The sequence below is a fragment of the Rhinolophus ferrumequinum genome, chromosome 16, assembly GCF_004115265.2.
Source record: "Rhinolophus ferrumequinum isolate MPI-CBG mRhiFer1 chromosome 16, mRhiFer1_v1.p, whole genome shotgun sequence".
Taxonomy (NCBI): domain Eukaryota; kingdom Metazoa; phylum Chordata; class Mammalia; order Chiroptera; family Rhinolophidae; genus Rhinolophus; species Rhinolophus ferrumequinum.
Window position 1 is genome coordinate 27,041,866 of NC_046299.1, and position 135,871 is coordinate 27,177,736.

Genomic DNA, 135,871 nt, shown 5'->3' on the forward strand with positions numbered 1-135,871 from the left:
ATCTGGAGACCTGGAAGTGTCACAAAGTTTGTTAGGCTTTTTAGATGTTGACTGTGGACTTGTCTACTGACAGGTGGTGACCTTCACTGGGTTGGATGCAGAGAACTATGGCGTTGGGTTTGACTCCTTCCAATATTCAGACAGAAATGCCATTCAACCGCCTCCCATACCTATTGCCTGTTTAATGGCCACTTGGTCTTCCCTGCAATGGCCACTTGGTCTTCCCTGCCATTTGTTGGCATCCATTCCCCCCAAATTCCTTTTGCCTGTCAGTTCCTAACCAGATCTTTTTGCCCAGTCTGGCTCCATCCTGTTTGTGCCCATTTGATGAAAACTGATAGCGTGAAGCAGGGTCAACTTGCATCTCTTTCCAAGGACCAGGAGAAAATATCCAACAGCGCCCTTCCAGTGGTTAACTTGAAAACCTTTACTGATTTGAAGGACTTACAGTTATTAGATGAGAAGACATAATCATAATGCAGGAAATTTAGAGTCCTGCGTAAAGACTACTCTGGGCTCCCTGTCCACTATTTTGTTATCAGAGGCTGTGAAACCATGGGGAAACCCAAAAGGGAAGTGTAGTCTATTCTGCTTGCAGTTTAAATGAAAAAAAATTCTGGGCGTGTTGCTGAAACTGTATACACATTGGTGTGTTTTACTTCTTGGTTAGGGCAATTTTGCTTGTATGAACGGTCTTTATAAAACCTCATGGTAATACCTTTTATGCCTATAAATCAAAGTGGCTCAGTTCTGACAATTTTTACATTTAAGGGACAAAAGAGTGAGTTTCAAATATCTCTTGATGATTCTCCTAAATTATTTGGGCATTTTTTAATTGGCAAAATAACCAGACGTCAGAAATTGGTCATTTTTATTCCATCACGTTAATGGTAAATGGCTTATTTAATAAAACATCTGTAATTTAACATAAATAGCACATAACGGCTGTTCATTTGTCAGCCTTTTTGCCTGTGTGAAGCATCTTAGACTGTTTTACCAAAGGATAGGGTCACTTAGAGGGGAAATCCGTCAGTTAAATCATGGCTGGACGAAGGGATGCTGAGAAAGCTGAAGATCGTAATCTATTTTTTTCTGCGCTGAAAACGATCAGAGAAGATTCACTTCATCCCTGCAGAGAAATGATTGTCCAAAAGCACAATGCAAGTTGGTAGCAAAGCGGACCTCCCAGATCACATAGGACTCCTGGTTCTGCGCTCCAGCTCTAACCAGTGCTGCCTGCCTTCACCCACGTGTGCACTGGGGAGTTGTAAAGTGAGTTATGAGAATAAAACAAGGCAGGGAGTCCAGCCTTGATCTTAAGAAACAGCGTTCTCCGGGGCCACAGGCAGAGGTGACGCCCAGAGAAGGGCGCCCTCGGCTGGGTGGGAGAGCCGCGGGCCCCGAGTCCTTGCCTTCAGCATCTTCACCTCGCTCCCCTTCCTCCGAAGTTGCGGAGGTGCCGGGAAGAGGAGGGGCTTCGCCTCGGGCGCCCGAGTGATTGGCTGCCCGGGGTCCCTAGCGAGGGCTGTGTGGTGCATCCCGGGTGGAGAGGGGCGGAGCGGCCACTGCTCCAACCACCGCCACCACCGCCACAGTAGCAGCCGCCGCAGCCTCGGCCGCCGGGCAAGTATCTCCGAGCGGCGGCTTCCTGGGTGCCCCGACGCGGACGGGGGCTCCACGCTCTGCTCGCTCCGCGCGGAGCCATGCTGGGCAGCAGCGCGTAACCTCCGCGCTCGGGCCGCCGCCGAATCGACCCGGTGCACCTTCCCTCGCCCGAGCCCAGCTTTCTCGGCACGCAAGTCCCTCGGTCTTCGCCTACCCCTCGCAACCATGCCCCGGGCGACTGCGCTCGGGGCCGTTGGGCCACTGCTGCTGTCTCCTTTGCTGCTGCTGCTGCTACCGCTGCCCCACGACGCGGAGGGGCTCGGGGAGCGCTCGGACGCCGCCTCGGACTACTCGGCACTGGAAGGCGAGGAGGGCACGGAGCAGCAGTTAGAGCATTACCACGACCCGTGCAAAGCCGGTAGGTGCCGCCGCCGCTGCCGCCGGGAAAGTCCAGCAGAAGTTTGCCTTTGAAATGCAAATGCGGTGGTGGGCAAGCCTGCGCTGCCGTCGGTGGGGCGGGTCTCCCTTCCCCTCCCCCGAGGTCCCCCGGGCTCCCCAGGAAAACAATGCCCCAGATGAACTGCTGAAATGCCACTCGGTCTGGGACGTCCCGGTCCCTGGTTTGCGGCGCGCACGGAGTGGCGGCTGCGGGAGGGTTCCCGAAGTGAATCAGGGAGGGTGCCCAAGGCCGAGAGGGCGCTCAGGGCTGGGGCGGGCGCCGGGGCCGCCTGACAGCCAGGTGGTCAGCACCCGCCACCGCCGGAAGCGCAGGGCTGGAGCGGAGGAGCGAGGCTGGGCGCGGCGTTCCCAGGCTCAGATGGAGTCGCTGGCTCCGGTTTCACGGCATTTTTAAGTTTCGGGCAAAGTTTCCCAACATCTTGTGGTTACTCTTGGAAGAGAATTCTTAAAAACCGAAAAGCTTCACACCAGGCAAATGGAAAGGGGTAGCCGAGGAAGAATGTGCATGACTCAAGTTGCCGCAAACTTCCCTGTGTGGCCCCTTAGCGTGGTCCCGGCCTAGGGGTCGCCCTGGGCAGGCGGAGATGGAAGCCGGCAGGTGCGGTAATGTCGCCAGGAATCGGCGCCCCGGGACGCGCGGGTCTTTCTGGCGCAAATCGCGGCCGGAGCGCTGCAGCTCCCGCTTCCCACGAGCCACCAAGCGGCTCGTGTGTCCTGAGGGAAGCGGCTTCCGAGCCAGAACAGTTGAGACTTCAGCCCCAGAAGGGCCCAAGCTCATGTTCTAAAGAGAGCCTATGGGTCTGGGGCAGTTACCACAGGGACAGGGGTACCCACTCTCTAGGGAGAGGGTGGTCGCAGAGGCCCCCCAGCCGCTCCTAGCAGGTGGTCAGGCCCACCCCCGCCAGTAGTAGTGGTGTTTACCTCTAGGCATGGACTGGCCTTTTCACTGGGCAGCCTGCAGAGATGAGCAAACAGAGGGTTTGCTCACTGGGCTGCCTCCATCCGCAGAAGGGCAGGTGCTTCTCCCAGGGCAGGTAGTCCCAATTCCTTCATTTCCTGGAGACCTTTAGTAGCCTCAGTTTCCTCACCTCTACATTGGTGACAGTAATTATAGGAAGACTTAGATGATTTATGGGCAAATTCCCTGCAAATGGAATAATGATGGCACTGTAATTATTTGTGTTGCTACAGCAGTGGCTATGGTCTAGGCTGGGCATCGGGCAGGTTGGAACTGGGTGAAATCCGACAAAGACCAGATTACTAGGAGGCCAGAGGACCTGGAGGGTTGTGAGACCTGAGAATCTTCTGAGGGTTGAAGATCAAACCAGGCTCGAGGGGCCTGGTCTTACAGTGTGGGAAGAATCCTCCAGAAAACCCATTGATTGCTCTACCTTTTAGGGCTTCTGAGTTGAAAAGGTGGGCAGAAGACTTGGTTTCTGGGTAATCTGAGAGAATATCAGCAGGTTGTGAGCTCTGACTGAGGTATCTCAATTCATCACAGGACCTAGCTCACGACTAGGGAGAAGGGTCCCTGGGGCACTGTAGAATGGTGACCTTGCCAGAGAAGAGTGACACTGAGGCTGCAAAAATGGGATGGGGCTAAAGAGACTGGATCAACCATCGCCTGCACCTGTCAGATCCTTGACTCTACTGGGTATGAGCTGGGGTCTGTAAGAGGTGGTGTGGGCAGCTGGGGTCTGGAATAGGGAAGTGATCAATTTATTCAGGAATGTATTGAGCACCTCTGGTGTGCTGTGTGCTGCAAATTCAGGTGAAAGAGGCATAAGTCTGTTTGTGGGAGCTCCCAGCTCCTGGTCTCTGCCTTGAGGAATAACCCTGAGGTAGATTTGCCTAGTGAGGTCTCATTTTTCTCCAGTAATTTTGGAGAAAATGCTGGATAACCTGGGCATGCATGTTGTGTGACTCTTTGCAGACAGGATGGGATGGGTGGACAGGGCTGTAAAGTAGAGAATCTTGGGAGTATGGTTTGGCCAGCTCCAACATCCACAGCCCTCCTTGGTCCTGTCAACCCCTTGGCCTCTCCCTGGGCTATGCTGATGCTAAGAGTGGCCAGAAGAGGGCGATGTCAAGAGAGACCTGAGGGAAAGGTTACATCTCAGTCTGCCCAAACTTCTGGAAATTCCCTGAGCTAGGGAACGGCCTTTTGGAGGGACAACAACCAGTTCACCAGTGTACTGAGGTCTCAATGAAAGGACATGCCTCTTAGCTTGGGGGAACACTGCATCTCCTGGTTACATATTTAAACCAAACATTTAGGGGCAGCCTCTCAGCGTATCCCAGTCAAATCCGAACTCCCTGATTCCTCCAGCCAGACTCCACATAGGACCTGCCTCAGGGCTTCAATTCTGAAACACCTTCCACCTTCCCTTTCTGAGCGTGGGTCTCCAGATTTCAGAGAGGAGAGTCTGGGGTCTGTTCCTGGCCTCTCAGGAGCTCTGCTACCTTGGATAAGCCCTCTCCTCTCTGGGCCTTAGTTGCTCATCTATAAAGATGTTGGACTTTTTAGGGTTGCAAACTGACAGGTCCAGGGAGCTGGTTCTCTTGGTCTACATCAGCCCTCTTGCCCTGTGCCCACTTTATACCTTGCGGACACTTGAGTTGTGCCCTGGTTCCTTCCTACTTAGTGTTCTATGACCTTTGCTTCCAACTCAGTCTCTCAGAGGGTGACTGAATTGGTAGTGTTTTATCATTTACCATTTCACCTCTTTTACCATTACTAAAACCATTTTTACCACTTATAATTTTTAAAAAACTTTTATTTATTTAAGTGTGTTTTTCCAGGACCCATCAGCCCCAAGTCAAGTAGTTGTTTCAATCTAGTTGTGGAGGGCGCAGCTCACAGTGGCCCATGTGGGGATGGAACAGGCAACCTTTTTGTTAAGAGCACCGTGCTCTAATAACTGAGCTAACTGGCCGCCCTCTACCATTTACCCCCCTTTCTGCCGCCTCCCTCCCCCCCGGCCCCCCTTGCTGAGGCAGTCGGTCTCCAGTTGTCGGTTGGCCACTCACAGAAGCTCACGGCAGCTCTCGGGGGCTGCCGGCCACTCATGCTGGCCACTGGCTGTTCCTGGCAGCACACAGCAGCCCACAGCAGCTCTCTCCGACCTCTCGCTGCTCATGGCAGCCCAGCTCCAGGGAGAGCTGTTCTTCACAGTCTTAGCTGTAGAGGGCGTAGCTCCCTGGACCATGTGGGAATCAAACCAGCGACCTCAGCATTAGGAGCACGACGCTCCAACCACCTGAGCCACCAGGCCGGCCCACCGTTTATAATTTTACCGTTTACAATTTTTACTATTTACTCTGCTACTTACAAGCTGTGTGACTTTGGGAAGTCACTTAATTTCTCTGTCCCTTTAGTATCCTCATTTATTATTTTTAATTTATGTATTTTTAAATTTATTGGGGTGACACTGGTTAGTAAAATTATATGGATTTCAAATGTACAATTCTATAATGCACCATCTATATATCACATAATGTGTTTACCACCCAGAGTCAGTTTTCCTTCCATCACCCTATTATTTGACCCCCTTTACCCTATTCTACTACTCACTTCCCCTCTTACCCTCTGGTAACCACTAAACTATTGTCTGTGTCTGTGAGTTTTTGTTTGTCGTGTTCGTTTGTTGCTTTCAGTTTTATATCCACATATGAGTGAAATCGTATGATTCTCGACTTTTTCTGTCTGACTTATTTTGCTTAGCATGGTAATCTCAAGATTCATCCATGTTGTCGCAAATGGCAGTATTTCATCTTTTTTATAGCTGAGTAGTATTCATATTCCATTGTACATATGTACCACATCTTCTTTATCCAGTCATCTATTGAAGGACACGTTGGTTGTTTCCATGTCTTGGCCACTATGAATAATGCTGCAGTGAACATAGGGGTACATACATCTTAACAGATAAATGTTTTCAGATTTTTTTGGTTAGATATCCAGAACAGGGATTACTGGGTCATATGGTAATTCTAGTCTTAATTTGTTGAGGAACCTCCATATTGTTTTCCATAGTGATTGTACCAATTTATATTCCCACCAGCAGTGTATGAGAGTTCCTTTTTCTCCACAACCTCTCCAACATTTGTTATTCCTTGTCTTATTGACAATAGCTATTCTAAGAGGTGTGAGGTGGTATCTCATTGTGGTTTGATTTGCATTTCCCTAATAGCTAGTGAAGTTGAACATCTTTTCATATACCTGTCGGTCATTTGTATGTCTTCTTGGGAGAAGTGCCTATTCAGGTCCTTTGCACATTTTTTAATTTCATTGTGTTTTTTTGTGTTGTTGTTTAGTTGTATGAGTTTTCTTAAACATATTTTGGATATTAGCCCCTTTTTGGAGGTATTGTTTGCAGATATCTTCTCCTGTTTGATTGTTGCCTCTTTGTTTTGTTGATGGTTTCTTTTGCTGTGCAGAAGCTTTTTAGTTTGATATGGTCCCACTCATTTATTTTTGCTTTTACTTCCCTTACCTTTGTGGTCAAATTCATAAAATCCTCTCTAAACCCAAGGTCCTTAAATTTAGTACCTATGCTTTCTTCTATGCAATTTATTCTTTCGGGTCTTATATCTAGGTTATAAATGAGCATGATTCTTAATAGATTAAAGTGCTTAAGACAGTGCCTGACATATAGTTAGGTACTTTATAAACAGATGTCTTAGAAACTTGTTGAAAGAACATCTTCATGCTGACCTTTGAAGCAAGTTTTAAACTGTAAAATTTAAATTTACTAATAATCTATATGATGCTGTAAAAAGGTATGGTTTTAAAATCGGATGATTGCAGACTGGGAGTAAATCTGTGAAGCCCTCCTGGCCAGGGGCTGGTAAGGTACACAAGGCTTCCTGGGCACGGTCTCCGACTGGTGGTTCACAGCTCTGCCATTTTGTTTTTCATCTCACACTGTAAGTATGGCCAAGGGTTCGACTGCCAGTAAATTATAAGACATCCTCCCAACCACCATTCCTCTGACAGCAATCTTTGCAAAGCTTCTGATGGTTTTTTCCACCTGCTTTCCCTCATTCGTAATTCTTTAGCTGGATTCAGAGCCAGAAGTTCTGGGTCCTTATCCCTTTTACTCTGTGTGACCTTGAGCAAGTCACTTCACCCATGCATGTCTCAGTCTCCTCATCTGCAAAATGGGGATGGGAACAAAATCGCTTGCTTTGTAGGGCAGATATTAGGCTAGTTGTAGCTGGATTCCTCAGAGAGGAGAGCCTTAGACGAGGACTTGTGTGTAGGTAGTTTGGTAGCTGATCCCAAGAAGTGGGATGAAGAAGCAGGGAGAGTGAGACAGGAAAGGAGGAAATCCAGTGAGCGGAGTAGAATCGAGCTAGCTGCTTTAGTTGGTGGGGTCTTGTCCACACCAGGCCTTTGCAAAGCCTCCTTATTTTTAGGGTCACCCAGCGCCCTCTAGGACAGCGCTCTCTGGGGGCAGCCCTTGCCAGCAGCCCTCACATTACTGATGCAGGCTGGAATGTCAAACTCTGTGAGGTCAGGGGTTCTTGTCTGCTTTGGTCACTGCTCTAAGCCCAGTGCCTAGAGCAGTATCTGGCATATTGTAGGCACTTATCAGCATTTGCTGACTCAAGGAATGATCGTTTTGTTCCTGTGTGGATTGGGTCCACAGCTGAAAGAATCTCCAAGCTCACAGTCAGCCTGGAGAGTGAGGCAGCCCTGGCCCCGTGGGCTGCCGCCATCCCAAGAGAGCTCAGGGTGCGGTTGGACGGCAGTCATGGAGGTCTGGGTGTGCTCCCCAGGACTCCATTTTTCATGGCATGGGCAGGCATCCTGGATTCTAAAGTGCAGAGGTGAGGCTCCTGTGGTGCCTCCCGGAAGCCTGTCTCCCTGGCACTGCCTGTTCCCATCTCCCTGGCACCTCTTCTCTCTCCCATCAGATTCCCGTCCCCATGGGCCACACCCAGGTGAGGGTAGCTGGCATTTTTACAACTTTATTCTCATCCCTACTTCTCATGGTATCCTTGCTGTTGGGCAGATGCTCATCTGATGGAGTCAAAATACTTCAGGGCTGTATTGAGAAGAGATGTTTATCTTCCCTGCTTCTCCAGGCAGGAGCAGCGTCTAGTCTACCTTTGTCTACAATATGTCACGTCCGGAGTTGCACTGAGGGAAGGGCGTGAGGGGGTTAAGAGCGGAGTCTTTGACACTTGACAGACCTAGATTCAAAATCGACTGCCTATGCAAGGCTTTGTCACCTTGAGTAAGTTACTTAACCTCTCTGAGCCTCAGTTTCTTCTCTTGAAAAGAACTAATATTCACTTTTCAGGGTTGCTGTGAAGGATGAAATGATACAATGTTTGTCAAATGCTTGTCACTCAACAAGTGTTCCATGATTAATATGTACATTATGTGAGCATAGAGCAGGTGCTCACAAGTGCTTCTTGAAGGCTTTTGTTGAAATGCTATAGAGGAATTTGAATTTTTGTAATAAATGAGCAATTGATTTCATGTAGTGTAGTTAATTAGGGATTCTTGAATCCAGACCTGATACCTATTGGTAAACAGAGTCTCAAAAATAAGTGAAGGGTGAATTTTATGGTGAGTCATAGCTCAATAAAGATTGCAAAAAGAAAAAAAAAAAGTAAATGAAGATGAGGACGGGCCAAGGCAGATTTGGGGGAGGAAATACACAGAACCCAGAGGTCCCAGCTCTTGCCAAGACTTACCCTGGGGCGAGCAATATGTGGGAGAGGGAGGCCGGGAAGGAGAACACACCGGCCCCTTTTGGATTAGGGGCCTAGTCATATCAAGAACACCACCCCATCGACCTTTGACCCAGCCCTGGGGGTAGACAGGCAGCTGGGATGGTTCCCAGTTTGCATAAGGAGAACCTGAGCTTCACGCCTAGACCTTCTACCTGACATTGATGCCCCTTTGACTTCCGTCACCATCTCTGTAGACAAAGCTCAAGTTCTGCAGACAGAAAAGTACTCAGTGGTATCGTCCTACGTAGTTCCGCCCTCTGACATCAGTGGAACGCCTTGTTTTTCTTTTTTGTCCTGCTCAGTCGTGCAGTGATCAGTGTTTCGCACCCTCTCCTGGGAGTGGCATGTGTGTTGGGAGAGTCCTTTCATCCTCTGTCCAGCGCAGTGAGAAGAGGAAGGATGGGGCAGTCGCTACACCTCAGAGACATCCACGACAGCCCGGACCTGCAGGCTCCTTGGTTGTGCAGGGCCGTGCACCGGGTGCTGGGGATCTAACCAGACCTCAACCCTGTCCCTGGGAGTTTCCAGCTCAGGGTGTGGCCCCCTCAGCGGGAAGAAGCTCCTGATGGCAGCCAACTGTAGACAAGTCAGCAGGTCTTATTCAGCACCTCCTGTGGTCAGTTCGGGACGTTCTGTGTCTCACTGCTTCTCCGGCCACGCTCATGGAACTCACTGTCCTGGACCATGAGTGTTGATTGAGAGTCTGGCTTCTCCCCAGCCCATTGGTTCTGGACTCCAGCTTTGGAGTCGAGATGACTTAGGTTTTCCTTCTCAGCTCTGTCACTTACTAGCCATGAGACCTTGAGCAATCCTTCAGCCTTTAAAGCCTGTTTCCTCATCTATATAATGCAATTAGTAGAAACTCCTTTTTTGCAGGCTTGTTGTTCTATGAAAGGCAATTGATACTGTGCTAAACACTTAATAGATGTGAAATAATGCTGTAATTTTGTGGCTCCTGAAGGGCCTGTCATGTGCAAAAAGCATGTGGATTAAATTGAATCACATGCACAGCACTGCTTTCCATTTCTGTGAGAGAGCCTACGGGCCGAGCGAATGCTGGAGGTAAATTGCCCAGTTCACATCCTGGCTCGGCCACTTACTGGCTGTGGGACCTGCTTAAGCTATCTGGATCTCAGTTTCCTCATCTATAAAACAGGGCTACTAACATCTACCACCGAGGATTATTATGATAACTAAATGAGTGAATATAGACAAAACACTTAGAATAGTGCCTGGAACGTGGTAAACAGTCAGTAAATAATAGTGTTTTTATTACTATCATCCCATGGAAATCCGACAAGGTTTCTGAGTGGCAGGAAACCAAGTATCTGAACAACTGAAGCCTGATGATGTTTTCAGAGTGTTATGTTTCCTAATATAGCTCCTCTATATTCAGAGACCGTAGTCTAAAAACAAGTTTGCCTTGAATCTTATTGGTTTCCTTGCGGTTAGGCTGGGGAGGGGTGACGGCGGGGGGTAGCTCCATGTCCTGCAAGCCAACCAGGTGTCCAGGTCAGCAGGTCCCAGAATAATATCATTTCATTCCACATTGTTTTGTTATAATGTTGATGAGATGCTGGAAGAACTTAACTCTTGTTTATATCAATTAGCCTGTGATAAAATTGGTTTCATTATATGTTGTTTTCGCTGAAGTTCCAAGAACCTATTGATGACATTAAGTGGGGATTTACTGTGTTTGGAGATGTGTGAACGGAGTGAGCCCAAGTCTCCATTCAGCCAACGGCCCCTGCCAACCACTCAGCTTTCCAAAGCAGCATTCCTATGGCCTCCAGATTTCAAACAGCTGAGATGCCAGCAGGATTGAGGCCGACAGCACGTTTGATGGTGGCACCCATCCTTTTGCCATGGAGACCTAGCCAAGCAATCTGAGTAGAGACTGTAACTTCATTGGTCCTCAAACCTTTGCCTCTCAACCCTCACCGTGTTTTTCAAGAGGAAGAACAATGATATTAGCCCTCACAGTGGTTACAGCATTGCCTTAGACCAGGGATATCCAACCTGCGGCCCATGATCCATTGTTAATTGGCCCGCAGCAAATTCCAAAAATAGATTTAGTTAAATAAACCAGGTGAGGCAATACGCACTTCACCTCGAGTGAGTGGCCCGGCTCTTTGTGTATTTTACCACATATGGCCCTTGGTGAAAAACGTTGAAAAAAGTTTGGACACCCCTGCCTTGGAGCTTTGGGCAACACCGGACAGTTTATCAAACTCCTTTACTTCTGTTGCTTCCATTGGTCTCTCAGCTAGGAGATGGTCTGGGCATTGCAGGACATGGTCTGCATGCTTGTACAGGTGAGAGGCTGCACTGGGCCCCACACAGGACATTGAACTTGTAAGTGAGGGAGCAGGTTCCTCAAACCCCTGTTCTCCCTTCTAAGCACACGGCCTGGAGCCGCTCCCCTTCTCCTGGCTCTCTTCACATACAGTCAACATGCATCTCCATGCTGCCCCATCTGAAGGTCATGTTTGTGCACTTGTTCCCCAGAGTACCATCACCCAACCTTCTCCCTTTTTTTCTCTATCCTTGGCTAGGAATCCAGCAAGAATGAGACGATTCTGGCCTTCAAAGTACTCTTAGTCCCAATGCGTAGGGAAGAATAAATGAATAATTCAAGGTGTTGAAATGCACCTGTCCCCCTCTCTGTCCCTCCATCCCTTCTTCAGGTCATTTGAGGATTGTGGGCCCAGATATCTCCCAGAGGGAGAGGACTTAGACTGCTGATGTTTCCCAAGGGGGCTCTAGGTGAATGGCAGCCAGGGTGATAGAACAGAAGCAGTGAAACACCCTATTTAAGAGACTGTTTTTGGCCTCATTTTCCTCATTTGGAATATGGGAATGAAGTTAAAACCCATCAAATAGGTTTGAGGATGAATTGAGGCAGTGAACATGAGGTGTTTATAAAACAGTCATTCATTCTTCTTGCTAATATTATTATTATTCATATTGTTCCCCACTTAAGAATTTCCCTATAAATGACAATCTCTTAGGGGCCTGTGTATGTTTATCTCTCCCTCTCGGGGCTTCAGAGTGATCTGTAGGATCCATGGCTTGTCGCAAGTGATAATTTATAGCTCCTCCGCTCGTTTGCTCTCATCCACGAAGCAGGGAGAAGATGACATATAAACCAATGCATATAAGCAGGTTTCTCATGGCATCCTCTTAGCCTGCTCGTAAGACCGTTCTGCCTGGATGCAAACATAGCAACAAGAACCCAGCTTTCCTGCTGATTGGTTACAGGCCTATCTGTGATCACGCCACCCTCAACCACTTCTGTCAATTACCAATAAATATTCTCAAGCTCGCCTGCACGAGCACTTGAGTGTTGACGTTCACCCCCTAGTCTTTGCCCGCTCCACCAGCTGGGCCACTTATCTGCCAGCTCATCCTGCAATTTGCACCGAGCCTCCTACCCTTCCTCCCACCTGGGGTACTGGCCTTGAGTTGATGTGAGTCTTGCATGAGCCAGTTTCCCACAGGAGCAGACTATCTTCTTCCTTAACTCTTTCTCACGTCTCTGGGTTAGGTCTCCACCCGCCCCGAGCTGGCACTGGTTTTTCCATGCCTCTCCTGGGCTCAGAGTCTGCTGTGGCTCCCTGAGGGATGGGCTCTGTGGTAGCAGGTACCTGGTGGTACCAGAGACCACCCAGGTGCTTTAACCAGAAACCCAGGGGCCATCCTGGACACCTGTCTCTCCCTCCCACTCCCATGCAGCCCAACCCAAGTCCTGCCAGTCCTGTTTCCAAAATTGAGCCCATCCGCTTCTCTCTATTCTCACTGCCACCGTTTGGTCCAAGCACCCACCAGCTCCTATGTGGGCTACTGCTCCAGTGCCTGACCCCGTCTCCCCGCTGCCCCTCTTGCCTCCTGCAGTCCATTGTCCACTTTGCAGGCAGTGGTCTTTTTGAGACTCATATCTGATCATATTTGTCAAATCCAACCTGCTTAGGACGCATGAATGACTTCCCATTGCACTTGTCCATGAGAGCAGTGGCAGACCCTGTCCCTTCTACTCCTCCAGGCTCCTCCCCTTTCCTGCCATGCTCCGCCTCCCACAGGTTCTTCCTCCTGCCTGTGAAGGCCTTGGAGGCTCATCCTCCAGGGCGCGGCTGACATGTCCTTTCCCCCTGAGGCCTTCCCAGGCCCTGATCTCAGGTCCCTTCTCTTAAATCTCTCATCACCTTCGTTTCCCAGCAGTGCGTTTTTTATAGTCCGTAACTGGGTATAGTTTTTGGCTGATTACTTGCTTAGTGTCTGTCTCCACATTAGACCACAAGTTCCAAGGGGTAGAAACTAGACTCGTTTGGTTTCCTAGTCACCAGCACAGCGCCTGACACATGGTGGGTGCTCAAACAATATTTGTCAAGTGAAAAACTGAGCAAATGCGATTCCAGAGGGATTCAGAAAAGGAGCAATCATTGTAAGACAATTAAGGTGGGCTTCCTGGTGAGGGGGCTGGTAAACCCTGAGCTTGGCCTGGAAGGATGGATGGGATGTGGAGAAACTCGGATGCAAGGGAAGGCATTTCAGGGAGAAACAGCGTGATTCAAGGTGAGGCAGCAGGAATGCTTGTGATGTGTCTGGAGCTGGGAGATCATTCTGGTTTACTTTGCAGAGTAGTAATGACGAGATTGAAAGAAGCCTGGAACAGTGCATGTCCAGCCGAGACATTTAAAATGCCCACTAAGAAATGGAGAGCTATTGATGGTTTTTGAGCAGAAGATGGTAATAATGAAGATCTGTGATGCTGAGTATCTGTAGAAGCAGGAAGTAGGAGCAACACCGGGAGTTCTAGGCCCTGGGAGCATGAGGGCCAGACTTGGGCTATGACCTTGGGAATAGAAAGGAAGGGAAGATGGGAGAGAGATCATGGCTCCAGATGTGGGAGAGGGCCCAAGCTGAGCTGTGCCTCAGAGTCGTCATTGAAACATGAATGAGTTCATCAAGTTGTGCTTAGCAAACATGGGGTGCCCTTGAGATGGATAGGAAAGGGGATTTTTTAGAAAACACAACATGTTTTTTTTTTAATTACACAGCTAATATACACCCACTGGAGAACATTTAGAAAATGTAGAGTGCAAGAGTAAAAATTTCTGGTAATTCTATTGCCTAGAAGTAATTGTTAACATTTTGCTGTCTATTCTTTCCAAATTTATGTACCTATATATAATGTTATATATATCGCTTTGAACCTGCTTGTATTTCACTTAGTATCAGGAACCTCTTTCTATGACAATAAAGATGCTCATGTAATAAATGTACTTGTATAACATCAATTTTAGTTGTTTTATAACCCATTTATAGAGGCACCATATTTCTTTAATCAATACCCTGTTGTTGGACATAAAGATTTTTTTGCCAATCTCTTCTTCTTTTATAAACAATGATACTGAAGTATCCTTGTTGCTAGGTTTTTATGTACATTGTTTATGTACGTTTTTATTTCTTTAAAAAAATATCCTACACGTAGAATCGCTGGGTCAAAGGATAGATGCTTTAAGGGCTTCTGATTCTTCTTTTCAAATTGCCCTTCAAATTTTTTTTACTCCTTTGCACTCTCACTAAGATTAACATTTTGTATTCTAGTTTAAAAAATCTTTGCTGGTTTGATAAGAGAAAAATATTTGCTGTTTCTTCAATTTCATTTGCATTGTAATTGTATTTCTTTCTCAAATGATTCTGAGCTTTTAAGAATATATTTTGACTATTTGCATTTCTTTTGCTGTGTTCATTTCCTGTTTATGTGCTTCTCTCCTCTTCTGTTCGTGCTCTTTTTTTTCTAATTAGATGTTCATTTAACATTGTGTAGGAACTCTTAAATAGTAAGGACTTCAACCTTTTATCTGTCATGTTTGTGATGTGTGTCACAAATAAATTTTGGAGAGAAGATTTTTTAAAAAGCAGAAAGCTTATTCTGTACCATATTATTCACTTTTTCCATGGAGGTGATTGCATGGCTGTATCAGTTAAGCTAAAGTTAAATTGCTAGTAATGGACCCAAGTTAATTGGCTCTGTCCATTAGTGTCCAGTTGGGGAACTGAAACCACACCAGTAATTTGAAATTTTAATATAAAGGATTATTAACTAACAAAAGGGGATTGACTACTAAAGGAGGTAGGAGGACCCTAAAGGGAACAGAAATAGCAGATGTAGAGAACAACTACTAGGGAAGGAATAAACTTGGAAGAGGCCACTCCTGGCCCCTCAACCCCAACCAGGCTGAAACTCTAACTTCTCAGGAGAAGGTGTGGCTGTGGCCCACTGAAAGTTGGAGAAATTCACCGAGCTGCTGCAGGAAAAGGAGGATGAGTCGGGAATTGCCCATTGGGATACCGGCAAAACTTTGAAGGGGGGCACCAGAGGGTCTCCTGAACACTGCTGGCAGCCCCTCCAGAGGAACAAGAACGATGAGACCACGGAAGCAGAAATGTTTCCAGGCTCCAGCTCCAATATCACAAAGCATGGCAAAGAAGAGTAGATTTAGAGCTGAGAGACGATATAGTAGTAGCTTAAACAAACTGGAAGTTTCTTTCTTTCTCATATCAAAGTCTGGAGGTCTTCCATCTAGAGCCAAGATGGCACTTTTGCTTCAGGAACTCCTCAACAAGTGTTCAATGGTTGTGGACACTTACCATTGTGTTCGTAACACAACCTCGTGTCCCTCAGTTGAGGCCCTTGTCCTTGTGGTCCGAGATGGTAGCCAGAGCCGAAACTGTCATACACATGGTCTAGACATGGAAGGCATGGAAAAGAAAAGGAGGCAAAGAATGTGTGAAAAGAAAATTCACAGGAGATGTGTGGCTTGTGCTGTCATCTCATTGGCCAGAACTTAGTCACATGGCCACAGATAGCTACAAGGGAGTCTGAGAAATCTTTCTTCTAGGTGGAACTGAAAACCAAAGGTTCTATTATTATGGAAGAAGGAAGACAAGGTAGTGGTGCACATTATGCAGTCTCTGCCACAGTAGGCTACACGTGCTGAATCTTTATGAAGAAAATTTAGTCGAAATAATGATAGGCCCATGATTATTACTGAACATTAACCAGATACACAAAGTAAGATCTTAGAGTGAAATCTTGTAGAATGTTAGAGCCGGAAGGAACCCTTGGGATTATTTATTTTAAGTTTTTCATGCTTCCTATGAGAACCCTGAGGCCTTGGAAGGGCAGTAACTTGTCCGAGGTCACATGGATAGCTGCTGGCCTGGCTGGAGGTAGATCCCAGGTCTCTGTTACCCTCCACTTCCTGCACTACTTAGGGTCTCCAGTGGGCCTTCGTCTTCAGAATGAGTCCTGCAGAATTGCACTGGTAACTTACTGCTCCATGAGAGGTCATTCCACAGTGGAGATATTAGAGCTTATGAGATGTGCCTGGTCCTAGAATCAGGCATATAAGATGCAAATTAAATCCCCAAAAGTTTCTGGCTTCTAGGACCTAACTGCACCCTTCTCTCCATTACTGAGTGGAGGCCATCTGCGCTCAGGCTGTGGGAATGCAGCAGGTGTGAAATAACAATGAGTCATATGCTGCTGGAATTAAGCAGGGAAAAGTGTCATTTTAGGCCAAAGTAGCCATTCACTTTGCCAGTCAGATTCCCATCTTTCTCTTTAGCTATGAAAAGAATGGAAGGATGTTCTTAGAACAGCTATTTGAGCCAGAGTCCCAGCAGGAAACAGACTTCACCCCATATGTTTCAGATGAAGAGACCTTAATGAAGGAACTACTGACAGAGGAAAGGTTAAGGGAACAAACAAGAGACTGGCAAGCCACCCCTGTGGCTCAAGGGACAGGTGAAGAAGCAGTGCTAAAGGAGCTGGACCTCTGCGGGGTGGGGGTGGGGGTGGGGAGCAGTGGTGGAGGGATGCGACTACTACAGAGACTGCACCAAAGCAGGGAAGAGATGCTTGCATCTCTTTCTCCTCTTCTGTCTTATCTGCCAGGGTCTCCTCCAGGTTGGATGCAACCAGAAGGCAGAGGGCAGGGGGAAGTGGGAGCTGCAGTACACAGGGTCAGCCTTCCTGGGCACAGAGCGGAGCAGAGAGGGTGGAGAGCAAGTATAAAAAGGATACCTTGAATCATGGCGTAGGCCTTGCCGCAGATACTCATTTACATGAACAAAAACATTTTTAGTGTCTTTACAACGTACATATCTGAATGGCCAGTGTGTGGCACCTCTGATGCCCCTCCTCTGTGCCAATGGCAGACATGGCTAATTGATCATGGCTCTCTTTCCTATCAGTCCAAGAAGTCACCTCACAGAAACACCACCAACTGAGTGGGGCTGGCATGTGAGACCAAACCTGTTTGGAGCTATAAAATTCAAATAGCCTTGCAAGTATGGCCTACCTGCTCGTGACAGTTTGGTGGATAATTTTTTGTTTTTTTTCCTGGTAAATTAGCTGAGCAGGCATGTCGTAAGCCAAGTGAGTCCTGATGGAAAGCCAAGATGTGATATGGCTCTGACATGTATTGGTGCAACCATATTGTGATACCGAGTAAGAGGCAAGGCGGGAGGCCGTATCTGCCTTGAGCAAGGTGGTCACCAGCCTAGGCAGCAGCCAGACCCTCTTGGCTCATCTGTAAAATAGGATGATGCCATCCCAGGTGGAAGGCAGGGCTGGGGCTTCTCTTGAGGTAGAGTCAGCTTTCAGAGCAGAGTTGCTCTGTCATACCCGGCTGTGTGGTGCTCTCCTAGGTCCTGATGGACCTACGGATTCGCAGGTCCTGTAGTATTTCGGTTGTGCACTCTTGGACCCTTGAGCTCAGGCTTTGAATAGGAAACCCTTAGCTGGAGCAAATGGGCACTGGGACGTGGACATTGGCAGCATGGTGTAGGGCACAGATGGCACGTAGATCTCAACTCGCCTGCCATTCCTGTCAATTTGTATTGACTCTCAGTGGCACTGTGTTGACGTAGATTTGGAGGCTGCATCCAGGTTCAATGGACAGGAGGGCCGCGATCAATCAGCGATGTCTTCCCTGGGGGAGAGAGGGTAAGGTGAGCACATGGTTGTGTCATATTTACCATCCCTATGTTAGGGGAAGAGCACTGGTTCAGAATCAGCAGACATGGTTTCTCAATGCCATATTTTGAGCAAATCACTCCACCTTTCCTGGACGTCGTAGTTTCTTCCTATGGAAAACAAGAACCTTGCTTAGATGACTTTTAAACTCTCTCCATCTTAGAAATTCCATGATTCAAACTAGTCTTTCAAGGTCTTCAGTGTAAAACATGCAACACATCTGTTTGATCCAATTAAAATATTTCCATCTCCCCACTCCACTCTGCCATGTGCTTGAGTAACTAAGCTATTGATTCCTTGCGAGGGCCATTTCTTCAGGCTGGAGCAGCTGAAGACCTTGGAGACTAGAGGCCTCCCATACTAAACAGATTCTACTCTTTAATCTCAACCACAAGGTCCAGGACGCAGGATTCGCATCGCGCCCAGGTTCCTTTCCTCTGTCCTCCGCGAGCCTGAACCTCTCCCCTCCTGCTCGGCCAACGTGCCCGAAGGCAGAGTTCTGAAATTTAGGTTCATGGTTTCAAAGTTCATGGTCCTGAGAATAAACAAAAAAACTATTGTGGTTGCACAGAGCGGTGGACCCCGTTAACACTGCCCCATGAATATTTATAGCGTGAAACTACAAAAGAACATAGAGGCCATATTGTATTTCCTAGAACTTTCTTTCCATGGGGTCCTTTCTCTGTGGGTCACTTAAATGTAAGCTTTGCTTATTTAGTTGCACACTTTAAGCCGATTAACTTTTTACTTAAAGAAAAAGAAAAAAAAAAACCCTCCCTGTTTGTTTGTACATACACTCCCTTGACAAAGATTCACAGAAAACTGCTTTAAACCTGTTAAATCCCTCTGCTGGAAACTTGAAGTGAACTAAATGTGTCTCTGGGTAGGATTTCCCTGTAACTCTCCCGCCTCTGGCCCCTCCACCCCACCTCAGCTTGTTTCCTGAGAGGAATTCCAATGGTTTGAATGCTCCATATTTAGTTCCTCCAATAATCTTGGCTTATCTCTAGGTGACAATCTCATGGAACATTAGCGAGGTCCTTCCTGACTGGCTTGTTATTGGGGTGGACAAACAGCAGGCCCTGGATGGATACCCTACACTCTTGAACAGAAATTGTTGTGAAATCAAACGTTGAAACTGGAGGGACCTTGGAGACCATGGGCTCTACTGGTCTCCAAACTTTAGTGTGCATGAGTCACCCGGGCAGGGCGGTGGGGTGTGAATTTAACATGCATATTCCTGGGTCCTGTCCCCAGACATTCTCACTTCATCGGTCTGGGTTGGGGCCTGCGGATCTTCATATCAACACTCTCCTTAGACACTTCTAACACAAGTGGTTTGTGGATCATGCCTGAGCTGGTTCAGCCATCTCACTGAATGGGTGAAGAAAATGCCACCAAAGGTAAAAGTTACTTGCCTAGTGTCACAGCCAGCATCCAAGCTCCCTCCGCCCCAGGATAGACCATGTGAGTGGTTCCATACTGCTTTAATTTGGGCCTTTTGTGTTCTGGAAGCAGCTTTTCTGTGGAACATTTGTGATTAGGTCCGTAAGTAGGAAGTTGATCGAACAATAAAGCACCTGCAAACCCAAGTTGTAAGTGCAAAAAGGAAAATCAGGACCCGGCCTGATTGGTGGAGGTGAGACGAGGCAAGGTGAACACCTGCTGGAGACCCCTCCCGAGACCTGCTGGTTTTGGAGTGAGCCCTGGGGCAGATCAGGGCCTGGGGTGGCCAGGAGGACTGGGAAGGTCAGAAGTGTATCCTCGAGTTGTGTCAGCCTCTTGATCTCTGGGTGCCAGGAAACAGTCTTGGGGAGGGTGTGGTTGGGGAGAAGGCAGCAGAGTCAAAGGGGTCTGCGTCTGACTGGCAGGGCTTCTGCCTGGCTCACAGCCAGCCCCGCTCTGCAGGCCCCACGCCAGGAGCTTAACCAGACTCTCGGAATGTCATGTGGGGAGGGGTGTGAAGGGCCTTCCCGGGGAACCCCTCCTGCATTCTGTCCCCTCATAGCACCCTTGCTGGGCTGTCCAGCCTTTGCCAGGCCAGTGACTCATCCAGGAACAGGGCTTTCACTGCTGACCATGAGATCAGCGCTCACCTTGCATCCTAATTCTGGAAACGGGGTCCAGTGTAATGCAGTGAACCAAGCTCTCAGTTTAGCGCCCACAGGTCTGTGTTCAAGCCCCTGCCCCCTTCTCACTGGTTGTAAACTTGGGTTAGTCATTAACTTCCCTAAGCCTGGCTTTCCCCCGTAAAGTGGGGCTAACGGTTTTAGCCCTGCTTTCCCCTAGGACTTCAGCGAGGAGAATTCATTCACTCACTTGTTCATTTATGGAAATATTCTGAAGCTGCCAGAACTGAAGGCCCTTGCCAGGCCCTGAGCTGGGTGTAGGGTGCGGTAGGGTTGGGGGAGAGTATGCGCATGGAAGGGATGGTAAAATGTGAAGTGCTGCACCACAGTGGAGGACTCCTGTGACCAACTCCCCTGTGGGTTCTCTGGTGGCCCCAGAATTCTGTTCTCTGTGTTTGAACCTTCCTTTTTGTCCCCGACAGCCTTTCAATTCCTGTGGCCCCATGTGCTGGCTTGCTCTCCCTATTACCGGCAGACCACATGGCTGGGTCCCCACTTCATCTAGGCTCCCTCATTGGTCCCTTTCTGCTCCTGCCCTGACAGTGCCTTGCTATTTCTCCCCTCGACCTTTGCATATGCTGTTCCTTTGGCCAGCATACCCCTTCCTCTTGTTATCACTTGCCAGTTTATTGTTTTCAGATATTCCCGTTATTTCAAAAGGAAGAAGATATGGTTAGTGGGTAGGTGGCTGGGAAGTAATTTGACCTTGCTTTGGGCATTGAAGTTATACAAATAGAAGTGGGAACTCATTCTCCTTTCATTAATTTATCAGTAAATATTTCCTGATCATATTCTAGATGCCAGACACTGTTCTGGAGACTGGAGATACTTTCGTGAACAAAGAAGACGAAAATCTTTGCCCACATCAACAGGCCGTTTAGCGGTGTCTTGGAGCCTGGTTTTATGGTGGCCTCCCAGCCGGTGCAGGCATTCAGCCTGATTCTTGTGCATAATATGTTTTTGCTTTTGTTTTGAGAGCAGCATGGTAACTGTCTCCCACAGGGTTAAGCGCTAATGGCCTGTCCTCATTTCCTGACATGGCCTCAGTCTGTTTGACAGTCACTGTCCTTACAGGAGCATGTGTACTCTTTTCTGCTGGGGTGTAAATAACCCTTAACGAAAGGCTGAGAAGCTCTGCCGAGCCTCGGATTCCACCCCAGGGTGGAGAGACTCAGGGCAGAAGACAGTCCTTTGTGGCCTTAGGAGCTTTTTTAGGCATTCATTCAACAAATACTTCCGGCACCTCCACTGTGTGCCACGTGCTGAGGATAGAACAATAATAGGCCAGGCAGACGCAGTACTTGGCTTCATGAAACTGCAAAGATAGAAGTTAAACTCCAGTATTAATTAACTTCAGTTGTGATGATATCACAGAGAAGTTCAAGTAAAACAGCTGTTTTTTAGAGGGTAGCCTCAGCTCAGGGGATGGGGGCATGGCTCAGGTGTGGTACTTCCTATGGCCCTTGTGGAACAGTAGGACCGTCCAGGCCATTCAGCAGAGGCCAGCAAGAACTATCTTTGAACAGACAGGAGACATAGGCTTTCTTTGGTTGAGACGGGAGGCTATTTCAGAAATGGGCTCCCTCTCTAACTCCCCGGGTGCAGCCTTCGAAATCCTTGCAGTGAGATGGAGCCCGCCCTCTCAGATGTGACCAACCCAGTGGCTCCCGTGGCACTTATTCCTTCCTGCCTTCTTTCCTTCCTTCCTCCCTCCCTCCCTCCCTCCCTCCCTCCCTTCCTTCCTTCCTTCCTTCCTTCCTTCCTTCCTTCCTTTCTTCTTTCCTTCCTTCTTTCCTTCCTTCTTTCCTCAGTCTGCCATTTACCGTGCCTTTTTCCCAGAGGAGGAGCCATTAAGCCGTAGTAGATATTGCATTGACTTGAAGCTGTGACCTGTGAGAAATTCCACAATGAGCCTACCTGGGTGTGTCACTCCAGCTTTCTTACATTCCCCTACAGTGCGTTGGCTGAGATCCTTGGAGGACCTCTGTTCAGAAGAACACGTTGTGGAAGGAGTCTGGAGTGCTGGCTCCTCCCATTGTCTCAGACTTACTTATGCCAACTATAATATTATATATATATATATATATATGTATATATAGGTATGTATACATTTACAAGAGGCAGAGTACAGCATTGGGAGTGGAGATAGTGGAAATGGGATGGCTCGGTGCGATGTCAGAGAGATAGTGGATGGGGGGTAGGGGGTCCACAGTATGAGGGATATAAATGATAAACGTCTAAGGAAAAAAAAAAAAAACTCAGACACAGACAATAGTTTAGTGGTTACCAGAGGGTAAGGGGGGGGGGTGGGAGATGAGGGTGAGGGGGATCAAATATATGGTGATGGAAGGAGAACTGACTCTGGGTGGTGAACACACAATGTAATTCATAGATGATGTGATACAGAATTGTACACCTGAAATCTATGTAATTTTACTAACCATTGTCACCCCAATAAATTTTTTAAAAAAAAGAGCTTCGGGGGGAAAAAAAATTATCCAAAGTCTCCAGTGGGTCCTGCAATCAAACCAACCATTCAAACCAATATGACTGGTGTCCTTTAAAAAGGCAGAAATTTGGGCACAGATACTCACACAGGGAGAATGTCATGTGAAAATTGGAATTATGCTGCCACAAGCCAAGAAACTATCTAAGCTGGAAACTCTCTGAAGCCTGGAACAGATCTCTCCCTGGCACTTTCTGAGGGAATGTGGCCCTACAAACACCTTGATCTCAGATTTCCAGACTCCCAAATTGAGACAATAAATTTGTGTTGTTTTTTAAAAAATAAATAAATAAAATAAATAAAATGTTAAAAGCCAATTTCTTCCCCCTTTGGTGTAAAGGTTTTTACCTCTGGCTCCTAGATGCTTGTGGACAAATTCTGCTCCGGTAGTTCAGACCAGAGAGTAATGAGAATTGACCTGGACTTGAGTCTTGGCTCTGCCAAGTTACTTGCTAAGTGACCTTGAACAAATTGCTCAGCCTCCCTGCACAGCATGCTTATATCCATGGAAAGGGGTTGCAGGGTAGGACTCTAGATGACATCTTGATTCTGGACCGCTACCCTGGGGGGCCGGCCACTCTGCTTTGAAGCCTACTGGCTCTTGAGTTTGATGTTAGGAAGCTTCCAGGGCCCAGAGCAGTGCTGGGGAATTGTTTTATTGGAGGCGTCCTCTCTAGGTAACGACCCGCAGCCTCCTTGGACTGTGTCCTCGAGGGATACCCTCAGGAAGTATCTTTGAGATCCTGAGACGGGATCTGTAGGACAGAAAGGCAGAGTGGGATCTAGACATGGAGACAGGGAGCCTCTCGTACCACAGGATAGGCCACTAGGTTGGATGTGGGAAGACTCTCTAGGTCCTGAGGTGGGATGGAGTCCAGTGGCAGGCCATGAGGCCACGTGGTCTTCCCATGTGCTCCCAGAAGAGGGCACGCCAGCGCCCTCTTTTGGCTGCTGTGGGTAAGGGCTGCCTTGGGTTGGGTGCTAGCGGTAAGTCAGTGACCCCTATGGGCGCCATAATTGTAAGAACATCTCCTGGCTTCACAGCGCAGCACCATTGACATAGGCCATTGTCAAGGATCTCCATGTCTGGAGGATGCAGCTCAGGTGACTGTCTTCTGTTTACTGAGTGGTGCCAGATGCCAGCCGTGTCCTAAGAAGCACTTACTCATACCGTGTTTCCCCGAGAATAAGACCTAGCCGGACCATCATCTCTAATGCGCCTTTTGGAGCAAAAACTAATATAAGACCCGGTCTTATATTATATTATGTTAGATAAGACCGGGTCTTATATTAATTTTTGCTCCAAAAGGCGCATTAGAGCTGATGGTCTGGCTAAGTCTTATTCTCGGGGAAACGGTATTATCGCAGTTGATGCTCACAGCAACGTTGTGGGGAAGATATTATTATTGTTTATTCCCGTTTGAAAGATGAGGAAACTGCGGCACAGAGAAGTTAAGTTACTTGCCCAAGTGTACACAGGTACAACTTAAGCCCCAGTCTGTGTGATTCAGTATTTTCACTCTTAGCCACTAGGCATACGCAGCATCTCACATGACGACTTTCCTTAGAGTGTATAAAATGGAATTTACTGTGTGAAATATGTGCATTATACCTAGAGCCTGTCCTCAAGGCGTTTAGAATCTGGCAGAAGTTGGGAAGCTGAGTAGTTGCTACAAGCTGAGGAAGGCAGTTTGGGGGACTGGAAAGAGCCCAGGTTTTGGGATTCGGGCTCTACTACTTGCTGGCTGTGTGACCTGAGTGAGTCAGTCCCTTCTCCCTCAGGTTTTCATCTGTAAAATGGGAATGAGAAAAGTAAAAGAAGTGATGCATATGGGAAATCCATAACCCCAGCTTCACTTCTTCCACCCTCACCCCGGCATTTAGTGGGCTCCGTAAATATTTGTTAGGTGAATATATGGACACAGTGTAGCTCCCCCATTGTCTGGCTGACATTGTCTTATTGAGACTCATAGAGGAAGGCAGAGAAAGGAAGGAGTGTTTCAGGGGTGGGAGGGAGACCGTCATGGCGGAGGCATGGGTGTCGGTGATGGGAATCAAGTTGAACACTGCAGGGGCAGGCTCGTCTGGATGAAGAGAGAGTAGAGTAGGGAGAGAAGGGGCCAAGAGGAACCCAGTGAAAATTAGAGTGGCACCACTATCCACTGAAAGTTACTGTAGGCCAGGCCCCATACCGAGTGCTTAACACACTTGTGTAATTCTCGCCAACTCTACAAGGTAGGTACTTCTATTTCCAGAAGAGGAAACTGAGGCTCAGAGAGATCAAGTGATTTGCCCAAGGTCATGCAGCTATTAAATGGCAACAATGGGATTTGAACTCAGGATCTCTCTGGTGAGAAGGCACATAATTTTAATCAACCTGTCTTCCCAGGTGAACAATTCAAAGCTTGTAGGCAGGAAGTGCCTTCGTGGAGAATTCCCTTCAAGGCAATCAGCCTGGGGCTCCTGCCCTTTGAGGTCAGGAGGACGCCTTAGTGCTGTGCTCGAAGGGCTCAAAGGAAGGTGGAGACCAAAGGGGGCTGAGCAAATCCTTGGGACAGTGCAAGGGAAGTATCTCCCATGCTGCTTTGCCATGGCCTCTGTCACTTCCTGGTTTTCAAACTTGTGTGTGCAGGAGTCCCGGAGTCTTACAAGGAGTACATTACTAAGAGAGTTTAAGGGAATGAATTTCCGTGTATGATTCTGGAACAAAGACAATTCTATTACAACTGCTGAAAGATGCCCTGGTCTCGGTGGCCCTTCCTCCACGTTACAAAAGAGAGGCTCTCCTTTCACCCATCCTGAATCCCACTGAGTACATCACCCCAGGTACAAAAGCCTGTGAGCACCAAAGGAAAAATTAGAAACGGTTACAGAGCAGCCATCTCTAATGACGAATCAAGGCATCTTAGACTTGTAGTTCTCCTGCCTTTTCCTATCTGTATGGATTTCCGTTAGCGGGATGCTGGGTGCATAGTGGAATGTTTTGAGTTCAGAACAACTAAAGTAGGGTAAGTTAATGACAGCGATTCTTTTAAGTGTAACTGGAATTGTTCTGGACTTCTACATGAATAAGACCCAAGATAAACATTTTCCTTGCTTTCTTTCAGATTCAGCATGTGTTATTCAATAAGGTAATTACATCTGTTTCACCAAATCACATCAGGAAACAGTTATTCCAATTATAGTCAATCCTCATCTTATAAACTGTTCACTATTTTCTACTTCTTTTGAACAAAATAAATGTATTTAAACTTACGGCGAAAAATCATAGCTGTCCGGCTAACCATCTACGTGAGGATCTGGAGCTTTTAAAAATGATTTAGGGAATACGTCGGCAAGCACAAAAGTTTGAAGACCATTATATTCCTTAGATTGCTTGGGTCTTTCCAGTTCCTTTTAACCCACCCCTTCTCCTCCCACCCTCTTGCTTCTCTCTTTCTGCTCTCAGAATGTGTGAGAACTACTGATCACATGCCATCATGAATAACAGGATTGACACAGGACATATTTTTCTTTGAGGAAAAGATGACACTGTATTTGGACTATCTTGTGCTAAGTCCTCAGAGAGGTGGAAAGGCCTCAGGATAGGCAGCTGGAAGCTATCATTGGCCAAGACAACTTTGTTACACATTTCAACAAGGCGAAAGTGAGTGTACAAGTCAATGATTTAAGTAATTTTATAGTTGTGCAATCATCACCACAGTCCAGTTCTGATTTCTACAGCATCGAAAACTTCCCTCATGCCCTTTTATAGGTGAGCTTCTTTCCCACCCCTAGCTCTAGGCAATCACTAATATTCTTTCTGGCCCTATCAATGTGCCTATTCTAGACAGCTCATATAAATGGAATTCTATAATATGTAGTCTTTTGCATCTAGCATCTTTCACTTAGCGTGTTTTTGAGATTCATACATATTGTAGCATGTGTCAATAGTTTGTTCTTTTTAATTGCTAAGTAGCTTTCCATTAATATAGATATACCACCTTTTGTTTATTCTCTCAATGGTTGATAGTTTGGGGCTGTTATGAATAAGGCTCTATAAACATTTGAATACACGTCTTTGTGTGAACTTGTGTTTTTATTTTCCTTGGGAGGATCCCTAGGAGTGGAATTGTTAGGTCTTATAATACGTTTCTGTTTAACTTTCCAGGAAATTGCCAAATAGTTTTCCTTAGGGAGTAAACCGTAGTACATTCCCCCTAGCAGTGGATGAGGGTTCCCAGTTCTCCAACCACAGAGCTGAGTTTTGATCCGCCTTTGTTACTCAAAGGCCTTCTCAGTTTTTTTCTCTTATTATTTAGTGATGAAAATAGGTGAATTCTTCCAACTCTCCAAGTCCCTGAATTTCTGGAGTCTCTCTATTCCTTTTCATTCCTACTATAAATTTCCTAGTTCTTTTTTTAAAAACTTAATTTATGTAAGCGAAATTTCACCCATCCCCTTCACCAACTCCCTGCCTCTTGCAATCACCAATCTGTTCTCTGTATCTGTGATTGATATATATATATTCCACACAAAGAGAGATTATACAATATTTGTCTTTCTCTTTCTGACTTATTTCACTGAGCATAATGCCCTTGAGGACTATCCATGTTGTAGTAAATGGCAAGATTTCATTTTTCTTTATGGCTGAATAATATTCCTCTGTGTGTGTGTGTGTGTGTGTGTGTGTGTGTGTGTGTGTGTCACAGTTTCTTTATGCATTCATTCATCGATGGACACTTAGGTTGTTTCCACATCTTGGCTATTGTAAATAATGCTGGAAGGAACATAGGCGTGCATATATTTTTCAAATTAGGGTTTTCTTTGGATAAATATGCAGAAATACAATTGCTGGATCATATGGTGGCTCCATTTTCAATTTTTTGAGGAACCTCCATACTCTTTTCTATAGTGGCTGCACCAATTTACATTCCCACCAATGGTGCACAAAGGTTCCCTTTTTGCCACACCCTCGCCAACACTCGTTATTTCTAGTTTTTTGTTTCTTTTTTTCATAATAGCCATTCTAACAGGTATGATGTGATAACTCCCTGGGTTTTGAGCTGCATTTCCCTGATGATTAATGATATAGAGCATCTTTTCATCTACCTATTGTCCATCTGTATGTCTTCTTTGGAAAAATGTCTATTCAGATCTTCTCCTTATTTTTAATCATATTGTTTGTTACTCTGCCATTGAATTGAATGAATTCTTTATATATTTTAGATATTATCCCCTTATCAGACATACGGTTTGCAAATATTTTTTCTCATGCATTAGCTTACCTTTTTATTTTGTTGATGGTTTCCTTTGCTATGCAGAAGCTTTTTAGTTTGATGTACTTCCACTTGTTTATTTTTGCCTTTGTTCATTTTGCTTTTTGGTGTCATGTTCAATAAACCATCCCCAAGATCTATGTCAAGGAGATTACCACCTATGTTTTCTTCTAGGATTTTTATGGCTTCAGGTCTTATGTTCAAGTCTTTAATCCATTTTGAGTTAATTTTTGTGTATGGTGTAAGACAGAGGACCAGTTTCATTCTTTTGCATGTGGCTGTCCAGTTTTCCTAACACCATTTATTGAGGAGACTGTCCTTTCCCCATTGTAAATTCTTGGCTCCTTTGTTGCAAATTAATTAATCATATATGCGTGGGTTTATTTCTGGGCTCTCTATTTTGTTCCATTGATCTGTGTGTCTCTTTTTATGTTACCACCATGCTGTTTTGATTAGTATAGCTTTGTAATATAGTTTGAATTCAGGGAGTGTGATGCTTCCATGTCCAATTATTTTTAAAGCTCTTATCTTTGTTCTTTTTTTTCTCAGTTTTTATTGGGGAATATTGGGGAACACTGTTTCTCCAGTCCCATCAGCTTCAAGTCATTGTCCTCCAATCTAGTTGCGGAGGGCACAGCTCACTGGCCCATGTGGGAATCGAATTGGGCAACCCTGTTGTTCAGAGCTCATGCTCTTAACCAACTGAGCCATCCGGCTGCCCAAGCTCTTATCTTTCTTGTAGTACCTTGTCAGACACAGCTGATGGCAACCAAGGCATGCAGTTAACATTCTGATTTCTAGTCTCTTCACCTAAAGACAGCAACTCATTCAGTTTATCATCTGCCTTCTAAGTTGATGCAGGCAACAGTTTTACCAAATAGTTCATCACTGTATAACATAGATCACCTCCTTCCAGCCTTAGTAACAGTTTCCTTGACACTCACTGTGTGTCCCAAAGACAATGTATTTTTGTTACAGTAGCATACCACTTTTGATAACAATTTTTGTATTAGTCAGGATAAAGAAGTTATGGTCTAATAACAAATAGCTCCAAATCTCAGAGACTTATAAAAATAACAGTTTTTATTTTCCTCATTCATACTACATATCCACTCTAATTAGCCATTCCTCTGCTCCACTTCGTGTTTACTCCAGAACCCAGGGTGATAGAGTTGCCTCCTTCTGGAATTTTGCTTGTCATCAGGGAAAGGGAAAAGAGGACACAGCTCTTAAAGCTTTCTCTCACATTTAATTAGTCAGAGCAGGTAAACTGGCTAATCCTGACATCAGTGGGGCAGGGAAATATAACCATTCCTTAGGGAAGGACAGCAACTATTGTGAACAATAGTGTCACTTATCACATTAGATTTTTCTTTTATATCCTGGGGGCTCTGAAGAAGAGAGCAACAGCTGTCTTTGTGTGGTGGTTTTGCCCAGAGCTGCCTACAGCTAGAGTAAGGCAGGGTGATCTTTCAAAATACCGTACAGACTTAGGCCTTTGATTTTCATGATGGTTGGCCCCAGCCCTGTAGCTCTGATGCACAGAATTATATCATTCATTCCTTTTTCTCTACCAGTCCTAGGTCAGGAAGAAATTTGATTGGATGGACTGTCTTTTCTAGAGTTTGCTACCCAATACCCAGTGCCCTCTGGGGCATTACTAAATCCACTTCTTAACCTCCAGCTTAAATTGACCCATTTATGTTTTTTCTTCCCAGCTGTCTTTTGGGGAGACATTGCCTTAGATGAAGAGGACTTGAAGTTATTTCACATAGACAAACCGTCAGTGGAGGAAATGGGACATCGAACAGGTAAGTACTGCATATACTACTTCCCCTGCCCCGGAGGGAGGGGTCCGGGACGCCAGCAGGGGCAGATGTGAACCACAAGTCACCCTTATTTGACCTGTCAGTTCAGTACCCACCTGACTGTGGAAAACCAAGGGGTCACCCCTCCTTCTCCACTGCAGATGGTGGCGCCGGAGCCTCCCCGTGTGCTGACCCTTCTGAGAAGGGCTGGCGTGCCTCCTTATCCAAGGGTTTAGGCTTGAGCTCAATGGATGTTCTCGGGACTCTGGCCTCGGGGTCCAACGCTTCCCCACTGGAGAGGATTCTGGGTGGGCCTCATCGAGGGCATATCTGACGATGATGCTTAGCACCAGGGAGATGGTTGCTCGTGGGGTGTCCTGCACGTGTTTGGCCCAGCAACCCAGGTGAAAATCCCCTGGGGCCAGGAAACACAGGTGGGGCTTCAGACCGATCACTGTTCTCTCCCTCTCCCTCCTGCCCCCACCTTGGAGTGAACAGTAATGGGACCGGTCTCTTGAATTCTCCTCACCTCCCTGCCCACCGGGCACAGACGCCTCAGCTCTGTGGAATGTCCGTTCTTGGAAGTGCCCCGGAAGGCTGACTGTGGGGCTGATGGGCTGGTGTGGCTCATGATGGCTTGTTACTTGGTGACTAAGGCTCACAGGTGCCAGACGTTACCCTAGCTCTGCTACCTGTGACACCTCCACCCACCCTTCCTTTCTCTTGAGACTTTTTTAAAAAAATTGTGGTGAGACCACTACGTGAAATTTACCCTGTTAACAAATTTTTAAGAGTCCAATACAGTATTATAAACTACAGGCATGATGTGCTATGGCAGATCTCCAGAACTTACTCATCTTGCATACCTGGAGCTTTATAGTCTTTTTCTGAACACATTTCATGGGCCAAATGCAGTGCTGGAGAGAGAAAGAGGAATAAGGTGTGATCTCTGCCTTCAAAGCAACATTTCACGCCAGGCAGAGTTTAGACCTGGACAAGCTCTCTCACATCTCTAAGGTTCAGTTTACTATCTATAAAATGAGGATGAAACCAACACTCAGCTGCATAGGGGGTTGGGAGGATCAGCTCCGGTGATGCTGCGCTAGCCTGCTGCCTGGCATATAAGACATTCTCAGGCACTGGCAGATATTGTCACTAAGGTGCTCCCAATCTAGTGGAATGAGACTGAAATATAAGGAGACACACTGTAATCCCTCCATGCAAGTGCTGTAATGACCCAGGAGCAATGGGGAGAGAGAAGAGCGAGTGGAGAAACATACTAGGTGAGCCAAGAAAGGCATCATGAAAATGGGCACTCTTACATTGTGTCTTGAAGAATGACTAGGAGTGCCTTAGGTGAAGAATCAAAGGAAGACATATCAGGCAGAGAGGAAGCAATGTGCAAGGACGGTGAGTGTGAGAGGGGCTGTCTTTATTTAGGGAACAGAGGGAAAGTGTAGTCACTGGAGGGTGGCTTTTTTGGGGGCGGAGGGATTGTGATAAGGAGAGGCACCTGGAGAGGTGGGCTGGGGAAGATGGTGAAGGTACCTGTCAGGGGGGTGGGTGGGAAAGGTCAGCGTTGTGGTCTAAGAACTTAGTGCCTATCTTTTCTTTCCCTCTCCCCTGTGAGCTAAGAGAGGGCAGAGTCTACATTATATTAGGCTTTGGAACCCCTATAGGTGGCCCAGCTTTTTTACCTGAAAGGCATTGGCCAGCATCGGGGGAGAAGGGAGAAGGAAGAGGTAGGCAGTGGCTAGCAGACCCGGGAGCCATCTCCTTGGGTCCTTTGTTAACAGAGCGCTCCCACAGGGCTTTGCTTCCAGGAAGGTGGTTAAAACACTGGTCACAGTTATGGACTTGGGGGTCAGACAGCCTGGGTTTGAATCCTTGATCTGGGCCTCTGTTCCTTCATCTGTCAAGTAGGAATAGTAATGTGAGGACAAAAAAAATAAACAAATAAAGAATATGTGTAAAGTGCTTAACACAGTGTCTGGCACATAATACATGCTCAATAATATCAGGTCTGCCTCTTCCTCCTCATTGTTATTAGTAGTATTTGCATAAAGACCAGTGACCTGGAGGGTTTAAGGTTAAAATAGAGAATGGAGGAAATTTGCCATGTGCTGCAGGGAACGTCAGGGGCTTAAGCTTGAGGCCTTTGAAACATGTACCCTCCTGGTGTTTCTGCCTTCCCAAGCTTGGTGTGTGTGTGTGTGTGTGTGTGTGTGTGTGTGTGTATTTTTCCAGTGTGTTTTTATGGCAAGGTGATTTTTATCCTGATTACTTTTGTCTGAGGGCCAAGAATGCTTTGCATCTATCTAGAATATTTTATTTTCAGAATGGGAATACTTTTTATTGTCTTTTCTGATTAAACTAATGCGCCAGTTGTTAAAAAAAAAAAGCCCAATAGTTCAAAATTGTAGAAAGTGACAATCCCCTGTGATCCCAGCCCCGAGGATGCATTCTCATCATTACCTGTTTGCTGGATTCCTTCCAGGCTTACTGCCCTTGGGCCATGAACATACAGAGATTTTTTAAAACATAAAAGGGATTTTCCTCAACATGCTCGTGTGTAACTTGTGTCTTTCACTTGACACACGTCATGGACATCTTTTCGTGCAGGACATTGTGATCTGTCACATGTAATGTACAGCTCTGCCACAAGTTACTGAACAGATGGGAATGAAGGTGGTTTTCCTTTTTACCTGTCACTTTTTTTCCTATTAGAAACATTGCTACGGTGAACAACGTTGAACATTAACCTTTAAACATTTGCTTTGATTTTTTAAAACATAAATTAAAAAGGAACCACACCTTTATTGCCATTTCATAGTTCCACATGTTTGAAAGGACGTCTTCTTAGGTATAGGTTATCTCACTTGCCAGCTTTAGTAAGTTCACCTGATGATTTTGTGTGTGTGTGAGGCTCAAGGTGAATCCTTGGAGGCGGTTAGGATGCAGTACAGCCCCTGGAGGGCTCCTTTCCCTGGTTCATCCTGTGAACTTGGTGCTGCTTTCCTGGCTGCAGAGTGAATCAATGTCATTGCCCTAGAAGGGATCTGGTTGGCCTCATTTCCTAGAAGAGCCCAGTGTCCCAAGCTCAGTCAGTGGCAGAACCAGCACTAGAACCCGGGTTTCCCCCCTCACAGGCTGTGTGTCTTCCCCTGTACCCATCTGTCCACCCAGCTGTGTTGTTAGTTAGAAGGAACAAGAACAACAGGTGCATGGAAACATTCCTCTGCCATCACTGGAAGGTAGGCTGGAGTCTACCTCGTACCTGGGCCAAGGTGTGAGCTAAGACCATGTGTCTGGGTTGGTTTAATAGCCCACTCAGGGTGTTGCACTGGCCACACACACACACACACACACACACACAAAGCCTCTGAGGGCTCTGGGACCCCCCAGCACCCTCCCTGTTCACTTAGGGCCCCGGATCAGGGTGATTAGTTCCAATCAGTCTCCCTGCCTCAAGTCTCTCTCCCCCCATCCTGCTTCCAAGTGATCTTCCTGGCCCTGACCTTGCAGCCACTGTCCTGGGTTGAATAGTGTCCCTCCAAATTCATGTCTACCTGGAACCTCAGAATGTGACCTTATTTGCAAATAGAGTCTTTGGAGATCTAATTCATTAGGGATCTTGAGATGAGATCTTAGGATGGACTTTAAGTCCAATGGTTGGAGTCTTCGTAAGAAGAGGAGACACAGAGAGATACAGAGAGGAAGGCCATGTGAAGAGGGATGCAGAGCTTGGAGTGATGCAGCTGCAAGCCAAGGAACACCAAGGATTGCTGGGAGCTGCCACAAGCCAGGAAGAGGCAGGAAGGAGCCTCTCCTAGAACATTCCTTAGTCTGACCCCCAAGGCCCTCCATGCTTTGTCCACAACCTGCATATTCAGCTCCCTTCTCTCTCCTCATCCTCCAGCCAAACAGTGACACTGTGTCTGTGCAGGCCCTGAGTGTCCTTCCTTGCAGGCTGTGTTCCAGCTATGCCCTCTGCTCCAAGTCTGCATCTGACAGAAAAAGAAATGCAGGCATAGAGAAAGCCAGTGACTCACCCAGGGCCCTACAACTGGTGTGCGTTCAGCACAGCTGCCAGCTTGGGAGACTGCCGGAGTTGACAGTGCTGTTAAAATTAGCCTCATTTTGTACTTGGGATTGCTTCCAATTTTTGGACAGGCCCATTTCCCTGCCACAGGAGCTGCCAGAGGAAATGGCAACAGCATTCTGGCTGTGTGTGTCGGGGGGCATTCTCGAGGAAGGGAAAGTCCCGTGTGCATTCTATTTGCAGTGAGAAGAATGGGAATTCTGGGCAGGCCTGGCCAAGCTGTTGTATGAATGGGGCCCTTGCATTCACAGTGCAGAACTTCCTACAGCTGCTAATCGGATTAGCTGTGTAGTGAAGGAAGTACTTAGCAGGACACGCACACAGGCACACACGCAGGCACACACACGCCCCACCCTCTTGCTTCCTCTTCGAAGGGATGGTGCCGAGCCTGATGGCTCAGTTTCTGAGTTCTGAGACTCCTCTTCTCCTAACCACATGAGATGTGGAGGAAAGGCCTGTGTGGTTGACGTCTTGGACCTTTTGTGTGTTTGTTTCTTCCTTAGAGAGTCCGGGAAGACCATGTTGCACAGTCCCGTCTTTGCAAATGTCTGGAAACCTGGAGAGGAAATCTCACCTTGCAGTTATCGCCATCCGGATAATGGATCTGATTTCTTGACCTTTGTAACGAGGACTCCGAAAGGGGAAATGGTTTTAATTACTTATTGGCTCTGACAGAAGCTGATGTTTCCCATCTTGTCTATTCTGAGCTACTGGGCCGTGTCCATGGCTATTTAAGAAACCAGCCTTGCTCTAAATGCTTGTTTCACCTCTGTGTCCCAGACTCCACACTCCCTAAATGCCTTGGGATTCTTTGTCTTTGCAGTATTCTGCCAGCACCCCCATGGGGTCTCTGGAGCTGGGCCTGCACCACTGTGATCTGATCAGATCCTTAGATTTAGATCTCACCAGCACATGGAAAATCTCTGTCAATCCCCAACATAAAGACCTCCTGAATCCTCCTGAGTCAAACTCGGGGTCATCATGTTGGCCGTACAGAGATCTGAAAATGGATTAGATGCTCATTCTTCTTTAACAGCAACAACACAGAGAACAATAATAACTACCATGTGGTGTGTACTACTTATACCTCGTCGTATACGTATGTCCATGATCTCATGGAATCTTCCCACAACAGCTCTGTGTGGCAGGTACTGTGAGTACCTGTAGATGTGAAAGCTAATGTTCAGATGGGTACGTAACCTGTGTTTGACTACACAACTAGTTATTGGCAGAGCCAAGGTTAGGACTTAACTGTCTGATGTCTAAGCCTCTATATTCCATTACTTCTAGAAACAGCTGTTGGCACCACCACTAACCCTGTCCCCTGGAGCTATGAGGACTTGGTCTCCCCATCTTTACCTTTGGGAGGTAATAGGAAAAGACGAGGATGTGCTCCATGTCCCCTCCTGCCCTCTCTTATCCCAGGGGGCCACTCAGTGTGTGCCTTGCCACATCCACCAGACTGTCAATAGCTGTGACTTGTCCTCGTTTGGTCTTGGCTCCCCATCTTGAATTCCAGCATCAGGCTGGGCACATGAATGGTGTCAGACAAACATTTTTGAATTGTGAATGGTGCCCTGAACCTCAGGAGCACGGTGGCCTCCTCGCTTCCCTGCTCCTCCCACAAGCCAGGTGGGATTAGCGCTGTTTGTTTGAATATGTGATTTCTCAGTCTCAGCCAAGAATGGGTGCCAGCAATGAAAGAAAGGCTCATGCTCGGGGGTGGTGCCTTTATGCTGGGCAAGCCCAGGTCACCTTGCGGGGAGTATCTGAAAATGGCATCCAGAGGAGGGATGGTCCAGTAGGCAGAACTTCCATGTGGAGAGAAGTCCCCCAGTGACAGCTGTCATCAGGCAGGGGTTGGTGTTGGGGTCCAGCCAGCCTGGGGCACAGGGCCTGATGGAGGCAGAGCAGGGCCGTGGGGAGGCAGCAATGTTCGTGTGAGGGCAGAGACCCTGGCACATAGCATCAGAGAGGCCTTTAGAAGAACTCACAGAAAGTTCCAGTTCTGTGCTGGGAGCTCAGAAGAACAAGGCAAGGACCCCTGGTTCTACTGGGAAGTGAGTATTAGGGAGCGCTGCGAGTCAGAAGCTTGGCCTGAGAGAATAAGACGGGGACGAGCGTCAGAAATTCAGCCGAATCCCACAGATCAAAATTGGGGCCAAAGATGTGCTGTTGAGACCCTCAAGGGTTGAGCCCAAATGCTTTAAATCCCCCTGAAGGAGGACAGGGTTGGTTGGCTCAGCCCGTAGACAGCAGTGGGCAGCTGGGAGGCAAAGCTGGAACTGGGCAAGGCCTGGCAGTTATTCCGCCCGTAAAGTTTTCAATTTAGTAAGATGATTTGAGATGATAAAGAGGCATCTGATAAAACGCACATCTGTTCTTTGGGAAGGAGAAAAGAATGCAACATAAGGACTCTATCAGCTCATTCCCTGGGGCCTCATTCGGAGGCTGACTTATACCTTGGATTGAAGCCATAGTTCACTGTGAACTTGAAGTGTTGGGAAAAGTAAATTCACCTTTTGGTTGATTTTTACTGTGGTTGCATTGATCAGAATTTGGAGAAACTGAGCTGGGCTTCCTCTTGGAGCCACAGTGGGGCTCAGAACCGGTTAAGGGAGGGGTAGTGACCACCTGTGGACATCTACCTATGCAGGGAGCCGTTGTCCCAGACCTCCTCATGGGCCACAAATCTGGGAGCCTGAGTCTAAATGGGGGGAGATTAACTCGAGATCCAGGACAAACAAGAGCTTAGGACCTGACATTCCAGACAACTTCCCTTCAGTTTCAAGATACCAAATGCCACTCAGATAGATCAAGTAAAGGACTTTATTTAAGAATATAGTCTCATGGCCATCTAAGACAGAAGTAGAAGAGCCAGCCTCTTGGGGATTGGACTAGAAATTAGAGAGAAAGAAACAAGCTGGCTTTTCTTCTCAGAGGCGATGGGTGAGCAAACTGACCTCTCCCAGGTGTGGAGGTGTGGAGGTAGCTTCCTTTGGGTTTAGTCTGGTCCCGGGGAGAAGCCTGGTAACCTCATACCCACTTTGTCATTATATTATGTGCACGGGAAAATACTGTAGGAGTTCCCATCAGCCATTTTAATGCATGGAATTTTGGGGCATAGCCTTGTAAGAGACGGGCATGGCGTGTATCAGATGAGGGTCCAACTTTGCCTCTCAGTTTTGGCCACAAGATTGTGCTTCACCTCCCCAAGCATCACTGTTTGGTTCTTTTGAATCTGATTCTATTTTCGCTCTCCTTTCACTGCATATGTTTTTGTTTGCATTTATTAGATGGTATTCTGTGTTTCCTGTTCTTGATTGAAATAGTAGTTGATTGAAGGGCTACATAAATAAAGAGCAGAATGAAATGACATAAAAAATATCCCCCACCCCGACTTAAGAGAACCTGTCATGGATCCTTTTTGACAAAATAAAGGGTGCTTTTATCCCATAAGTAGTCACCTCCTACAATTTTTGAACTTAGCATTTGTAGTTTTCTTAAAGCTGTGCACCTTCGCTCTGTATTTCTTGGCCTCTTTTAGATATGTGCACTTTGTTACCGCTGAGAATTGACCTTCGTTTCCAATGCATTTACTACTCAAGTATTTTGTTATTGAACATGATGATAAACTAAGTTGTTTGGGGACAAAACCAGTGCCACGACCCTTTAGAGTTACCCTCTGCACAGCAGATCTTGGCCATGTTATTTCACCTCATGGGACCTCAGTTTCCTTATCTGTATAATGGATGGGTTGGACTCTAAGATCCCTGAGGGACAAGAATGAGTCTGTCTTGGTTCTGTAGCCAAAGATAATGAATGTATAGGGACTCAATGCGTGGTGTCTACTGCACGCATGGCTGATTAGGTAACCACAGTGTCTTTGGCTCCTCCTTCATTGATGCCTCCTGGAATTTTAGAACAGTCTGCTCAAATTGCATCTAACCTAAGACCTTCCAGAGACCCTCTGGTGGGCTCCCATAGGCGTTGGCAGAAATGTGGCTATGGCCTTTCTTTGTGCCATCTTAGAAAACAAAAACAAACAACAATGAGCTGGAAAAGGAGGTTAAGAAAGGTCAGCCTGCCTCCCACAGCAGAGTTCGTGAGGGATGGAGACACTGCACCAGTGACAAGTGGGCTAGACTGGGAAGCTTGAGGGGCGGCAGGTGGCCCCACTGGTATGAGTTTGGGATGAGGCTCCTGCATCCCCATCATGCTGTCCTGTGACTGATATGCAGGACAAAGTCACATTTCTTTGGGGGCTGTTCACACCGATGTTTGCAGGCCATTATTTCTGTGGTTTCCACGGAGGTCCAGAGAGAGAAGGTAGTGATGGCGGCTGGAGTTGCCAGTGGACTCCCATCCTGTGTTCTGGTCATCTTATTTTTCTTAGGTGTCCTTTAATGATCCTGTTTACCCAAAACAGTGAGACAAAAGCCCCAGCTGGCCTTATCATTGAGCTTCTGAACTTTATCCGCCCCGTCCTGCTCCTGCAGCGCCTTGCCTTCTGCTTCCCAGGCCCTCCATAACGCGCCTGCATCCCTTGGCTGCCATTGCCCAAGGAACTCCTGTCTTCTCTCACATTGGCACCCCTTACAGGCATGACTTTTCCAATCACTCTGCATCCCAGAGGTCCTAAGGGGTCAGCCCATGAGCCAAATCTGGTCTGCAGATGTGCTTTGTTTATTTTGTAGTGCATAATTTTTTTTTTAATTTACTGCCAACATTTAAAAAATCAGTTTTCTCATAAATATCCAGAATTCTGGCTTCTCTTGAAAAGTTGGAAGATCTGGCGATGCTAGTCTAGTCTAGCAACCCCACATGGCAATAATCAGCAGAGTTTTATAATGATGGGTTGAACTCAAGAGGACCAGGTGCTCTGCGGTTTGCCACCAACCCCACTACTCCCTAACCATATTTCACACCTGACCTTTTCCACTCTGATATATTATGTGCCTGGCCTCCCAACTCTAGGCATTTGAGGTGGCATCTTGGGCCGCTGGGTAAGGGACACCATCCTTGGGCCTTCATTCAGGTCCCATAACACTGGCCAGAGCCACTTCTCTCTTCTCCATCAAGGGAGGAGGGTCCTCGAGCTTCAGCTATTGCCTGGCTGTCTGGAAAATGATCCTGCCTCGGCAACCTATTTTCTTCTTTTCCATGAGCTTTCAGTGTCTGGCTCCTGCTTGATATACAGAATGCCATGTGCTGGGCTCTGAAGGGCACTGGGGGGAAATGACAGAAAAGGCCAATAAGACACTCAGTGTCTTGCAGGGGGTGGTTTGTGGCCTAGAACAGGCATTGGCATCAGAATAGGTTCTTCCTGCCCCAGGGAATCAGTGGGATGGAACCATTCATAGGTATTAACCTCTCTGAAACAAAGGCCCCATTACCCTTCACTGACATATGCCATCACCCAAAAAACCGGTGGTCACCTCAGCCTCTGTTTTCCTGTACTATCCTTACAGGTAAAGCCACTGCTATGCATTTCTCCTTGAACTAAACTGACTTCTTTTCGGAAAGGTCAAAAACAGGCCATGAAGCTCCATGCTGTTCTTTCTGCTTCTGTCCTCCAGTTCTCTGGAGAGGGCTTGGGTTGGCCTCCTCCTTTCTTTGATTTCCTGAGTTCCTTTGTACTGTTTCTGTGACCCAATTCATGGGGTTTGCCATTTGAGACTTTTGTAAATCTTTATTGGTCATTTGGTTGTCTGTGCAAAGGCCACGTGATAAAATCCTAAGATTTTCTGAGGACAAACACGCTTTACCTCATCGAGCCTCAGTTTCCTCCTTTGTAAAAAGGAGATAATAATACCTTACCTCACACTAGTGCAGTGACAATTAGAGGAGATAATATATGCAAGAAATTAGTTGATCTAATTCAGTCCAATTCAAATGGATGTATTTGTTAAGCATCTGCTATGAACACCGCACGGGGGAGATAAACAGGATGTTGTCGCCGTCCTCAAGGGGTTAATTGTCTTGTAGGGACAACAGACTGGTTCACAATTATACCACGGGCCTGGTAGGATCAGGGCCAGGAGCTCCTTGAGAGCAGGAATTGTGTCTGATCTCTTTGTCTGTCCCTGGCACCTGGTACAGCGCCTGGCACAGAAAGGTGCCCCATAAAAGCTTGACGAATGAGGGAATGAATGAATGGCCATGAGGGAGATGTAAATGGAGCAGAGAGGAGGGCGATGGCTTCATGGAAGAGGCTGCACTCTGCCTTGAAGGATTTGAATTAGGGTTGTAGGGCCTTGCAGGTGGAAGGCAGAGCATGAAGAAAGCCATGGAGAGGGAACCTGGCTGTCAGAACTGAGCAGTTTAGCGTAGCTGGCAGGTGGGTGAGAGGGTGGGACTTGGGGGCGGGGAGAGACGTTGGAAAGGAGTGTTGGCATCAGACTCCGGTGGGACTTGGGCGGAGTGCTGGCACTCTGTAAGGCTGTCCTCTTCCTTCCCTCATGCCCGGAAAGTCTGTTCCTCACCTCGGTTTTCCCTCAAACCCAGCCAGTCCCTCTCTGGGAATCCTCTGCATGCCCATGTCTTCCCCTTTCTCCCGGACTGGACAGCGCGCTCTGCCTTAGCTCTGTGAATTACCATCTATCTGAGCAGCCCCAGTGCTTCGTCCTGTGACAGACACATTTTAGGTGCTCAGCAAATTTGCTGAATAAATGATTCTTTCACAAAATGCAAGTTCCACTGCCACCTGACTGTGAGTGCTATCATTGATCTCTTTATTTTGCTGCTTTCATAGTTGGAAAGTGGGACCTTATTGTTGCTTTAATTTTCATTTCTCAAGGGTGAACTTCTATACTAATTAGATTTTTGTTCTGTAACATGTTCACTAATTTCCTTTACCCATATGTCTCTAGGATATAGTTTTTCTCACTGATTTGCATGAGATACTTACGATATATAATGGATAGTAAGCATTTGTCATCTTCAGCAGGTATTTTGCCTTGTAAGTGTGATTTGTTTTCATTTTAAGGAATCAGTCTTTCTGATATACAAAGTTTTAAAGTTTCTGAAGCTAACTATATCAAATCAAATTTTCTTTTTCTTATACTTCTATGTACATGAAATTATTCCTGCTACAGCTTTGGGAAAGAACATATTTCTTCTAAATCTTTTCCATGATTTGTTTCTTTATGCTTAACTCTTTCTTTCAATCCACTTGGGTTTTATTTGGGGGTAGGGTTCATACCCTTCTGAATAATAATCTAACTTCTGAATAATCTCAACGCTATCTAATTCATATGTATTATTTCCCCGTATCTGGCGATGTCTCCTTTCTCACACAGTGTGTGTTTCTATATGTAGTGTTAGCATTTATGTCCCATTCATCTATATGTCTTTTCATGTTAGTTTCTTTATATGTTTTAATATTTGGTGGGGTCTACCCTTCCTCGTTGCCCTTGCTCTTCATTTTTAGATGTTTCTTGAATAGTCTCACTTGTTTATTTGTCTAGATGAATTTGAGAATCGCTTTTCTACAAAAACCTAAGAAGATCCCAACAAAATTCTCTTAGAATTTGATTCGTGATTGCATTAAACCCATAACTTAATTTGGGGAAACTGACACATTTATCCTATTTATCCACTTCATCCAGGAACATTGCATGTCTTTACTGATTGTTTTTATAAATTGCAATGAAAGTGTATAATTCTACTCTTGCAGTGATACACATTTCCCGTTAAAGTTATCCCAAGTCTTTCATGTCAACTATATTGAATGGGCCCTCTGAAATTTTCTTTTCTATGAGCACATTTCAGCATGAAGAATGGCCACGTGGGTGCCTTCATGGCGTCTCAGAGCTGAGTAAGGTATTCCTTCCACCTCCCTTGTCATATCACACTGGGTACCCAGTTGTGTTCGCCCATCACCAAAACAGCTCTCCTAAACACCCTCTTCTCCATCCCCACAGCCATCACTTCTTACCTGGAGACGGGCATTAACGTCCGTCCGCTGTAGCCTCACGTCCTGCGGCCTCCCTTTCCCCAGTCCTCCCTCCCACCAGCAGCCATCTTCTGTATGCATCAATGAAGAAGACAGAGCTTGCTTTTTAGAGGGTGTCAGGGAGGCAGGCAATAAACACATAAGCAAATAAAGGAGATCGTCACTGCTAATGCTCAGTAATCCCCAAAGGAAATAAATGGGGACTGAGAAGTTTCTTGTGGAATCTTCCTCCTAAGCATTCTGCTTGTTGGTCCAAATTTTGACCTTCAGTGTCTCAGAGAATTTAATTGGTGTCCACCATGCTCCCAGGTCTCTGTGCTCCCTTCTGGCCTCACGTCAGTCGTATACACGGTGTGCCTGAATTTCTCTTTGCTATGCTTCTCTGGTGCCCCACTGCAGCCACACCCAATGATCCCCTGTTTTAGAAGCACCCCCACCAAGCTTCTGGAAATCTGTGTGAAGGAGAAGTCCCCCCAAATCCCCCGAGGGCCTCTAAGAACTAGCAGTTCTCCTCTACAGCTTTGTAGAACCCAAAAGGACCAAACCCCACTGGAAGTTCAGATGACACTCATTGCTGGGAAGGAGAAAGAGGCTACTCCTTTCTTATCTGTCTTCTCCTCCCTCTCTCCCATTTCTTTCTCTAAATAAAACTGGGGTGTGTTCTCAGACCCTGCTAAAGTTTTGGCCATGGGGTAGGGCAGAGATAAGCCGTCATCTGTCAGGCCTGAATTATCAGGCCTGTCCTGAATTGGGAGATGCTGAGGTATGGTTGGCTGGGGTCTGGGGGGAGGCCTCCATTAACTGGATAGGGAGGGCTGGGTACAGCTATGCTCCTGGCTAGAGCTTAGGCTACAGTATGGTGAAGATAGAAGAGGCTGAGGCCTCCTAAGGTGACCTGAAGAGTAATGATTAGTAAGGGTATCGGGTCCCCACAACGTGCCAGGCACTGTATTTGGGGCTGCTCACAACCTGACAAGTTAGCTTCTATTTTGTCCATTTTTATGGACCAGGAAACTGAGGCTCAGAGAAATTAACTATCTGGCCAAAGATCACTTTGGTCAACAAAGCTGTGCTGCCAAGCTGAGCATGGTGTTTCCCTTCTATGTCGTATCCTGCAAGACTCCCTCCCATCTCTACTTATTGAAACCCTATTGTCCTTAAATGGCCACCTCCAGAAAGCCCTCCTGGACTTCCATGTTAGGAGTGGGATTTCCATCACCTGGTTGCTCTCACGGTTCTTTGTGTTTCATGGCTTCTATGGGTGGGGTCGTATTGGGTTTCCAACTGCATCTCCCACACGGCATAGTACATTGTGGAACTGACTTGATTCAAAGCAGGTGTTGAGTCGTGGCCCAAAATGGGTACCTTAAGTGGCTCTGAGGGATTGCGGTGGTTCTGAGCTCAGCTGGAAGTGAAGGGGCTCCTTTGTGCCTGGAGGGGAACATTTTCTATTCCTAAGGAAGAGCCTGCTCAGTTTTCAAGGACATCGGGTCTAATGCCTGGTTTAGTGGCTGGGAGCTCTCTCAGTGCATGTCTAGGGAAGCCTCCTGGTAGGGTGGGGTTTCCGTGGGAAGGTGGACAGTGGTTTGCTAGGGCAGTTTCCCTTGGGGGTTCAGGTTCCCATTCATCACCTGCGCTTTCCTCTTCTTCCTCAGAGGCCCCAACGCCAAGCAAAATGGATACCTGACTGGAGGCTCTGGGAAGAGAGAGCTCAAATTTGCATGATTAAGATGCTTCCCATGAGCTTCTGCCTGGGGCAGGAGCAAATTCTGAGGCTTCCTCGGCCAGTGAGGGACACAGGTGTGAGCCAGTTAAACTGACAGGGGAAGGGAGAGCTGGATCTCGGAAGAGCTCACCCAGCCCTGTCTGAGAGAAGGTTCTGATAGAAACTCTTGAGTTCCATCTTGCCAAGTTGTGGGCTTATTATTTTTTTGCTTTACTTGGTTAGTGTAGAAAATCTGAAAAAAAGACTGGACCACAACTTTCCATCTGCATAAACACAGGTATGTTTTCTTCCCATTGGAAAGAAAGGTTTCCCCAGCAACCATCTGTGTGTGTACACGTGTGTGTACACGTGTGTGTACATGTGTGTGTACATGTGTGCATGTACACACTACATAGTGCAGAGCACATGTTTTTAGGCAAAGTGTATAGTGTAATTTAGTTCTTCTTTTTGAAAATCCTTTTTATTTCCTGATTTTAAAAAATATTGAACAAAATTGGGAAAGTGCAAAAAGTGTATAAAAAAATAAAATTCATTCAAAAATCACCAACCAGATGTAATCACAATGGACACTATAGGTTTTTCCAGCCAGTCTTTTTCCTTTTTCTTTCTTTTTCATATATGCTTTGAAAAAAAAAAGAAGATGGAACCATACTCGATTCTATTGGAATCATACTGGGTACTATTTCCTAACCTGTTTTTTGACTTGTAATATGAACATTTTTTAGTCAACTTTCTTCTAAAACACTTTAAAAGGTTACACTGTGTTTCGTTATATCATAATTCATCTTACCACTCCCCTGTTGGGTGTGGTCATTACAGTCTTTATTATGAAAAATGTTGAGATGAACATCCGTTGACTTCATTGCCAGTCAATTCTTAGTACCAAAATCCAGAAGTCATCTTATTAGGTCAAAGTCATATTATTGCCTATCTTAAAAGACTTTGATACATCTTGCTAAATTACCTCATAAAACGCTATCCATTTATATTGTTCCTCCACCCGCAGGGTATAAGAATTCCCTTTCTGTTATATACCCTCGCCAATAGGAAATCATTTCATTAACAAAAACTGGTTATAATCTTTTAACTCATTTCCCTTTCCCTTCTGCAGCATTTGAAATTTGGCATAGATATAAAAATTACTTGGCACTGAACTACTTAGGATTACGCATTGATTACTATCGTAGTTGCGTAGCTCATTCCTGAATCAATCTGTTAAAGAGGATTTGTCATTTTTTTTTCCCCTAATGAATAATTAAAACCTCCCTCGTCTGAACCAGTGTGTCTTGCAGGTAGTTTGCTGACAGAGATGTGCAGATGTTTCATCCACTGGCCTTGCCTGGGGTGCTGGCTCAGACCACACCTGCACAGGTGTGGGGTAGAGGGACAGAGGTTATGAGCATGGATTCTGGAGTCAGAAGTGCCCCCCATGGAATGCAAATTCAATCACTTACCAGCCGGATGACCTTAGACAACATATTCATGAGACTCAGTTTTCTCTTCTGTAAAAGAGGAATAGTATTACTTACGTGTATTCACTGGATTGCTGTTCATTTACATGTGGCCAGGGCGTGCAAATTAAATCTGCTAAGACATGGTGAAGATAAGACTCAGAGGCTCTCTCTGCACAAGAGGCTCACTCTGCCCTAGCTCCAGCCACGTCACACTCTTATTTTCCTTCTCCAGGACGTTTTTCACTTGTTGGCCTCTCTTTTTGCTAGAATACTCTTCCCAGGTAGATGTGTTCCCCCTTTCATCATTTAGGTCTGAGCTCAAACGTCATCTACTCAGAGAGGCCTTTCCTGGGCTCTCATCCACCATTGCTCTTTCTAAAGCTCTGTTTTAATTTCTCTAAAGTACTTCATCCATCATGGAATGATCTTATTGTTGATTTTCATCCCCTTCACTAGCACCATGGAGGTACCCCTGCCTGTCTGCCTTCAGGAACCCAGCCCAGTGCTGCCCAAAGCAGGCACTCAACCAATATTTGCTGAATGAATGGACTAGTAATAAAGTGAGTTTTAGGATCTTATGCTGGAGATTATTATTATTATTTTTTTTTGTAGAGTAAAACAAAGCAGTTTCATGTTAGATTTACCTCTGAGGGGCCAGGGCTGTAAATACATGTATGAAAAAGTCAGTGTAAACCTAAAAATAAAAAGTCAGAATGTTTGTTTGAGATGAAAGAATTACAATTGGGCATGGACAGATGCAGAAACCCAACTAGTGTTCTCCCAATGCAGAAGAGAGGCTCAGGGTTTCTATGAGAAAAAGGAAGGCAGATGAGGTAAATTGCATTGAAGAAGAAGGGTTCACTGGTGCTGGATGAGGTGAGGTAAGATTTGTACTTCTGTAAGGGAGAAATTCAGGAATCAATAACGTAATTAGACTTAGCCAGTTTGCAGTTTGACTCACCGTATAGCTAGCTAGCTACCTGTAATTAAACCTAGCTAGTTTGTAGTTAGATCTGCCCTGATATTCAGCTATTTCCTCTTTGTTTCTCCCCTCACTGATTAACTGAAGAACTCTGTTTGATTCCCTTTCTCAAGGCTACACATACCTCGTTAATCCATTTAATTAACAAAATCCTAACCTGAAAAGAGCAATTTCTTAATCCTCAGGCGCCCAGACACCAGAATACACATAAAGCCCCAGGCCTCTGTGGTCCAGTCCAAGTCCAGAGTCCAGAGATAACATTATCTTAAAACAAACCAGACCCCAGGAAGGCTGTCAGCCCTGGGATCTGCCTGACCGACTCTCCCTTTTCCTTTGTTCTTCTTGTGTACCTATACAACCTTTTGACCAGTCCAGACGGGAGGTGGCCTTGGACAGGAGTCCTCCATCCTCCCAGAAAGCCGGTGTTCTGAATAAACCTGTTTTTCTTTCCACCATCTTTGTCTCTTGATATTTAACTTTAACAAGTGGCATGCAGCCGGACCTTAGCGCGGCATCACTTCATGGACTGGCCTGAGATTCATTCAGCAGGTGAAATGCCAGCTTTGTACTTCATTGATGGGTTAGATTTGGTCATCAGCAAAGTCCAGTTTCATCAGTCCTGACAAACAGGATTTTCTCTTTCTTACTGACTTCTTGGGATATTGTCAGTTTGGTCCAGTTCGGAAGATAAGGAAAAACAAGACTGCAGGGCAGCTCCTCTGAAAGGGCTACTCCAGCTCGATTTTCATGTGGCTCCACTCATGTCATCTTGCACGTCAGTGAACGTGAGAGCAAAGGTTGTCCTGGCAGGGTATCGTTAGCATGCGACGTATAATAAAAGCTTTGATACCAGACTGATCTGAAGAGAATCTCAACCTATGCATCCAGTAGCTGTGTGTCCCCAGTGATATCTGAACTGCTCTAAGCCTCAGTTACCCTGCATGTAAAATGGGAGTGTATTCACCTCAGAGGAGTGGCTTGAGGATTAAATAGACAACATATATATAGGACCTGCAAATCATCAGCACTTAAAATGGCAGTTATTTGGTTTAAAAAAACTAAAAACTAAGTAATGTTAGTCTCTGAGAATAAGGGACAGAAGGAATAATGAATACAAAGTTTTGTGTATTAATTACCAAATGAACGAATGTGCATTCATAGTCACTCCTGTTCAATGGAGCAACGTTATTCTATGGAACAAGGCTCTGCCCTGTTGGGCTCTGGAAAAGCCCATCCCTTACTGCCTAGATGTCTTTGGATGTATAGTTAATATTTCAGTAATTATGGTAGAGGGGCATTGTGTGTACATCAGTATCTCATATGATGCATATAATTAAGCCACTTTTTTTGTTGGGAGCGGAAGAAAATTGGGCTTTCCCAAAGAAAAGCAGCTTGCTCCCAAAGTTGCTAACAGATTGCTTCTTAATTGAATCTGGGAGGTGAATTATATGGTGAATTAGAAAAAAGAACAACTCTGAATTTAGTGAATTGTTCCATAAAGGAAACTGTGGGATTGAATTGCAAATGCTGGATAGACACATTTCAGCCTGGCCTCCTGCATCACGGGCCGCTGACCTCTGCTGTGTTTCAGTGAGAGCGTGAACAGGCCTGGAGCTCTCTTTTCAAGGCCTGGAGGGCATTCTTTCCCAGAGACCAGCTGTAAGCTTGGGTTTCTTATGCAAAGGAGACGTTTGAATACACCCCTGTGACTAATGAAATCTAGGAGCTCTTTGCATATCCTCTCACTGAAGAGGTAATTAACCAAAGATCAAATATAAGTAGCTATGTGTATATTTTTTCAAATATTGTTGTCTTGAAATCACACCCACGGAAAAATATATCCCCACCCCCACCCCCCACTGCCCCTAATCTGTCTGCATCAGGCTGTATTTCTCTCTTCCTTGTTCTGTGCAGTGCCTATTACTGCAGTTCTAGCCATAGTCACACCTGTCTTGCTCATTTGCTAGCTTTTTACTGAAACAGAGCAACACTTTCCATCAATTTAGACATGAAAAATGACTTCTCTTAATGTTTGACGTCTGTCTCCAGCTCCACAGCTCCCGTTCCTGGGGAGCTGGGGAGGAGAGAGGTTGGTTGTCAGAAAACCCCCTGAGCTGGGGCTTCCTCTTACAGGGATCTCAATCGTGGCTGCATTTTAGAATCACCTGGGGAGCTTTAAAAAAAGTATCCCATAACACAGGCCACACCCGAGACCAATTAAACAAGAACCTCTAGGGGTGGGACCTAGGCGTCAGTATTTTTCTTAAAAACTTCCAGGTGATCCCAAAGTGCAGCCAAGATGGAGAACCGTTGTTCCAAGAATCTCTGCTTTCCTCCCTCCATGAAAGCTGATGATTTTTTCCATCACTTAGGCTGAGTTAGAAATGATTGAGTTCTCTTTTCAAGCACTGTCTCCTTAACTCATCTATCTGTCCATCCATCCATCCATCCATCCATCCATCCATCCATCCATTCACACATCACATATTTTATTGAATGATTGCTCTGTGCCAGGCACACTGTTCATTTTTGGATAAGACAACATCGCTTTCTTCAAAATGCTAAAAACTAGAAACCAGCCTGAAAGGATCAGCTAAGTAAACAGGAAATCACAATACCTTGTGATGAGGGATATAAGTCCAGGGGGCTGTGGGACCACAGAGGAGGGGGCTTCTAACCTGAGAGGAGCCATGGGGCAGCTTCCTAGAGGAAGTGGTATCCAAGTTGAGACTTGAAGGACCAGTAGGATTTGTTCAGGTGAAGAGGTGTGTGTGGCTGAGGCAGGTGCATCAATAAGAGACAAGTGGAAATCCCAGGTGCTGTAAGTAGCTTAGGGTGGCTGAGCACAGAGTGGGTGTGAGGGAAGTAACAGGAAGCCCCGAGGCGCCAGATGGAGGAGGCTGGCAGGGCCGTATCACAGGGGCCTCATCAATCATGTTAGGATAGGAGTTGGAACATCCCAAGGGCAGTGGGGAGTAGCCAAACCACATTAACTCCAGGTAGATCCCAGGCTGAGCTGTACTGGAAGTATGAGATCGGAGCTTCTGAGAAAGTCCTCCTGAGAAGAAAGAGAGCCTTCAGTCTCTTGCTGGAAAGGATGACAGAGGAGGGATCAGTGTTGTTAACTATCCATGGCCCAACCTCATCACAGACTTTGGATGTCCTCCCACAGACCTGGAAAATGCCCTCTGTCCCTTGTGAATAACCAGCCTCTCCCGGGCACCCCACTGGTACTCCTTGTTCTTTCTGGGTCTAAGGGGAAAGAGCACAGGTTTGGGGGGGTCAGACGGGACCCACCTCCAGTTGTCACCACTACTAACCATCTTTGTACTCTCAAGACAGGCAAGGCACTTCACCTCTTGGAGCCTAGCCTTCTTTCTTCCTCTATAAAATGGAGGTGTTTATGGCCCTTTTGTCCTGGAGTCTTTATGAGGCTAGAATTACAAACCTTGGGGCCAGGAAAGCATTTAGCATTGTTTTTAAGGCATGGTCAGCAACATAATTGGCACTTACTGAACACTGATTCTTCCCCCCCCACCCCCTCCGTTTACCTGGGGACACCTGGTTTCCCCCCAGCTCCAGAGCTTTGCTCCTATTATAACCCCAAACACCAGGAGGCAAAGGGAATCAGAAGTCCTCAACCGTTTTCTCCTATGCCTGCTTCAGAGCTGAATACAAATCTCCCGGGGCTTTGCTCCTCAGTCACAGCCTCCAGCTACCCTTGAACCCGTCTGCGCCCAGGTACCCTTACAGGTCTGTTTCTTTTGCTCTCCCAACCCTTGCACAGGAGCCAAGCAGGTCTAAACTTACCAACCCTCCATGCTGGGAGTGCTATATGGAATCTCCTTTCAGATCCCAGCTCCTGTGTCCCTCTCCTATCCACTACTGATAACACCGATCATATTCAAAGCTGGTGCAATTAAAAAGCTCTTTCATGTCCTCTGGCTCCCGTCTACATCTCTGAGAATAAAAGCCCAAATCCTGAAAATGGCCTGCAAGGCCCCACCTGAGCTGACCCTCCACTGCCCGCCGACCTCATCGCCTCCTACTCTTTCCCTTGCCATTGCGTTCCAGTCATACTCGCCTCCCTCCTGCCAAGCACACTCCCACCCCAGGGCCTTTGCACCTGCTATTCCCTCAGTTTGGAATGCTCTTCCCCAGATAGCTGCAGACTCTCTCCCTAACTTCCTTCAGGCTTCGGTTTTCCTACCTCATAAGAAACCGCAAGCCCTCATGCCTGGCATTCACTGTTCCCCTCACCCTCATTTATTTACTTCATAGTGCTTATTAGCAACCAACTTAGATATTTAGTTGCCTATTTGTTTATTGTTTTCTTCCCTACCCTTCATCAGAATATAATTTCCATGAGGTCAGTGTAGAGTTTGTTCAGTGTCATATCCTGAGCAGCAGAAACAGCATCTGGCATGTAGCAGGTGCTGGATAAATATTTATTGAATGAGCAAGTTCCTAAACAAACCCATGACCTCATTTGGTCCTCACAACAGCCCATTTGACAGATGAAAAATACTAACACCCGAGGTCTTATCCACAGTTACACAGCAGAGAAAAGACGACGCTAGTTGTAGCGCCTCAGCCTCGGGCTCTCCTTTGCTCCACACATGGCACATTCCTCTGCTGGCCAGCGATTTTCATACCATCAGGATTTCCCCGGACCTTTAGCCCAAGAGGAAATGATATCTCAACTGGAAGAATACCCAGAGGGCTGGGAGCTGGCAGCGAAGGCCCCGGCAGCTGCAGGGAGTGTGTGAGTGGATTCTGAGTTGGCCAGAAAGGCATCGGAACGAGCAGAATGAAGGCATGCAAAAATGTCAGCGTGCGTCAGGCCACCACCAATGTCAGAGTCACGAGAGGCAAAGAGGTAGTCTGCATGTCAGGATTTGGGATGCAGGACTACAGTGGTGACCTGGGGCCAGGCCATTGGGTTCCATGTCTGGGACCCTTCCTAGCTGTGGAGCATGGGAAAGATCCTCAGGCTCTGACCAGGAGACTGTCCTGAACCCTCAGCTTCGCTTATGGGCTGGGTAACCTTGGGCTAATCAGTTTTCTCCTCTGTACAATGGGGTGACACTCCATCTACCACAGAGTGTTCTAAACCAGGGTCCAAGAGGATATGGGGAAATAGCTTGTAAGTTGCAAATTTTTAAACAAAGACAAGAAATAAGTTTGCATTGGTAAATAGATTGTCCTGTAGTTGCTTTGATGTGGATCCGTATGTATACTAGTCTCTCATAGACATAGGCTTTATCTTCAAATCTGCTTTTGGTGTCACTATCCACCCAGTTGTTGAAACCGCAAATGTAGGAGTCATTGGTGGTCCCTCTCAGTTCCTCCTATCTTACCCATCAGCCTTTCCTGTTGCTCTGCCTCCAACTATAGCCCTAATATGACAGGTCCCCAACGTCTCCATTGCACTGTCCAGCCCACCCCACTGCTGTCTCTTTTCTGGACCATCACAAGGCTTTCTGTTTTGCCTGCCAGAGGGATCTTGGTAAAACGAATAAAAACACATCTTTCTCTCCCTCTCCTGCTGCTTTAAACTCTGTGGATCTGGCCTCCCACTCAGGCCTCCTGCCCCTTGGCCACTATGGTCGGCCCCTCCACAGGGCAAGCCCATTCCTGATCCAGGTTCTTTTCCCATCCTGCCTTCTGTTGGGGGTGCACTGGCTCAGATCTCCGTGTGGCTGGCTCCTTAGGGTCTTTCAACTTTCAACCTGAATGTCACTTCCTTGGAAGGGGCCTTCTCCGACCACCTTCTAAGCAGTTGCTCCAATCGCACACTACCATATACTGAATTTGATCTTCAGAGCATTCGCTGAACTTGAAATGATCTTATTTCTTTATTCTCTTACCTACTGTTTCTTATCCAGCTACCCATTTAGAATATACACACTCGTCTGTCTCGTTAGCTCCCGGATCCCCGGTGCTGGAACTGTACTTGGCTCACAGTGGGTCTAATAATAGTTGGTGACTGACCATGTTCCTGGTGGGGACGGATATGAAGCTGGCTTGTAGATCATGGCTACTAGCAAGTGAATACATGCGTCACTGGCCTTGAATGAGGCAATGTCTGCAGAGTCTGATTTACAAAGTAAACAGAACAGTTTCTAAAAGGAGACTCACCCCAGAGAGGAAACCAGAATGCCTACTGAAGCCAAGGCAGCAGTAACTGACCATATCACGTATTTAGCAACAGTGGGGATAATATCTTCCCTCATTCCACAGCAAGGAGACTCCAGACCTGGAGTGGGGTTCTGTGCCCTTTTTGCAGTTGAGCTTTCTTATGAAGCTGACTTTGGGATTTGCCTGTTAACTGTTTATATTTGACTTCAGGTGTCTTTGAATTGACTAAGGAGAGTGATACTTTTATAATTTGTGGATTATGTGCATGGTTCTAGAGAAGCAGGTTCTTTTTTTGCCCTAGTGTCTTGAACAGGGCCCAGCATATGGTAGGTGTTCAATGAACGCTTGTTGAACAAATCTTTACTGATCTACTGGTCATCCTGTTCATCCCCCAGGTGGCCAGGTTGGCTTCCTTAGCTCCTAGCACTGGTACAAAGAAAGCTGATGCATCCTCACATTCCTTTTCTTCTTCCTTCCTTCAGGTGGACTTGAAGAGCAGTCATTCGAGAGCTGGCCGAATGCCACAGCCACGAATGCCAGCAGCGACGAAGCTGGAAAGGGTAATGTGAGGCCCTACCAGTCCTGTGCCTGCTTTTCTGTTGTTGTTAAAACTGGTAAATTTCACATACCATAAAATGTATCGTTGTAATGTGTACAATTTAGTGGTGTCACGTACACTCACAAGGTTGTGTCGCCGTCGCCATCATCTAGTTCCAGAATGTTTTCATCACCTCCGAAGGAGACCCCCGTACCCATTAAGCAGTCACTCCTCATTTCCCCCTCCCCCATACCCTTGGCTTTGGGAGCCTCTTATTATACCTTTTATCTCAGCTGAGAAGTGCTGAAGTCTGTGGGCACGAGGGAGTGTGCCCTTTTGTTGAACGGGGTGGGCTGGCTGCCAAAGAAAGGGATAGAAGGGTGGCATTTGCTCTCTCAGGGACTGTATGCTCTTCAGTTAAACTCTACAATCTGTACTTGACCTTTCCCTCTAGCACTTGGCTTGTGAGTTGAAGCCCCTGAGGGCTGAGAAGAGGGCTGATGAAGCTTGGGGAGCGAGGGGTCTGACAGAACAAGTAAGTGGGCACGGGAGGCAAGGAAGGAAAAGAAAGCTGGACTGGGGGCTAGGGGTGAGGGTGTACATTAGAGATGCCTTGGGCTGTTGGGGGAGGGGGCAAATGAGGTGTAGCTGTCTGTGAGCAAGGCCATCTATCAGCATACACCTGCCTGGAAGCCCCACCAGCTCCTGTCTGCACAGCCACACTCAGACATGCCCCTGCTCTCCCGGTTCTAAGAGATTCTAGCTTGGGGAACTATGGGGCGGCGTCGCACTGGAAGCATCTCCCTTTTGGAGAAGCTTTTCCTGTTCAGAAGCTGTGCTGGAGGAGAGAACGGCCCTGGGCTTCTGTCCGGCCTGCATTCTGTGCCAATCAGGGCTCCAGGCTGGCAATGGCGTTTCTTCTACACAAAATGAACACGGAGCGAAAGGAATAATTTTTAAATGCCAGAATCCTGTGTTTCAGGTATGCCTATGTAGGGAAGACATAGAACTCATTGGTTTCTTTATTTTATGTTTTTGCTTTAATATTATTTTATATTTCACACATATACATACATTTACATAATTTCACACAAATGCATATATACATATAATTCACATGAATATATAAGTGTGACGGTATAATCACATACATTTTTTTTAGTGTTGTCTTTTTTTTTTTCCTTTTTCCTTTAAATTGGCTACCTCCTTCACTTCATTTTTCTAAATATCACCCTGCTACCCTTTCCCAGGTAATACATGCTAATGACTTTGCACTCCTCCATATTTTTTTCTCCATGCACATATATTTACATATACATTTATGTAGAGATATACATATATACATATATAAACTCATATAAACATATATATATATATATATATATATATATATATAGAGAGAGAGAGAGAGAGAGAGAGAGAGAGAGGTAGAGGGAGAGAGAGAGCTATATAAGCTTTGTCTTTTTTTAAAAATGGGATTGTATTCAATACACATTTTTTACGTATCACGCTTTTCTCACTCACCAATATCTTAAGGGAAACTCCTCTAAGATACTTGTTACAACTTCAGTTTATTCTTTTGAATAGTTGCAAAATATTCCTGGTATGAATGGACCACAGTTTATTCAATCCTTCTTTCGTCAGTTAATATTCACTTCACGTTTTTGCCATCATCAACAATGCTGCAGTAAAATGCCTGAACATAGACCCTCACACACTTACTGTTTTTAATAGATGTTGCTAGAATGAGTTTCAAAAGGTGGAACTATTCACATTTCCATGGCAACTTACAAGTGTGACCCTCTCCCCATAGGCTTGCTAACACTAGGTAGTATTAGTATTTTTAATACTGTAAATAGTTGCTTATTATGACTTAATTTGTATTTCTCTGACTGCTGGTGAATTGAGCATCTTTTCCTACCTTTGCCAGTGATTTGGGGGTGCACTTCTGTGACTCACCTCTTCCTATCCTTTCCCCATTTTTCACTGGGTTTCTGATCCCCCTCTTATCAATTTGACCTCTTTTGGAGAGAGAGGCAGGTTCTTTAGCTCCCACTCCCCACTCCCACCAATGGACAAATGTGCATTTGTTTCTCAGTCACACAGTGTGTTTCTGGGACCCAGTGTAAGACCCCCTTTAAAAATCTGTATTTATCTGCTTTGTTTATTCAAGGGTATTTTGACTTATGTATTTTCAGGCTCTCCAGACATCTGGTAGACTCAGTGGCACTTCATTTTGGCCATAGATGACCAGCACCTACTGGTAAAAATGGAGCATAGTGTGTGGGAATGAAACCAGAGGGGCTTTCCATCACATTGCCGTGAGGTAGATGCCAGATATAATTTTCCTTTTCCAATTTAAGTGATTTATTCTTGCATGAAAACTACCCCAAACTTAGTAACTTCACACAGTGAGTGATTTGTTATCTTTCATGATTCTGTGGGTTGACTGGGCTCAGTGGCGTGATCCTTCGGCTGACGTTGCCTGGGGTCACTCACTGGACCTAGATATACACATATACATATATAAACATATATAAAACATATAAACATATATATAGCTATTTAAGCTTTGCCATTTTTAAAAAATGGGATTGTATTCAATACACGTTTTTTACGTCTCATGTTTTTCTCACTCACCAATATCTTATGGGAAATCCCTCTAAGACTCACATTCACTTTGAAGCTGAGCTGGGCTGGGAGGCCCAGAAAAGCTTTAGCCACAGCCCTGGTGCTTCAGTTGTGCCTCCATGTGGCTCCTCTCTCCACATGGACTTGCACCACTTAGTCATCTAACCTGAGATTATTTTACAGCACGGCAGCTGGCTTCCCAGAGGAAGGAAGTAGAAGCCATGAGTCTGCTTAAGGCCTGGACTCAGAACTCCGAGAATCTTACTTCTGTCACATTCTAGTAGTCACAACAAGCCAAGGGCCAGCCCAGGTTTGAGGACAAACTAATATATTCCACCCCTTAATGTGAGAAGTGGCAGGAGCTCACAGGGATGAGAGGGCTTGCTGGTGGCTGTATTTGGAGACCAGGTACCGCATTCCCTCATTGCCTCTTATCTGCTCACCAGTAATAGGCATTGCCAGGGTTTTTAATATTTACTAGTCTTTTGGGTATAAAAATGACCCAACCAAATAAACTTGGATAGTCAGACACACTTGGGATTGCATCCCAGCTCAGTGACTTAATAGCTATGACTGTGCAAAAGTTATTTTATTCCTCATATGAGGTTTGGAGAGAATTAGAAATAGTGTTTATACAAAGTGCATAGCCAGGTAGGTGTCTGTTATGTAAAAGGTGCTCCATGAATATAGCTCCTGCACTTCTTCCTTGCTGCCTCTACCTTACCTGGATAAGAATTATATTATCCAGTATTGAAAGTGCATCGTCCACCTCTGGACTGGGATCCCACAGCTGTTCAACAGCTGCACAGGAACACAATTAAGGGGGACGGGAAGGGATAAGCCTTCTGCAGCCCATTGAAATTCTGCCTCTGGTGGGGTTGTGCATGGTGCCCACTCTGCAACAAGAGGCTCTCTTGGGTTATTTTTAAGGAGGATAATGACAGCACTCCCCCACCCACCATGTCCCGCACCCCTAAAGCTGGCTAAATCCATTGTCTACAGCCCCTCAAATGACCCTGCTTTGTTTGAAGAGGCTAATGTCAAGGCCAGACCATCCTGCACTCTGTTTTACAGTAGGAGACAAGCAAGTCTTTAAGCACCCAGGGCATCCTGAGGGAGGAAGGAGACCTCAAAGACCTCAAAGATGAGGTGAGGGCAGGCTGCCCTGGCCTGTCCCCCTCCCGCCTTCCCATCCGTTTGTCCCTCCAGAACACTGGTAGGCGCCAACTTGGGTGTTTCTTGTTTTGTTTGAATCAAAGATAAGACCAGTTGTGTCAATCTCAGATTCCCCTTTGATCACAACCTGCCCCCCTTCTGCCACCCCCAGAAAAAGAGACCGCCCAAGTAGGAGAAAGGATCTGAGGGAAGCCCCCGGCCCGTGGGCTTCAGCGGCCGGTTTCTTTCCTGGCATTATGTGGCTCCCCTCAGCCCTGACGGTGGGGATTTGTGCTTCCAGCTCTGGGGGAGGGCTGGGGGGCTCAGAGAATTGCTCACTCAGCATCCTCCTGGCAGACCATTTGGTCTGAGGAGCCTCCCTCCCCTGGAGATGGGAGCTCAGCTTGCATTTCAAGGCTGATAATGGGATTAATGAAATGGAGTGTGTAACTGCTCCACAAATGAAGCTGTGACTGTTTTTGCTAGAGCCCGATTTCCAGAACCATATTCATAAAAGAGAATGGACATTTCACTTTCAGTAACAGTCCCTAAAGGCTTTTGCTGAAGCAAATAATAATGGAATCTGGTTGCGCCACAGAACAGGTATCCCACAAACTTGGATGCAAAGCACCACTCAGTGCTGAAACCCCGAGTGTCAGCGTGTCTGGGGGTAACTGCTGAGCCTAACTTCAGGCATTCTTTCTAGCCTGTCGCCAAGTGCAGACCTTGATGGTTATTACTGCAACTTGCATTGAGCCCTTACCATGGCGGGCGTTTGATTTTCATTACCTGGTTCAGTGCCCACAACACCACACCGCCATGCAGCAGGAAGGAAGGCTTAAGGCAGGATGGCCTGTCTAAAGTCACACAGGTAGCAAATGGCAGTGTTCATCCTTAGCTGAAGTCCTGGACCCCAAAGTGCTTGCTCTTAACCTTTGCACTATATCAGTGGTTCTCAAACTTACCCGTGCTTTCAAATCACCCGAGGAGCTTTAAAAACTACTGATGCCTGGACTCTACTCAAGGCCCATTGAGTCTCAATCTCAGAACAGAATTTTTTAAAAGCTCCCCAGTTGATTCAAATGTGCAGCCAGGTTTGGGAGCCACTTATGCAGAATAAGTCACCATCTCCCCTTTCAATGAGGAGCTGCTCTTTAGTCTTTCAGGATTGCCGCAGTGCGCAGCTCAGGCCAGGTGCGAATTTGCCCATCACCCACGAGGTGAGGGCGATGCAGATGGTTGGATGTCAGGGTGTTTACTTCCAGTGTGGGAGTGATCAGTTGACTAATTGAAAATTCGAAGTTCCTTGCTTGAGAAGGCTGAGTCAGGCCTGGTTCTGTTTATGACACGGCTGTGCCTTCAGCTGGAAATGGAGCATTGAATAGTTACGGCCGCTCTGCTTTTTCAGAGAAGACATGGTCCACTCCCAGAGCCAGAGAATTTAAATGGACTTTATCCCCCCAGCCGACCCCACCCCCAGAGTGTTAAATCCTTTCAGATGCCCCGGAGCTCCTCTTCAAATGCAGAACTCTTGGCCATAATAAATAATTACATCCTTCTATTTGAATTCTGATTCCAGATAGTAGTAATCCAAGAAAATCCAATAATGACAGTTGCATTAAGATCCTTCTTCCAAGCTAAGCAGAACATCTGTTTAGACATATTTTTAATCGGCAAATGCTTCCTGTGTTGAGTCCTTGGCAAATTAGATTTCTCACTGGACCGATGGGGAAGCTGTCATTCAATAACCCATCTCTGGAAATTACACCTCGGTCTCTTTCCAGGTGCACTTAAGATTGTCCCATGCTGACTCGGCTGCATACCAGCCCTAGCAGTACCATATCACATGTACATATAACACAACTTGTCTGAGAAACATGGTATGTCTTAGTGTTAGTCCCTCGAAGAGAGAAGTATTTTGGTCCATTCTCCAAAGGAGAGTTGGAGGCAGAGGAAAATGAAGAGACTTGTTGAAAACCATATGGGAATGAATAACAAACTTCCACTTGCTGCACTGCTGCCTGCGATGACTGAAGATGTGATGCTTCTCAGGGTTTAAACATTAAGGGCGTTGGGGCTGCCAACATTTTGAAGAGGTTTTTGTCACAGAATTGTTTGGACTGTTGGACTGTTTATTTTTAGAACAACTCGTCCATCCTTTCATTAATTCATTCAAAATACAAAAGCCCTGAATGCTTACCACCAACCAGGCAAAGTGCTAGGTGTGACTAGAGTGTGAACAAGCCAGCCACAGTTCCTGACTCCATGGAGCTACCAGTCTATTGGGGCAACTCCATTTGTAGTCCAGGGCTGAGATGGCAAATTAGAATATCTGTAGAGGCCAAGCAGGTAGTGTCAACGGATGACACAGGCTGGATGGGACAATGTGAAGTGGGAGAGAGATTCTGGCAACTGGGAAAACATGTGACCTGACCATGGGGAGCAGGTGCTACTTCACTCCAGTGGGTTGTTAATGACGGGAGGTGGCCCCACTGTTGCAGATCTTTCCGTTTTTAAAGAAAAACTAGAAAATCTGGATCCTTATGTGAAATCCCTTGATTTTTAAAAGTTGGCTTCTAAAGTGAGAGTTTTAAAAAAAACACAATGTGGGCCAAAAGTGTCCAGGCCAAACAAGACACATCTGTGGGTTGGGATTATCCCAAGAGCTACAAGTGTATGACTTCCGATCTAGAAATCCTAGCAGTAAAACAATTATCTTCAGGTTTAAAACTATATTACATGCCAACTTTCTGGTTCTGGCAATATGACCAGTTGAATGAGTAGGGGACCCTTATACAAACATAGAACTGCTGGGGGGAAATATATATGTATATGTATGTGTATATATATATATATTTACATATACGTTTATATTAAAATATATAGTATATTTACATACATATATTTGTATGTATGCAAATAAAACCTTCCCTTCATCCAAAATTAAAAATACAGAATTAAGCTCAAAGGAAGGAAACAGAAATTGCCATGATCAGAAAAGAATAGGGAACATGAAAACACAGAACTAAGCTTTAGATGGTGGCAAGACTGTGCAGAAGGCATTGAAACTGAGCCAGGATTTGGGTAACAGGGAGCTGATGTTTTAATACCCATGTAACAACTACATAAGTCCAGGAGATGTGGCCTTGGTCCCATGTGTGGCAGGAAGTTGAGACTGAGATCTTATATAAAATGAACACCCTCAAAGGGTTTCCTATTCATTAAAAAAAAAAAAAAAAAAAGGCTAGAGAAACTGCCTAGTGGTTGAGAGACGTAGCAAGAAATCTTGCTATCTTTCCTAGCCTGTAAGTGGGGGTGGGGTGGATATCTTCTATGAGAAACTAAATTTCAAAGCCTATTCCTCATAATGGTATAAGTTCTCAAATTACATTTCCTATATATCGGAACCCTAAACTTAGAAATTAACACAAAAATTGATCCAGGAGCCATATAATTCCAAGAACCCAAAAAATGAAAAACAGAGTCATACTCATGATTGAGGCTATATGGACTCCTATAGAAAGGAGTAACCTTCCCTAAAAATGAACTTTAAATAAAAAACATTAGAAACACAAAAAGTTAATCCATGAAGGAGAATCAGCAAAGACAATAAATTGGAGAATTAGTACCCCAAGATGTAGAAATAATAGAAAAATCTGAAGGAGATTAAATAAGTATACATAAAATGACTAAAGAGCCAGGGGAAGAATTTGACACTACCGTGGGAGAAAAATAAAACAAAACAATAATAATAAAAAAAAAAAGAACAGGCAAATTTAGAAACCACTAAATAGGGCTTCTAGAAATGATAACCATATTTATTGGAATTGGAATGGGATAAATATTATATTGAGCACAACTGAAGAGAGAATTAGTGAAGTAGAAAATAGATCTGAGAAAATCATGCAAGTTTTACTACTGAGAGAGAAGAAGACAGAAAATGCAAAAAAAAAAAAAAAGGTAAAAAGACATGGGGAATAAAATGAAGCTGCTCATGTATAATCAATAGGAATTCTAGAAAATGAGAGCACACCTATAGAGAAGCTGGGAAGGAGGGGGCACTGGTCATTATGGAATGATGGTTTTTCAAAATTAAAGGAAGATGTGAAATTTCAAAAATTGTACTGAGTCTCCTGCAGAGAATTGAAACAAATCCACATCTAGATAATTATAATGATGCTGAGGAACACCAAAGACAAAGAACAAAAGAAGGAAAATAGAACTAAAGATAAGACAGATAATGGGGGAAGGAATTACCATTAAACTAAAAGGATACCTCCCATTGGCAACAATAAAGACCAAAAGACGTTGGAATACTGTCTTTGAAGTGCTGAGGGGAAAATATCATTCAACTTAGAATTCTGTACGTTTCCAGCTATACTGTGTTGCCAGAGTGAGGGTAAAATAAATCAGCAAAGATAAAATAAAGAGTGAGTATAAAATAAACTAAGTGTTTGTTATCATCATGAAAGAATAATAAAAGATGCATTTCCAGGAGGGAGGTTTGGGATGCAAGAAGTAGCAGTGAGCAATATGAATATAAGGTAGATAAAAATCTGTATTAGAAACAAACAAATCATCAATAATAGTGACTAATTTGGGGCCTTAACAGCAAATAAACAATATTTTGGGATAAACACATAGCTCAATGAACAGAGTAGAGTTACCATATGACTCAACTATTCTACTTTTGCCATTTACTGAACTGAAAAAGCATGCCACCAAAAAGTGTGCATATTAATGTTCATAACATTATATATGACAGCCAAAAAAGTGGAAACAACCCAAATGTTTATCAACTGAGGAATGGGTAAACAAAATGTGGTATATGCCTACAATGGCATATTATTCAGCCATAAAATAGAATGAAGTACTGATGAGTGCTATAGCATGGATGAACCTTGAAAACACGTTCAGTGAAAGAAGCCAGACACAAAAGGCCACATTTTGCATGATTCCATTTATATGAAATGTCCCGAATAGGCAAATCCATGGAGATATAAAGTAGATAACTCATTGCCAAGGACGGGGGGAGGGAGGAATGGGCTGTGATTGCTAATGAATGGATACAAGATTTCTTTTGGGGATGATAAAAATGTTGTGGAATTCTATAGGATGATGGTTGCACAACTTTGTGAATGTACTAAAAAACACTAAATTGTACACTTTAAAAGGTGACATTTTGGTGTGTGAATTATATCTAAATTTTTTTGAAAAAGAAAAAAACTGAAAAGGAAACGAAAATAGAAGGAAATCATAAGGTAAATAAAATTAATGAAAAGAATCAAGAAAACCAAAAGCTTATTTTTAGGGGAAAAAGTATAAAAATACTTCAGCTGAGAATAATGAGAGATTCTAAGTAAGCAGACTGAAAAGGAAACCTTCAATTGTCTGAATGACAAATAAAATGAATGTGGATTCAATTATTTGGTTGCTGCAGGTTTAAAGCAGTTCTACCCCCACCTGTCTCTCTCTGCTATTTCCAGGAGCCATACCTGACTCAGAACCTTTCATGGAGCCATTCTTTCCCACAGTCCTTTCTTAAAGGTCCAGATGCACTGAGAGATTGGGAAGAGCTGGGAGATTTTATGAGCCTCTGCTTTTTCCAGGGTTTTATCTTACAGAGTTTCTTTTCCCAGCATCATGGACTGGTTCACTTTATTTGCTAAAGTGGTCAAATTATTTTAAAAATTTGCAACACTGATGGAATTTGGTCAAGGCAGGGAATTCACTCACTTCATTCCCTCAAATATTTGTGGCTCCGAGAAGAGCATACACCCCTAACTTGGCTCCATCCCAAAGAGTTGTGAGTTGTCAGGGCCCACTTAGTTCTGTGGGCCACAGGCTGCCCTTGGGCGCACAACAAACCAGACCTACTCCTATCATAGGCCTGGTACACTTATCACACTTACTGTTGCCCCGTCTGGAAAACTACCACCCACGGGTGCAAATCCCTGAACAGACCACATGCCCTCTTTGAAACATGTTTTTAACACTCCCTTTAATGGATTCATGGATAATACAATCTTAACCATAATGACTAGGGAGAATTAAAAGCAAAGTAAATAACAGTGTGACTCTCTTGCAGATGCCAAGGAGAATGCCATGTTTCCACAGAGCCTTGGGACCTCGAATGCCAGAGCGGAGACCTTCTCTCCCCGTGTCCGAAGAGCCACAACCTCAAGGACAGAGAGGATATGGCCTGGGGGCGTCATCCCCTATGTCATTGGAGGGAATTTCACCGGTCAGTCGCCTCAGATGAGGCCTGCTTTGGGGCTGGGCGCTTTGTCTCCCTAGGCTGACTTAGTCCTCCCAGGAAGGACTAAAGTGAGATTGAGCAGATGTGGAGGTCACAGCAGTCCTACCTGCTAATGTTTCCTCGTGCCTGTGCGGGGAAGTGCACTAAGGGGGAAACTGCAGTCTCTACTGGGGCTACATCCCCAAAAGTGGTCACCTGGTCCTGGAGGCTTTACGTAGGGGCTGACATATGACCCTGGTCTTGAAGGCTAAACAGGGTTTGCACAGTGGGTATGTCAGCAAAGCCCTCCCAGCAGAAAGAAGGCTTATGTGTTCTCGGCCTGGAGGAGCACCCTGGACTGCCCCCACCCCCACCAGAATGGGCCAGTGGACATCATCAGACCTCCTGGGTCTAATCCTGGCTATAGCACTTACCAGTTGTCTGCCCTGGGGCAAGTTACTTAACCTTTCTGTGCCTCAGTTCCCTCTTCTGTAAATGGGGATATTTTCTACTCCATAGGGTTGTTTTGAGATTTAGAGAAGTCATTTAGATAAAGCACTTAGAACGGTGCCTCGTACATAGTAATTAGTAATTATTTGCTATTGGTATTATTATCTTTAAAATATGTAAGTCATTCAGGGGTTTCCCATGGCCACTAATGAACTGCAACTCCTGACCCAGGAGCCATCCTCCAGGCAGCCCTTGCCCCTCCCACCTAGAGTTGTACCCTTCTCTCCTCTCTCCTCCTTAGTCCCACGGCGCTAGCCTCACCTGTCATCCTCCTTTTCTGAAATGTGCCCACCTCATTCCTGCCTTAGCACACTTGCACCTGTCCCTCTGTTTGCCCAGAGTGTTCTTTCCCCAGATCTTCTCTTGGCTGTCTTCTTACCGTGGGAGTCTCAGATCAAATGACATGTCCACAGAAAGGCCTTCTTTGACTCCCTGATACCCCAACCAGCTACTCTCTCCAAGCACCTTGCTTTATAGTCTTTATAACACTTATCCTTACTGTTCGCTCTTACCTGGTGTACTCTTCTGACTAAAGATTTATATTGCCTTTATCAATGGACTGATTTTGTAGAGCGAACTTTGTTTACACAGAGATCTTTGTTGTTCCATGATTAGTAGGATTGCTATCTTGGTGAGTGATTGAGCGGTAAACAATGTGAACAAAAAGTACCAAGATGTGAAAAAAGTGAACAGCTAAGTTACTCTTTCTTCTACAGGAATGTTTTCAGGGACAACGTGACACCACACCCATATCTCCTAGACTTTGAGGGGAGGCTCCCCAGTGGTTGGGTGGGTGGGTTTTTTGCAACAAGGTCACTCTAGAATTCAGACCCCAGCCCCAACCATCCTTTGTACTTCCCACACAACTATTGTCTTCTCATTGCTTCTAGCAAAATCAAAATAGTCTTTTGTTTCTCAGATTGATAGATTTTGAAAAGAATACTTATTGCATATCCATAACTATCAGCCTGGAGGTTACAACTACTTTATTCTTGCTCCCAGATAATTTACTCATTGTTTTCTCAACACATTTCTAATCAAGGAAATAATGAAGACAGGTTCAGAGAAAGTATGAAACTTACCTGTTTTCAAAGGGCTTATAGGGAATCATGCTCAAGGATACTCCAGAAAACACTGAACCCCCATGTAAAAGTAGTATGAACGTATACGAAAAAAGAATTCTCAGAGCATATAGGAACACCCTCCTCTAGGTATAAAATAAAATGAAGGTGTGGAATGAAGTGCTTCAAAAGCCTGAAATTTCCAAATTGAATAACCTGGGTAAGATTTTTTTAAAGTTTCGAAAAGTTCTTTCAATACAAAGGAGAAGTGGGGAAACCCGGGATAGTTTGAAAATCTATTTTCATCCTCTCTTCCAATTCACAAACTCCTACTCTCTAAGTTTTGGCAATTCAGGAAAGTTACATTGTATTCTTAGCAAGATAAATTTTTATTCCTAGTGCATTTCTACTCTGGGTCACCCAAACAAGCTTTTTTTTTTTTTTTTTGTGGATCATTGGAACAAGCTTTGTCTCAAGCTAGGATCTCAGGAAGTATCTAAGGAAGACATGGGCCCATGGAGGAAGTAATGAACACTTGCCTTGTCATTTCAGGAAGCCAGAGGGCCATTTTTAAGCAGGCCATGAGACACTGGGAGAAGCACACCTGTGTGACCTTCATAGAGAGGACGGATGAAGAAAGCTTTATTGTGTTCAGTTATAGAACCTGTGGGTAAGTAAAAAGCAAGGCCATCTCAATGGAATCAGAGACAGACAAAGCTGATGGCTCATGAGCCTTGAATTTTCTCTATACAGCCAAGTATTTCCAATGAGCTATAATATATAGGAGCCCCGGATTTGTTAGAAACTTCCCTTGCCCTCAGTGAACTCACAATCCAGTGATAAAGTAGGTGGGTCAAGAGGAAGATTCCAGGAAGACAAGGGGTCTGGACCTCCGGTCATGGGAGCAGTTGTAGGAATTGGGGGTGGGGTTTCATATGGAGAAGTGATTGTGAACCAATTTGGATCAGTGACCCCACTGAGAATCTGATGACGCTATGGGCTCCTTCGTGATGGATGTACATATATGCAAAATTCTGCTTGTAATTTTATGGGGTTGCAGATTTCTTCAAGAAAATATAATAAACAATAAGATAACTGGATTATGCCTAAACTTACTTGTTATGCCAAAAAATATAAGTGTGATGCACTCTGTTATTGACAGAGAAATGTTTCTATATTGGTTCCAAAACTTAAACCCAACAACATGCTGTGTACTAAAGAAAATGACCCAGGAAGGTTTAAAAGGAAAGAAGGCATATAGGCAAATGCTAACAAAAACAAAGCTGGGATCACAATTTTAGTTATAGACAAGGTCTTTTTCGTTTTGTTTTTAAAGTATTTTAAAAAAAGGTGAGACACTTCATAATGAGAAAGGGTACAAGCTACAGTGAGAATATAACTGTCATAAATCTTTATGCATCAATAGCATAGCATTAAGAAGAATCATAAAACAAGCCGCAGGGAATTCAAGGGGAAATTGACAGAAACACCAGCAACATGTTTCCCTATTTTATTTCTGTCAATGCACATAGATCACTGTCAATTTAACCAAAAAATAAGTAGAGATTTGTAGAGGATTAGAAAATATAATTAATAGAGTGGACCTGATGGGTCTATCAGATTCTATAACTTGATAACACATCTTTTTTTTTAAGTGCCTATTGAACGTTTCTAGACATTGTCCATTTATTAAGCATTAAGAACACCTCAGTGAATTCTTTTTTTTTTCACCTCAATGAATTCTGAAAGGCAGAAATAGCATCAAAATTTTTCTGATCACAAAGCACGGAAACTGGACATAATAACAAAAAATAGAATAAACATCCTTGTATAACCTGGTAAGTTAAAAGCTTCCCCTTTTTTACAACTCTTAGGTCATAAAGAAGTCTGGATTAAAATCATAAGATATCTAGATAATGAAAGGCCTACAGTTCAGAATTAAAGAGATATGGCTGAAGCTATGTCCAGAGGAAAACCCACAGCTTCAGATATTCACATCACTAATTAAGAATGACAATGAAATATTCAAAGAAGTTAGCAAAATAAACACATACATAAAAACCACCACCACAACAAAATAAACCAAATGAGAGCACAAGAAAATAGACAAGGTAACACATTATAGGACTAATAAATTGAAGAGTGAATTCCTTGAATAAACAAACAAACAAAAAACTATAAACTACTTGTTGGTCTAACCAAGACAAAAAAGGGACAGTGCAGAAATATACAAAATCAGAAATGAAAAAGGGGGAAACAGCCACAGATGCAGTAGAATCATAAAAGAATATTTTGCAAAACTCTGCGGCAAGAAATGTGGAAATTTGGATAATATGAATGACTTCAAAACAAAAATAACGAGCTAGGACAGACCAGTAACACTGAAAGAAACTGAAAAATCGAGGGAAAAAGTCTCTCCCCCAAAGCACCAACTCAGAATTTCACAGATGAATATTTTCAAATCTTCAAGAAACAGATTATTCTGTACTATTTAAGGTTTTTAGAGCATAGAAAAAGAACACTTCTTTCCGAATTACTTTTGAGGAATTATCATGGCAAAGCTACCCCAAAATGACAAAGATGGCACCCAAAAAAGAGAAAATTATAGACTCATCTAACTTACGAATGGCAATCCTAACTAACACATCGACACAAAGGATACAGCAGTATGAGAATAGAAGAGTGGGCTGCCAAGAAAGTATATCTCAGGAATACAAGACTAGTTCAACTTTAGGAGATTTATTTCCATGATTCACCATATTGATAGGTCAAGGGAGAGAAGCCATAGTCAAATCTCAATAGATGCTAAAAAGGCATCTGCACAATTTAACATGCATTTCTTTTGTTTTTAAAAAAAGTCACCAAGGTAGCATAGAAAAGATAGATCCTTGATTTACAGAGAGAGAGAGAGAGAGAGAAAGAGAAAATATTGTACATCAATGTTTAATAGAGGTTATCTGAGTGGGGGGATTATGAGCCATTTTAATTTATTTTTTATACCTTTCAATGTTAGGAATAATGAATAAATATTATTTGAAAAAATAATTGTCCCTAGAAGGAGAGCCATCCCACAGGCTGCTCTGATAATGGGACCAAGACTTATGCTTTACACAAGCTCGGCTGCCTCCTTCCCCATCTCTTTGCCTTGTCATCAGTGATGGTCCAGCAGAGACTCAGTGGGGGAGGCTATCTGCTTTACTCTAGGAAGAGAGGCCATATCTCCCTTCGGATTCTCAGTGGATCCATGACCATCAAAACGGTCAAGAATCATTTTTGGAGGTTTTTTCTATATTTGGAGGGAAGTTGGACAAGCAGAGCACTTTCAGCTCTAAAATTGTGTTTATTTTACACACACACACACACACACACACACACACGGGTGTGGGGGGTGAGGGACATTAGACTCTTGCTACTCCCTGACCTGACCCGGCTATTTCTGCAATTGTCCAGCTGTTGTTCCTATGTTGGGCGAAGAGGAGGAGGCCCACAGGCCATATCCATTGGGAAAAACTGTGACAAGTTTGGCATTGTGGCTCATGAGCTGGGCCACGTGGTTGGGTTTTGGCACGAACATACCCGGCCAGACAGAGACCAGCATGTCACCATCATCAGAGAAAACATCCAGCCAGGTAAGGAGCCTGTGTGGAGTCTGGAAGTTAAAGGCCAAGGAAGGTGGCATCCTTGGGGTCAGGTGGGAGTAAAGAGGGGTTGCAGGGAACTGACCAATGCTCATTTGTAAGTATGGCAGCAGTGATCCTGTTGTGCAGGGTTTGTCACCAGTACTGCCACTATCCATCTGTGGCCCTTCCTGAGAGGTCATTTTCCATAGCGTGTAGGTTAGAACAGAAGCAAAACGACTTTCCATGTTGTAAATGATGATGAAATCCAACTCCATTTCCTAAAAGGAACAGAATCAACCAGAGTACTGTTGCAGCATCAAAGCTGATAAGTCAAAAAAAGAGTTCCCTTGGTGCTTATCTGAGAGTCATTTTTGCTAACTTAGGAACACATCTTTTTTGAAACTGAAATGCAATTAGGACAGGAGTACATGTAAAAGCAGTGTTTCTGCCTAGAAATATTCTGCCCCAAAGCACATAAAGTGTCTAGATTAAAAAAAATACTTTCTCATGTTAAATTATTTTATACAGAAGTTATATTGAACATGAAAGTAGCTGGTTGAGTAATACAGTTGCTTTAAAAATGCTTTCAGGAGTCTGAATTGTGAACTATGTGGGACTGAACTTAATTCTGACTTGTTTTCTTTTGCTCCTTCAGTAGCAAGAGCAGAGATTTTTTTCCCCCAATCAGATTGAAAAGTAACCTGTCTGCAAACTTAGTTTAAGAATTTGGAGTGGCATTTGGGGAGGGGTGTGGGGTGGTGGGGTTGTGAGAATAGCTAGGGCTTATTCTACGTTTCAAATGTCCGATCTGTTAGAAACAGCCACAAGAACCACCACCAGCCCAGTTATTTGACTGATCCGGCTAACAGAGCTCTCGGAAGTTGCTATGGGCCCTCCTTCTCCCCCCTCTGCCTCCTTTCAGGTGCCTGCCTTGGTTTTCAAAGGCCTTAACAGAGTGTTGTGTCACAGGTCAGGAGTATAATTTCTTAAAAATGGAAGCTGGGGAAGTGAGCTCTCTGGGAGAGACGTACGACTTTGACAGCATCATGCACTACGCCCGGAACACCTTCTCAAGGTTGGAATCTATGCTTATGCCTCATGTGTGTTTTACTGTGCCTGCTGCACGCGTGGGTCGGATTCCTAGAGGTCTGCAGAGAGTGGGACTCTGCAGGCTGCTAGCACAGTTGGCATGTCTGTCCTTGAAATACAGTGGCCTCTGGGCTGCAGTGAAATCTAATCTAATCAGTTCCCGCTAATAAGATTGAATCCCATTGTGAAGCTGGTGTTCCTTCATGTCCTAGTGTTACAAGCAGCAAACTGGAAAGGGGACATTATCGGGAGGTTGGCTAGGATAATAACTTAGAGGCTCGGTGGAAAATTTCCAGTGGGTAGGGGAATCTTCTAAAGCATGGTGTAGGCATGATGGCATTTACCAGTTCTACGTAGAGGAGGTTTGGTTTATTGGAAGCTAGACTGTATCCTAGCTGGGAGGGTGCTGAATCATGGATTCACTTCAGAGGTGAAGAAATCGAGGCTCCAGACAGCTTGAGGGCACACTAGTAGTTGGGGGCGGAGTGAGAACAAAGACCCAGGTCTCCTGCCTGCTGGTCACATTTGATGACTGTCGGTACCCCTAAGTATGGCCAGACCCGTTACTTACGGCTGGTATCGGTAGGATCTGCTTTGGTGAGTTAGTGCTATGCTGGACCAGGTGTTAAATATTGTCAATACTGCCCCTGCTTTTAGGCGATACAAGTGTTTTATGTATTGAAGTTTTCCCCTGCTAGTCCTTGTTTTGTAGATCTTTCCAACCTTGAGTTAAAAGAGTCACCGTGCAAATATTTTTTCTCCTGCTACTTTTTCTCCATCTCCTCTTAAAACCAGCTTGTTTGCTATTTGTTTATTTATTTATTTGTTTGTTTATTTAACCATTGAAAAAATATTTGAGGTGATTCCATATATATATATATATATATATATACACACAAGATAAAAAGAAAACAAATGGTGAGGAAATTTGAGCATAGGGGGAGAAAAAATAAAGGTAGGTAACTAGGTTGAAGTTTGAAATCAATTTAGTATTCAGAATATATGCCATAGTCTTGTACACTTCTTGGGGTTAGCAACAAATCCTGCCCTGTGCTTCCTAGCAGTCCCAGCAAAGAGGGAAACAATCCATTTCATGAGTGTCTATGTCCGTAAAGGTCAAAGATAACCATTTATTAAGGAGACACACCGTTCTTGGGAGTGAAAGGGAAACTATTTACCCAGGGCTCCTTGGCTGCTGAAAGCATCCTATTGATGAGGTCACAGAACCATGGGAGAGATCCTCTAAACCTTAGCATCCCAAGTGATTGGGGGCGTTGTTCCTGTGGCCACACCGCTGATTTGGTTATGATCTCCATCCTGCACTCCAGAGCTCTAATGGGCAGCGTTTGGTTTAAGTTAGCATCTTGGAACACCTGGTGTAGGAGTGAGTAACATGTTCTCTTTACTCTTCTCCGGGCTCTTTGTCAGAAGATGCAACAGGCAACGTGTTGTAATGAAGAGACCAATAAACTGAGAGTATGTTGAGTTGGTCCAAGTGAGAAGCTTGGACCTTAAGTCTTGTTTCCGTAGCTGTCATGACTCTTTGTGTTGCTTTATAATTTATCTGTTAATTATTATTATAAATGTATGAACACTTATCTGTTGCATTCCCCTCTCCCTCACTAGACTGAGATCTTTGAGGAGAGGGACTATCTCATTCTCTTCTAGCCCCAGCATCCAGCACAGTGCTTGCCACAGAGTAGGTGTTCAATGAATATTTGTTAAACGAATAAATTAATGAATGAGTCAAAGGAGGCAGAGAAATCTGCAGTGCTGGAGACAAGGTGAGGGAAGAAATTTCCATTACTCACAAATACGGTGGTCACTTCATTAAGGAGAAATCTATAAGTATCTACTATGTAGGGTATTTTGGATAAATGACTACTAATGGGATATAGGAACTGCACTGCCTTCTCAGTGTCTGCTATCTCCTGGCACCAGCATTTCTTTTTTGTTTTCCGTAAAAAAAAAAAAAAAAAAAAAAAAAAAAAGGAAAGAAAAAAAATCTCTTTTTTTCCCTGTGATCTCTAGCTCATAATGCCAGCGCTTTCCCCCTTCAGGAGATAACTGTCCTTAGCACTGTTGTCAATGTAAACCATTTTATCAGCATAGACCAGTGGAAGCCCATGGACCAAACCCATGAAATAATAGTTCCTCATTAACCGTACCCGGAACCCGTCAGCGGGAGATGGGCAAGGAAGCAGCACAGGTGTGATGGGCAGCTAGGTAGGAGCAGGGCAGCTTCCCTGCAGCCCTGGAGGGACGAAGACGTCCCCTTCTGCTCCCGTGACACTACTTATTGCTGCATGACAACCTACCCCCAAACTTAGCGACTTGCAACAACAACTTACCTTTTATAATATTATGGAACATTCTGGCTTGTTCTTCTGTAATCTTGCCTGGGATCATGGTCGCAGCAGTAGTCATTTGACAGCGTGACAGGGCTGGGGAGTCCAAGAGGGCCAGTACCAGGCCTGGCCGTTGTGCTGCCTGCCCTCTAGGGCCCCCTGGTTCTCCTCTGTGTGACCTGCCATCCTCTAGTAGGCTAGATGGGGCTTTTCATCACATGGGAACTCAGATTTCTTAAAGGACAAGCTGGGAGGCTGCAGGATTCTTTAGACCCAGGCTCTAGAACTTGCATGATATTCTGTCACGTTCTATTGGCCAGAGCAAGTCACAAGGTCAGTCCAGGTCCAAGTGATGGAGAAACAGATTCTACCTCTTAATGGGCAGTGTGGCAACTTCACATTAAAGGGATGTGGATACGACGAGGCGCAATTCATTATTTTAACAATCTGCCACAACTGTCTTCTCACCTCTGCCCCAGGGTTCAGAATGGTTCCGGCAAATCTGTTTTGTAGCAAGTAGATAATTGCACTGTCCTTTCTGCGATTTTCTGCATGGAGTTTCAGAAAACTGCTTTATTCAGTGGGATGCTTACCAATGGTATCTTTACTGGTGGGCTTTCCTGGCCCGCTTTTTGTCAAAATTTTCCCACTCCCTAACTCCGTGTCATTACTTCTGGTCACATGTCCCCTGGAGCTAGCTTGCACATTGTCTTTAATTCTGTAAAAGGGCAAACAATGGCCCATAGAACATTTACTCATCTAGGGGCAAATGCTATTCGTACTGATGGGAAACCCAGTCTTCATGTGTCTTTATGACCGAGCCATCTTCTTCCAACTTTATTCCTTCCAGTTTATTGCAGCTCCTCCCCTCTCCCATTGGTTGGACCCGGGCTGTGGGAAGTGGTGTCTTTGGAGATTTTGTTGGGCAAGGGTCCAGCAGATGAGGAGACAGTTAGTTCTCTGGTACAGGGGCGTCTTTGTTTGGAGAACTGAGAGTTGACGGTTTTATTCCCCAAGGCATCTGCCAAACCCTTTCTTAGTTTAGCAGCATGTCAATGCTAAGAGTTGTCCTACATAAAAGGAGGGACATTAGTACAGTGGTTTACACAGGGGACGCCTTTTGTAGTAAACATCTTCCAGAACCCATCGCCTTGCTGGCGGCTTAGGATATGCTGGTGTGGGGTAGGGGGAGGAATCCCAGCCCCAAACAGCTGTCTGAGTGTGAGCCATGTTGTTCCTGCCGTTTTGAAGTCGCCAGTGTTCTTACTCTAACCTTTATAATATACATTAAGGTCTACCGTTTCTTGGGTGTGGGAAACACTGGCTGGAAGGAGGAAGATGCCAGGGTTGTAGGGCTGGCTCTCCATTACTAACTCTGTCCTCTTGGTGAGTCCCTTAAGCTCTGCAGGCTTGCATGTCTCACCTGTAGCAAGGAACCCTAATAATAATGGTACCGCCTCCTAGGGTACTCTGAGGATTAAACGAGATGGTGCACGTAAAGTGTCCAGCCAGGGCCTGGCACACAGGAAGGTCCTGTGACTGCTCAGTGAGTGTGAGAACACATTCTCCATACAGCAGAATTCTCCACTGGCCAAGTCACCTGGACGACGTGGTCCTCGGCAGGTCGTTTAGTCTGTGTTGCAAAGGCAGTGCGATGAGCTTTGCATTTGGTGCAGCAAAATTTCTTTCTTCAGGGGGGATCAAGAACATAATTGCAAATGAACATATTTTGTTAGGGCAGAAGTACCCATTTTTTTTATTAGCAGGTGATTGAATTTAGAATTTTATGTAGAGTTGTCACTTGTGATTTAAAACTTGGTGAGGTCAATGAGGGACACCAGAAGTTTCTCTGGAGCCAGAGATGAGGCAATGGGGAGGAGGGACATTAGGCCAGGTGGTTAAATGTTGGGGTAGGAGTGTTACAAGGATATCAGCAAATGATCTAGGCTCCTGTGTGCTAATGTTGGAAACGAAGTGAGCTTGAAGTCTGATTTAGAAAAAATGTATATATGAAGATAAAAAGGAAGAACTAGAGATAATACCATGTTTCCCCGAAAACAAGACCTAGCCAGACCATCAGCTCTAATGCATCTTTTGGAGGAAAAATTAATATAAGACCCGGTATTATATTATATTATAGACCCGGTCTTATATTATAGTAAAATAAGACGGGGTCTTATATTAATTTTTGCTCCAAAAGACACATTAGAGCTGATGGTCTGGCTAGGTCTTATTTTCGGGAAAACACTCTGTATATTTTCCAAGGTAGTGCAGAATTTAGGGAAAAGGAAATGTTTGAAAGAGAGAGAGAAAAGGAAGGAAAACGCAGCTAATAACTAGGTAATGAGAATTTTCACATTTCCTTTTGTGCGTAAATAACTAATTTGCAAAATCTTTTGAAGACAGTGTCCTATCTTGGTTGCGTAACTTAGTTCAAGAAGCATTTCTGGAGGTCGTCAGTGCTGCAGTCCCTGATGACTTAGAGAAGAAGGACCCAGGGTCTCTGCTGGAGGAACTTATTGTTTAGCAGAGAAGTCAATTACCGGCATGTCAAAAAAAAGACAATACAGTATGATCAGAAGAGATTAGAGGAAGGAATGATTAACTCAAGATGGGAGGGAAAGAAAGGGCTCGAAAGACTCTTACAAGGGAAAGCCACCTGATGGGGTTTTGGAGAATGAACAGGAGTTTGCTAGTGGACAAGAAGATGGGGACAGCACGTGCAAGGACATGTTTGGGGCTAGCAGGAGTTCCGTGTTCCTTAAGATAATGAGTGAGGTTGGAGGTGTCAGGAGATGTGCCTGAAGAGGAAGGCGAGGGCCTGGAGAAGTAGGTGGTGATCGGAAGTCGGGGAAGTCTTTTAAGCAGAGAGGGCACACGCCTGGCCTTGCATTTCAGGACGATCGTGTTGCAGCCTTGTGAGGGATAGAGCAGACGTGACCAGATCTAGAGGGAGGAACGCCAGTTAGGAAGCCGCTGGGAAGAGTTCAGGGAGGAGATGCTGATTGCCTGAGCTGAGGCAGTGGTCTGGAGCAAGAAGGAGGGTGTGGGTTCAAGGAATGCGTAGAAGGTGCCATGGATACGACCTGGTCCCTGGTTTTGAACAAGAGTATAAGGGAGAAAATGGAGCTGAAGGCACCTTGGATTTAGTTTCTGGAGACAAGGTTTACAGAAGGAGCAGAAGAATGGAATATATTCAATTTTGAATGCGTTGGACATAAGAGGCCTGTAGGACAGCCCAGTGGAAGATTCACCAGGCATCTGGCTTAGCACATGGTTCTGGGGCTGGAATCAGAGAATTAGCTGTGAGCCTGTAGGTGATAGTTAAAGCCCGGAGGAGAGAAGAGAGAGAGAGAGCAGAAACCAGAGGAACAGCACTCGTGGGGGAGGCAGAGGAAGAGGATCCTAACTTCGTGCTCAGGGAGACCAGTCCCTTGGGAACCAGAGAGAAGAGAGTCTGAGGAGGGAGAGGGCTGCAAACGTGTCAGTGCTGGAGAGAGGGCAGGTAAGATTGACAAGTGTCCATCCGATCTGTCAGTCGGTTGGTGACTGGTGACTATTGCTGGTCTGGTCAGATCGCAATTGGATGAAGGTGAGTAGCCAGACGGAGAATGGAGACAATTCTTCCCAGAAACTTGGTAACTTGGTTAAGAAGGGAAGGAAAGGAACAGGGTGGTAACTGGAGAGGGAGCCGGTTCAAGGGAAGGCCCTCCCCTCAGGACAGTTCCAAAGTCAGGGGTCTGGAAGCAGAGTGGGAGGGCTCAGAGCGGGGGTAAATCACAGCCACAACATGGAGGTGTGAGCAGGGCCAGCACTCAGCGGGGAATCCTGGTGTCTACTTGTCTGTGTTGGTCATTTTAGATTTCATTAACGTGGGCGTAGAAGAAGACATTAGAGGAGCTGCCACAATCATCTAGGCCAATCTCTTATTGTTCAGAAGAGTAAACTGGGGCTCAGAGAGGGGAAGAGACCTGTCTGAGTTCATCCAGGTGGCTGAGCCAGGCCTTACACAGACATCTTGAGGCCAGGGTTTTCCACTGCCCCTAGTTCTCTGCATTCGTCTCATTTTCCATCTGATTATCCCTCTTGCCAGCAAGGCCCCCAAACTCCAATCCCCATTATTCACCAACTCATCAACCAGCACTTGCCGACCAGCCCCTGAGAGCCTCACACTGTACTGGTTCCCAAGCTCTCTCTGGATCCTCTCCAAGACTTATCCATGCTCAGTACTGCCCACTGCACAACTCCAGGGGGCACCACTCACACCATAGTCTCTCTAAATGCTGCTCCCGGCAGTTGTGCAGGTGGTAGCCCTGGGACCTGGACCTGTCAGGGGCTTCGTGGAAATACTCAGTGGATATCAGTAAGGCAGCCGTAGGCCACTGGGCTAGGGCATATTTTTAAACTTGGCAGAGTCATTTTCCCATTGGAAAGTGAGCAGGCAGCTGATGAAACAGAATGCTCAAAATGCCAGCACGAGAGCAGGCCAGGGGGTAGGAATGTTGATGGGGTTATGGGCAAGGAAATGAAGACTGTAAATCCTAGCGCGCACGGCCTGACAGCCTTGACTTTTCTTTCTCCTTTCTCCCTCTCTCTTTTCTTTCTATAGAGGAGTTTTCTTAGACACCATCCTTCCCCGTCGAGACGACAATGGCGTCAGGCCAACCATTGGCCAGCGTGTGCGGCTCAGTCAGGGAGACATAGCTCAAGCCAGGAAGCTATACAAATGCCCAGGTAACTGTGAACCTGGGGAGTCCCGGGACCCCCATACCCTCCATGGAGCACACGACTCAACCGCCCTTTGCAAACATTCCCGTTGGCTGGGAAAACAGCTTGGGGACCTGGAGAGACTAACCCCTGGCCACTGTGATTTCTGACATGCTGCTGTTAGGAGGTGTGAGACAGTATGGGAAACCCAAATGGTGAAGCGATTGCTGGTAGTGAGGTGAATAATAAGTCTTGGACCCGCAGCTTGACTTGTGGGGGAAGCTGCAGAATTCTCTGGCAAAGCCCTGATGTGCAGAAGAGGAAGAAGGCAGAGCAGAACAACATCAAACAGGGGTCCAATGCAACGTGCACCACAGAATGGTACCAGCAGCTCTCCCTTCTAGGTATTAGAGGAAGGGATGTGTTTTGGCAAAACAAGAACTAAGCGTTTTGCAGGAAAACAAAGAATGAAAGAGAATGCTTTTGGAAGGTTGGGCTTCCAAACACTGGGAGGTGGAGGGAGTCTCAGGGCTGTAAATGAGGTCATTTCTACGGTCTTGGGGCTCTCCTAGCCATCCGAGGGGCTGGTCAGTGGCCACCAGTCTGCCATTGGAGTCTGGACAGGATGCTGAAGTTTGAGCAGACTCACTTCTCTGCCAATTCAGAAGCCTGCTTCCCTTGAATTAGCCCTCTTTGCCGTCTGTCCCCTTTGCTTCAGCATCATCATACCCCCTGCTGCTTTGGGGGTGAGCTCATATTGATCCCTTTAAGCTGTTGCACTTTAACGCAAAGCATCGGTCACAGCTGCCAGGTTTTTACCACTGATGGGACAGAATACATTTCAGTGGTTTGGGTTAGAAGAAGGAAATCGCATTACTAACAAGTCCAGTAACCTTTCCGAAACCCCAGACCAGGTACACGGTTTGATCATGGGACAGCATATTTGAAATAGGGGCTATCTTAGAAAATCTGGGCTGTCACATTGCCCTACTGAGTCATATCACAGGGACAGCAAAGGGCTGCATGAGGCTTGCTCCATTATGAAACTCTAGGAAACATGTTCATCCAGCTATTAGTCATCTGGGAGTACGTTAGGGCTGCAGTACAGGACACACATATCATATAACCTTGCTGAATTGAAAGAGAAACCTTATAGCATTCCCTGGGAAATGCCATAGTATTTATTTAGTTATAATGTATATGCCTCTTACTTCCCAAAAGGATTCGAGGCAGCTGGTAAATACCATGGAGCCATACAGTAACGTATCTGTTCCTGCAGAATGTTGATGATTCTTCTGAAATAATTTCCATGGAACCCTCGGGGGTGTTCACTACCGGGCATAATTCTCATGATGCCGGGCAGTTGTTCGGTAACATGATATTGAAGCCCCGATATCCAGGATTTCCTGAGGCCGAGGACGGGCCGCTCTCCAGCTAGCCCTTCCTGCAGCGCCGCTCTCCAGCTAGCCCTTCCTGCAGCTCCTCGTAGTTTCAAGTAGTAACTGAAAGTGAGAGTAGTTGCCGTGCAGAGTTTGAATTGCATTTAGGAAAATATGCATAAGAATGCTTCTTTCCCACACTTTGTGGGTGGCCCCATAAGAGGGGACCCGGAGCAACCCAGTGTTTTTATCTTTGGGGTCTGAGTCCCTGGGAGTCAGGAATAGGAAACCTGCAGCATCCGAGTGTACTTATACAGGTACTTTTTTTTTTTTTGAGGACAAATTAGGGAAATATTTTTCCCATACATAAGGATTAGATTCTAGACTCGTGACCTAGCTACCCTTAAATATTGAAGGGCAGAAGAGCCTCCTGTAGAATAGTCCAGCTTCTCGTGCCTCTGGTCATTGTTCTCTGTTTTCTTGACTATTTGGCAGCTCATTCAGGGGTGGGTAGCAGAAAAAGAAGAGGCAAGATTCAAATTAACAGCTAAAATGAATTTCAAAAAGTTTTTTTCTTCTTCACCTATTTGCACTTCCATATTCTCTCAGTGGCAGATATTATTAGTCATTATAAGACTGCTGTGCATGGAACACTCACCACGTGCCAAGACCAAGCTGATCCATTTCATTTAATGCAGATGATTTCATTAACATTCTGGGCAGGTCTCACCCATTTTACAGATAAGAAAACTAAGGCCACCAACACACAGACCGCTGAAGAGCTGAGATTCAAACCCAGCTCTGGGTCATACTCAGTCCTGAGATCCTCAGAAGAACCTCTGGGGTGTTCCTTTTTGGTGCCCAGACCCTATTTTCACTTTCATCAGCCAGGAAAATGTCAGTCTGCCTGATACACTTCCACCAATGTGTTCTGAGGCCTTTGACTGTTAAAAGGGTGTATTTGCTCAGCAGCCCTGTGCAGAGAGCTCTTAGGTGGGGAGTGTGTGCGTGTGCCCGAATCACAGTTGTCGTTTTGCTTGTGCAGCATGTGGGGAGACCCTGCAGGACACAACGGGAAACTTTTCCGCACCTGGTTTTCCAAATGGCTACCCTTCTTATTCCCATTGCGTCTGGAGGATATCGGTCACTCCAGGGGAAAAGGTAGGTGTGGAACTTCCTCAGGCAATGACATAGCATTCTTTGAGTTGGGTGGTGTGTGAGGAGTTATTATTATTAACAATAGTAGTAATAACAGCTGTTGTGTTATGGGCACCCACTGTGTGCCAGGCACTGTGCCAGCTTGCTTAGTGTTATTTATTTCTGGACTTTTCAACCAGTCTCCCTCATAAATGGAGGTCTGTGTACTAAATGTCCACATGAGTTGTAAATCAAGCTCACAGTTTGTAAAACAAAGTAGGCTCTATCCTTCTACCTTGGTAAACACGCTACCGGAATGCCCAGGAAGGCAAGGATCCAATTTAGAATTTCTTGACACTTCAGAGTGCTGCTCTGGCAGGCAGCAATATGGGGAGAGCTAGCCCCAACCCACTGTGACCCCTTCTTCTCTTCCCAGCCCCATTTCCATCTCAGGAGCACCCATGGCGACACTCCAGTCCCCACTCCCGAGCATCCTCCACTCTTACCTGGCAAACTGTTGGCCCTTGGCTGTTCCGTCAGGGGAAGTGGACTGCCCAGGTGTGCTGTCTAACCTCAGGCAGATGGATCCAGGGCAGAGGTCTTTGCATAGTCTGGAAGCAGGCTCAGGGCTATTTGGACAGGGAATTCCAGGGTCCAGGGCTCCTGGTGTGAGGTCTAGGAGTGGGAATGCTCTGGATAGACATGTTCCTTTGGCCCTAAAGATTCTGTGACCCTCTAAAGCTAAGCCCAGGACAGGGGACTCTTTTGCCATGGTCCAAGGGTCGTATGTTCTTGATCCTATTGCAAAGTGCATCTCCTTATAGCCATTATATGGGCAAGGAATCTAAGGCTCAGACGTTTTATCAATTGTCCAAATTCGCAGTAAGATATAGAACTGAGAAGTGGGGCTTCTGCAGTTCAAAGCTTGTGTTTTCTTCACTGTACCTCTCTACAAATCCAAGTGTTTTTCTAGTTGTCTCCGAATAGATGCAGCTGTCTTTGCGATGCTCCTTCTGTCCCTTGGGTCTCACTCCCTACAGTCATATATATCATAGCTTATGTCACAATATCATGACTGCTGGTTTGTTTGGCTGTCCCCTTCTAGACCCTAAACTCACTGAGGACAGAGATTATTCACCCCCAGCTCCCCAGCACCCAACATAGCCCATGGCATAGAGCCACACAATAAGTATTTGTTGAATGGATGTGTACACAGATGAGTAGCCAAGTGAAAAACCTGCAACTGGGGTTCAGTAGAGGGTGTTGGAGTTTTATTAGGTGCCTATGGCCAAGTTTCAGGTAGTCCTAATTCATAATGTTTTTAAAAATGCTCATTTAAATGTCAAGTTAAACACAATGTGATAACTGGAGAGAAATAGTGGCTAGGAACCATTGGGAGAATTTTCTATGGGCTGGGTACTATTCTTAGCATATTATGTGGATTCTCTTAGTTAGTCCTCACAACAACTTCATGTGATAGGTGCTATTACCACACTCAGTCTGCAGGTAAGGAAATGGGCTTGACCAAGGCCGCTCAGTTTGTTGCAGAGTTGGGATTTGAATCCAGGCAATTTGACTCTGAAAGCCTGGATGCTTAACTACCATCCTATATTACTCCACAAAGGGGACAGGCTAATAGAGGTTTGAACACGCATTCACACACACACACATGCACACACAAGCACACAAACACTCACATGCCCCCACACACATGCCCCCCCACACTCGCATGCCCACATACACACACACATGCACATACACACACTCACATGCACACACACTCACATGCTCGCATACACACACGTGCACACACACAAATATTCTCACATGCACACACACATGCCCACATACACACATACACGTGCACACACATGCACACATATAGTCACATGCCCACATACACATGTGCACACACATGCACACACTCATGCCCACACACACGTGCACACACATGCCCAGATACACATGTGTGCACACACATGCATACATGCACACACATGCTCACATACACGTGCACACACACATACATACACACTTACATGCCCACACACTCACATGCCCACATACACACACGTGCACACACATGCACGCACACACACATGCACGCACACACACACACTTACATGCCCTCATACACACACACACTCATACAACCATATGCACATACCCTTCCTCTGGCTCGAAGCATTTATGACAGTGTGGTTGTCATATTGAGCCCAAGAGACTCCAGACCTATCTGCCTTGGATGGATGTGCCATCCCTGTGCCTGCAGGAGGCATCAGGGGGAGGGAGGAAGGAAGGAGGAGGAAAGAGAGGAAGGGGTCTGGAAATTCTCAAATTGTTGAATTGCCCCGTGTGGCAGAGGCTCTGTGATATGTTTGAAAGGCGTAAGATTCACCCAGCCTTAATTATTATTGCTGATTGGGGCAAGAATACATATCATTGAAATTCCTGAACCAATTATTTCATTTTTTGCTTCACCCAGCCTTCCCCAGAGCTGCTAGTAATTAGCAAACTTGATTGATTTGAGTATCACCTCCTGTTCATCACCTCTTCCCCTATAGTCTTTATGGCTCACTAACATGCTTACAATAATTAGCCTAAATAATTATCCTGTTCATTCAGATCATGAATGTGTTGTAATAACAGGAAGTAGTAATAACATTTTCTTTCTGAAGTTTTAAAAAGCAAAGGCTAAAGCTTTATATTGCAACTGGCTAGCAAGCATTACCGAGCTAGTCCACCTGAATGCGAGCAGTGAGGGATTACAAAGGGAGTCAAAGGTACCATTTCTGTCTTTAAGAGACTTAGAAGTTAGTTAGGGTCCCCGCCTCACTCCTGGGGAGTCTGATTTAGTTAAAGAAGAGAGGCATTTGCTGGGCACCAACATTGTTTTAAGCTTCCAAGGTGATTCTAAGGTACAAGTAGTGTTGAGAACTACTGTTCTAGCTTAAAAGAAGAGCAACATATTTCTCTCTCTCTCTCTCTCTCTCTCTCTCTCTCTCTCTCTCTCTCTCTCACACACACACACACACACACACACACGCGCGCGCTACAACAACACAGGAGGTGAGCTGGCTTGGTTTTTCTGATACTGACTGTTCATTTCCTAGGAGGTCATAGAGCTTTGTAGAACAAGGGTACTAGTTGTCCTGCGACCGGCACCTTGGGTGGGATTGTCCCAAGGGAAGAGGTGGGTACTCCCAACACTAAACAAGATGGGCAACCTGTGCAGAACACTTAGTGTGTCCAGTGTGTGGTGCGCTGAGTGTGCACTCGGTGTAGCTTGATTTTGTAAATCGCCATTTATTGAGCAGCTGTTATATGCCAGGTATAGCACTATTCACTGTCTATACGGTTTCTTGTCCAGTCCCCTCAACAACCCAGTGGTGTGTGTGTTGTTTTATGGATGAGGAAACTAAAGGTCCAAGAGGACAAGTATTTTCCCAAGATCCCAGAGCTAGTAAGTGGTGGAGCTGAGAAGAAATCCAGATCTGCCTGACTATGAAAACACCTGCTCTGGAATCACTGTAAGAAACCAAGGGGAGCGTTCCAATGAGGAAAAGATTGTGTCCATCTGGGCAATCAGAGAAGGACGCAGGAAGGATGGAGAGGCCCCTTGAGCGGGGCCTGGGAAGGGTTCCATTTGCATGGATATATTAGGGCACGTTGGGAATAAGGCCACCTGTTAGGATGGGCGCTGGAGGCTCTGGAAGGTAAGCAGAGAGTTTAATTTAGGAGATGAGGCAGAGGGAGCCACTAAAGTTTTCTGAGCACGGGCTCCAGTAAACGTGAGATATAAGGGCAATACTGATCTAGAAGCCCCAGTGCGCAGAATGGACGGGGGCACAGCTAGGAGGAGTTCAGGAATCCTCTCGGCAGGAGCCATGCAGGACGGCTGTCGAAGGGGCAGCGAGACTGGCTTGGAGCAGGGGACACAGACCTCTTAAAGGAAAAGAGTCTGTCAGCATTGGGGTAAACAATAGGGGCAAACTAGAGATTATACCAAGGTGTTGCACCTGAGTGATTGGGGCGATGGTGTCACCTACAGACAGGGAAGCTGGAAAGGAAGCACTTTGTTTTGAGGTGCCCTCACAGCTCATGGTAAGTGGACAGGAGCCAGCAGAGAAGAGAGACAGTGGAGAGAGGACAGGCCAGTGTGACGAAAACCAGAGAGGAGAGGTTCAGAGCAAAGGGGACCGGAGCACAAGGACGGATAAATCAGTCTTTCATTTGGCCAAGAGGACACTGGGACCTTTGACCTGCAGCCTTCCAGCCCAAGGGTTTACTTGGAGGGACCCGGGGCTGTTTGAATATAAAAGAAAGGGGGAAAATAAAGATGCTAGAGAGAGTTGAACTGACAGAGAGCAACTCCCCCCCCCACCCCCGGGGGAAAAGGAATAGGGTCGGGTGCAGGGGCTGGGGCAGGGCTGACGTCGGTGGGACCCCACAGAGCAAGAAGACCTGAGAAAGGATGGAGCAGGGACATGCTGAGCCGTTTTGAGAGCTAGACAAGCCACTGCTGCTGAGTGCAGGGGGAGTCAGGGGCACCGTGCGTGGTGGGATTGAATGGGGGTGAAGGGAGAAGGGCTGTCTGTCTGGGCCATCTGCCAGGGGAGCCTTGAGAGGGAAGGGTTGCGGTGGGGAGCAGGGCCAGGCCATGGGTACAGTGCCTGTGTGCTGACTCTGCAGAGCCCCCAGCCCCCTCCACTGTGTGGACAGGGGCATCACGGGATGGCCTCAGGATGTCCAGAAGAACTGAAACCGTCCTTCCCAGTCCATCTGAACCCTCCACTTCCCCAGCCTTCGCTCCTTCTCTTCACCGCTTCTGTCTCCCCGTTCCAGATACACAGACAGCAACCGAGGCTGGGCGTACAGTACAGTTCCCCAAACATGCCCTTACCTTTGCTCGTGTCAGTCCTTCTCACCAAAATGCTTTCTCACCCTACTTCTCAGCCCACTGGACCCCTGTTCCCATTAGGTTAAATGCCACCTCTTCTGAGAAGCATCCAGTATCACTGGGCAGAATTCAGTTCTCTGCCCTTGGGGCTCCTGAATACCCTCTCTGGCCATTCCTTTCTTTTCAGCATTTATTCCATAGTGTTCTAATTGTCTTTCCCTCTTTCTCAGCTCTACCCTCGTTCTCTGAGCTCCCTAAGGGCAAGAGTCCTGTCTTTCTGATCTTTCTGATCTTTCAGAGTCCTGTCTCAATTGGCCAACACAGACTGGCACACAGTAGGTGTTCAACATATAATGGTGGAATGAATGAGAGAATGAATGAATGAACGAATGAACGAACTAACTGTAGGAAAGCTATTAGACGCATCGTGCCTCAAAAGAATGAGGTCATGGCCGTGGGGACATTGATCATGGAGGTGCTCAGATGCACTCGGGCTAACCCCAGACCCTTTACAATGATTGATGATGTTATAAGATCTTTTCGTATCTCTGAACTTCACTGACCCCTTACCTCCTTCCAAATCCCCAGGCTCAATACATCCTGGCTCGTCTTTAATGCATCTTGCTTTCTGTAAACCACCTAGTGACTTCAAAAGCTCAAGTTATTCCCCAGACAGAACCAAAGGACCCATCTCCTCTGTTTACTCCCCATCCTGCTTAAGGTTTATTATTTAATGTCATGAGGCTTCCTGTGAGTGTGTTTTTGAGAGGACACTCCTACTGTGGTCTGCGAGCTCTGTATGCTAACGGGTAACGTGAGAACACCGGTCTGCAAGACGTATCTTTCAAACCTCTTCAGGCTTTGTTGCCGAAACTCACTTTGTGGTAACTCTTTACAGATCGTTTTAAACTTCACGTCTATGGATTTGTTTAAAAGCCGCCTGTGCTGGTATGATTACGTGGAGGTCCGCGATGGTTATTGGAGGAAAGCCCCCCTGTTGGGTGAGTTGCCTTCAGAAAACCTTGAGAGAAGGGTGATCAGACGTTCTGTGTGACACTATTAATGTTTGGAAGGGTCCATGCAGACGGCAGGCACAGGAAGCTCTCAAGGGTCTGCGTCATTGTAAAAGTCTGAACACTCCATTTGGCCACACATGTTAAAAGCTTTTAAAACTGTGAATACCCTTTGACCCAGCAATTCCACTTCTTGGAATTTATCCTAGAGAACTAATTAAGTAAGTGTGCAGAGCTCTAGCCACAGGGATGTTCACTGAAGCAGGAAAAATTGAAAACAATTTAAATGTTCAACAGTAGGGGTTAGCTGAATAAATTATGATAGATCTCTTCAATGGACAACGATCCAGCCATTAAAACTAAAGTTGGAGATGATTATTTATTGATACAGAAAGGTATTCGTTGTACATTGTTACACAAAAACGGTGTGACAAAATAGCATATGCAGTAGGATTCCATTTTAACAAAAACACACTTATGTTTATTATACAGGCCCTGCAAACTCAGATGTCTTCAGAAATAAGGTGTAAATGAATAAGATGGGGTTGGTGATAAAACAAAGAGTAATGGGGAATGTAGCCAAAATTACTCAAAACAAAATTGCTTAAATCATTATGTGGGTTGAATTCAACTGGAAGAAATCATTTTGTGATCTCCAATATTAATAGCAAGTAGAATTATAACTATAAATGAATTATGCACAGTGATTATTGCAGGTTAATGGATTATTTTTAAAAATTGTTCCTGGTTTAGCTATATTTTCTAATTTTTCTATGATGAGCGTGTATATTGGGAGGTTAACAGTGCATGAACTCATACACAAAAAGGCAGTGTGGACCTTTGAGTGAGAGTCAGTGGGCAGGTGGCAGAAAGAGAAATGTCAGTTCCCTCAGGATTGGTCACCAGAAGAGAGTTCTGTCATGGGTGACCAAGAAAGATTAATGTTGTATAGAGAGGACCAATGGCTTCGGTATCCGGGGACAGGACAATTCATTTAGCCCAGGAATGGCAACCATGGTGAGGACAGAGAGAGAGAAGCATATTTACAAGGAGCCAGATCGAAGGGTCTTGGCTACGAGTGGGCTACCCTCATTTTTAGAGTGGTCTGTAGCCGGGGTGGGGGGGTGGGGCTGGGGGGCTGCCTGTCTGTAAGTCTAAGCTCCCAGTGAGAACTTGGACCTTGGCATATGTTCACGTGGGTGGAAAAGCCACCTTGTTATGCTTCAAATGACTGGTCTGAGAGTGAGCTGCTGTTGGGATTGCTAACTAAAGATGGAGGCAGGAAAGAAAGGAGAGAGCTAAGTTGGGGAGTTTCACGGACAAGCCGAGTCCTACTTCATATCAGATTCTGGGGTAAGTCAGAAGAGACTGGGACAGAGGCTCTAGCTGGACCCAAGGGGACCTGGCAGATATTAGGCTTCTGTACGGCCAAGGGGTCTCAGCCAGGTTACCTACCGTAAGCTCCCTCTGTACAGAGGGCCATGAGTTTAAAGTCCTACAGATGCAGATAGGTAGGAATTTGTGTCCATGGGTGTTGTAGAAAGGGGCCAAGGCAGGCTCTGAGTGGGGGTACCAGGTAACCGCCATGAGGAGGAATCAGATAGGTAGTGGTCCAGGTAAGCAAGCCAAGAAAGTGATCCCCGGGCTAAGTACCCACAGCAGTACGTACACTGCAGGACAGATAGGTTATGCCACCCGATGGCAGGGTGCAGGCTGTCTGCCCTGGAGTTTTGCTTCCTGTCTATTGTGAACAGACATGGTGTGTGCTAGCAGTCAGAAGGAGACATGGCTTTATAGGTAGCACTGACAGGATGTGGCAAAAAGACAGAGGGCTGCATTCCTGTTGGCAGAGGTTCCCAAACCTGGCATCAGCTGGGAAGATTTCTATGAGTACAGATTCCTGGGAGACTACAGAATCGAAATCCCTACAAGCTAGTTCAGGGAATGAGCCTGCTTACCTATAAATACCTGTGCCCATGAACTTGTCTAGTAGCAAGTACACAGAAAGGAGACTATGACGGTCTTCATCCCGCCATGGAAGGTGGTTACCTCTGCGAAAACCACAGAGGCGATGGGCAGCTTCGTGGTTTGCTCTGCGTATTTCTGGATTTTTTTGAATCTTTTACAAGAATGCATTCAGGTATTATTTTATAATTAAAATAATAAGAGGAGTTGTGTGGGAGGAGTTTCATCAGAACATGGAATCACAGACCCCTCAGCCTGGCAGGGACCTTAGAGTCGCGTATCCCACACCTTCACGAGAAAACCATGCTCCCCAAGTGTAGACCGACTTGCTAAGGCCACACAGCCTGTTAAGCGGCTGAGATCAGACCAGAACTTTGATGTCCTAGTGATGGAGAGAGGCGACTGCCGAATCTGAGAAGGGTCTCCCCCTAGGATTGCTAGATAAGATACATGACTCACTGTTGATCTGAAATTCAAATTTAACTGGACTTCCTGTATTTTTGTTTGCTAAATCTAGCAACCCTATACTCCCCCAGGAATGCGATAGACTTAAAGGGCTTGGGAGGAGGAAGCGCTCTGTTACTACGGAAGCTCCCCAGAGAGGGCTAAGACACACTCCTGAGAATGGGCATGGGCAGAAGGATTTCCAGTCGCTCCCTTTTCTTGAAACAAGAATTTTCTCACTACAGATCCTGGTATCTCTGGCTGCACTTTCATGGATTAGATGGGCTTTTGCCATTCATTGTTGTCAGTGATGGTTTGTTTTGTTTGGGTGGTTTTCTTTTCTGTTTTTTTTTTTTCTTTTTTCTTTTTTGCCTTATACTTTACACACTTTTGCAGTGTGTGTGTGTGCCTCAGCCAAGGCATGGCCCAGCGCCTGCAACCGTCCTCCATTCGCGGGAATTCTCCTTGCCAACTATTTGGCCCGCTCTGATGTTTCCAAATGCAGTTGTTAGTGAACTTTTGTGTTTGGAACAAGTGCATTGTGTGGGCCGAGTTGGTCCCTGGGAGGGGTCAGTGCCATGAAATCTGCCGGGAGGAGGCAGGTCAATGCCCCTTTGGCAGGAGGGAGAGAGGATTAGGGCGGATTGTGAAAGTATGCATCTTACTCTGAAAAACTGTGCCTTGCATATTTTCCCAGGGCAGTGTGTGAAAATCCAGGCATAATGGGCACATAACTTTTTATGAATGAACCCTTTATGACTCCCCACGGAGCCCACTTGTCGTGCCCTCATCTGCATTTCCTCTTCTTGATATCCTTATTAAACTCCTCCTCCAAAGCCAGGAACCAGTTTTCAATTTAGGAATTTGACACCTTTTCTCTAGTCCAATTTCTCTCCAGCCTGTTAGTCTCCTTGGAAGGAGGCTGTTTGGGACCCGGGTTTTCACATAGTGATTAAAGAGAAATGTAAGTAGATTGAGAACATTTCACGGCTGGTTAAAGATATCAAATTGGTTTTTCAGTTGCAGGGGTCACTTATGAGATTGCACCTCAAGGGGGGGAGGAAGGTGGCTGCATAGAGAACTCATCCAGTATTCTGAAATACTGTCCTGTTAATTGGATTCCCCTCCCTTATTTCTGCTGGAGGAATGACTCTAACAATGTACTTTTGTATGCAGAACTGTCCTTGAGTATTTTCTACCACCACAATGCACACAAAAGCCCTTCCTCCCCCTTTCCCTGAAATGGGGAGGGAAGTTCAGAAAGGCCAGGCTGGCCAATCAGTGTCATGTGGCCCGTCTACTGGGACTCCTGGGCAGGGGCAGCCTCCCAAATAAGCAGAAACGACAGCATGAGTCAAACAGCCAAGCCTGCCATTGCTGTAAACTTTCTTTATGGTTGAGGCTTTGATCTCCATGCCTATGTGTCTGCTTCCAAACTGGGAAGTGGGAATGATCTTTACATTCTCCGAGAGTAGATTTGATGTCTGTTAACCCCAAAATGTACAGTGTTCAGAATTGCACCTGAAACTGAGATGTTCCTTTTGGTGGCGGTGGTGGTGATGTCACGTGACGATGATGGTGAGATGGATGAAGGAGGTCAGATCGTAGACTGTCAAGGTTCAAATCCTGCTTCTACTTACAACTTTGAGTATAACTCAACTCAAATTCTCCAATCTTTAGTTTTCTTATAAATAAGATTAATGATAGCACCTAATTCATGGCCGAGTGGGGGTGCAATTAGATAATCCATGTAAAGGGCTTAGGACAGTGTCTGGCATAAGCATGCTCAATAAAAAAGGAGCTTTTATTAGTGTCATTACGGGTGAAGATGAGAATGTTGAGGCATCAGTCAAGGGACGACAGAGAGGGTTCCGGTTAAGAATTACGAGGTGATTTCGGGAGAGACATTCCTTAGAAATAATTTTTAATTTGTTCTACCCAGTCTAGCTCTGCCAAGGCAATAAAATACACCTTAGTCTGTCACTCCTTCCTTCTCCGGAGTACCGAGCAGAAATGGGTTGTCCTGTGGTCTTGGGGTAGGTGGCTTATCACGTCCGGTTGGATTCTTAGGCAGCAAGACAGTGGCAGTTCCTCTCTCTTCTGGAAACGACCTCCAATAGCTGTGACAGCTGGGGTTTTAAAAGGAGAATTTGGACTTGACACTTGGGCTAGGCTGAGAAGGAATTCCTTGTGAACTGGTGTTGTCTAACTGTGGTTTAGCAGCTCCGTCTCCTCTCTGGTAAGCAATACTTGCCCACGCCTGCATGTTGTTTTCCAAGAACTAATTGGCCATGCCAGAGGAACCATTACTGAAAATTTATAGGCTTCTGATGGATTTTTCCTTGCCGAATTCTTGGCAGCGGTTTCATCAGCTCATCTCACTTAATATGAAGCGTACGAAATCCAAAAGGCTGCAGGTGGCCAGAACCGGAAGAAAGCAAAGGGGGTAAAGAAAGCAGCCTTTACCCCCTGTCTCCCCAGATGGATGCTACAGTTGGCCGTGAGGAAATTATTTCTTCCCCAACCTTACTCCCCCATTTCTCAGAAAGGTAAAGCAGAGTTACAGCTTCAAGAGGTTGATCTAGTACCTCACATGGTGCTGATAATAAGAGAGTGCCCTCTAAAGGTCTGTTACATGGACTTTAAAAAAGATATTGAAATATAATTCACATGCCGTACAATTCACCATCTAAAGTGTTCAAGTCAGTGGTTTTGGTCAGTGGTTTCCAGCATGCTCACAGAATTGGACAGCCATCCGTGACCACAGTCAATTTTAGAAGACCTTCGTTACCACTGAAAGAAAACCCACAGCCATTAAAAGTCACTCCCCATGTCCCCCCAAGGTTAAATAGATTTTCTAAGAAATTCACCCGGGGGGTACTTGTCAGAACCGTGACCTCTAGTCCAAGTAGGTCTTGGCGGGTCTGTGTTGAGAACTGGTCGGTACGACACAGCCCATCTCCTTCCCTGTCCCGGCCCCAGACGCCATTCTTACATGGCGTTAGGAATCGTATGCCCAAGGATGACCGTACACTGGGAAGACGGGTCCTCCCCCCTTTTCCTCTGTCGAGGGTCCAAATTTCAGACACCCAAGTGTCTAAGAAAGATGCATTATTTGCATTTTTAAATAACGAAAGTTCAGTAACAATTATGAGCCCCTTTCTAACAGGTAGTGGGAACTTTATTTCAGTCAGTTTGTGTTTTCCTTCTGCCCCCAGGGTGGGGGTGCTGGCGGGGGGCAGACCTGGGGCCAGGGCGCAGCAGTAGGAGAGGCCTCCATGGTACCACCTGGCTGGCGTTGCTGGGATGACCTCATCCTGGGCTGGTCTACCGTCCTCTGTCCATCTAAGAGGCTGCTGGGCCTCCTCCTTGTCTCAGCCCCGGGCCACTTCAGCTTGGTGCCTTGTCCCTGTCTCCCTAGAAGATATCCTCTGGGCGACAGGAAAGTCATTTCCACACCCCTCCCAGGAGCCTGAAACCACACTGCTGCCGTCACACCCTGCTTTCCCTGAAGAATTCTGTCTGCGTGCCTGTCGCCTGGCTTCATGTCTTAACAAACCTGCAGACACTTGTTCTGACCCGGGTGCGACATGGGAAGTCTAGGGTCTTGTTGTTGCTCCAGGCTCTGCCCAGAGACTGGGCAGAGTTATCTGCTTCTCAGGTCCTGAAACGTACTGAGCGTCTCTATCATCCCTTCCACCCACAGTCTCAGCTCAGGGTGGGATAGGGCACTGAATCCTTTTAGAGGCTCCATGGTGCCTTCTCCAAGCCCCTCTCTCCCTGGTCCCCTCACTCTTCCATCCTAGGACTCTCTCTAAGGCTACAAGGACAGGAAGATGTGCTCTTATTCATTGTGTATTCTTCTAAATCTTTGGCATTGTGACTAGGCTTGAGACATTCAAAAGCCAAGAAGATCTGATTTCTTCATCATGTGATCTCTGGCATGCCTTCTCTGAGGCGAGAAAGGCATAATGTCTTCCCAAAGGCATGCCCCCAAAAGAGAAGGGTATGTATGTAATAGGAAACACCGGGGGCTGGGGGTGGGGCACAGCTATCACCATCTCAGGACATTATCCGGCCACACCTTCAGCACTTCAACAAGTCCCATTGGCAGGAGAGAGGGGTGCCTGGGTTATATTCCGGGTACAAGGCATTCCGAGGAAGGGACACGGTTGTGTGACTGTTTCCATTCCATCTTCTGCTCCTGTGTGTGCTACAGGAGGAGTTGCCACAGTGGGGGTTATTACTCACCTTGAACCACATTTAAAGAAAACACCACTTTCCCTCTGCCTGCAGTAAGCCGCTTCCTGCTGTCCACCCGCAGCCTGACTGTTCCTTTTCACTTCCCAGGTAGGTTTTGTGGTGACAAAGCCCCGGAGCCCCTCGTCTCCACAGACAGCCGGCTCTGGGTGGAGTTCCGGAGCAGCAGCAACATCCTGGGCAAGGGTTTCTTCGCGGTGTATGAAGGTTCGTTCGTGATGGAAGACGTCACCTGGGTAGCTCCTGATGTGCCTCTGCCCTTCACATGCAGCCCGCTGTCCCTCTTCCTGCCGGGCGTGCGTGGTAGCTGCCAGAGCCGTGAGGAAGGGGGCAACAACCGAGTGGGCTAGGCTGAGGCGTGCATTGTCCTCTGCCCCCACACTCTGGAAGCGGAGGGGCCAGCTGTGCTCACTTCAGGATAGATGTCATCTACCTGTCACCATGCTGCTGAACCCTCATTCCAGTCCCGTGAGCGGTGGTACCAGGGCGTATAGAACCCTGTGGCAATGAGAACAGTCTGAATAGCGGTGTGAGCCTGAGCAAAAAACCTAACCTCTCGGAGCCCCTGTTTGTTTCATTTGCGAAGAGAGGACTTTGGGCATTGTCGGGGGGCTTTCGGATACATTTCTTGGAAGGGCCTCTGACGTCACCATGGTGGTTGAGGTGAGAGAACCAGCAGGTCGAGGCTCTAAGCAGCTGCCACCAGGGCAGGTCCGCTTCTATTTGTTCCACATATTAGGTTTCTCTGGGTAGCTACCCCAGTGCACTGCCCCACCCGTCCCCCCCAGGAAACCACTACGTGGTTACTAAGGCCTCTTTTGGCCTTAAATTGTGATTTTGGAGAGGCCAATGTTTCGTTTTAAGAAAAGGAAGAATGTACGTGTGCGTGTGTGCACGTGCACACTCTCACGTCCCTCTGCTCCAGCGGTCCCTACCTCCACATTAGCGTTACCTGGGGAACTCTTACACATCACTGCTGCTCTGAGTGCCCCCAGACCCACTTCAGTCAGAACTTGTGGGGATGTGGCCCCGGTTTCCATGGTTTGAAAAATCTCCCAGGTGATTTCGATGCACAGCAAAGGTAGAGAACGACTGCTGCTCTACATGGTTCTTTTCTATATGAAAAAAATTCAGAGATGCAAACAAATGAAATTATGCCTTTCTGGAGGCTCAGTCTTGGTTGGATGGAAATGAAAATGTTGGCAAGTGGAGTCACCTAGTGGTGAGGAGTGGCCAACTTCCTTCGTGAGATCTAACCAGGGACCCCCTTCCTTTCTCTTTCTCAAGCTGGTTCTCTGGTTTTCTTTCTAAAGCTACCTGTGGGGGAGACATTAACAAAGACGCCGGCCAGATTCAATCTCCCAACTACCCGGATGACTACAGACCTTCCAAGGAATGTGTCTGGAGGATTACAGTTTCGGAGGGGTTTCACGTGGGGCTCACCTTCCAGGCTTTTGAGGTAAGTACTACTTGGATGGTCTTTCCAAGGAAGAAGCAATGCCAACTTGCTAGGCACTTTCTGGGCTACAAAGATGGGTTTCTATTTTTTGGTGGAAAACATGACCCTAAGAAAACGTTTCAAGCCCACGATGTTTTGTACCTGGATGGACATCTGACATCAAAAACTTTGCAGGCTTTGAAATTTCCTCTGCCTCCTTTCTGAAGGCTGCTAGAAAGTGTGGGAGAATAATCGCGTGACAGTCTAGGATGGGATCCTGGGAAGTTTTGTAGAATTGTTCTTCCCCATTTATCATCTCTCAGTCTCTTCGCAGCTTGATTCGCCCTTGACTTCCACAAGTAGGAGATGTCTTGGAGAAGCCTGGGACACACTTGGGTCCTTTGGCCTCTTGGTTAGATTTTTCAGATTGATACTGAATTTCCCTTCTTAAATCAGAAACCTTAAGGCCAAGCCATTGGTTGTCTTCCACGTTGCCTCTGTTTCTCCATTTAGATTGAAAGGCATGACAGCTGTGCATATGACTACCTGGAAATCCGCGATGGCCCCACGGACGAGAGCACCCTGATTGGCCACTTTTGTGGCTATGAGAAGCCAGAGGATGTGAAATCGAGCTCTAACAGAATGTGGATGAAGTTTGTGTCCGATGGCTCTATCAATAAAGCGGGCTTTGCAGCCAATTTTTTCAAGGGTATGAATTAGCAGTTGTTTCCACTTATAGTCACAGGAAGAGGTAATTGCTCCCCTGGCTTAAGAATCACAAAACCCATACGGAACCTTAGCACCAAACAAGGCTCTCTGCAGGGAGCAGACGGCAACCCATTTTTGGGCTGCGCGAGGGCCCCCAACAGAGTTCACACCGACTCAGAACAGGCTCAGCTTTGGCTTCTACGTGGCAGGAAGTTCTGCTGCTGTGCTTGGAAATCAGATTTCCTAAGTTTGCAAGGTCAAGGTAGTGAACCTCAGTGAAACTGAGCACTGATAACAATAAATATTTGTGTAGCCACTAGCATTAATTGAGCACCTACTGTGTGACAGGAACTGTGCAAGGTACGTGGTTTACACAGTGTAATTTAATTTTCAAAATAACCCTTTAGCTGTGTTTGGAGCACGTTTAATCAGTGTTGAGAAGGGCTGTTCAGGGGCAGTCAGGTAGTTCAGTGGCAGATCAAAAATCCAGACACAGCGAGTGTGACTCCTAAGCTCAAACTCTTTCTAGGACAGTACGTTGCATTACCAGATGTGCGCCAGCGAGGCAGCCCAGGTCTTCAGCTCCCGAAGCATCAGCTCCCGAAGCATCAGCCCCTAGCCTAAAGTGGGTGGGGTAGGGAGGAGAGTGAGGGGGTGGGGCTCAGGGGAACACACCTCCGTGTGGCCTTAGGGACCGACTTCTCTACAGGGTCTTGAGGAAACCAGACCCACAGTGGTATGGGAAGACCAGCATTCCTGGCCCAGCACAGCAGGCTTCCCAGGATTCCTCTCAATGGGAAGATCTTCCTTCTCTGTTCTCAGGACCCTGGGAGCCCCTCAGGCAACCCCCTATAAGGGAATATTGGATATTCAACGATACATTGTGATTAGGCACCAATAGCACACCAGCAGCCACTAAATGGAGATATCCAGTCTGCACATGAGGTCCTTTGATTAGTGGCACCACTCTTGCCCAGGAGAAGGCTGCTTTCCCTTCCCTCTCTCCCTTCCCAGGACTCCTGGCTGTGCCAACCCAGAAATCCTGATCCCTTCCTTACTCCCAGTCTCCCCATCTGCCCCCTCTTAGCCCCTTCTCCCAGGTTCTGCATAAGTAAGTGGGTGTCAGAAGAACCCACTTCAAGCTATGTGACTCTGAGCAGGCAGCCATTTGTTACTGAAGACTTTGTTTTGTTCTCTGTAAAACAGGAGCGGGGTTGGAAATCTGCCCCTTTTACCTAACCTGTTTTGATGCCCCAATGACGTGATGGCTGTGGAGACACTTCATCAGCTGAAAAATGCCACACAAGCATGTGGGATTATTCTTTTTTTCTGTCTTGAGGCATCTGGGGAGAGCAGAACCCAAGCAGAAACAAGAATTATAATGCTCTGAATATCTGGAGACAAAATTTAATTCTTTCCCAAGCAAAAAAGCCAGGCCACAGAAAGCATATTTCAAATGTAGGTCTGCTGGTGGTTGTACGGGAAGAAGAACATGACAGTCTTAGCTGAGATGCCTGGAAATTCGCATCCCCTGCCCCACCCTGGCCCAGACTGCAGGTGCCTTAGCAACACTGGCGGGGGGGTCTTGAGCAAGTTGCACAACCTTTCTGAGCCCCAATCCCCTTCACTTGTAGAAATGGCAGCTACCAGGTTATTGCAGAGTTGTTGTCAGGAGTGAATGAAATAGCATAAGCAACTACACGTGGTATAATGTTTGGTCCCATTAATTGTCTTCGCTTGGGAAGGCGTCTTTTGAGATGGTTATTTTTCTCTCTGGAAAAAAATGACGTGACAATTTCTTTTTGCGGTTGCCAGGTATCGGTTTCCTGTTGCTGCTGTAACAAATTTCCACGAACTTGGTGGCTTAAAACAACACAAATGTATTATCTTATGGTTCTGGAGATCAGAGTTTCTTGCCTTTCCCAGCTTCTGGAGGAGGCCCCGGCGTTCCTTGGCTCGTGGTGCCCTTCCATCTCCAAGCCCACAGTGGCCAGTTGAGTCTTTCTCAGGCTGCATCACAGACCTGTGCTTTCATCGTCACATCTCTTTTTCTGACCCTAACTCTCTCCCTCGCTTTCAGTTATAAGGACCCTTGTAGTTACATTGGGCCCACCCAGATAGTCCAGGATAATCTCCCACTTCAAGATCTTTAATCACATCTGCAAAGTCCCTTTGCCGCATAAGGTAACAGATTCACAAGATCCAGAGACTAAGTCATGGACAGCTTTGGGAGGCCTGATTTTGTTTGCCACATGTCACAAATGATTATGAGGTTTCATTCTAATTCTATTACTCTAATTCTCTGGTCCTTCTCCTCCCCTGCCTTCCATCCTCAGGTCTGGAAATGAGGTATTGGGAGTTCTTCCCAGTGAGGTAACTGGTCACCAGTTGGCACTGGCCCAACGCACCTCATTCCTGGTTCTGCTGATAATCAGCGATACACACGTTTGAGAGAACCAGCTAGAGCTGGAGGATAAGGTTGCCAGATTTAGAAAAAACAAAAATAGGATACCCAGTTGAATTTGAATTTCAGGGGAAGAATGATCTTTCAGTATAAGTATGTCCCAAATATTACACACTGTGCTAAGAAGCAATGGATTGTTCATCGTAAATCCAAATTTAATTAAGCCTCTTGCGTTTTGTGTGGCAACCCCACTGGAGAGCTCAGAGCAGTGGAAAAGAGTGTTTCTCTCTATGATGCTGAACTGCTTTGTAAGGCACTGAGCTGAGAGCCTTGCCTGGTAAGTAACCATGATAACCAGCTCCATTTGCTGGTTAGAAGAGCCCATCTTCCTTCGCCCCATTTAATATTCATTCAGCAGTCATCAAACAGTGTGCTAGGGGCTGTGGACAAAAAGGAGAACACAGTCGTTGTTCTCAAGAGCTTCAGGTGGTGAAAGAGACCCGCAAGCAGATGGGCAGTGGCGTGGCCCTGGGAGGAGGCCGGAGACCATCAGGCTCAGCCTGGGGGTGGGGTCAGGTTACCCAGCCTGCTGCTTCAAGGGCACTTCAATTTGCAAACATCTTTTTAGATGTCCGTGAAGGTGTTAGTTGAGGCCCATCTATACTAACTGAGTGCACGGGACCCACTTGACATCTTTATGTCACAGAGGATGACCTCGACCCTGAACCTTAAAAGACGAACCAGGACTGATGGAAACCTCATTGGACTATTAAAGGGCAAAGCAAAGACATCTATTGAGTGTGCCAGAAACCACATTAGTTATCTCCCCTTATCTTCAGAACAATCCCTTGGTAGGTATTATCGTCACCCCCACTTTCAAGTTGCGGAAACTGGAGTTCTAAGGCAGCCAAGCTAGAACTAGATCCTGGATCTGCAGCATCCCACAGAGCACTGTCTTTCCACAACAGATACCTAAAAGCCACAGGCAAGTAAAGTGAAGGAATTTGAATTTTTCATTTGTGTTTGTGATTTGATTCTGACAGTTGGTCACCTTTCTGCTTTCTTGATACTGTGGGAGTATAGGGTAAAGGGCCCTGCATTTAGCATCTGAAGTTCGGGTTCCAGCCCTGCCCTTATTTCTTACGAGCTGTTCACTATCAGGTGCCAGTTCTCCTTTTTGAGACTGGATCATACCTGCTTTGTTCTCCACTCTATTCCCACTGCCTGGCCCACGGTAGGCTCAATGAATACTTACTGAGCAATGGATGGATGGAGAAATGAAGGAATGAGGCTCAGATTCCTCATTTGTGGATTAGTCATCCTGCTCCCTGCTCTGCCTACATTTTGGGGTCCCCAGGAGGATGAATGAGGTGAAAACCAAAGTCTACAGCAGTGCCTGTTCAATAGAAATAGGATGCAAGTCACAAATGTATTTTAAGCATTCTAGCAGCCCCTTTACCCCCACCCCCAAAACCCTCCAAAATAAAACCAGGTCAAATTAATTTATTTTATTTAACTCAATATATCAAAAATACTATCATTTTAATATGTGATCAGTATATACAATATCAATGAGACATTTTATATGTTTTCTTTTCATACTAAGTCTTGGAAATCCAGTGTGCTTTACACTCCTAGCATATCCCAGTGTAGACTGGCTGCATTTTAAGTGTTTGATAACCACACAGGGCTGGTAGCTACCATATCGGGCAGCGCAAGTCCAGAGACTGCACAGTTGGTGTCTTTGCCCCGTCTTTTTCCAAGAGGCAATAAGTAGGAAGTCCTGTGAACACACAGTGCCCAGGGCGAGTGTCAGGACTCGTCCAGTGAAAGATACTAGAAGAGTAACTACAAAGGCCATGGATAAGAGTTGGGCCAAGTCAAGGAAGCTCTCGCCGTGGTGCCAGTTGGCAGGAGGTTCTGGTCAGGGCCCAGCTGGTGCATGGCACTGACCAGGGTGCCAGCTGGCCTCTGCATCCCTCTCCTGGTGCCAGATGGCAGCCCCTCTCCGCCTGCTGGCTGGGCAGCCGGCAGAGCACCTCGCGTCTCTGGTTACGTCAGGAGATGGCAGGAGCATTCGAGGGTTGGCAGGGCCATTTTGGTCACACACTTTCCACAGATGTATCTGAGGGTTCCCACCGTCCACCGTCCCACTGCTGAGGGACCACCATGGCTGTTTGATTAGGGCGGCCAGCATCTTTCAAGGTACTTCTTCAAAACCTTCGGGATGTGCCCTGCCTTCTCCTTCCTTAACCCTTTTTGAAACAAGTTTTGGGATCCTACCTGAGTCATTTCATTATCTAATCATGGAGTGATTCCTTTTTCCACTAATATCACTTGGAGAAGGCAAAGAAGCCATGTAATCTGGGTTCAGTTTCTCCCACACCCACACTTTCCCCGGTTTTCCTGACAGGCTTGGCCTCAGCCACTGTAGCCCAGAGCGAGCATGAACCCATGGGGCGTGGAGCCGACACTACGTCATCACAGTGTGGAGGTGACACAGAGGACACCCAGGCTCTCACTAAAAGCAGGGCCCCTTGCATACTTCCATGCCACCCACCCAAGCTGGAGCAGTGTTGCAAATGGCCAAAATACCCACTGCTTTTGTGAGAGAGCTCAGGTGTACACGTATACCTTTCACTTACCTTCCTGGGCCAAACACCCTACCCTTCGAGTCTCTGGAGGCGCTATATTCCCTTTGCTTTCGGCTCATATGGATCCCAGCAGCCAGCTTCCTTCCATGTGGCTGTGATGGCACCAGAAGCCTTATTCATCTGTGGTCCTCCCTTTCTTGCCTGTGACATACGTGTGTCCTGCCCAGAGCCATAGCATCTTCTGGCATCACGGCATCCCCCACCCCACCACTGCCTTGGTCCTTTGTTCATCTGAGTCTATTGCAATGGGCTTTTCCCACAGTTCCTTTCTCCCTCTCCCGGTGCTCACCAGCAAGCTTGTTGATTCTGCTGTGCTGCCCTCCTCCCTATCTAGTCTTCATGGGCCCATCCTTGGTGCATTTTCCTTCTATCTGTTCCTGCCTTGTCTCCTTCCCCTGTACCACTCCACTCCCACCTGATTCAGGTATGCGCAGGTAACCTTATCCTTTTCACTACCCCCATCACTGTGTCTCTCCACCCGCAGGGATTTCAAAAGCAGCCCCACTGTGGTCTATAGTGATACCCCCTCTGCACTGTATCTATACGCCGGGGTCCTCATGTGTATCATTTCATTCACCACAGCCCTACAAGCAGGTATTCTTCTCAGTTTACAGCAAGAGGAAGGCTCAGAGAGGTCGAATCACACAATTTATTGGGGGAAGATCCAACCCAGGTCTGTCTGGCTCCCTCTGTAGCCTGGACACCCTCCATTTCTTCTTAGCGTTTATTCTCCTCCTTCTATGCTTTCAAACAAACGTCGAAGAAAGTGCTTTGCATATTGTAAAGTGAGAAATAATTGCAGGATTGTTACTGTTTCAGCTGATTTAACACATTTATTTGAGGCCATGGACAACTTTAATCCCCTGCCTAGAGCGTGTCCTCCCGTCCCAGTCTCCCCGACCGACACACGTAAGCCATTGTTAAGCCCAAGAACACAGCAATTCTTAGAACGAGCGACAGGATATTTACAAACTCCCTTACCCAGCGAACAGCAACCTGATTGATGAGTATTTTGTGCATCGTAAACAAGGAAGATTGGAAGGAAATGGGTTTATTTGAGCTGGAAAAGGAGAGTGAAGGGAGACATTATGGTGAAAGGCTTTGCATTTTCTGGAGAACCCAGGGGTTGGAAGACGCAAGGAGTCAGAATTTTGACAATTCCAACTGCACAGGACAAGAAAAGCAGCAAGAGCCCTATTTCTGGGTGTTTTCAAGCCGGGTCTGATAAGCCATCTATCAGAAGTGTTATTAAAAGGATCCCTGCTGAGGTGGCAGGCCTGGGATCTTTTCAGGTCTTTACTGACTAACTCAAAGCCATCCTGATTTATTTTGTTTGTAGTATATGGTCTTTCGAGATTTTGTGGACATCTCTGTGCTTGCTCCTTTCCTACTTTCCATGGTGTTCTGAACCACCAATACTTTCCTCCCCCACTCCAACCTTTCTTCTTCCTAGATTGGACTCTTTTTTTTGGTTTAATGTCTCAGTGTTCAGATGTCTCTTCACTAGGCTCTCCGGCTCCGTTAGGCCAAAACCGATATGCTCTCTTTCAGGGACAGATGTATCACAGCTTGGGCAACAGAAAACGATTTTTCCTTTTATTTCTGATACTCTTCTTGGAGATGCCCAATGCCTGGATTTTGCTTTTCTTCAGTGGTTCCTGAGCTGATGTGTCTGGGGAGATTCTCCAACGACTCCCTTGTTTTCCTTTTGGATAGCGTTCCTGGCGTCCTACTTGCTGTTATTTAATTGTCCCCCAAATACATCGCTAGACACTGTTGGTGCTGAATGCCATCTGATTGCCCTGCTGACTCAGTCTCCCTGCAGCCTCTGCCGACGATTTCTCCTGAGCGTTGGCTAACCCAAGAGCCCAGTGTTTTCCGTAACCTTGACGATCTCCCTATGCACACCTCTTCAGATTATTTATAAAAATGCTAAATCACATGTTCTTGTTCTGTCTCTGGAGGACACTTAAACATCTTCATCTACAAACGTGTCCCTTTGTCCTTGCCCTTTATTTAATGTCCCTGAGAAGTTCTGTATTTGGGTTCAGGCGGGGGTAATTCCATGGCATTGAAATTAGTTAAGTCTTTGGTTATGGAACCTTTGAGATTTTTAAAAATCGCAAATGAATACAGCTGCCTGAGCCCTTCAAAGGGGGAAGTTATCCAGGCCTGATCTCTCCTGAGCAGAGCCCTTCTCCTGGCTAACACGTGACTCCTGCTGTGTTCTCAGGATCCTACCCTTTACTCGAGCTGCTGCTGGTCCTGAGATGTGGACATGAGATGCTTTAGGAGGTGCTCCCCAGGAGCCGTTCTTGTTCTTGGAGGACACTTGCTAGGGACTCTGGGATGTGGACTGTGGTGGGGAACAGACCAGGCAGCCTTGTGACGATTTAACCGAGGTCACCTTTCCCCCAGCAGAAGTGGATGAGTGTTCCTGGCCAGATCGTGGAGGGTGTGAGCAACGCTGCATGAACACGCTGGGCAGCTACCAGTGCGCGTGTGATCCTGGCTATGAGCTGGCCGCCGATAGGAAGACGTGTGAAGGTTGGTGTTGGACCTGCCAAGCTGGAATGAAAGTGGAGGGGGCTGCAAGTCCTAAGGGACATGGAGCAGAGATGGGGCGCCGGCTGGCTGCGAAGTAACAACAGGCAGCTGTGGTGGATGATTGGAGGGAGAAACAACTCGATAAATTCACAAATGTGAAAGGACTGCCCACCCAAATCACACAGACTCCACGCTAGAAACTAAAACTGGAGCCGTGGTTTATTTCCTTCTGTGACCATGTAAAATTCACATGATTATTAAGGTAGAAAAAAAATAAATAAAATAAAAAAATAAAAAAAAAAACAAACAAACCCTGAGCACGTTGATGCGACTCAACTAATAGCCATTTTATTCACTCCATTTCTACCTGGCTGGTGTTCTATCTACCTTACCTACCTGCATGACTCGGCTTGTTTATATAAGCCAGGTACATTGCATGGCTTGGTGCAAACATTTCTAATTCTCCTTTGGTCCAAGTCATGTGGAGTTCCCAACTATGCCACTGGGTGACACGTCAGCACAAATGCATTGTTGTCATTTTTAAAAGTAGTAAAGACCTGTCCTCAACTTTATCCCTCCAAATCCTCAGTTGAAGAAAGGACACTGAATTAATCAGTGCAGATTGTCTAACTTTTTCTCTGAAGAACAGCAGGGCTTATTGCTTAGGGGAATCGCACTCACTTGGAACTAACACCAAATGAATCTTGCTTCTGTTTCCCCGTGCAGTGGCCTGTGGCGGTTTCATTACCAAGCTGAACGGAACCATCACCAGCCCGGGGTGGCCGAAGGATTACCCCATCAACAAAAACTGTGTCTGGCAGGTGGTGGCCCCCACTCAGTACCGGATCTCCCTTCAGTTTGAAGTATTTGAACTGGAAGGCAACGATGTATGTTTCTGCGCTCTAATTGATTGGGGATTGTGTTGGCAGCTTTGTGGCTCCGGGCTGGGAACCAGGGAGGGGCCAACAGGCAGGGAGGTGGCTTCCTAGGGTCATGGCATCTTAGCTGGGCAGCATCTGGGGAGTATTTGCTGCAGCAGTTTTTAGCTGCACATGCTCTGCAGACAGAGTGTGTGGGTCCTCTTGTCACTGATAAATTCAAGGAGAAGCAGGACAAGAGCGAAGGAAGCAGGTCTTGGGGGTGGGAGGTGGTTCACACAGGCATGTCCCCTGGGGGAGGACTCTGGGGGGGTTAGTGTCCAGCTGAGGGGAATGAAGGGAGTGAGGTGCTGCTGGGGACCAGGTATATTCAGCCTGTTCCCTTCTTTGAGTAGGGGTCATGGGACGACCAAGTAGCCGAGGCCCAGGCAGAACCCTACAGCCAGTGTAGTCAGGCGTGCCCCGCGTCTGCCCCTGGGGCTGGAGGGGCCCCAGTAGGAGTCAAAAGGATCCTCCCTCTGAACCTAGCTGAGCCCTTCTGACCACCTGGCAGGGTGCAGCTCTCAGGAAGGGGTCCTGCAGGGCACGGGGGTCGGGATGGGGGTGTAGGGGCACCGGGCGGCTCCCCATGGCGCTCGATTGCAGGTCTGTAAGTACGACTTCCTGGAGGTGCGCAGCGGCCTGTCCCCCGACGCCAGGCTGCACGGCAGGTTCTGTGGCTCCGAGACACCCGAGGTCATCACCTCACAGAGCAACAATATGCGTGTGGAGTTCAAGTCAGACAACACGGTCTCCAAACGCGGCTTCCGGGCCCACTTCTTCTCAGGTGTGCAGGTTTGGAGGCCAGGCCACGGCGCGGAGGGCTGCAGGGCTTTGCTGGCTCCCAGCCTCTGAGGCACCTGCCCACCCCTGCCTGCCAGTGGCCCTGCCCTCATCATCTTTCCATAACAAATTACCTGCATGGCTTCAAACAACAGAAATGGATTCTCTCCCAGTTCTGGGGACCAGAAGTCAAGGTGTGGGCAGGGCCATGTCCTCTAAAGGCTCAAGGGGAGGACCCTTCTGTGCCTTGTCCTAGCTTGTGGTTCAGTGCTTAAGTGTTGCGTAGGCTTCATCTCTTTATTTTTTACATGTTCTCCAAGGATTCTTAGTTGTCCTTGTGAAATAAGAGGGTGACACTAAAATACAAAGTATTCAGTGGCACATTACCCACAGCGGGCAGAGGGTACCGAGAAGACGGTATGCCTTGACCCCTGAAGTTACCCGCCGGGGGACCGGGGAGGGAAGCTGGCCCTCGGTTATTACAGGAAGAACTCGTCTTAGGAGAGGGCTGCACACTGCTCTGGTGTGAGCTGTAAGAACCGTAACAATAACACCAGCTCACACTTGAATTCATACGTAATAATGAATAAAAGCTAACACTTACTCCGGGCTGGACACTGTTCTGTTCTAAAGGCTTTACCTGTTCTAATTCATTTCCTCCTTTCAACAATCCTACCCTTATTGACTCCACTTTACAGGTGAGGCAGCTGAGGCACTGAAGTCAAGGACTGCCCAAGGTCACAACAGTTCTAAGTGGTGGAGCAGGGCTAGACTAGCACGCGGTTGTCTGGCCCGAGGCCCGCACACTTCCCTACTCCACAGGCAGGAGGTGGTGTGGGGTCATGGCAGATAAGCCCAGGCCTCTGGGTCACACAGGCCACTTTCTCACTGAGTAACCTTGGGCACATTAGCATTCTTAGCCTCAGTTTCCTTAACTGTAAAATGGGGGCATAGGCACCTCCCTCCTAAGGGTGTGTGAGAATTGACTTAGATAATGTATAGAAAGTGATTGGGGCAGTGCCCATGGCATAATCAATACCCAACACATGGTAGTTATTTTTATTATTGTGACTATTATTATTAATATTAGCTTATCCTTTAAGGAGCTCCTTATTTTTGCCGGGGATCAGGGGTGGAGAACATATAAATATACATTAAAGTGCTTTAGGAGCATAGGGAATTCAATATATACCAGGGCCATGTATTACCCAACAAATGCTGCCTCCCCACCCCCACCCCCCCACTCCCACCCTCAGCAAGGGGATAATTAGAATCTGGGCAAGCAGGGAGGCTCCCTACTGGAAGCTACTTTTCAGCAGGGTTCTGAGACGAGAGGGACCATCCCAAGTTGGTGGTTCCCCTTAGGAGAGTCCGTTGATCTCCCCAGACAAGGACGAGTGTGCTAAGGACAACGGCGGGTGCCAGCACGAGTGCGTCAACACGTTCGGGAGCTATCTGTGCCGGTGCAGGAATGGCTACCGGCTCCATGAGAATGAGCACGACTGTAAAGAGGGTGAGGCTGGGCTTCTGCTCAGGGGCAGGGGGTGGGGAGAGCTGACCTTGGCTGCCAGGAGTGTGCTGGTGTGTAAGAGTGAGAGTGAGGAGCCCCTCCTCCCTGTCTGCCAAGCCCTGAGTCCCCCTGAGACTCCGCATCTGCCTTCCCTTCTCCTGCCCTCTTGCCGAAGAGTGATTTTCTCCAGGGCAGCTCAGTCCTTCAGGAGGCATGCAGGGGCCCTCAGGTGTTCTCCTAGAGTTACTGATTGCAAAGTGATTAAACTCCCAGGCTCCAGGATTAGACTACCTAGGTTTAAATCCTGGTTCTGCTACTTATTAGCTGTGTGACCTTGGACTAGTTACTTAACCTCTCTGAGCCTCAGTTTTCTCTTCTGTTAAAAGGGGCTAAATGTACCCTTTCTTACATTTTTTTTCTGAGGATTAAATGAGAGAATGCCTAGAAAGTATTTCAGACAGTCTGGCACATATTAAGCACTTGAAATGTTAATAAATGTCAGCCATCTATGTCGTAATATTTATCATGTGCAGGTTTAATAGTAAAAATAGAGTTGGGAACACTTTGCTCCCTGCTCCATTTACTACTGGGAGTTCTTCAGGGCCAGATGGCTTTGAATGTCCAGTCATTCTGGGAAAGGCCTTCCTTTGTTCTTACCCCACCCTGTAAAGGGAGTTTGAACATCTCTGATAAACACACAGACCTCTGGGTCTTCGCCCCAGCCACAGAGCCCTACAAAGGATCTCAAGGGTGAGGGGTACACATTTCAGTTAGGAGATTTGGCTGGGGTTCACGGAGTCTGGTCAAGGCCTTCCTGGGATGTTATAGGATGAGCTAAGACATCTTTAGAAGCAGGGTACAGCCCCCCTGACGCCCCAAGCTCGGCCCTATGACACAGAAAAGGGTGGTCACAAGTTGGGTTGAGAGTCAGGCCGGAAAAACTTGGAAAGTACTGTCCTTCTAGAACTTAAAAAGTTGTTGTCAAACTCCTGTGAGGTGGGCCTGGGCCAGAACAAGGCTTGCCTCCTGTAGTGTGGGGGACGCTATGAGGGATGGAAACTCCACTGAGGTCCCACCAACTCAACATGGCTCCCTTCCTAGGGGTTCCCCCAGGGTGAGGCAGGGGGTGCGGGAACCAATCTCCCAGGAGCTGAGTCCCTGCTCCTGTGGTACCTATTCCCTATGTGGCTGAGGAACAGAGCCAGCAATGAGCAGTAGGAAAGTCCTTGCTGACACTTCACCCTCCCCGTTCCTCTGACCTGCCCTCAATTGCCCCGTCCAGCGACCTCAGCCTGAAACCACAGTGGTCCCCGGCCCACCTCCTCAGCTCCCTCTATTTCCTAGTCAGAAAAGGCAAAGGTAGACCCAGGTTCGAGTCCTGACTCTACCCTTTACCAACAAGTCACTTACCTGCTCTAAACTTATTTTCATCTGGAAAGTGAGAAGGATGAAATGAGAGGATGCATTGAAAATGCTTAGCACAGTGCCCAACACAGAGGGAGACAGATCCTAGCTATTGGCCAAAATCCTACTCATTGAGCAAGACAAGGGGTCACTCTTTGCTAATAGCACCGTAACCAAGGCAACATCCCTAGCCTCCAAATGAAACTGCTTTGAAAAACTAAAAGGAGTATATAGACGAAGGCATAGTGATGCAGATCTTTGTTAGCCCTTGCTGGGCCTTTTACATGCGTTACCTCATTTAATCCACATAATTCCCTTTTCACAAATAAGGACATCAAGACTTATATAAGTACCCAAAGTCCCACAGCTTGAAGGTGGCGGTACCAAGACTTGAACCGAGGTCAAACCTGACTGATCTCAGGGCCTGTGCTCTTAAATCACTCACTCTACCATATTTCCAGTCATCACCAGGATGTGAATAGCCACAGTAAGAAAGATGACCTGGCTCCTCAGCCCCCACCCGGAAGGCAGCACCGCCAAGTAAACCAGCAAATCTCTGAGCCAGGCGACACTTGATTCAGGCTGCCCCCTGCCCCCACATTTGCTAATGACCATGTGACAAATAGGAGCAAGGGGAGGAGACTGTCTTAGAACACCTCCTATCCTGCCCATAAGTGAATCATGTCTCTCTGCGTGTCCCCATCACCCCCAGCTGGCTGTGCGCATAAGATCAGCAGTGCAGAGGGGACCCTGGTGAGCCCCAACTGGCCTGACAAATACCCCAGCCGGAGGGAGTGCACCTGGAACATCTCTTCAACCGAGGGCCACAGGGTGAAACTTGTGAGTCATTTTCTTAACGGACAGCAGGGACCTTGGTGTCAGACAGACATGGATTTGAGTCTCTGCTCTGCCTTTTCCCAGCTCTGAAACTTGGGGAAGTTATTCAGCATTTCCAGGACTCAGTTTTATGATCTGGAAAATGGGGGTGCTGGTGAAACCTACCTCACGGGGCTGTTGTGCAGATTTAAAGAGAGGACACACATTAAGCCCTCAGCTGAGGGTGGGGGGTGAGAAAAGCTCTATAAGCAGCACCTGTTCACAGTGGTACCAGTTTGAGGTGGCACCCAACACACCTGTTCCGCAGTGCTGTTTGAGATTTATCTGTTTCCTGTTTTAATTTTTTACAAAACAATGCATTCTCAAAGTTAAAAAATGTAATTAGTTCAGAGGGTTAGAAAGTGAAAATAAAACATTTCCAGATCCCTCATGCCACTCTAAAGTGGTTTCTTTTTATTTTTCTTTTCTTTAAATTTTATTGGGGAATATTGGAGAACAGTGTGTTTCTCCAGGGCCCATCAGCTCCAAGTTGTCCTTCAATCTAGTTGTGGAGGGTGCAGCTCAGCTCCAAGTTCGGTTGCCGTTTTCAATCTTTAGTTGCAGGGGACTCAGGCCACCATCCCATGGGGGAATTGAACCAGCAAACTTGTTATTGAGAGCTCACGCTCTAACCAACTGAGCCATCCGCCACCACTAAAAGTGTTTTCTCTGAACATTTTCTTGTGAATCCTTCCAGAAATTTCCTGCATATATAGTCATGTATGTGCATTCATAGGAAAAAGATATATACTTTTTCTTGCCCAAACTTCTCAATGGGCTCTTATTATTCATATGACTTACATGTTTTCTCAACAATAGCAAATTAAGTTTTGTGTGCTAATTCTCTCTTGAATTAAAAAATATATATCTTCCAAGAGTTTTTTGAAAGTTCCATCCATGCATAAGATTGTGGTCTGCACACCACACTGGGTTATTTCAAAGAGAAATGAGTCTTTCCTACAAGTCTCTTTCTCAGCCTCCAGGGACTCCCAGGTCTGGAGTGTAAAACAAACCCTCTTGCCAGCTGGACAAGTTGTTGTACTTGAGACAGACAAACAGTTTTTAAATGGGTTGTTCAGACTCTGGAGATGAGTAAGCTCTTCAGAAGGCAAACGGATGTCCCTCTGAATGATGAACAATAATGGAGAATGGAAGGGAACAAAGAAGAACATGATGATAAATAGAGGTGGCCCTGAGGCTTGCGAGGGTGTTGATTAGCAACAGCAGTGAGGACAGGTAGGTGAATAGACTCCCAAGCTAGAGCGTGGGGGCTGGTGTCTCTCTCTGCCAGGCCTAGGGCATCGAGGGGTGGAGACGACAGGGCCCCTGATCACAGGGTGCCCCCAGTGGGCACCTCATTTCCATGTAGGAAATGCTTTCGAGTGCTGCTCTCCTGGGTCGGTCTGAACAGCCTTGAATCTGGATGAGGGTAAATTAAAGAGAGCCTTTTAAGAGACAGGCACTCCTTCCCCAAGACTGCCATCTACTGGAAAATGTTCGCAACGGCAACATAAATCTCTGATGACGGCGGGGCAATGGCGCCCCCTGGTGTTCGGAATGCGCAACCTACACAGCAGGAAGCGGCACTTCTTGTCCAAGAGCCGCAAACACGATTTTAGTACTAGTTGTCTCTAACGTCTTTTCCTGTTCTTTACAGTATTAAGGAACTAAAGCAACCGATTACAGTGGCCACAATTAGGCCAGACCTCAAATTTATCTGAGGTTCATACATATATGTGCTAGTTTTTAAAAAAACTTCCCTGGGAAGTCAATGGTGGATATATCGATCATGCTCTTATTCTTTTGCTACCATAGAGGGTGAGTTGAATACTTCCAAAAAGTTGGCGTTACACTCTATGGGGACAGAAACAAGGTGTCCCATGGACCTTTGCGGAGCTCTCTGCCCCCCCTGATTCACTGTCTCCCAGGACATCACCCACCTTGGTGCCACTGGTCTCCCCTTCCTGCTCCCACCCACTGTCCTACCCCTATTCCCTGGCCCCCAACTCCCTTTCTGTTAGGTGTGAAGAGCTTTGCTCATTTCAGGTGTGCTTGTCATTCCTATAAAAGCCCCAATGCTAATGGCCTCTCTGTACCGCCATCCCTGCCCTGTCCCCTTCTTGTGAATTGAAATTCCCCCCTCCCCAACTAATGTCCTCTCTCCTACTCTTTCATTTGATCTAAGTCTTTTTTAAACACTGTCCTCTCTCCCCTTGTCCCATCTCCCTCGCGGCCGTCAATCATCTTCCCGGCGCCTGAGAAGCCCGACATTTGGGGCTACAAAGCCTGGTGTATGGCCTGGAACTGTGGGGCTCCCCTGGCCAGCTTCAGGGGACAATCTTTAGGGGGGCCAGGGAGGAGGGAGGCAGTATAGCCTGGTGATGGTTAGGAGTGTGGGCTGGAGTCAGGCTGGCTGCAGGTCAGGTCCAGCACCATCCTCCTCTAACTGTGTAAGCTTGGGCAAGCCACTTAACTTCTCTAAGACTCAGTTTCCCCTTCCACACATTGCGGATAATAATAGCTCTTCCTTGGCTCACAGCATCATCAGAAGTCAGTGAGAAAATGCAGGGCTCTGCATGGAAAAAAACATTCAACTAACGTCAGCCATTATGAGGGTGACGACACAGAGCAGTGTGCATGTCATAAGGCCTCTTTCACATCATTTGTACTGAAGGATTGCACAGTTTAGTCCAGAGAGTAAGGGCACGGGCTCTGGAGCCAGACGTTCTGGTCATGGCCCAGCTCTGATGGTGACCTTGGGCAAGTCATCTGACAACTCTGTGCCTCAGTGTATTCATCTGTAAAGTGGGGATTACAATGGTAGACACATCACAGGGTCGTGAGGATCAATACTTGTGAAGGACTTAAAACAGCTCCTGGCCCTGACTGAACACTCTCATTATTAAGTGAGGGGGAAGCTGCGTGATAGGATGGCAGGAACACAGACATCAGCAAGCGTTGTAACAATCTGAACCCGACCGTCTCATCTGAAAGTGGTCCCAGTAACAGTAGCTCATGTAATTAACTCCTAGGGTTGTTTTGGGGACTAAAAGAGGGGCCAAGTCCAGGCCCCCTACAGATGTCGCCGTGGACTCCACACCCCTTGTATAGCTGTCTGGGCAGACGCATGTCCCGTCTCACCCAGCCCCCTCCCCCCCTCGGGAGGTGACCCCCACCCCAGCTGAATGCCAGGCCCTCGCCTCACTTTTTGCTTTTTCATCCCCAGACGTTTAATGAGTTTGAGATCGAACAGCACCAGGAATGTGCCTACGACCACCTGGAAGTGTATGACGGGCCCGACAGCCTGGCCCCCGTCCTTGGCCGTTTCTGCGGCAGCAAGAAACCAGACCCCGTGGTGGCTTCAGGCAGCAGCCTGTTTCTCAGGTTTTACTCTGATGCCTCGGTGCAGAGGAAAGGCTTCCAGGTGGTGCACAGCACAGGTACGTGGGCTGGACGCCCGGCCTTGTTGACTGGAGATCAGTAGGTGATAAAGGCCACAAAAGGACTGCCTGTTACTCTGACTGGGGGGGAGGGAGGTATGTGACAACATATTCCTCCTAAAATGAAACCTGGGCAACGGTAGGGGGAAGGGTTGTTTTCTTGTAATGTCCTTCATTTACAACAGTTAACGCTTTATGTGTTGGTGACACGTGTTTTTCCTCCATTCCTTCCTTCTGCCTATCCTCCCTTTTAAAAAATTTATCTGTAATTGTACGCATCTGTGAAATCCAAAACTCTGGGAACTGAGTGGTGGAGAGCAGCCCTTTCTAAGGCCCAGTTCTGGAATATGAAACATGTTTTTATTCCTCATTATTTTTCCTCTACTTAAAATGTAAATAGTTTATTTGGTCCTTTGGAGGAAAATGTATATACATATAACTGATATATCTGCTTTGTTAAATAGAAGAATGTCAGTAAGAAAATTGTCTGCGCTTTAGCTACTAAAATATTACCACCTGGGACTAGAACCCACTCTTCGATTCTGGCATTAGACGGTGGGCCTTTGGCAAAGCAGTGGCTTCCCCACGGCCCACTCAGAGTCTGAGATCGTGATCAGGGGTGTCATGCAGGGAGTCACGCGGGGTCTCTGGTCCCGCTCCCCACATAAGAATGCAGGATATGGTGAGCGCAAAAAGGAACACCCACGGAGCCATAGATGGGGGAGTCACACCACTATAGTCTCACTGGCGGCTGGGTTGGAGACACAGGAGGCAGGAGCCACACTATCCACAGCCTCCCGTCCACTACTCTGCAATCCACAACTTGCACTCCACTGTGCTAACTGCAATCCATGCTTGCCAGCCACCATTTGCTGCTAGCATAGCCACGGCAGTTATATTAGTGGCCAGTGGCTCACTGGTTACAGCTGACGGCCAACTAGCCACAGCTGCTGGCCATCCTATCACAGTTGATGGCCATTTACTACCTGAGCCAGCACCTTTCCATGTGAGTCCGAGAGCCTGGAAACTGCACTCCTGGCTCTGTCCCCAGAAGGGGACCCTGTGAGGTTTTCTGATCCCTTTAACAGCCCCTTTACCCATTTGTTTTTCAGAGCCAGAAAATGTGAATCAGGTAAAACAAAATGACAACCAGCACCCTTAGGAGGTTTAGTGGTCCTTGCCTAGCAGAAAACACTTCATTGTCTACCGAACGCTCTCAGCTTGTAAGGGCGTTCTAGCTTCCCAGAGAGAAGTTTAAAAGCCACAGACTAGTGACTTCACTCTCTTGTCCCTACAGACCGTATGTAGGTGCTTGAGGTGGCTCAGGGTCCCGGCAGGAAATGGGGGTATGCTCAGATAGAGTCGTTATTTGAGGAGAATTTAGTAAGGGACTGTTTACAAAGGGGTGGGCAGGGTAGGAGGACACCACAAGAGGCAGTGTCGCTAGCCACCAGAACTAGGACTGCAGGGCTGTTACGACCCTCAGGTCTGGATGAGGGAGCTGTTCCTGGAGCCTGGAGACAGAAGGGGGGCAAGCCAAGGGCTCCCAGACAGGAGCTGTGACCTTCAGTGGAAGGACCCAGTCTTGGCAACCAGGCAGGAAGGAGCCTAGGACCACATACCCTGACTTCTCTCTCCTCCCTCCTCTGATCTGCTGATGCTCCCCGTGGCTGACTCCAACTGGAAGGCAGAGGGCAAGGGGGCCCATCCATGTCGACCTGGAGGTCAGCCTCGTAGGGCCCAGAGCAGGTGGGGAAGAACAGAGAGGAGCTCTGGCAGGATGGATAGAAGCCATCCAGCCAGGCTCTGTGTCCATTTCCTTGCCACCTGCACGTGAGGCATTTAACATTTCCTAAAGACTGCTCAGACCTGGAAGGAATTCCAAGCGTGGGGCTAAGACTGGCAGTTGGACAGGACTGGGGCCAACTGGGCCTGGGTGTCACAGGACAGCGCAGAAGCCACACATGGCGAGCTCTGGGCTTCTCAGGTTCATGGAGCACATTGAGGACAGACGGTGGAGGAATTTGCCTCCAAATTCTCTGGTGCTTTCTAATCTCTGATCGCTCTCATTTATCCATTTATATGCTGTGGTCTCTAGTGGCCTAGACACACGGTAGTGTGGGACCCAGGCCAACCAGAGTTACGGTCCTAGTAAAACACCCAGAAGTCAAGACTACGGAATACAAAGTGTAAGGCATGAGTCACCTCTGACACAGGGGTCTCAAGGCAGCTTGCAGTCAGCACTCTGAAATGCGTTAGCAAGTCAAGTCTCAGGAGATTTCTAGGTTTCAGAGTTTCCTCGCAGTTCCGATGTGCTTTTGGTGCCCTCTGTTGGCAAAAATTGAAAATTACAGTAAGTCGGTCAGGCTGGTGCGAGCCCTTCTCAGATGCTCCTAGCACTTCCGGGGAATTAAGAGGTAAAGATCTAGACAGCCAATTCTTTTTCCTGGAGTATGCTCAGGTATTCCCAGAGGCCCTACGTGGCCCAACCTAGGAAAATAGGACCTTGGCTGTGAAGGGCCAATTTGGATCCCTCCCCCGTGAGTCCTGAAACTCAGAGGAATGGATGGGCCTCTGCTTACTCCTCTGTAAAATGGGATGATGAGACTTGCCTGGCCTCTCCCACAGAGCACCCACAGGTTTTGTAGAGAAAGCTGGCTTGCGTGGAGGGTGTGAAGAGAGAAGTCCTAGACTGGGACGTAGCGGGTAGGTTGTGGCTCATGGGTTCTCCGTGCCCAGAGAGCATCATGGTTCTCTCTCCGCTCCAGAGTGCGGAGGCAGACTGAAGGCTGAAGTGCAGACCAAAGAGCTCTATTCCCATGCCCAGTTTGGGGACAACAACTACCCGAGTCAGGCCCGCTGTGACTGGGTGATCGTGGCGGAGGACGGCTACGGCGTGGAGTTGATATTCCGGACCTTTGAGGTCGAGGAGGAAGCCGACTGTGGCTACGACTACATGGAAGTTTACGACGGCTACGACAGCACGGCCCCCAGGCTCGGCCGCTTCTGTGGCTCGGGGGTGAGTCCCAGGGACCCTGGGCCCAGGACAGAGCGTCGTGATTCAGGGTAGGAGTTGTGGAGTCACACATACCTGGGTTTGAGTTCTAGCCACCCCTGCCACTTATTAGCACGAACCAGGAGGCCTGTTTTGCTGGAGCAAAGTGGGAAACTGGGGGGAATTGTCAGAGAGGCGTTGGGAGAGCCAGAGTCCCCTTCACGTAGGCCTCTGACTGAGGTCAGCTGTGGAAGGACTTTTCCCATTAAGACTTTCTTCCTCTTTTTGCGAAGAGTTCCCTACCCTCCCCCATCCCCATTTTTTTATTTGGCCTTCAGACTTTTTAAATTATACTTTTGCATATTCCACGTAGTTACTGTTCTCTTCCCCAAGCAAAACCAAATGCCTATGAAAATGACAAATCACCAACTTACTATACACACAATAGTTATGCTCAAAATCTTTATCGTTGTTCTCATTATGACCTCTTTCCTGGGCTACCTCACCGAGAGAGGGCAGGCTTGTTTGCTTCACTGTTTCCCCAGCGACTGGCATACAGCCCGGCGTACAGCTGGTGCTCAGTGAATGTGTGTGGATCCCACTCCGGTGGCACCATGCTGGGCACTGTCCACACCACGCCTCTCCTTTTCTCCAGCTCCAGGGCTCATCACTCAAGCTTCTTTGGTATTGGCTGGACGTCCAGCCAATCATTTTGGAGGCACTAGTGCTCCTTGTGTTAGTCAGAACCTCAAACTGGCATTTATATCAGTGTTTGAATGATTTCCCTTCATCTTCCCGCACCCTCCCAAGAAAGAAAGGATGGAGGTTATGACAAGCAATGCAGAGCCTTAGATAGATTAACATCTTCCATACTGTAGGTCCACATGCAGAGGAAAACCTTGGGGCTTCCTGAGTGAAATGTGCGGGAAGCCCAGTTTGGTTCCACTGTCCGTCATACGTTCTGTCCTTGGACAGGGCATAGGCCTAAATTATGTCTTTGTTCTAGGTCTCCTGGGAGACACATCACAATTAGGTGAGGTGACCCTAGAGCTGGGTGATTCATGGTACACACTATACCGTCAGAAAGACCTGAGCTAGGGTCCTGCCTAGCTGTGTCCACTTGAGTCTCAGTTTCCTCAAGCATAAAATGGAGATAGTACCTGCCTTGTGAAGTTCTGTAAAATTTACATGCAGTAAGATCTGAAAGAGTTTAGAGCAGTGCACTAGATCAATTTATGCACTTAGTAAATAATAGATTCTATATGAGCAATGTGTCTGGGATTATCTTTGGAAAAGCAGGTCCAGGGGAGCTCTCTGGAGCAGAACTTGCAATGCTTTCCTTCAGAAAGGAGCTTGTTTCTAAGCCCTTCAGAGTCTCTGGTGCCAGGGCACCTCATGGCAGCGTCAGACATCCTACGTCTCTACGTAAGTTTCTGTCTCATCCTCCTTATTTTAAACTCCAACCACAGCCAACTGGCTTAAAGTCCCCTGCTTTTCCTTTCTCCTTCTCTCAGCCATTGGAAGAAATCTACTCTGCAGGAGATTCTCTGATGATTCGGTTTCACACGGATGACACCATCAACAAGAAAGGCTTTCAGGCCCGGTACACCAGTACCAAATTCCAGGACGCCCTGCACATGAAGAAATAATGTCAACGTTCTTGAAAGAGAGGAACGGGGAAGGTTTTTTTTTGTTTGTTTGTTTGTTTGTTTTTTTCAATAAAAATAGCACCTTGTGAATCTGCCCTAAAACAGTGTACAGTATTTTTCTCAAACAAAAACTCAAAATCTAGTCTTGGAGGTATGTATTTGATGAAATTTAGCCAACGAGTTAGAGAGAAGATGTTCCTTGGATTCTGGCTGCAACATTATCAACTGTGGACTTTTAAAGAAGATTAAGGTTTGACGTCACTGATCATTCAAGTTATGCCTGTTCCGACCCATTCTCCTTCTTCCTTGCTCCTATGGGGCAAAAGACCAGACCGTGGGATGGTCATTCCTCTATTTGTGAGCGTGCTTCCATAGGTGCCAGCTGCATGACCGTGTCCTGGAGACGCAGGCTGTCTTGTGTCTACACTGGGCAACGAGGATTAAAGCTTGGCTGTGGCTGATTTGTTACACAGCTTTGGCTGGAGACTTTTGCTTCTCTCTGTCAGAGACATATCAGTAAGGAAAGCTGAGAATATGGACATTGGGACTAACAAAGGCATGACGGTAAGCGGTGCACACAGGTTGCTTGAGTATGAGAATCATCGTCACGGAGCCAGGAGTCCTCCAGCCTTTTCTCTGTGTCATCAGCTCTTGCTCGCGTTATCTTGTTCCCTTGTACGTAATTACATCAGGAGGCTAAGGCGTCTGCTGTGAATTTCAGCAGAACATTTGCTGGTGAGGGTCCCCAGTTTGCCGAGAAGAACACCTCCTGGCTCCTCCTGATATTCCGTTACTCGTCACTCGATGGCTTTGAGAAGACGCCACCTGTGCTTGGGATTCCATGGGCTTAGAAGAACCTTTCTTCCTCCCTCCAGCTGTGGAGGCCCTTGCTGTGGTTGACCTCGACTCCTTGACAACCAACTCAAACTGCATTTACAAAATGTGCAAAAACCTCCTATGAGGGACCAGCTCAGCTCCCTCGGGGGGTGAACACTGTTGAAAAATTGGTTAATTGTAAGTTATGTAAGAATCAACACCCTGTGGAACACGTCTACCTGTGACTGACTTCCTGTCACCGATTAGGTTCACGAGTGCATTGGTGACTTTGCTCAGACTAACTACTATCCAATCACCAACTTGCAATCAGAATTCACCCCCTGGCACTTGTTTTAGAGAAGTGTGGCGGATGTTGTTTACATAACTGTAGAACCTCCAGGTAAATGTTAAACAGTGAGGTAGTTTTGAATGGCATTTCATTAAGGCATCTATGGGCATTATGAGCTAAAAGCTGTGGTATGTAGCTTTAAAAGAGTATTTATGTTGGAATAATTTTAAATAATGTTTACATAACCATAAGTCCTGTTTGGTTGGTACTGAACACAGGATAGAGCACGAGAGTATTTTCAGTGAGCGCCTAGATAGTTCCCAAGCATCAGAATTCCTTTGGGATGAATCAGCATTATTTTAAACAAAGTATTTGCAAAAGATTAAAGGTTATATTTTTTAAAGATCTGAATATGTCCCCCCCAGAGGACTATGTCTGATTAAAATGAATGCTGGGAGTAAAAAAAAAGAAGAAGAAGAAGAAGAATACAAAGAAAGGTAGAAAAAATGCATGGAAATATTTTTTTCCTTAAAACAAAAAAATCAAAGTATTATTATTAATAATAATATATGTCTGTATATATGTATGTATGTAAAGGATCAGCTGTCAGGGCCTTAATCAACGCAGTGTGATAAATGCCGACCCACTAACCATAGCTTTACCGAGCAGGCCCTTCTGAACCGGCCCTGCGTTTTATGTGTTCCCTTTCACCAAGCTCTCTCTTGGCCTCTCTTGGCCCTGTGTGGAGGTTCAGCCTACATTTTCATATCATGATATATACCCCAGGGAATCTTTGATTCAGCAAATGAAGCAGCTTGTCTGGTGGTTCAGGTCTCACCTGCCTGTTAGGGTGGATTCCATTTTTCTGATTTTTGTATTTTCTGGGGTTTTATTTTGTTGCACCTTAGTTGTCCGAGTTGAAACTGAAATCAGGATACCGATTAGGTTAAAGAGTGCATCGGTGACTTTGCTCACCGATAAGCTGTTAAGGGTCTTTCCCCAAAGACGTGAAAGCTCTGTAGTTTCAAGCTGTAGAAGTCTAAGTAAGATTAATGATTTTCCTGGATAAGTGGGAGGGACTCAGAAACAGTTAGCTTTGCTTCAGTGTATGCCACCCTTGTGAAACAATGGTACTTATTTTTATCTCTTTAGTATGAGTCTTTTCAGAAACACACAACTTCAACAATTATCAACCTATGGCCAATTTGAAACAATGGGACTCTTATGAAAACCTTTATTTAGGCCTCTGGGAATGACGTAGTCCCAGAAAAGACAAGCTCTGATTCAACTGGGACTGGCCAGACCCAGACCGCTGCCCTGGAAGTTCACAATACGTGATTTATGCATAAAGCAAGCTCTGCAAGGGACCACCTGGTTGGCTTCACGAAAGTAAAGTCTGTTCAGCAGAGAGACCCAGGCCCTCTGCTTTGGCTTTTCCAATGCGCGGTGACCTTCCTGCACACATCTCTGGATGCAGATGAAGGAGCTAGGGGACACTGCTCCACCCTGCTTTGTCCTCTAATTGAGTGCTGGGCCTTGGGGGTGTCGCAGAGCTCCAAGACTACCTTCAGTTCAGAGAATTAGCTTGATGATCTCATGAAATATTTGGGGTTGGGTCTTCAGCCTGGTCCAGTTCTAGTGTAACCTGGTCTAGTAGAAGCTAGAACCTGGACCCCAGGGCAGGGTATACTGTGTTTCTCCGAAAATAAGACCTAACTGGAAAAGAATCCCTAGCATGATTTTTCAGGGTGACATCCCCTGAACATAAAAGCCCTAATGTGTCTTTTGGAGCAAAAATTAACATAAGACCTGGTCTTATTTTGGGGGAAACACGGTCTGTAATTAACTTTAGACTGTGGAAATTCTCCAAACAGAGAATATGAGGCTGTGCGTTGGTTCACTGTATTTTCTTCTAAAGTTAAGTCTCACATTACTCATGAAATGCTCAGCCTGTTTAAGTCACATGTAACATCTTGTTAACTATCAAATTCACACTGGGATTTGCCATTGATCTGGTCCCTCTGATAAGTCCCAAGTAGCTCATGGTATTGTCCCTGTTCAATTTGTGAACAAATCCTCCCTTGGCTTCAGCAGATGGTTTTTAAGTTTCATTTGTAGACTGAACTTCTGAAAAATAACCCCAAATGCCTAAAGATTTCTTAAAAAAACAAAAAACAAAAACTGTTCAGAGTGTTATCTAGAAATATACTGTATTTTCAATTTTGTGTAATTTTACATTTCATTAACTGAAGTGTTGTCAGTTTCAAAGAGAAAGTGGAGAGGAGCTAACATATGTCTCTGTCTAGAAAGAATTGTTTCATTAAAGAATGTGAATTGATTGATGTGTCCTGGGTTTGTATTACCAGTTCAGATAAGATCGTTCCTCTTGATGATGATTTTTGCCCAATACCACAAGAACTTGGGGAAGACAGAAAAAGGGGGACCTTCTCTATGGCCCCCCGCTCTCTGGTGAGTACCTGGTGCCTGGTTCCAGAACACAGCTCCCAATTGGACCTAGAAGGTCATGAGCAAAGCTAAAGGTAGCTTCAAAGTTGCCTCCTTTCTTGGACCCGAACAGGCTGGAAATCTGACAACGTAAGTGTTGTTGAGATGTTTGCTCCGGCAGTTTTGCTAGATGTGGTAGACGTCTTCTGTTGGTCCCTCTCTCCACTCGTTTTCACCTGGTTTTGTGCCTGAGGACCACATCTGACATAGAAAACTGAAGGTCGTGGTTCCTGTAAGGTGGCCCTCTCTCTCTCTGGGCTCTTGCAGCTACTTCTTCCGTTTGTCCCTTCGGGCCTAGGGGTGGTAATGATACTCTGCTGGCCTAACCCTGGGGTACTGCATTATCCCCCAAAGGGACCTTTTCAGTCTTTTTGATAAGCCCTCTTTAAATACAGCAAATTGAGTATATTTCCTATCGGGAACCTGACTGATACAGGGTCATTTCTAACACAAGCCAGGGACTCCCTCTCATCGAGGATAGTCTTGTTAGCTTGATCAGATGAAGAGACTATTGGGTATGTTTGGAGTTTTATGGGTCATATCAAGGAAGGATAATAGGGAACCATGGTTTTAAAAGCACTGCGTCTTAATACAACACTAGCTAACACATGCAACTGTTTTGTGCTATAGACTGTCAAGGTTTTATGACTTTCTGCCTTTTGCAGTCACCCGTCACCTAAAGGATGAGCCCCAATGGTACAAGGATATGACTGCTTGATGTACCAGTCAGGCTAAGGTAGCTTATGCTGCAACAAAAACAACCCCCGAATGTCAGGGGCTTTACATAAGAAGGCTTATCTCTTGTTCATATTACATGTTCATTTCTGGTATCTGGAAGCTCTGCCACGTCGTCCTCAGTCAGGGCTGGGCTGGGCTGATGGAGCAGCTGCTAGTATCTACACAGCATTGCTGATACCTATGGCAGAGGGAAAGAGAGTATGACAAATCACACACTGCCTCTTACAATGCCAACGAGTGACATATCACTTCTATTCCCATGTCATTGGCCAAATCTGTTCGTATGGCTACTCTTCAGGTGAAGAATGAGGTGAGCTAGAAACATCCAGTGGACCCCACTGACGGTTCTCACATGTGACATTCATAGATTGGGAAATGACCAGAATCCTTCTGTTAGTGTTAACTTTTTACTTCGTCACTACTTCCTTACTGACGTTTTAGATAAAAGATTTTCAAAAACCAGGAGAAGGCCCCCTATCATTTAGAATGGACCAGCTTTGTAAACCGACCAGTTGTTGCCTGGGAAGCCATCAGTGTGATTAGGCTTGTACAAATTTAAATGGTGGCAAAATACATATGATCGGAGAATCTTAGAGTTGGTGTCCCTAACCTCTCTCACCCACTACGGGTATTCCTTCTGCAATTTCTAAAGAGATAATTCTCAGGCCTAATACTTCTGGAGGAGGAGAGCCCATCATTTCACCCATTCCCTCTTTTTTGTGCCAAGTTTCTTTTTGCAGAAGTGGAGCTCCTTCTGTGAGCTCCACTACACCCAACCTATAAATCCCCTTCTTCTTAAATCAGAGTCCATTCTGAGGCTTGTGACCAGGGAACCATGACTGATCCAAACACAGGTCTCGCTGAACTATGTCTCCGTGACATACAGATGCCAGTAGATTCGGTTTAGGCATCGCCGAGGAATCTTGGGAACTGGAAGCCCCGTGAGGCAGAGACCACGTTGGTCTTGTTCAGACAGTACCCCAGTGCCTGGACCCCACACCCCAAATCTGTTTTCCAGTATTACCTGACTAAACAAATGGCGCCTCTATTTCCTGATAGTAAAGCCCCAAACCCAGGAGTCGGCTTCATTCTGCTCTTTCCCTCATCTTCTCTCCCGTCCCCTGCCCCACAATTTTTCCATCATCAAGTGTCACTGCCTCTGCTGCCTGCACAATAAGTCACACACCCACTCACTGCTCTTCGTTCTCGTGCCTCATCCTAGGTCAGCCACCATCACCACTCACTTGGATTCTACTAAACAGTCTCCGGGTAAACACTCTTGTCTATCAACCAGGATCCATAGAGAAGCCAGGTGAATTTTGTCAATAATCACTGAGATCAGGCTCCCATCTCACTTAAAATCCTTGAAAGTTGTCCCATTGCTCTACAGTGGAAATCTTACTGTACCCTGCCATGCTCACATCTAGGTCCCTAACGCTCTCTGTCCTTAACCCCTTCCGGGGTCACTCCCTGGTTTATGTTGCTCCTTCCAGTTCTGTGAGTGCACCTCACCTGCTTCAGCTCCAGGATTTTGAGTTTGCTGTTTCCTTTGCCTGGGACACTCTTCTCATCTTCCACACGCAGCTTTTTTATTTTCCCATAATACTTTTCTATGTATATACGTACATATTTATATATATATAATTACATAGTTATAGACATACATAATTATATATAATTCTTACCTATTTATCCAACCTCCAGCATTATAAAAAAATTCCACATTCTTACCGTGATTTGGTATTTTTCTATCCTTTTCATTTCAGCTTTTTGTTGGGTATGTAGTATATCTTTTTTCTTTTTTTTAAATTAGTTTCAGGTGCACCAAACAATGTAATAGTTAGACATGTATCATTTATATCCCTCACACAGTGACAATCCCCTCCCCCCATCCACTACCCCTACATGCAGCTTAAATGTCATGTAAAGTCAGGAGCCTCCTGGTCATTCTGCTGACTCTCCCCCGGCCCCCTTTGCTCTCCCACAATGGTTCCACCTGTTCTGATCTGTTGTCTGCCTGCCCTCCTGGAACATACTCTCCCTAAGAGTTGGGGCTTCATTTGTCTTCATCATGCTGAAAACAGTGCCCAGAATATTGCTCAGTAGATCCAAGGTGTCGAAAAGAGTTGTTGAATATATGAAGGAATTTGTTGAATATATGAAGGAATATATGTACTCATTTCAATGGTCAGATTTATTGGTCTTAATTCTGTTGTTTTGTTGGCATGGAACTCCAACTCCTTCACCATTTTAAAGAAGCAAACTCCTAGCAGAGAACTTGTGAGAAGCAGAAAGCAGCACACATCAATGGCCCCCTCCAGCTCTAGGAGGGTCCCCACTCAGTGTGAGCACAGAAAGGGATAAGGCCAAACTCACTGCCTGTCTGCTCATCCGCCAGGGAGTGTGTTCGCTGTGGCAGCCACAGCCCTGCCTCAAACAGAGCAGGTTCCAACCCCCATTCTGCAGGCATCTTCTACCAAGATGCCGGCAACGTGTTGACTCCCTCATTGCTGGGACAGCGAGCGCTCAACGCTGACGCCGGGCAGCTGGGCACGGAGCAGCCAGCCACAGCCTGTGTAACCCATTGTTTCTAAAGCATTTCCAGCAGCAGGAGCCTCCAAGCTCTCAGACCAGCTGTGGGTTCTTTGTTGAGTTGAAGGTTTAAAGAAGGGGCCTGAAAAGTAAGAAGGACCAAAAATAAAGGCAAAGGCTTGGATGACCCGGGCCATGCACAGTGGCCATGGAGCAGGAGACCATCTTTCCCAAGGGATGGGCCGAGAACTTGGCTACTCCCCTGACCATAAATGGCTTTGCCAGGACTCGCTTGGAGCCACCTCTTGCCCTGTCACCCTTGCTCTCCCAGCTGGATATTCCTACAAATGTGAGACACAAGCCAATAACACCAGTGAGAAAGGAGCTCGCCGGGGGCAGTGTTTGGAGAAGGTTCTTGGGAGACTGTCAGAATGGTAAGTGAGAACTAGCATCTTTTCTCAGCCTAACTCATTCTCTCTATAAAAACAATTCTTAAAGCTCACATATCCTAATTCTAATATAAATCTATCCTTGATACAATGAAGTCAAGGGGCTTCGTTTTCAGTTATGTACCTATATGCAAAACTAAAACCTTACTTTAAACTAATCATTTAAAAAAATTCTCATCAAATATTTGCTGATCTTACCTTTTACTTTAACAGTAAGGTTTTGTTTCTAACAGCCCACATCCAGCCAGGGTACAAGGTAGATGTTTCAGCTGAATTCATTTCCCAGTTGACGCAATGGGTCAGGTCACTGCCTTGGTCCTTGCTGTTCGGTGCACCTTCTGCTACCTGATCAGCAACACAGATATTCGTCAGCTGCATCAGAAACCTCCCACCTTTTTGTGTGGATTGACTTGTGATACAAATTGGGTTGGTACTCAATCAAATGAAGTTTGCTAAGTTAGGAGGGAAAACAGAAGAGGCTTCCCTGATTCTTCATGAAAGAGATTATGTAAAGGAGTGGAATTCAGGCTTTGGAATTAGATAGATCTCTGATCTAACCCAGCCTCTACCACTTAGCAGCGGGTGACCTTCCGAAACCTGTCTTGGTCTCCGTTCCGTCACCCATGATATAGGAATGAGAGAGCTCCCCTCGTGGGGAGGTTCTGAGTCTGTGTCTGACACACAGCACACCCTCAGCGACAGTGAGTAAGGATCCCATCTCTCCTACCTTCCCCTCCCAAAGAGCAAACTTACCACAAGTGACACTCAGCCACAGATCCTACAGTGTCTTCAGAACCATTAGGTAGATATTATATTGTACTCAGACTAACAGTAGGTGTATTTTAGTGGTGTGTTCTGTACCAAATTCCAATACTTTGACTACTGCTGATCCATGCATGTGATTCCATCCAAGAATTTCCCAGTGTCTTCTCTGTGCTCACGCTGAGCTGGCCAGGTCATGAGGAACATGACACCACACAAACCCTCATACACCTAGAGGGTTTTACAGTTTGGACAGAGCTGCCACCGATGTGAATTCTTTTGGGCTTATCCTGTGAGATGGGCAGGGCAAGTTAACCATATTCCCATTTTGAAAATGGAAAACCCGAGCGTGGGAGAACAGATTTGTTGTGAGGCAATGGAGAGCAGAGAGCTCAGGTCACCTTTCCAAGGCCACACAGCTGGTAAGAGGCTGAGTCTGGACTCGAATCCAGATGAGGTGACTCCAAACCCAGGGTTGCCTCACCCCACCCTGCTGCCTCTCTAACGAACAGTGCGTCAGATGCTTCTCCACCCAAATTTACGTGATGTTTTTCTCTCCATGAGAGCACTGCAGTGTGTTTCTACACAACATGAATGTCTTTCTGAAGTTGGCCAAAATCGTCGTCATCCAAATCCTGATAAACAGCACATGCAACGGCCTGCTTGTAGCTGCTCCTCCCTCCGTCGTGCCCCCAAAGGCAGCTTTGTCTTGGGCCTGCTGACATCAGTACCCAGTCCTCACTGATGAGATAGGCTCGGGGCAGCTGCATTCCATTTCCATCAAATGTCCTTGCAGCATCTGTGGCCCTGGTGGGCATTAGCATGAAGGGCAGTGTTCGGTCCCTTGAGCAAGAAGACCCTGACCTACGATGGTCCACTTACTCTTATGTTGTCCTAAAGAATGTCCATCTTGGTCTTGGTAAAAAGCAACATCAGAAAGACTGGCATCGATGAACCCTAAATGCAGGGACAGAAGATGGGGACAGGGAGCAGGAAGGGGCCAGCAGAGGCCCTGGGCAGGGCCTGACCAGATGTATGGGCACCTGGGCAGGCTAACGATTCGGTGCCCCACGGAGCCCCCGATGTTTAAATAGTGACTCCATAGTTGGGGAAGAGGTGAGGCTGTGTGTGTGACGGGGGAGGGGATGGGAGGGGAGGGTCAGCTTCTCTTCTGTCGTCTGACCAGCTCAGTTCCAGCCCAGACCCTCTTCCTCAACTCAGCAAAAACGGAAGCCTTGCTTTTCTCCAATTCCCTCTCCTGGGAAGGGGTTTAGACCATCTCCTTAGAGCAGGTGTGGTGAGAGGGTGCCCCTGGGGGTTCTTATTTCCTATCCTACGCAGAAAGTACCAAGTACTTCTAAATTCACACAGTTCCGTCCCTGAAAGAAGTCCTAGAAAAAAAGTTTTTTCCAGCATGTTGCTGAATTTCTAGTAATATTTTTGCTGCCCTTTTGGATGGGGATCCCTCAGGCAATCGCCCCGCCGGCTCGCCCCCCTGGCTGGCCCCACTGCCTGGCCCTGGTTGAGGACCTGGGAGGGGGGAGGGGACGCTGAGGGAAGAACCAGTGGCCTCGGGCTCCTCTGTTCCTCTGCCCTCTTTCGGGCCCAAGACAGGGAGCAGACACTGAGGCTGACTGAGCCTATGGGACCAGTAAGTTGTCTTGGAATCTTCCAGAATCATTGACATTTAGTGGAGGGGTCAGTCAGGCGCCTGGCTGACCATTCCCAGGAGCTTTAATGTTTTCTTCTCTTTGGCAGAGTGTTTCACTGAACTTAACGCTGCCTGCCAACACGGTAAGTACAGCAGCCCCCATTCACCAGGCAGGTCAGCAAACACCGGTGCAGCGCTTATACTGGGCCTCCAGAACGCCATCACGGAAGCCATGGGGGGGACGGGGTGCACAGTTCCTCAAAGGCACTTAGGAAGAGTTGGGGGTGCGCAGAGAAATTTTTTCAATTATGAAAGTTATAAATATGCATTTTGAAAAGGAAAACAGCAAAAAGGAAAACAAAAAAAACACCTGAATTCCCACCAACATCAGAAAGCGTCACTCCTTCCAGTCTGTTTGCCTCTATGTGGATTTTGACTTTTGTCATCTTTATACACTGTGTTCTTCCTCTACATATAATTTTACGGGATGAGTGTTTTCCACCAGCCTTTATAACCATGACTGAGGCCACATGATATTTCCTAAAATAAATGATTTTCTTAATTAATTGCTGAATCACAATTAGGAATAATTTGGTCATAAACACAGGTATAGATAAACCTTTATTTGCACTTAAAATGATTTCCTTAGTATATAGTCTAGAAGGGGAATTTAGGGGTCAACAGGAATGAACATTTTTATGGCTTTTGATTCTGACATTTAGCTGCAAGTCAAAAGAGAGATTTCCATAGGTGATGGAGCGTAGTTTCAATCCAGAATTGATCTTCCACCTTCTGTTCTCATGCTGTGGAGAGATGACACTAGGGTTGTTTTCTGACCAGTGCTGCTGCTGTGACTGAGCCTGGCAATGTCCTGGCCCAGGTTTTTTAGTGTATTTGGCTGTCTCAAACGTTTCTGATAGGTCGTATGATTATTCGGAGAGAATAAGTGGAATCTAGCCGGTAAGAGGACACCTTAGCCAGGACTCATGTTTACTGTAACATGGGTGCATGGTCCTGGAGAGCAGCAGGAAGGTAGAACCTTGGGACTCACTGCTGGCCCTCTGGTGTCCACTGCTGGCTACCCTAGACATCTGTCCTCTGGCTCCCCTGGTACCTGCTCCACCCTCTGGTAGGGCCCTGCCGTCTGAACCCCCCTGATTTGCTCTGCTCTCTGCTTCAGCCTCTGCCTGTTGTCTGCAGACAAATTCCCCGATCTCTCTCCTTAACTGTCAAACCTTTTAATATGGTCACTGCTGGAAGTTTCCCCTGGCTGCTCAAACGCAGCAGGTCTGTAGAGACCCCAGGTTCTGTCTTGCCCTCACTTGGCCTACCCTGTGACGGTACTCAGAGAAGCAAGAAGCCATTTGCTTGGAGCGGTAGAGGTGAGTGGGTGAGAGAGAAGTCCTTATGATGCTAGACGTCACCTTTTAGAGTACCTCCTTGGTTAACAGCCCATTTCTCTGAGAACTGTCCCCTCCTCCCTTTGAACCTATGTCAGATGACCAACCACCCAGCTTGCCTGGGACTGTCTGGTTTTAGCATCGAACATGCTGCCACCTAGGCAACCTCTTTGGAAAACCAGGAAGATTGGTCACCTTTCCTGGTTATATGTCTGTCATATAAGCCTTCCCTTTTGGTGCAGCTGAATGCCAGTGCAGTGGGGCCACTGTGGAAGAGAGGTGGATACCTGGCTAATCAGAACCTCTGCAAGGGTTGGGAACAGGGCCACATATGCAAATCAGTCCCTGCTGGGCCATACTAAACTGTCAAGTATAACCACTGGGTTGGGTGCTGCATTTGGTCATGGAAGGCAGTGTATCATTGTGGTTAGAGCTTGGATCCTGGAGCCCCCCGCACGGCGCCTGCTACTTAGGGCTATGTGACCTCCACAAGTTATTTCACTTCTCCGTGCCTCATTCTTCTCATCTGTAAAATGGGGATCATTATAGTCATGCTTCACTGGCTATTGTGAAGAATAAATGAGCCGAAACAGGAAAAGTACTTGAACAGCCTGGCATGTAGTAAGTACTCCATAAGCATTAGCTCATATGATAGCAGGTATTCATGAGGGCAGGGAAATTCATCTGGAGAGAGAAAGAAGGAAACAAACAGGGAACAGCACAAGTGAAAGGTCACGTACCCGGGAGAGATGGAGAGATCCCAGGAGGACTTGCTTTGGTCCCAACAAGTTCCCAGTCCGTAGAGAAACCAGATTCCTGCTGCTTTGGGGCTCTATGAAGCACCCCTGAATCCTTATAGTTAACTCCTTTTGGGGGGCTTAAAACCAGCCCAAGTAAATTTGTGTAACCTGAAGATAGAACATCTTACCTGAAACAATATTTGATTCTTACCACAACCCAGAGAAACCGAACACTTTAGGCAAACGCAGCATTAAGGTAATACGGTGGTGGGGGCGGGGTTTGGGGGGGCGGGGGGTGGGGAGAGTGAGGTTGTGTTTAGATAGAATTGTAACCATTTAAGTACCAAATGTTAATGCCTCTGTTGTTACACTCCTTTGGTGGGAACTCTCTGGGAAAGAGGTCTAGGCTTGGAATTCAAACACCCAAGTTCAAGTTAGATTTATGGTTATCTGAGGAACTTTGCACAAAATTCCACAACTTCTGAGATCTAGTTCCTTTTCTTCTCCTTCTTCTCCTCCTCCGCCTCCTCTTCCTCCTCTTCCTCCTCCTCCTCATCCTCCTCCTCCTCCTCCTCCTCCTCTTCCTCCTTCTCCTCCTCCTTCTTTTTTTTTGTGAAATAGAGACAATAATTGTCAAAAGCCTAAGCCCTAGGGACTCCAAGATACTCACTGAGGTTGGTGAGAATATTAAATAAATAACAGGTCTGACCAGAGCTTTGCCAAGTTTAAAGGAATGACAAAAGCTTATACTTCTGGTGCTCACAACAGCTCTGGGGATAGGTTCTAACATCCCTATTTTATAGATGAAGAAATGGGGCCCCTTAGCCTGTGAGTGGAGACACCGCCGTTCCACTCCAGGCGGTGAGCCCAGGACCTACACTCAACCCCGCACTACACTACTTAGCATAATTTACACAGGTTAGTTGCTAATATATGATAAATGTATGATAAATCTTTCACCTGAAATTTATTGATCCAGGTGAGACTGTCACCTGAAATAGCTCATAAGTGGTGAGATCCAGTACCCCTCCTCGAACGGAGACGTGAAGCGGAAACATGCAATGTATTCATTCAAGTGGAACCACCTCAGGAACATGGATACTTCACAACTTCAGATCCCCCCCAAAGCCATTCGCTTCATTGCATGTTTGAAAACAATAAAGCATCCTTCAAGACCTTTGCTTCCACCAGTGTTTATGTTTTTTCCCCTCCAGCAATGGGAACAGGTAGGCCCAAAGTGTGCTGGGAAGAAAGTCGGCACTAGGGACAGGGGGAAGCCTTTTTGAGGTGCAAAACGTGTTATGGCAAATCCAGAACACTTGAATAACCAAGACCTCAACTAAATTTCTGAAGCCTCTCTCCTTGTAGCCAAATTTAATTCCTTCTTATCTGGGAAGCAGTCAAGTAAGATTCTGTTTGGCAGTTGTTGGCATGTGTTGTTTTTAATAGAATGTTAAAAAGGGGCGAACTTTAGGCCTATAGCTTCACCTTTGACAGACGGTCTTGTATAATATGAATTCCATGGATTTTGCTTTCTTAAGATGTATATGCTTTTTCCACAGACTTCCTCCCCAGTTGTTACAGGTGGGAAAGAAGTTGTAAGTATGTCAGTTAAATTTCGGAGCCTTGGTTTTGGTCATTTATAAAATGGGGATAATAATGCTCAACCCATCCTGTGCATTTGTTTTGAGGATTAAAGAGTTTGATGTGTGAACTGCCACCAAGCACAGAATCTGGTTCAAGTATTATTCTTACGACCATCTCAGCTCAAAATGGGAGAGAGTTGGCAACATCACAGGTGGAGTTCACAAAGTGTCGAGTAAAAGAAGCTGGATGCAAGAGTATGGCAGGTCCTCAAACAGCGTTGTTTCGTTCAATGTCATTTTGTTATAGTGTTGACGAGATGCTGTGGGAGCTTAACTCTTGTTTATATTAATTAGTCCATGGTAAAACTGGTTTCATTATCCATTGTTTCACCGCAGTTCCAAGAAGCGATGGGCACCGTTAAGTGAGGACTTACTGTGCATACTTGCTCTGTGCATCTAGATGACATTGAAAAACAGACAAAACTGATGTACGGTGATAGATTTCAGGAGAGTGGTTACACATGGGGTGACTAGAAGGGAGCATGAGGTGGCTTCTTGGGTGCTGGTAACGTTCTGTTTCTTCACCTGGGTGCTCGTTACATGGAGGGGTTCATCCTGTGAAGTCGTCAAGCTATATGTTTATGATTTATATACTTTCGGCGTATGTGTTCTATATGAGAATTGCACATTTATAGGGATGTTGCAGATTATCGTTGATATTTCAGGATATTTGAGATAACCTGCAAATCTGAAAACTTATATGGACACAAATGTGGCTATTTCCACTCAGATCAAAGGGAAATGGGAATTTGAAAATGAATCAATGCATGTAGTGTAAATAAGTAAAAAAAATTCACATCAAAATGGTGTGGGATATAATAAAATCTTTTACTTTTTGCTGATACATTAAACTGTATCTTAGCTTTTCCAGTGTTGATGAGACATTTGTATTTCTGTTCCTAGGGATGGACTGTTCGTATCCTTTGTGCATTTTTCTACTGGTTTATCACCCTTTTGCAATGGATTTAAATTACGTAAATTAAATCCTATGAAAATGAGACAGTTGTCATGTACATTGCAAACATTTTTCACAGTATTTCATTCTCCTTTCGTTTTTGCCTAGAGGGTGACTGAACATTTTTGTTTTATTTTTGAGCAGTTGAACTTTTCCTTTATTCTGGTGGAAGCTGACTCTGCTTTTCTCTGATCTGTGCCAGGACTGTGGGCCCTCTCTGGGACTGGCCGCAGGCATCCCGTCCCTGGTGGCCACAGCTCTACTGGTGGCTTTACTCTTTACTCTGATTCACCGAAGAAGAAGCAGCACTGAGTCCACCGAGGTGATTTGTGGCTTCTTTGGGTCTGGATGTATTGGCAGAAATTGGTATTTTCATGAACTGGATTTTGGGCAGAGACTATCAGGATTTGTGTCTGTTTTCTGAGGACAAATGGTGGACATTTCTGCACCTTGATTTCTGTCTCAGACTCATGACATTACAGTCCAGGCAGAGCTGATTTGTCATACAACCTCAGCTCACCTGAGCAAATCCGTGGCGATAAGGATGGTATTTGGAGTGGCAAAGAGGGAAGAGGAATGTTTGTTGCCATGGCAAACACATGTCCAAGGGCACAAGCTTTATAAAGAGAATGGAGATCATCGTAGGAAAGATAAGAGACAAACAGGTACTGAGGTGCCCAGTGGCATATGTCCGGTGGATGTGGCTTTGTTTATCTTTGCCCTTTTCCACATCTGAACACCCATCAGTCACAAGGGAGTCTACCAACCCCACCCCTTCCCAATGCCAGATGGCTCTGGGGACCACACTCAGAATTCAAAGGTCACTCAGACTGATATCCAAAAAGGTTCCATGGTTGTGATGCAACTGTGCTGTATAAACTCGGGGTTCTAATTCCATCCACTGTTTATGAACATTCCCCATAGTCTCACCCTGGTACGCGTTCACGGGGAGAGAAAACCCAGGCTCTGAGCCTGGCTCCGCCAATCTGTGGTCTATGTGATCCTGCACTAGCGACCACCTTTTCTGTGCCTGGATTAGTTCAACTTAACAAGAGTCATAAAAACTACCCTCCCTATTTTAAGAGGTAGGCAAAGTTGCAAGGATGAAATGAGCTCCTGGGTGTAAAGATGTGTTGACAGCTGTAAACTTGGAACACATTAAGAAGGATTGCGGCTGCTGGTGGTGTTATTTATTCAAGTAAACATTTTCTCAACTTTCAGGGCATTTTAAAGTCATCTAGGAGGCTACAAAAATACCAGTCATCAAAACCAATTAAATCACCATGGATAACAGAGCTGTGGCATTGGTCTTAAAAAAAAAAAACAAACACTAAATTTGGGGTGGCTGGTTAGCTCCGTTGGTTGGAGGGTGATGATGATAACACCAAGGTTGCTGGTTCAGTCCCCGCATGGGCCACTGTGAGCTGCGCCCTCCTTAAAACACACACACACACACACACACACACACAATTTTATTATGGATAATTTTAAACATATACTGAAGTAGAGAGACCAGTATAATGAACTTAATTATCACCTCATGACCAAATTGTATTTCATCTCTACTCCCGCCCACTTCTCCACACTGTCAACTCTGGATTATTTTTGAAGTAACTCACAAGTGTAGTTCTTGTGTATGTTTTGGAAGGGGAGAATCATTATCTGTTTGCTTATTATGTTTTCTTTTTAAAGTTCTCTGGTGATTGTAATATGCACCCAGGTTTAAGAACCACTGATTTTAATCATGGTCTTGAGCAAATGTTGTGACCCTTCATTTTATTTGTTTGTTTGTTTGTTTGTTTATACCAACTTAGGAAAGTGAGAGGCCATGTGAAATTACAGAAATTGATGACAATCCCAAGATAGCTGAGGTAAGAACTCTTGGCTGTAATCACTATATGTCATCATACAGTAAAGAAACGTAGTAAAACAAGGGTTTTAAAGACTTTTTTATATACAGGAGAAGTGCAATATGCTTACATGTGGAAAAGAGATGACCAAATGAAACTCAAGCACAAAGGAGGTTCTCAGTACTTTTATTGGCTGGAAAGGAATTCCAGGTTGATTTAACATTAGAAAATCAATTTAATATAACTTATTTCACTGACAAATGAAAAGAGAAAAACCAGGTGACCATCTCAATAGCAAAAGAGAGTTAAAAAATTAAAGTCTTTTGTGATGTGAACTCTTAGCAAACTAAAATAGAATAGGAACTTTCTTAAATTGAAAGGCAGTATATATTTTTAAAAATTATAGCAAACATCATAGCTAAGGGTAAAATGTTAATGAATTTTCTTTAAGTTCAGAAACAAAACAAGGATCCTCACTGTTACCACCTGTATTCAATATTGTACTTTAGGTCCTAAGCAATGCAGTAGGATAGGAAAAAGAAGTAGAAAGTATAAGACTGAAAAAGAAGAAGCAAAACTGTAATTTTTTCAGATGATATGATTATCACGGGTAAATTATTAGAATTAGCAAGAGACCCTAACAAGTTTACTGGATACAAAATCAGTATACAAAAGTAATTTGCATTTCTAAAAATTAATAACAATCAATTAGAAAAAGTAACTTTTAAAGATACCATTTTATAGTGGCAATAAAAATATATAGAATGCTGAAGAATAAATCTAGCAAAAACATATAATCCCTATATGGAGAAAAATAAAACTTTAGTAAAAGAGAGTAATAAGACCGAAATAATGGGAGTCATATATCATGCTCCTGGATAGGAAGACTCGATAGCATAAAGATGCCAAACAATCTCAAATTGATCTACATAATAAATGTAATTCCAATATAAACCTCAACAGATTTTTTTTCATGGAACTTAATAAGAGGCTTCTAAAATCTATATGGGAGAAGGCAGGAAAAAGTGACAATGAGCAGATGGTATAGAAAACAAATAGCAAAATGGTAGATTTAAACCCAACCATATCAATAGTCCCATTAAACGTAAATGGTATAAATGCCTCAATTAAAAGGCAGAGCTATCTTGATTAGATATAAAAGCAAGAGCCAATTATATATTGCCTACTGAAAGTCACTTTCAAAATAAAGACACTAATAGATTAAAAGTAAAAGGATAGAAAAACAGATATCATGCTGACATTAAACAAAAGTGTGTTGAATGGCCTAAAAATTCTCCCAAGGCAGCAAGCTCAGGTAGTTGTAGACCTCTCCTCATTTGTTTCCTGTCTCTTGAGGATTACTGTCCTTCCTTGCCTGATGGCCAGTCTTCAAAACTATTGTTTAGATGTTTTGTCTGATTTTTGGTTGTTTTAGGGGGAGGGTAAATCTGGTTCCTGTTACTCCAATTTGGCCAGAAGCAGAAGTCTTTGCTATATATTTTTTCAAAACCTCTTTGTTTTCTCAAGATTCCTAGGAGGGTACCTACCCATGGGACGATTCGGATGGGAGAAGAACAAGCTCACATATACGTGAAGACTGTAGCAGGAAGCGAGGAGCCCATGCACGCCACTTACCACCCTCCTGTGGAAATGGAGAGAAGGAGAGGACTGTGGTGGCTTATGCCCAGACTGAGCCTGGAATGACGCAGCTCAGTCAAGGAGCGGAGCTGGAGCCGGAGCAGCGCTGAAACACCAGGGTTTTGTGCTTGGCGTGAGGAGAGATGGCAAGCTGCTTCTTACCCAATCCAAATTTCGTTGACAGATCTGGAAATCTATTGGGTTGATTTGTGTCTTTAGGGGACAGAGCCAATAAGGTTCATTCCAAATCTCAGATCTTGTGGTTTCATAAGCAGTGCAGCACCAAGTGAGGTCACTATGCATCCAGAAGGAGCCCTTGGGTCCTGTTCCTGATCCCAGTGAGAATTTGCTTTACTTTGTGATTTTGGGAAAAGGGCTTAATTTCTGAGTGTCTTGTCTTCTGCTCTTTTTTCACATCCCATTTCTCAAAAAAGCCATCAGACCTGGCTCCCAAGGGAAGGTTGGCCAAGGCCAGCATGGTACAAGTTGGTGTATAAATGAAGCTTAAGAGGGATGTGTGAGGGGAAGCAGTTCCTTATTTCTGAATATCTCAGGATAGAAATCACGTGGAGCCACACATGCCCTGACCACAGGGGTAGCACGTGGTTGGATCATTCATCACCCCCACTTTTGTTTGTGATCAGACAGTATTTAAGGAAGACAATTCTGCAATGGTGTGTGTGTGTGTGTGTGTTGAGTGTAAATAATGTGGAGAGAAGGCAGAGGTTGTTTCAAATGATTATTAGAAATGAGAGCTGTGGAAGTGGGGAGAAAGGCCCAAGTCCTTGGCCTATTACGTGGGAAATCTCATTATCAGGAAGAGAGACCCAGAGGATGCTGAGCACATGATCACCGGACCAAAGGGATAGTCTGGGTAGCAGTGTGCCTGGCATCTGTGGGAAGCCATGGGCAGTGTCAGCCTGCTTGGGCCAGGCCTTCATTATCGCTTCTGTGAGGAGGCTTCCAGGAATCCTGGTTCCCCCACCCAGAACCACTGTTTATGAGTAGTTCAGGTCTCCTGGTGGGAGAAGTTGGGTCCAGGGCATCTCAGAGTCCATCTACCAGTTCCATGCACCACCTCGACTTGCTGTGGAAATGTTGCTTTTCCAGATTGTTCAGAAACACCCCTCCCCTCTTTTCTTTAAATAACCAAGAATGGGTTCTATAAACCCAATCACTGCCATATGCCAACCCATGCTTTTCAAAGTCTCTTGTGAAATTTAGTTTTGTGCCAAGTCCCCTGGGTCCAGTCACGTTGACAAAACAGGTTTAGCCATTTTTAAGCAGGTGTGCCCAGTGATCTAGGTTCTTGTACTTCTCTTACATTTTGGGAAATACCTTGAATTTGCCGAGAACATGACTGTGGCCTTGGCCTCACTGCTTATAGGTGCCAGCTCTCGGGCACATTGTTGACCACTGGGAGCTTCAGTTCTGCACCTACAAAATGGAGATAGCAGTTCTCATCCTCCTACCCCCAGGGCAGTTCTGAGGCTGAACTGAAATGTGCATGTGAATAAGGCTTGGAGTCTATAATGTGTCGCTTGTATTTTAGACGATTTATTTTAATTCCACTTACAATCCATTGCTTAAAGTCTTTATTTAAAATTGTTTCTACTAAACTAGTAAGGTTCAGTATTTCTGTCGTTTTTCTTGCCACAATGCACAAGACCTTATTTTGGAATAAAGTGAAAAGTAAAATGGTTGTTCTTATGAACCTGCAACATGTCTGTGGTTTTCCTTTGCCAATATTACATGGCATTGGCCCTGGCGTTGGAATTAAGGTTATTCCAGGGATATTTTTGGTGCTGGCACTGTCTCTGCGAGGCTGATGTGGAGATGTTCAGTCCTTCATGGAGGGTGATGAGGCAAAAAAGGGTTAATAAAAGTGAGCCTGAAGGGGGACAGCCCAGGCCTGCATCCCCATGCCAGGAACCACCCAGGCTCATCCGCCAGAAATAAATCAAGGGTGTCCAAACACTCCTAAAAAGAGGAGATAAGACCCAACTGGTATTAACTGGTTCCTCACATATGGGCAAACTGTTGAAACCTGTCCTTGAACATTATAATATATAGATTATAATTATATTATATTATAATTATAATATATAGAGCGTCATTATAATACATAGAATTAAAATCAAATGAACATTAAGGTTTGCCCCCCCACCCCCCGCCCCGTGGGTTTTTCTGTATGCATTCTGGGTAAGAGCATGTGCAGAAAGAAAATTGTATAACCACCATATGTCAATCAAATGACCTCAGTCTATACATCACATGTCCTGCTATAAGGAAATTTACCTGCCCTTTCCTATATAAGAAAAAGCTAACCCAAAGTAAGGGGCACTTGTCTGCCCCTGCAATTTCTATGCCGGCATCTTTCTTCTTGAATAAACTTACTTCCCTGCTCTCCTCATTTCAGGCTGAGTCTGTGAATTTCTTCACCTTTTGCCAATGACCAGGGGTGAATTCCAATGACACAACAGAGGGCAGCCGGTGTCGTGAGGAAAACGCTGAGACCGGAAGCCCGAAGCTCTGGTTCCCCAACCCAGGGTCGGTGCTAGCTTAGAGATGACCGGGGCCAGTCGTACAATGTATTTTGGTCTCATTTCTTCATGTATCACCTGGTGTTTGGATTGGCTTGTCTCTAAGGTTACATCTACCCAGTTCAAACATTCTACCTTTATTTTCCCAAATCCTTCGAAATAAGTATGCCCTTCCGCCTCCCTGTTTCACCACTCCCATAACACAGCTTTCTGTACCCTCTGAGGTCTTCCTGAGCTCTTGGCTTTGCAGGTGGAGATACTTATTTCTCTTGTATTTTGCCAATAAACAACAGTTTTGTGTAGCATTCCTTCTGGAATTTATCACTGCAACACTGTAATGCTAATTAAAGACAAAAAAATCAATGAATGACTAACTTAGGAGGCATCGCCTATTCATACTATCTTTGCACTCTGATAAGATTTATTAATGCATAAGTTAATTTAACAAATGTGCATGGTTTCCCTCATATGTCAGATGATCTGCCAGGTCCTATGATAATATTGGTGATGTAACGAAAAAGCTAAAGGCAACTGGGTTTTCTGGAAATGTCTCTCCACCCGAATAGAGGAAATACTATCAGGAAAGCTTTCATCTAGGTGCTTTCCCTCTAGGCTCAAAGACATCAAATAGGCTCTCTCGGGTGTAGGTATTACTATGCCCATTTTGCAGATGAGAAAATGGAGACTCTACACAGGTTTTATTGGTCCTGGAAATTGTAAAGCAAATTGCTTTGAGGAATGACTTAAGTTTGCAGGAAATGAAGAGTTAAGAATAATGAGTTTAACTGATAATTGGGGAGGGTTTCTGTATTGCTGTGTTTCCCCGAAAATAAGACCTTGCTGGACAATCAGCTCTAACGCATCTTTTGGAGTAAAATTTAATATAAGACCCGGTATTATATTGTATTAATTATATTATTTTGTATTATATTAATTATATTATATTATATTATACCCGGTCTTATAGCAAAATAAGATGGGGTCTTATACTAATTTTTGCTCGAAAAGATGCATTAGAGCTGATTGTCTGGCTAGGTCTTATTTTAGGGGAAACACGGTGTTATGGGGTTCTTTGATATATATGCTGGTGGGAAGAGTTTGAAATACTTACAGT

The 135,871-nt window shown here is 46.0% G+C and overlaps 2 protein-coding genes across 3 annotated transcripts; both read left to right on the forward strand.

Moving 5' to 3' along the window:
- Window positions 1-1,600: 1,600 nt before the first annotated feature.
- Window positions 1,601-117,624, forward strand: TLL2 (tolloid like 2). Its single transcript, XM_033129759.1, has 21 exons — window positions 1,601-2,023; window positions 29,472-29,564; window positions 52,406-52,483; window positions 62,336-62,491; window positions 64,609-64,726; window positions 67,507-67,685; window positions 68,646-68,751; window positions 75,723-75,847; window positions 78,245-78,360; window positions 84,135-84,237; window positions 91,009-91,125; window positions 92,232-92,377; window positions 92,870-93,065; window positions 100,544-100,669; window positions 101,396-101,556; window positions 102,193-102,373; window positions 103,757-103,882; window positions 105,996-106,123; window positions 109,386-109,599; window positions 112,368-112,618; window positions 114,109-117,624. The coding sequence occupies exons 1-21, from the start codon at window positions 1,831-1,833 to the stop codon at window positions 114,241-114,243; spliced, it is 3,048 nt and encodes a 1,015-aa protein (XP_032985650.1). The 5' UTR covers window positions 1,601-1,830; the 3' UTR covers window positions 114,244-117,624.
- Window positions 117,625-121,416: 3,792 nt separating this feature from the next.
- Window positions 121,417-134,282, forward strand: OPALIN (oligodendrocytic myelin paranodal and inner loop protein). 2 transcript variants are annotated; one of them, XM_033129733.1, is made up of 6 exons: window positions 121,417-121,557; window positions 124,093-124,128; window positions 127,688-127,723; window positions 128,929-129,048; window positions 130,541-130,597; window positions 132,104-134,282. In XM_033129733.1, the coding sequence occupies exons 1-6, from the start codon at window positions 121,555-121,557 to the stop codon at window positions 132,278-132,280; spliced, it is 429 nt and encodes a 142-aa protein (XP_032985624.1). In that variant the 5' UTR covers window positions 121,417-121,554; the 3' UTR covers window positions 132,281-134,282. The 2 variants fall into 2 exon arrangements, with proteins under 2 accessions (XP_032985624.1, XP_032985625.1); XM_033129734.1 differs by lacking the exon at window positions 124,093-124,128 and having other exon boundaries at window positions 121,437-121,557.
- The last annotated feature ends 1,589 nt before the right edge of the window (window positions 134,283-135,871 follow it).

What these genes read in the sequence shown, in the direction of transcription:
- TLL2 (XM_033129759.1), top strand. Translation starts at nt 1,831, where the DNA reads ATGCCCCGGGCGACTGCGCTCGGGGCCGTTGGGCCACTGCTGCTGTCT. An exon ending in CCACGACCCGTGCAAAGCCG is followed by an intron (nt 2,024 to 29,471) that starts GTAGGTGCCGCC and finishes TTTTCTTCCCAG; the next exon opens with CTGTCTTTTGGGGAGACATT. An exon ending in GCCCGGAACACCTTCTCAAG is followed by an intron (nt 68,752 to 75,722) that starts GTTGGAATCTAT and finishes TTCTTTCTATAG; the next exon opens with AGGAGTTTTCTTAGACACCA.
- OPALIN (XM_033129733.1), top strand. An exon ending in TAACGCTGCCTGCCAACACG is followed by an intron (nt 124,129 to 127,687) that starts GTAAGTACAGCA and finishes CTTTTTCCACAG; the next exon opens with ACTTCCTCCCCAGTTGTTAC. An exon ending in ACAATCCCAAGATAGCTGAG is followed by an intron (nt 130,598 to 132,103) that starts GTAAGAACTCTT and finishes TGTTTTCTCAAG; the next exon opens with ATTCCTAGGAGGGTACCTAC.